The sequence below is a fragment of the Pseudophryne corroboree genome, chromosome 11, assembly GCF_028390025.1.
Source record: "Pseudophryne corroboree isolate aPseCor3 chromosome 11, aPseCor3.hap2, whole genome shotgun sequence".
NCBI lineage: Eukaryota > Metazoa > Chordata > Amphibia > Anura > Myobatrachidae > Pseudophryne > Pseudophryne corroboree.
Genome location: NC_086454.1, coordinates 260,414,879 through 260,544,196, shown reverse-complemented (window position 1 = coordinate 260,544,196; position 129,318 = coordinate 260,414,879). Strand labels below are relative to the sequence as shown.

Below are 129,318 nucleotides of genomic sequence, written 5' to 3'. Positions count from 1 at the left end.
TTTTTCAAAAAAATCATCAAAACAGTTAAAATAACAGAATGTGGAGGTGTTTTTGTTTCTACAGTATTATTAACCTCAATAACATTAATTTCCACTCATTTCCAGTCTATTCTGAACACCTCGCAGCTCACAAAATTGTTCTTAGGCCAAAAGGTTGCACAGAGGTAGCTGGATGACTAAGCTAAGTGACAGAAGTGGGTGGCACAAACACATGGCACATCTAGGAGTGGCACTGCAGTGGCAGACAGGATATCCATTTTATAAACTACTGTATGCCCAAAAAATGCTCCAAAGAGCACATAATTGCAAAGAAAAGAGATGCAAGATAGAATTGTCCTTGGGCCCTCCAACCCACCCTTATGTTGTATAAACAGGACATGTACACTTTAATAAACCAATTATTTCAGCGACAGGGACTGCCACACCTGTGACTGAAATGATTGGTTTGTTTGGGCCCCACAAAAAAAGAAGCAATTAATCCCCCCACCAAAAAAGAAGCAATCAATACAGTATCTCCCTGTACAAACTGGCTCTACAGAAGCAATATGCTGTCATCATCCTCCAATTCCTCACCCCCATCAGTGTGTACATCCTCGTCTTCACAGACTATTAATTTGTCCCCACTGGAATCCACCATCACAGGGCCCTCTGTACTTTGTGGAGGTAATTACTGGTAAAGGTCTCCCTCGTTCAATTTGTAATTCATTTTGATGAACATCATCTTTTCCACATTTTGGGGAAGTAACCTCCTACGCCGATCACTGACAAGGTTCCCGGCTGCGCTAAAAACTCTTTATGAGTACACACTAGAGGGTGTGCAACTTAAATAAAACAAAGCCAGTTTGTGCATGGCCTCCAAATTGCCTCTTTTTCCTGACAGTATTGAAATGAACTGTCTTACATGCCTATTTGGATGCTATTATTGAAATAGTCGTCAACCATTCTTTCAATGGTGACCGCATCATATGCAGTGACAGTAGACATGTCAGTAATTGTAGGCAGCTCATTTAGTCCGGACCAGATGTCAAACTTGTTCCTGACTGATTTGTGTGTCTCTTCGGAAAATTTAGTTTCTTCCTTGCAGCCGCAGTACTAGTAGTCACTGAGTGATGCACCAACAGAAATATATTTTTGCTTTGGATCACACACAGATATATAGCAGTAGTGTACAGCAGCCACAGTACTAGTAGTCAGAGTGGCGCACCAATAAAAATATATTTTTTGCTTTGGATCACACGCAGGTATATATCAGTAGTGTAAGGAAGCTGCAGTTCTAGTAGTAACAGAGTGATGCACCAATAGAATATGTTTTTTGCTTTGGATCACACACAGATGAATAGCTGTAGTGTATGGCAGCCACAGTACTAGTAGTCAGAGTGAGGCACAAATAAAAATATATTTTTTGCTTTGGATCACACACAGATATATAGCAGTAGTGTACAGCAGCCACAGTACCAGTAATCAGAGTGAGGCACCAATAGAAATATATTTTGCTTTGGATCACACACAGAGAATATATAGCAGTAGTGTACGGCAGTACAAAGCCCCTTATAGACAGAGAACACCTGGTCTTATGCACAGTCACTGTATGCTACTATGCAGACCCCTAACACAGTGACAGCACAACCAAGCACCCAACTCAACTCTCCTGCAAAACAACCCCTCTCCTTCCCCCTTTGCTCTCTCCTGCCCCCCCCCCCCTTTGCTCTCCTGACTCCCCTTTTCTCTCCTGCCCCCCCCCCCCCCCCCCTTGCTCTCTCCTTGCTTGCCCCTTCTCTAACAGCACAGAAGGAACACATCTTTACTGTGCACTCTCCAAGTCTTAAGATGACGCCGATCACCGGGATTATATATAGATTCCAACACCTGTAAGATCCGACAGCGGGATGATGACATTTTTCCTCGTTTTCGGATCCAAGTCAGGCGCGCAAAACCGAGCCTGACTCGGATCCGGGCTTGGCTCTTCAAGTTCGGGTGGGTTCAGTGCTCAGGGAACCAAACCCGCTCATCCCTAGGCAAAACAATGCCTTGTAAGTGATTGTTCCTTTAAAAAACTATCAAGATCATCCGGCATCTCGCACCTCTGGTGATCTCGAACATCATTAAATCTGGCCAATAGCCTTTATATTGTACCTGCTAGATATGTTCATTGCTATCATTGTATCAAATGCAGGTACTGTACTGTATTTAGCTATTTGCTACACATGGAGTTGTCTGCTACACTTGTATTAACTTCCTGGCATTAGTTTACAAATTAGAACAGATGCTCCAGATGGATGAAATCGCCCAGATAAATGTACTAGTCTATGGGCCAGATGTAGTAAGGGCCTAATTCAGACCTGATCGCAGCAGCATATTTGTTAGCTAATGGACAAAACCATGTGCACTGTTAGTTGGGCAGGTGTAACATGTGCAGAGAGTTAGATTTGTGTGTGGTGTGTTCAAACTGAAATCTAAATTTCAGTGTAAAAATAAAGCAGTCAGTATTTACCCTCCGCAAAAACAAAATACCCACCTAAATCTAACTTTCTCTGCAAATGTTATATCTGCCCCTTCCCCCCCCCCCCCCTTCCCCCCTGCAGTGCACATGGTTTTGCCCGTTAGCTAACAAATTTGCTGCTGTGATCAGGTTTGAATTAGGCCCTTAGTCTTAAAAGGTGATAAAGTGGAAAGTAATAAAGTATCAGCCAATCAGCTCCTGTCATTTTCAAAAACAGCCTGTGACATGGCAGTTAGGATCTGATTGGCTGATACTTTAGCACTCTCCACTTTATCACTTTTCAAGGCTTAGTACATCTCCCCCTATGAGAGGCAACTCCATAAAAGTCAATCTGTAACTATGCCAAGATCTTGTTATTGTCAGGAACTGGTGCAGAATCAAGAACTTGGGGACAGGTTCCAAGTGGTTGACGTTACCCAGAACAGAGGCGCATAGTCTAACATGCTGGAAGGTTTTTACCAGGGAACCCCGCACAGGGATATAGGCTTTGCCGTGCAGGTCACGGCCCTCTGTCTGGGTCACTTAGTACCTGAACTGGACTAAGGTTGCGGCAGAGGTGATGTATATGTAACACTCTAAAATGGATATCCTATTAACTTGGATTTATGGGGTTATATGTGTCTATATAGGTACCATCACCCATATACTCGAGACAACCTGGGTGAGACACCTAAATTTTCCCTAAAAGGAACCCTCACTTCTCACTAGCCAGCACAGTGCAGCTGAAAGGGTAAACAGCTTCCCCTTGCCTAGGTTGCTAGGCAACACCAGCAACCAAAGGAGAGCAACATGTGAAGGACTAGGGCCCAGGTGCAGACCTGAAGAGCAAGAGGAATCAAAGTTGCTGATTGGGTGGTACAAAGCGGGAAGAGTAGGAGGCGGGGTTACCTCCTGAGGTGATTGCTGAGTCTCCTGAGGTGACAGGTGGAGAGACGCTGTGAGGAGTGGTGCTCTGCAGTAACAACGTGGAGAGTGATGCTGCGCTGAGATGATGCTGAGGAGACACGCTGTGGAGAGCAGAGCCGCTGCTGCGGAGAGCCGTCGGATAAGCCAGAGCCACAGAAACTGCGCTGCAGCAAGGGGAGACCAGCACCAGGGATAGTCCCACTGGTAGAGAGCTGGGGACCCACCGAGCACTTCTGCTACTGACAGGTATTTACCCCAGCCAGCACCCTCCAACAAGTGACATTATACAATGCTGAGCAGGATTTAGAGGAGGGAGAGAAAGATTGAGTTGATCCCTGTAGTGCAGTGAGACTTCTGAGCGCTTCAGCTAGTAAAAGTCGCAGTCTAAACCCAAGTTAACCGCAAGTTACCTCATGAGAGTGAGTTAGGCACACTAAAGACACCTTCAGTTAAAGAGGGACTTGCCTTTCCTCAGACAAGATCCTAACTATAAAGATGGAGACAATCAGCATAGAGATCCACTACAGTACAGCGCACTAAGTACAGGAGGCTTGCTGATAGAAGGAACTGTACTCTGCTAACTTAACCTGCTTCCTCATTTCTGCAATTACCTGAGTGCCTGCATGTTTGACCCTGCATTGCTTTATTACTTCACCTTTGCTTGGTATTTAACTGAAGACTGCTGCAGTGCTTTTTTGTAGGTGGAGCTGTGTCATGAGCTTCATTTCCCTATAGAATGCCAAATTCTGTCAGCTGGCTTTTGTGAAACACATTTGCCTTCAATATTTTACCTCGTGCACTGGAACGGAACCCTGCTGCCTGCATTGCCAGATTTTCCTCAATCCTTCTGTTCTGCTTAGAAACTGCTCTTGCTAACATTTTCAGCTTATGCATGCTTCCCTTTATTGACTGAGCACTGTTAGGAATCTGCATGCCATCTTTCACTGAACTGCAGACCCTATGATGTTTATTTGCTGTCTGAACTTCAGCATTACAGAACTGGGCTATTGTCTGTGATATATCAGCTGACTTCAGGTTCGCTATAAACTGAGTGTATGCTTAGGTAAAAGCAGATTATAGGTACCACTAGGGTTAGACCGCCCAGTGTGAGCATAATGGAAGATCGCAAGCTACCAGTTTAGTAATGCTTTTATACATGGTATACTGATTTGTTTGATTATAAGGGGACCTAGTCTTACTGTTCGCAACAGTACTGATCTCCCAGTGGTGACCTGTTGTTCTTGAATAATAAATCTGTCACCATCCGCGGTGAGCATAGTATTGGGTCCACTGGGGTTGAGGTTTCTCGTTCCTCTGCCTAGGGTTCTAGCAGTGAGGTCTGGTTAGACATGTTACTCCAGTGGAAGAATCCAGGTACGTCCACCTGCACCTGCACAACACATCCTCAGTACTTACCTGTTACATCTTGGCATCCACGAACAGGATTCAGGATGTCGGTACCAGAGGAACCTCAGACGCCCGCATCAATTGCAGTCTGAAGGAGGTTACCCGCTTCACCAGGCCAGTCACCACCAGCTGCATCATCACAGGCTGCACCGATCACGATGCCTTATTATTTAGGGGCCCCATGGCTTCCCATATACTTGGGAGATACTAAGGCTGCTGGCACGAGTCCTTTTATCATCAATAATTTTTATTAAATTTTTTGTTTTGCAAAACGGGTACAGTAAGAAGAAGAGGAAGGGGAAGGAGGAAGCAGTAAATACATAAATGAGACAACATGTATACATATACATACAGTTCAAAATCAATCAAACATATGTATCAGAAAAACTACAATGGACGTAGTACAGTAAGAAATACAGAATAAAAGAGAGTATGGGCGGCACTGAACTCACGATAATACGAATTGCAAAAATGAGCACGGAGCAATCCCAGATTCAGGAAGAGGAAGGGTCTCCATCAGGAGGGGGGGGGGTATGAGGGTGTATGTCCGGGAAGGAGGAACGTAGTACCAAGTTTGCACCTTCACCCTCCGTGACAAAGAGAAGCCAGGGTCTCCAGCGCACCAGAGGGGACTTATCAGAAAGGGAGCAAGGCATATACTCAGTCTCCATCAAAAAGTGCATCTGAATTTTGTGTATGACTTTCATTAAAGGGGGGGATATGGGTTGTTTCCAATTCTGGGCCAAGGCCGCATGGGCTGCGAGGCAAATATGACCTAAAACGTACTGTAAATGAGCACCCACGGAACGTGGATAGACATTCAGTAAAGCCATGAGGGGGGAGGGGGACAGGTTGAGTTCAAGCACTTTGTTAATTAGCCCAAATACCTCAACCCAGTACGCTTTAATATGGGGACATGTCCAAAAAATATGGAAAAGATGGCCCGCATAGATGCCAACAGAACTTTGAGCATGCAGGCCAAATCGTGTGCAACCTATCAGGCATGAGATATAGTCTATGCAGTAACTTGACGTGCATCTCGGAGTGATTTAGGCATTTAGACATTGCAAAGGACGACATGAAAATGTTTTGCCATTGAGAGTCGGTTAGGGTACAGCCAATATCTGTCTCCCACCTGATTTGGGCTCTAGTTTTAAAAATGGGAATCAATGTTAGTAATGTTTTGTACCAGAAGGAGATCTCACCTGTGGAGGTATCATTAGAAAGTCGGTCTAGGACCTGTGAAATAGGAGGGGGCAGTGGGGTGGGGGCAAGGTGAAGGCTGTTCCACCAATGTTGTATTTGATAGTATCGGAGCCTCTCAGAGTCAGGTAAGGCAAAGCGTTCTTGAATGTCAGAAAAGGAGCTAAGCACGGACCCATTAAACAGATCTCCCAGAAGACCAATCCCTCTGGAATGCCAACCTGCCAGACTAAGATTAGGAACTAGGGTGGCTACAGTGCGTAAGGAGATTCGAGACAGATTATGAAAGGAGGGGGATAAGCCCATGGCCAGTCTGTTCCAGACCTGTAGCATGGCTCAGGTTGAAGGGAGAAGGCGTAAGTCTGATGGCCGCATAGATTTAGGTAGCCAAAAGAGATCCTCAATGGAAACCTGGGGCTGGCTAGACCATCCAGACACGTCCACCCCGGTTGTATATCACTACAGAGAGCTTTAATCTGGGCTAAGAGGCAGGCTTCTTGGTATAGGGAAAGATTAGGCATGTCCAGGCCACCAACTCTCCTGGGTAATGACATCCTCGCGTGGGCCAATTTAGGTGGACGCGAAGACCAGATATAATTGGTGAAAATAATAGTAGCCTTATCTAAATACTTCTTGGGGAAAACAAAGGGAATTGTACGAAACAGAAACATTAATTTAGGAAGCAACGACATTTTAAAAGCGGCCAGACGCCCCAGCCAAGATATCTCATAGTTAAGCCACGATTTGGTGAACAACTGTAAAGAGGTCAGTAAAGGAGGGAGGTTAACGTCAAATACAGAAGAGGAGGATGGGGGGATAGAGATACCCAAATATCGTAATGAGGTCATTTGCCAATTGTAGGGATATTTAGCACGCAGAGGGGCCACGGAGTGGGTGATATTAATAGGCAGGGCAACAGTTTTAGTTGCGTTTAATTTGTAATAGGATGCTGCAGAGTACCCATCTAAAATATTGTGAAAATGAGGGAGTGTGGTGGAAGGGTCGGTTACAAATAAGAGAACATTGTCTGCGAAAAGACAGAGTAAATGGGGGGTGTCACCGAAGAGGAGTCCTGGGAACTGTGGGTCCGCTCGAATCTTAGCTGCTAAAGGCTCGATTGCCAGGACAAAAATGAGAGGGGAGAGAGGACAGCCCTGATGGGTGCGATTGTAAATTGGGAAGGGAGAAGATAGAAAACCATTACTAAAGACCCGGGCCGAGGGAGAGCTATACAAGGCTAGTATGGACGACAGGATTTGGTCGCGGAAGCCAAATTTCAATAAAACTTCCCGTATGTAAGTCCAGTTTATACGGTCAAAAGCCTTCTCCGCATCTAGAAATAACAGAAGAAGACCTTGATCACGGGCTAAGGAGTCTACTAGATTAAATACCCTATGGGTATTGTCAGATGCTTGCCTTCCAGGGATAAATCCGACCTGGTCAGGGTGTATCAGGGAGGGGAAAAGGGTATTCAATCGGTAAGCTATTAATTTGGCATATATTTTAATGTCCCCGTTTAATAGCGCAATGGGGCGGTAGTTTTGGCAAGAAGTCAAGTCCTTACCAGGTTTGGGGATCGTAACAACGCGAGCCTCCAGCATCTCCCTCGGGAGAGTGCCCTGAGAGGTGATTTCATTATACACTACTACTAGAGAGGGAGCCAGGAGGTCCTGTAGTGAGGCATAAAAATCATTAATAAAGCCATCGGGGCCTGGTGCTTTATCTTTAGGGAGGGACTTAATCACCCTTAGGGTTTCCGTGGTGGACCATGGAGCATTCAGCATCTCTAATTGATTGTCGGCAATGGGAGTCTCAAATCAGCGAGGAAGGAGTTAATAGATCAAAGAGTAGGCTGCGGAGTAGAAGGATCAGCCGAAAGATTATAAAGTTGGGAATAGAAGTCAGCAAACTGATTCGATATCTCCAAAGGGTTAGATATTTTGTCACCCGATGGGGACACAATAAGTTTGATTCTATTCCTAGTCTGTTGCGCTCTAAGCTTACGGGCAAGCAATTTCCCCGGTCTATTCCCCGCCAGGTAAAATTTCTGAAGCATCCTGTTTAATGATGCCTGGGTGCGTGCCATAAGCAGTGTCTGGAGTTGGGACCTAGTGTCAGCTAACTCTTTCTGGAGGGATCTTGAGGGTCGAGCTTGATTCCTTTCCTCCAATTCCTTAAGTTTACGCTCCAAATCATTCAGACGTTGTTGATGGAGTTTTTTAAGCAGTGCTTCTGCCTATATTGCCACCCCTCTAGCAACAGTTTTCAGTGCGCACCAGAAATTCAGGGTGGACGTGTCCGAAGGGGAAGTAAATTCCAAATAAGATGTGATACTGTCTACTATAATTTTTTTAGATACGGGGTTGGCCAATAAGTAAGGAGAGAGTCTCCAAGGTCGGGGCGGGGCATGTTGACTAGTAATATCCCATTTAAGAATCAGTGGGGCGTGGTCTGACCAGGCTATTGGAAGAATATCTACGGATCTGGCAAATTGAAGGGTCCATTTATCTGAAAACAGAAAATCAATACAAGAATAAGAGTTGTGAACAGGAGAATAGTAGGTGTACTCACGTCCAGTAGGGTTTTGCACTCGCCTAATATCATACAGGTCAAATTCAACCAAGAGATTACGGAAGGCAAGGCATGGGGCATTAGAGGAAGCTAAAGAGGAGGAAGAGGGTCTGGGAGATCTGTCCAACCTAGGGTCAAGGACCAAATTAAAGTCCCCCGTGAGGAGAAGCGAGCATATGCGGATCTTCTGGATAGCCAAACAGAGTTTACGTAAAAAAGCTACTTGATTTGAGTTAGGGGCATACGCTGAGACCAGGGTAACCGGTTTGTCATTTAAAAGGCCACTCAGGATAAGATAGCGGCCATTTTTATCAGCAACCTTGGAATGTAAAGTGAAGGAGATGGAGTTCTTAAACAATATAGCCACACCGTTCCTCTTAAAAGGGTCGTTTGCAAAATACCCCAAAGGGAACCTACGATCCTTAAACATAGGGGGCGCTAAAGATGAAAAGTGTGTCTCCTGCAGTGTAACAATATCCGCCTTGTGCCTAGTAAAATAGCCCAATGCCAAACTTCGCTTATTAGGGGAGTTTAACCCCTTAACGTTCATGGACAGAACCTGAAGCATCGAAGCAGCCTAAAGCACGCCATGAGTAGTAAGATATTTTGATATACATATATGAATTTTTTTTGTCTCAAACAGTTAGTTACAGTGTTTTGAGAGGGGGGAGGAGGGGGAGGGAGGGAATAACAAGAGAAAAAAGGGAAAGAACAAACCAAAACGACCCAGTACATCGGGTCGGTATAACTACTGCAAGGAAAGCAAAAAAATGCAGTAGTACATTAACAGGGGGGAACATGTGGCCTAACACCACCACCACCCATGAACCTAGATAAGGAAAAAGAGAGACATGGACAAATATGCTTACCAACCATATAAAGAAAACAGAAAACATATACGTATGAACTAAACCATAAACTCTTGCAACATAACTACTAACAGGTAACTTACGTGACCACTTCAGAGAGAATAACAGTCCCAACTGTGATAATGGTACAGAATAAAGTCCATATTCAAAGCCCAAACCCAAAAAGTCAACTTCAGGCGATGAACCAGTCCGAACGGAGAGTTGAATGTTTCTTGGATCCAGGAGGCATCGCGACAGAGATATCCCACTCCGAGAGCAACTTGACTCCAGCTTCCAGTGAAGCAACTGTATAAGGCTTATTTTCATACGAGATGATGAGCTTTACCGCGAAGCCCCATCGGTAGGGGATTTCTTGATCACGGAGTGCCATAGTAACAGGAATAAACGATCATCTTTTAGCCAAAGTCACAGCGGAGAAATCCGGAAAAAGCCGTAATCCGCCAAGCACATCAGAATCAGAATTCCAGCCCGCTTTCAGGATGTGTTCTTTCATCGTGAAGAAATGCATCCTCATGAGCGTGTCTCGTTGAAGCGAGGGGGCAACCGAGCGCGGTTTAGGCAGTCTATGAATCCTGTCTATGAGCAGCTCCCTGGGGTCAGCTTTGGGCAAAAGCTTCCTGATAATCTTCCAACTCAGAATTCTGCACGGAATCGGGAATGCCTCGAATTTTGATATTATTACGCACAGATCGGTCCTCGATATCTGTGATCTTGTTTTTAAAGGCCTCAAGGTCACTTTGCTGTTGATCGTGGGCCGTGATAAGGTCATTATGAGACGAGACCAATTCCTCTACTTTCCGTTCCAGATGGTCTGTGCGTTCTCCAATAGCGTGCAATTCCGTCTTAACCTTTTGAACAGCCACTGTGAGATCCTGAGTCAACTTTGTTTTAAACACTGAGAGGGCCTGATACAGAGTTTTGACCGTGAGATGAGCGTCGGAGTCAGGGTCAAACCCCGGCACAGAAGCAGGGCTGCAGGGAGTGTCTTGGGCAGAAGTGGCTGCAGGGGACTTCCATACAGAAGAGGAGGTGGGAGCCGCTTTCTGAGATGGAAAAGATACTCTAGGAGGCAACAATCTTTTTTGGAGGCATTCTGAAGAAGTGTGATTCGTAGGTGAGGCGGCAATGCTGGAGAGGCCAAGGATCCTGCAGAATGTACAGCGGAGAGTTAGGTAAGCACAAAGGTCAAGGGTGGTGGCGCGTAAACGAACCGGACTACATCAGGAGGTCGGTGTCACATAAGGCCCGGTAGTCGACCATCACTTGCTTGCAGGCAGGAGGGAGAAGTCAGAGATTCAGCCAGCAGCACAGTGTCCCCGGGGTCAGATAGACAGTGCCCCACCGGGTGCCACACTCCCCACCAAATACTCTCCCGCGGCATCGTGCAGGTGCCAACCGGTGTGAGAGGAGCACAGAGGGGAGTTAGGCCTTCAACAATAGCAGGTGCAGTGAGAGAGACTGTTTGCAGGCCTCCGCGCTGACAGAGCTCTCCTGGAGGGGCTTCACAGCTAATTTAGGCCGCGGTCCCTGGTACTGAGGTAGGCCTCCACTTGTAGAGGCACCAAGGGAGGCAGCGGACCCCACTATTCCACCAGGGGGGCGTCTATTTGACAGGAGGGCTCAGGGGGGTATCCGGCGCTCATGTGAGCGGTATGGTGTGGCTGACAGGCAGGCCGGGTGCAGCAAGATGGCCGCCGCCGGAGGAGAAGCAGGGGCTGGGAGGCCGCAGCCGCAGCTCCTGAGGGCAGAGCATGGGAGCATGATCCCCGCCATCACTCCCGATGGTCCGGAGCAGGCAAGGGGCAGCAAGAGAGCCATCCCAGAGGCAGATGGGAGCCGCCTGGAGTCCCAGTGCGGCCGCGTTCCGGTCCCGGTGCCCGCATCCGGGCAGGCCCCAAACTCGAGGTCCCGGCTGCAGACCAGAGTGAAAGCCTCAGTGCTGAATAAATGGCCGGGGGCCCCTCTCCAGCATCCATGGGTCCCAGAGGTGGAGCACAGTTGATGGGAGGCACAATGAGGGAGGTAAGCTGGGGGTATTATATAATAAATGTAGGGCCAGCAGGAGTACCCAGAAAAGACGTCCAGACAGCTAGCTGGTTAGGTCACGCCCCCGCACGAGTCCTTTTAAAGAATTTAAAGAAAAATAAAGATCTATGTTCAGGCTGTACCCCCTCGACGAGGAACAAAAAGTGGAGGTCGTCATTGGACAGCTAAAAGGTGCAACATTGAGGGAAGTAAGATCCTGGTCTGACGAGGAGCGAACAGCAGCTGACGGCATCTTGAAACAAGTTGGCTGGTATCTTCAACTTACAGACAATTGCAGAGTTAAAGGGTCATCTGTATGCACGGAAGCAACAACCACATGAATCCTTATGGGAGTTCACACTGGGACTACAAGAGGCCATGCCGGCGGTACAAGCCAGAAATGAAAAAGAGGCTGAGGAAGTGGATGAGACCATGATAAATTTACTTATAGAAGGAGCTAGAGGGGAAGCAACAAGAGCCCAGTTGCATATGTGGAGGCGTCAAAACCCTATCTGCACTTTTCCTGAGTTCAAGGAGGCGATGATGGACATCTTAGGCCTTAATCAAAATACAGATGTCAAGTATGGAACTGTGTCAGAGCCACTTGAGAGTGGAGTGTACGGAGACTCACAATTAAGTCCAATGTCTGAACCCTTTGTCTCCAGAGGAGCCGCCATGAAGCAGTTACAAGTTGGCCAAGTGGGGGCACTCACCAGTGTCGTCCACAAGTTGATGAAAGAGATAAAAGAAATACGGCTGGAACAGGCTGAAGCTAAACGCAAGGGATGGTGCCAGGATCAAGGCGGAAAAGGATGATAGTGGTGGGATGTGCCACGTGAATCAGGGCAATGCCCCATGGATCAATTTGATGCCCAAGGAAGGCCTATATGTAGAGTGGGCACATCGAGAGGCAGTGTCCCAACTAGTCTTTAAACGACCTGACCCGAGTTGAGGGACCGACCCTCGGGAGGAGATGCATCAGTAGGTCCATCGAAGCCGCGGGTGGTGGCCTCGATCTGTCGGAGAGTGTCCCCACCTCAAAATTCAAGTTAACGGAGTGGAGATAGCTGCTCTTCTGGACACAGCCTCACAGGTGACAATAATCCAACTTGCAGAGTTTCAGAGACACTGGGACGAATCTGAAATAATAAGCCCACCGAATACCTGGTTACACCTATTGGCCAGTAATGGACAGCAAATTAAGTTTCACAGCTATTGGGAGGCTGACCTTACTATCGGCAAGGCTAACATGGAGCGACAAGGGTGTCTGGTCACCACTATGTACAATGAATATTTAACTCCGGTCATCTTAGGGATGAACATATTGAAGAACTGTCCGGATGCATTGGTGGAGGCTCTTAAACTGGAAATGGGGTCTGCGGCCCCGATGGAGTGGAAGACTCTTCAGCAGCAGGTTGCTTGAGGGGCAAAAGAGATTCACCAATACGAGGGGAGAAGTTGGAAAGGCGAGAATCACCGATCACCAACACGTCATCCTACGACCAAATTCTGAGCACGTAGTGTGGTGCAAAACCCGGATCGGCCCTGGGGGGTGAGATTATGAGGCAATCCTGGAACCCTGTGACTTTGATGGACAGCAACTGTTCGCGGTGGCATGAACGCTGGCTTAAGTGACACGTAAGAAAGTACCTGTCCGGATATGAAACCCACATAGCTATACAGTCCGATTGTTTCGACACTGTCCGGTGGCTAGAGTAATTCTGGTAGACTTTCAAGATGTCCTTGGTGAGGCTCTTCCCAAGATTCCTGAGGGAGCGGTGGCTGGACAGACCAGTATGACCATTAATGAGGCTCCATGGTAGAGTGAAGTACAGATCGGCGGCCCAGATACTTCGGAGAGTCAGCGTGAGGGCGTACTTCAGGTTGTGTGCAGGAATGCCGAAACCATTAGTCAGCACCCATCAGACTTCGGAAAGACTGAGGGAGTCCAGCATTACATCCCTACTGGAACTAACCTGCCAGTGAAGGAGAGACACAGGCAGTGGTGCAAGTATGCGGGTACGCTCGGGTACGGAGTACCCTTAAGAATTTGGCAGCGGGTACTTAGTACCTGCCACACACTTTGCCATTACCACAATTATAATGTGCCACAAAGCAACAAGATCATGGTTCTTGGCAGCATGACGGCTCCTCCCATTTTGTCAGGGTTACTGGGAGTGCGACAGTGACTGTATTTTCCCGTTATAATGGAGGCATTACTATATATTGTTATTAAATTGGGGGCATTACTATATATTTCTATTATACTGGAGGCATTACTATATATATTTTAGCCTTGCCTACAGATTCCCCCCAAAAAAGGGGCTGTCGTGTGGCCACGCCGCTAGTGTCATGTAGCCACTCCCACTATCAGCATATGACCACACGCCCTCACAACACATGACCACGCCCATTTTCGGCACTCAGTACCACTAAGAAAATATTTCTACTTGCACCACTGGACACAGGCCTCTACCACCGGCCATGTATCAACCGGTGAGAAACATGATACATGAGATGAAGGAAGCTAGTGTGATACGTGAGAGCCATAGTCCATGGGCAGCACCGTTAGTGATTGTGCGGGAAATAGATGGTAGCCTCAGATTCTGCATCGACTACCGAAAACTGAACGCGTTGACTCACAAAGATGCTTATCCACTGCCCCGGATAGAGAAATCGTTGACAGCGCTTAAGACAGCTCAATAGTTCTCAACTCTTGACCTGACAAGTGGATACTGGCAGATCCCAATAACCCGAGAAGACAGGCAAAAGACTGCATTCATGACCCCATGGGCCTGTTCGAGTTTGACCGCATGCCATTCGAGCTTTGCAATGCTCCTACCTCCTTCCAATGAGCTATGGAGCACTGTTTGGGGCACGGGAACTTCAAGATGGTCCTGTTGTATCTTGATGATGTCATCATATTCTATAAGTCCTATGACAAGCACTTGAAACATCTGGAAGAAGTCTTCATCCAATTGACCAAATGTGGTCTAAAGTTAAAGCCATCCAAGTGCCATCTTCTGAAACCAAGGGTGCAATATCTGGGCCACATAGTTAGCTCTGACAGGGTGAAGTCTGGTCCCGAAAAGATACGGTTGGTGCGGGACTGGCCTGTACCCAATACAGTGAAAGACATCCACAGCTTTCTTGGCTTCGTGGGATATTATCGCCACTTTATCCAACATTTCACCAATATGGCAGCACCACTTCATAAGTTACTACGAGGCAAGTCGGGTCAAGAGAGGCAGAGTACTGCCCTGGTCGCATGGGCAGAGGAGCAGCAGAAAGCTTTTTAACAGTTGAAGTCAGCACTAACGGAGGCCCCACTTCTTGCATATCTGGACTATGAGAAGCCTATCCAGGTCTATACAGACAGCAGCCACCGAGGATTGGGAGCTGTCCTTGTCCAAATACAAGACGGATGTGAGAGAGTCATAGCGTATGCCAGCCAAGGTCTAATGAAGACCGAAATAAACAGCGAAAACTACAGCACCTTTAAACTGGAGCTTCTTGCCCTCATCTGGGCTGTCACCAAAAAGTTCAAGAATTATCTAACAGCCACACTCTTCGTAACTGTCACGGACAACAATCCACTGGTGCACTTGTCCTCCGCCCATCTTGGAGCGCTGGAGCAGCGATGGATGGCACATCTTGCCAACTTCAGATATACAGTGTCGTACTGGAGTGGCAAGTCCAATGGAAATTCCGATGCCTTGTCTCGCCTCCCAACCACCGATGTCGCAGAAGAGGAAAGGGATTGGTCTGAAAATATTGAGACCCCTGTGTTCAAACCTCCCAGGAAAAGAAAGCCGATAGTTACCTCCGATCCTGTGACCATCACTACCGACCTCACCTCCAAAAATGCTTCGCCAAATAGTTTTGGATTCGACTGACAACAAGTACAAGAAGCGAGTCCTGTGTTACAAGACCTAATGGGCCTCATCCACAGCAAAAGTCGTCTAACTAAGTCCCAGGGAGCCACTGCCAACCCGACACTGATCAAACTGTTCTGCCACTGAGATCAAATCAGCCTATGATAGGTCCTTGTCGTCCGCACCAGCCTTGATCCCGGTACCCACCAGCCCATCTCACAAATTGAAGTATCTAAACAGCAAGCTGACATTTTAATTAACGCCTACCATAGCCAATCAGGGCATTTCGGGACCCAGAAAATGGAGGCGGTGCTCCAACAGATTCTTTTGGGTCGTGATGAGATCCACTATCGACAAGTCGTTTCGGGATTGCAGGACATGTAACCTGAAAATACCAGCTAATTCATCCCAAAAGGATCCTCTCCATCCAATACCGAGCTCTAACCCACTTGAACTTGTTGCTTTAGACCAGGTGAAACTTGAGCATAGCTCCGCTGGGTTCCAGTATGCCCTGACCATCATGGATCTCTAGAGCAAGTTCTTGGTGGTGGTACCAGCACGTGATTTGACAGCAAAAACAACTGCTGAGCTGTTCCTCAAACACTTTGTGCATCCCTACAGCTACCCCAACAAAGTTCTTACTGACCAAGGCCCCGCATTCGAGTCCCAGTTGTTCCAAGAACTTTGTTCTCTCTATGGCTACAAGAAACTGCGGACTGCGGCCTATCACCCACAGGGGAATGGCCTATGTGAGAGAGCCAACCAGACTGTAATTGTAATGCTCCGAAGTCTTTCAGCAGATAAGCATACCCAGTGGCCTAACCTCCTTCCGGAACTGACCTACCTTTATAATAATACAGAACACTGCTCCTCTGGATTCACACCGTTCTACCTAATGTTCAGGAGACAGGGCAAATTCCCAAAGGATTTAGAGCTGATGCCAATGGTGGAGGAGCCTGACACCGTGTGGACTGACTGGGTGCAAGAACATCAGTACCGGACAGAAACTGCTTGGCAACTGGTGGAACAACGGATGGAAATGGTGCATCACCGTCAGGAGAAAAACTACAATTTGGATGCCCAGCCAACACCTCTCAAGATTGGAGATAAAGTTTGGAAAAGGAAAAATCACCAATAAAGGAAACTGGATGCCATGTGGGAAGATGTTCCCTATGTTATTGTCCGAGTTCCAGCTGATGGACTATATACTTACCCAATCCAGAGACCTGATGGACATTTGAGTACCATTCCTCATGACCAGGTGAAGATTTGCACCGTTGAAGTCCCGGCAGTAGAGAAAGACTCACCTCTGGCAGAGGAGCAGGGAACCCCAGGGGGCATTCCATTCCATGACCCCATAGAGCTCTTATTATTTATAGGTAGCACGACTCCGAGCTCCATAAAACCAGTGACCCCAAGACCCAGGGTAGAGGTACACACCAAATGGTATGACATGCCTTGTATTGTACCTGAACAGGCCGAAGGGGCACTTACCCCAATTCCTAAAAGGCCAGAATGCAGTACAAGAGGTACATTACCTCTAAGGTACCGCAATTGAAATATTGTGACATGTTTTATCAACCCCTGTTCTGTATACAGTATATGTTTATAATGTAATAAGTATGTGCTTACCTTGAGTATAATGTTTATGCTCAATATTGGTCAGCCACATTCAAGACTTGAGTGTGTATTTGACGAACGGTTTCTCAGAATTCTTGCCTTTGAAAATCTTGCGTGAGGACATGCATGTTTTTAGTGGATAAATATGTGACACTCTAAGATGGATATCCTATTAACTTGGATTTATGGGGATATGTGGCTATATAGGTACCATCACCTATATACTGGAGAGAACCTGGGTGAGACACCTACATTTTCCCTAAAAGGAACCCTCACTTCTCAGTAGCCAAAACAGTGCAGCTGAAAAGGTTACCACCTTTCCCTTGCCTAGGTTGCTAGGCAACGCCAGCAACCAAAGGACAGCAACATGTGAAGCACTAGGACCCAGGTGCAGACCTGAAGAGCAGGAGGAATCAAAGTTGCTGATTGGGTGAAGCAGAGCGGGAAGCGTAGGAGGCGGGGTTACCTCCTGGAGTGATTGCTGAGGAGTCTCCTGAGTGACAGGAAGAGAGACGCTGTGAGGAGTGGTGCTCTGTGGTAACAACACAGAGAGTGATGCTGAGCTGAGGTGATGCTGAGGAGACACACTGTGGAGAGCGGAGCTGCTGCTGCGGAGAGCCGCCGGATAAGCCAGAGCCACAGAAGCTGCACTGCAGCAAGGGGAGACCAGACCAGGGACAGTCCCACTGGTAGAGAGCTCTGGACCCGCCGAGCACTGCTGATACTGACAGGTATTTACCCCAGCCAGCATCCTCCAACAAGTGACATTATACAACGCTGAGCAGGATTTAAAGGAGGGAGAGAAAGGTTGAGTTGATCCCTGTAGTGCAGTGATACTTCTGAGCGCTTCAGCTAGTAAAAGTCGCAGTCTAGACCCAAGTTAACCGCAAGTTGCCTCATGTGAGTGAGTTAGGCACACTAAAAACACCCTCAGTTAAAGAGGGATTGCCTTTCCTCAGACAAGATCCTAACTATAGAGATAGAGACACTCAGCATAGAGATCTACTACAGTACAGTGCACTTTGCTCTGCTAACTTAGGCCCACATTCTGAGTTGTTCGCTCGCAAGCCGCTTTTAGCAGCATTCCACACGCTAAGCCGCCGCCTACTGGGAGTGATTCTTAGCTTAGCAAAATTGCGAACGAAAGATTCTCAAAATTGCGAATAGAAATTTCTAAGCAGTTTCTGAGTAGCTTGACACTTACTCTGCCACTGCGATCAGTTCAGTCAGTTTCGTTCCTGGTTTGACGTCACAAACACACCCAGCGTTCGCCCAGACACTCCCCCGTTTCTCCAGCCACTCCCGCGTTTTTCCCAGAAACGGCAGCATTTTTTCACACACACCCATAAAACGGCCAGTTTCCGCCCAGAAACACCCACTTCCTGTCAATCACACTACGATCACCAGAATGAAGAAAAAACCTTGTAATGCCGTGAGTAAAATTCCAAACTTCTTAGTAAATTTACTTGGCGCAGTCGCAGTGCGAACATTGCGCATGCGCAGTTTGTGGAAAATCGCTGCGATGCGATGAAAAAGAACGAGCGAACAACTCGGAATGAGGGCCTTAACCTGCTTCCTCATTTCTGCAATTACCTGAGTGCCTGCATGTTTGACCCCGCATTGCTTTATTACTTCACCTTTGCTTGGTATTTAACTGAAGACTGCTACAGTGCTTATTTATTGGTGGAGCTGTGTCATGAGCTGCATTTCCCTACAGACTGTCAAATGCTGTCAGCTGGCTTTTGTGAAACACATTTGCCTGCAATCTTTTACCTTGTGCACTGGAACGGAACCCTGCTGCCTGCATTGCCAGATTTGTCTCAATCCTTCTGTTCTGCTTAGAAACTGTTCTTGCTAACATTTTCAGCTTATGCATGCTTCCCTTTATTGACTGAGCACTGTTAGGAATCTGCATGCCTACTTTCACTGAACTGCTGACCCTATGATGTATATTTGCTGTCTGAACGTCAGCATTACAGAACTGGGCTATTGGCCCTCATTCCGAGTTGTTCGCTCGCTAGCCGCTTTTCGCAGCAGTACACACGCTAAGCCGCCGCCTTCTGGGAGTGTATCTTAGCTTAGCAGAATTGCGAACTAAGTATTCGCAATATTGCGAAAAGTTTTTTCTGTGCAGTTTCTGAGTAGCTCGAGACTTACTCTTCCAGTGCGATCAGTTCAGTGCTTGTCGTTCCTGGTTTGACGTCACAAACACACCCAGCGTTCGCCCAGACACTCCCCCGTTTCTCCAGCCACTCCCGCGTTTTCCCCAGAAACGGCAGCGTTTTTTCACACACTCCCATAAAATGGCCAGTTTCCGCCCAGAAACACCCACTTCCTGTCAATCACACTTTGATCACCAGAACGAAGAAAAAACCTTGTAATGCCGCGAGTAAAATACCAAACTTCTTAGCAAATTTACTTGGCGCAGTCGCAGTGCGAACGTTGCGCATGCGCAATTAGCGGAAAATCGCTGCGATGCGAAGAAAATTACAGAGCGAACAACTCGGAATGAGGGCCATTGTCTGTGATATATCAGCTGACTTCAGGTTCGCTATAAACTGAGTGTATGCTTAGGTAAAAGCAGAGTATAGGTACCACTATGGTTAGACGGCCCAGTGTGAGCATAATGGAAAATTGCAAGCTACCAGTTTATTAATGCTTATATACATTATTTGTTTGATTATAAGGTGACCTTGTCTTACTGTTCACGACAGTACTGTACCTCTTTATATAGATTATTTTTATTTATATGTGAAATGTTATTTTCCTTTGATCAATTGATCTCCCAGTGGTGACCAGTTGTTCCTGAATAATAAATCTTTCTGTCACTGTCCAAACGCATGGTGACCATAGTATTGGGTCCGCTGGGGTTGGGGTTCCTCGTTTCTCTGCCTAGGGTACTAGCAGTGAGGTCCGGTTAGAGAGGTGACTCCAGTGGAAGAATCCAAGTATGTCCACCTGCACCTGCACAACACATCCTCAGTACTTACCTGTTACATATACTAGTCCAGATGTTACGACAGGGCCGCAAGTATACGCAGGCACAAACAGGAACTGGGGAAGGTGGCGGGAGACTCGCGGACAGATGGTATACTGGGGCCATGGAGATGCAACAACGGCAGGAACACTACGAGAGATACAGGAGGTAGTGGTACACGGACGGACTGGGGTGCAGACACTTGGAAACAGGATAACAGTAGTCGGCAGACTAAGGTCCTCAGTAAGATGGAGAAGATGGAATTCAGTGCTGGAGCAAGGCAAACCCACTGAACAGGTAAACTGAGATCAGAGAGGAATCAGCGAGCAGAACACTGTATGGAGTAGCTATAACTGGCAAAGCATCTTGGGATTGAGAGGCTTAAAAGAAAGACTGGACCAATTAACTTTGAGCACCAGACAGGCCCCTAGTAATTGATATATAATGCAGCTGCAGTGCAGACTGAGCAGGCTGAATAGTAGGATTCAGGTAACCAGCTGTAATTATAGAATGTAGACACCTGTGGAGTCAGTTGCTGAATGCAGGAGCTGAGGCACTGGTAGACAACTATGCAGGAGCTAGCTGTGAACTGTAGTTCCCCAAACTCAGGAAGAGGTAAGTCATAAGAATAACTAGCAAAACATGAGTAATATGCTTAGGATTGTAACAGCTATATATATGTCTTCTTGTAATAATATGGCAGCTGAATAACTATATCTGAACTGTCCAATTATACTTACAAGCTGCTGTTTATAAATATCACAACATACCCTACCTTCTATATAAGTTAGTGAAGAGCTGCCTAGTGACTAATATTACTTGGCTCTGAGATGTCACAGGCTGCTTAACTCAGGTACTCTGAGCCCTCCCTGTCTCCTCCCCATCTGCTGTGTGCATGTAGACTGCAAATCATCTCACCACATCCAGGTGGCAGCCTCTCGGGGATGCTCTCTGCCTCCTCCCAGCTTTCAGTCTCCAGCCACTGCTCTGCCCACTTCTCCAGCTAGCTACTCGCCCAGCTCTCCTCTACTGTAGCTGTCATAAAAGCCTGCTCCTACAGCTTCTGATCCCCGCCGCTTCTGTTATGACAGCTGCTCGGCTGTCAGCACTGGGACACTTCTCCCAGCTACTGCCAGATCAGCACAGCAGCTCCCAGGTGACACACATAGATCACCTCACCCTCCTGGCCGCTGCCATGTTTACAGCCCTGTTTATTAGAATTGTGGTATGTACGGGACTAAGGGGGGAAATCAGATCTGATCGCTGCTGTGCGTTTTCGCACAGTGGATGATCAGGTCCTAACTGTGCATGCGTATGCACCGCAATGCGTGCGCATGTCGGACAACAAAAACGGACATCGACGGTCAGCAACGGGATGGTACAAAAAATCTGATTGCATGGGCATTCGCAAGGTGATTGACAGGAAGAGGCCGTTTGTGTCAACTGAGCTTTTAGAGGTAGTGACTGAAAAAACGTAGGTGTTCCCAAGCGTTTTCAGGGAGGGTGTCTGATGTCAGCTCCAGCACCGATCAGCCTGTTCTCATTGCACTGGGGGAGTAAGTCCTGGGTTGCGCACAGACTGCACAAAGTGGATTTTCGCAGCTCGGCATATACATGCGATCGCACACTTGCACAGCGAATTTACACTCCCCTGGAGGCGACGACTATTTGATCGCAGGACAGCAAAATTAGCAGCCCAGTGATCAGATCCGAATTACCCATAAATTCCCTTTCTATAGATTTTGAACAATGTATTTCCTAAAATGGTGACAATCCTGTCCATTCCTTCTACCTAGGCTTCACCGATTTGCCTTAAGACAGTTTTTCTTGGCTGGTGGAGTTTGTAGCTATTCACTTTTCTCTTTATACCTTGGTAGGTATTAAGACTACTCCTCCCTTACCTACGTAGATTTTAAATATTGTCCTATAGAATGATGACAACTTCATCCCTTTTGTTTAGGCTATATCAATTTACCTAAGGACAGTTTTTTGGCTGGTGGAAATTACAGTAACTCACCTTTTTTCTATATCTAGGTACGTACCAAAATTACCTCTTTAGTCAACAATAAGTAGTGCAATGTTTAAAGCATTATGACACCCTTTAACTTATGTTTTAACAGATTTTACATCCGAAGAAGTTCTGTGTAAAGAGCGAAATGCATAGGATTTAAAGGTGATTGGACCAATTGTCTACATTAAGAACCCCCACCACTGAGCTCACACTACTGAGCTCACAATGGTGGCATTTTAATATACCTGTTCCTGTGTAGCTCTGGTTTCATGTAAAACACCTCTTTTATGATGTAAAGGCCCATACACACTGGGCCATTTTGAACTTAAAGTAGCTCACTTTTGGCATTTTTAGCTATTTTCAGCTCAAACTCGTCCAGTGTGTATGGGCGGGCGATGAGTGGTGAGCGCTGATGCGCACTCACGCATCATTGCTGGTCACCACCGTCAGTCGGGCTTTTTGAACAGTCGAGTGAAGCACTTTCCACCCCACCCACCATGAACATAGCTGGCACAGGGAAAATAGCTCAGTGTGTATGCACTGAGCTATTTTCCTGCCGGCAATGTTCACGATTTTTGCTCTACATACACGCTGGGTAAAAATGACCAGTGTGTATGCACCTTACGATCAAACTTTTTACACTGCACATTTATTTTATTGAATGTCATGAATAAACGTCAGATGTTCTATTAATAAAAGGCCTTTGGTGCCGTGTTTTGGGTGTCTGCTCTGGTGTGAGGGTATCTTTCAGGGAAATACTTGGCTAAGTATAACTAATCGGTGGCCTAAAGTACCATCCACAACAGTCCCAGGCTGGGGTTCTAATCAAGTCCTGCTGGAATACATTCGAACACTTGGACATTTGTCTCCTAAACTGTATATGGATTTTTTTGTGGACAATTGTATTTGAAGTCATAGTGCCCTCTGGTTTCCACATTTGCTCATTTATTTGTTCCGACTAGCAGGGGTTCAACTATGAGGTGCTGCTTCTGATGCGCGTGAAAAAGGTTTTTGTACTGTATCTATTCTATTTTCTGTTAGTTACCTGTAAACACTGCTGTTTGAGATGCCTATCTTTAAGGACAGATCTAAACAATAACAAAAATGTAGATCTATATTTATTGAGGATGATCAATTGGTAGAAATGGATGACAATGATGATGAGTACTATGGGTATATAAAACAATGGAGAAGCTAGCCTCTAAGGAGAAGAGAGGTTGGTACAATGGCCCTCATTCCGAGTCGTTCGCTCTGTATATTTCATCGCATCGCAGTGAAATTCCGCTTAGTACGCATGCGCAATATTCGCACTGCGACTGCGCCAAGTAATTTAACAATGAAGATAGTATTTTTACTCACGGCTTTTTCTTCGCTCCGGCGATCGTAATGTGATTGACAGGAAATGGGTGTTACTGGGCGGAAACACGGCGTTTCAGGGGCGTGTGGTTAAAAACGCTACCGTTTCCGGAAAAAACGCAGGAGTGGCCGGAGAAACGGAGGAGTGTCTGGGCGAACGCTGGGTGTGTGTCACAACTGAGGGCCTGAGCTGACGGGAGGCAGCCTCAGTTGTAGGGGCTGAGATGTACCGGAACCTGGGAGGTTGTATCAGACCCCTGGACATGTAAGTAACATGAATAATAACTGCCCGAAGGCGTGACCATGACAACTTGGATAAAAGTCAATGATGTTTATTATGACAACTCCGCAACACAGCAGCAGTAAAAGAAAACGTAAAAGTCAGCAAAGAATAAATACAGTTCCTGGGTACTACAGGATGGCAGGAGCCACAGGGCACTGGTAGTGTGAGATAGTTCTTATGATCTTCTAGATGGAAAGTCCTTACCAGGCCCGACTGTAGCAATGGAGATAACCCAGGATTGTGCCAGCTGGTGTTCCAGGAAAAGCTGGGTTGCTGAAGATAAAACAGCTGCTGTGGATACTGGCTGGAACCAGACTGTTGTTAGCACGGAGTGGATACTGGCTGGAACCAGTTAAATAATAAATGAACTTGGGAGCGATGAAATATGAACTGAAATGTAGAACTTGAGAGCGGAGAAATAATAATACCGGTGGAGAGTGGTAAAGTGTAGAAAGGACACCGGCCCTTTAAGGGAAGCTGTACTCTGCTGGAAGCTGAGCTGGAAGCAGGTAATGTTGTAGCTGGAAACAGATGAATCCACAATGGATTGGAGAGTCAGGCTACACCGCAGGTGGAATGCTGGTGCGGGTCTCTATGGTGGAAGTCTTGAGACAGGAGCTGGAACCTGGAAGACAATCACAGGAGAGAGACAAACAGGAACTAGGTTTGACAACCAAAGCACTGACGCCTTCCTTGCTCAGGCACAGTGTATTTATACCTGCAGCAAGGAAGGGATTGGCTAGGCAATTATGCAGATTATCAATACTGAGAACAGATTGGTGGAAATGATCAGCTGACAGAATCCAAGATGGCTGCGCCCATGCAGACACTTGGAGGGAAGTTTGGTTTGTAATCCATGTGGTAATGAAAACAGTAATGGCGGCGCCGGCCACCGGAGACAGGAGGCGCCAGGCTGACAGATGCACATCCAACCACGCGGACACAGCGGAGGCCGCGGCTGACGTAATCGCCACTCAGACACTCTGCATGCAGAAGTTCAGGGACGGCGGCGGAGGCCGCGGGAGACGCCATGCCAGGTGTAATATGGCGTTTACTGTGACAGCGTCCCAGAGTGACAGGAGAGGATACAGGAATGTACACATCAGGATAACAGATGGGATCCGGTCCTGGAGCGCTGAGCCAGCCTTAGGAGGCATCTGATGGGTAAGAAATGGCGTCCAGATACCCGGATCGTGACAGCACCCCCCCCTTTAGGAGTGGCCCCAGGACACTTCTTTGGCTTTTGAGGAAACTTGGAATGGAATCTCCGGACCAAGGCAGGAGCATGGACATCAGAAGCATTGGTCCATGAACGTTCCTCAGGACCATAACCCTTCCAGTCAATAAGATATTGTAGTTGACCGTAACGGTGACGTGAGTCCAGGATCTTGGCCACTTCATACTCAACGCCTCGTTGAGTTTGGACTTTCGGAGTTGGAGGAAGTGAGGAATGAAACCGATTCAAGATCAGCGGTTTCAACAGGGAAACATGGAATGTCCTGGGTATTTTTAAGAAGGGAGGCAACTGGAGTCTGTAAGCAACAGGATTGATGACTTGTTCAATCTTGAAAGGACCGATATAGCGAGGTGCAAACTTCATACTGGGAACTCTTAACCTCAAATTCTTCGTGGATAACCATACCCGATCACCCACCTTGAGAGCAGGAACTGCTCGACGCTTCTTATCCGCAAACTTCTTGTACCTGAACGATGCCTTGAGCAGAGCTGATCGTACGCTCTTCCAGATATTGGCAAACTGATGCAAGGTGATATCCACTGCGGGAACAGAAGTTGCTGGAAGCGGTTGGAACTCAGGGACTTTAGGGTGGAATCCAAAGTTAGTGAAGAATGGTGTTGAAGCAGATGAAGAATGATACTGGTTGTTATGACAGAACTCGGCCCAGGGAAGTAATTGAACCCAGTCATCTTGAGAGGAGGACACATAGATGCGGAGGAAGGCCTCCAGGTCCTGATTCACCCTCTCGGTTTGACCATTGGTCTGAGGATGGTAAGCCGTGGAAAACTTTAGCTTGACTTGGAGGACTTGACATAAACTTCGCCAGAATTTGGCTGTGAATTGAACTCCTCGATCTGAGATAATTTCTTCAGGAAGACCGTGGAGTCGGAAGATCTCTTGTATGAATACTTGAGCCAACTTGGAAGCTGACGGAAGACCGGTGAGAGGAATGAAGTGTGCCATCTTGGTGAACCGGTCAACTACCACCCAGATGGTATTGAACTTGTTGCACATGGGTAAGTCTGTAATGAAATCCATCGACAAGTGGGTCCATGGTCGACGGGGAACGGATAGTGGAACCAGTTGCCCCGCAGGCGACTGGCGGGATACTTTATGTTGGGCACACTTTGGGCAAGATGCAATAAACTCCAAGACGTCCTTTTTCAGAGTTGGCCACCAATAGGACCTAGAGATAAACTCCAGGGTTTTTTGGATACCTGTATGTCCGGCAAAACGGGAAGCATGGGCCCAATGCATGAGCTTCTTCCTTAGCATCGGCTTCACAAAACTTTTCCCTGATGGGGGCGTAGAGTCCATCCCTACCGTGGAGAATGCCAACGGATTTATAATAGGATGCTTGTCTGAAGACTCTGACTCATTTTCTTGCTCCCATGAGCGGGAAAGGGCATCGGCCTTGCGATTCTGAGAGCCCGGACAGAACTGGAGTTTAAAGTCGAACCTGGAAAAGAAAAGTGCCCATCTGGCCTGACGAGGGTTGAGACATTGTGCGCCCTTCAGGTATAAAAGGTTCTTGTGGTCTGTAAGTATGGTAATTGAATGAGAAGCTCCCTCCAACAGATACCTCCACTCTTCTAGAGCGAGCTTGATGGCAAGCAACTCCTGGTCGCCAATGGCATAGTTGCGCTCAGCTGGGGAGAACTTCCGGGAGAAGAAACTGCAAGGGTGTAAATGGCCATCTTTAGCCCTCTGAGATAACACCGCTCCTACTCCAACGGAGGAGGCATCCACCTCTAAGATGAAAGGAGAGTCGATGTCAGGCTGTTTCAGAACAGGCGCAGAGATGAACCTTTGTTTTAAAAGATGAAATGCTTGCATGGCTTCTTCAGACCACTTGGACGGGTTAGCACCCTTCTTAGTGAAAGCAGTAATAGGCGCCACAATGGTGGAAAAGTCTCGTATAAACTTTCGGTAATAGTTGGCGAACCCTAAGAACCTCTGGACCCCTTTGAGGGTTAAGGGTACCGGCCAATTTTGGATTGCTTGTAGTTTCTCAGGATCCATCTCTAGTCCGGAACCGGACACAATGTACCCTAGAAACGGAATGGACTTGACTTCAAAGACGCATTTTTCTAATTTGCAATAGAGATGGAGACGGGACAGAACCTCTTTAACCCAAAAACGATGTTCCTCTAAATCGTTGGCAAAAATGAGGATATCGTCTAGATAGACCACGACATGACGGTATAGAATGTCTCTGAAGATCTCATTGACAAAATGCTGGAAGACAGCTGGAGCATTGCTCAATCCGAAGGGCATGACGAGGTACTCATAATGTCCGTCACGGGTGTTAAAGGCGGTCTTCCACTCGTCACCCTCACGGATCCGGATGAGATTGTATGCACCTCGCAAGTCCAGCTTTGTAAAGATGGTAGCTCCGCTAACTCTGTCAAAGAGCTCAGTAATCAGGGGTAAAGGATAACGGTTCTTGATGGTAATGTCGTTCAAACCTCTGTAGTCGATGCACGGCCGCAGACCACCATCTTTCTTTTTTACAAAAAAGAAGCCTGCGCCGGCTGGAGAAGAAGAAGGTCGAATGAACCCCTTTGCTAGGTTCTCTTTAATATATTCCTCCATAGAATGCGTCTCAGGCAGAGACAACGGATAAGTTCGGCCTCGAGGTGGAACCTTCCCTGGAACGAGATCAATCGGACAGTCCCATTCTCTATGAGGAGGAAGGATATCAGCAGAAGCTTTACTGAACACATCCGTGAAATCTTGATATGGAGGAGGTGGAACATCAGACGACCTGGGGGAGGAAGAACAGACAGGCAATACTTTAAACAAACATGTCTCAGCACAGGAGGAACCCCATGCCAGGATTTGCGTAGTCGTCCAATCAATTGTAGGATTGTGAAGACGGAGCCATGGAAGGCCCAGGACCACAGGATGTGTGGCTCTTGGAATCACTAAAAAAGAAATAAGTTCGGAATGAAGAACTCCCACTCTCAGACGAACTGGTAGAGTCCTTAAAGAAATAACTGCATCAAAAATTTTGCTGCCATCCACGGCAGTTAAAGAAATGGATGAAGGAAGTCTCTCGGTGGGTAGGGACCACCGTTTAACATAGGCTTCGGTAATAAAGTTCCCAGCTGCTCAGGAATCAAGGAGGGCAATGACGTTCCGATAACGTTGAGCAACTTGAAGCGAGACTGGGAGATTACAATCTTGAGGAGATGGAGAGGAGATCATTACTCCTAGCCGGCCCTCTCCTTGGCGAGCTAGGATTTGGAGTTTCCCGGACGTTTGGGACAGGCATTAATGGTGTGAGACGGAGCTGCACAATAGAGACAGAGAGACTCGGAGAGGCGTCTTCGGCGCTCAGCAGGAGTTAAACGGGAACGGCCAAGTTGCATGGGCTCATCTTTAGATGGTGACAGTTGACGAGGAGGAGGAGCAGAAGATTTTGGAGCAGATGATCTTCCACGCTCAGTTGCTCTCTCTCTGAAACGTAAATCAACTTTCGTGCAGAGTGAGATTAGCTCATCTAACTTAGAAGGTAAGTCTCTGGTAGCTAACTCATCTTTAATACGCTCAGATAAGCCATGCCAGAATGCAGCATACAGGGCCTCGTCGTTCCATGCCAGTTCGGATGCCAGGATCTGGAACTGTATCAGATATTGTCCTACAGTACGTGACCCCTGGCGTAAACGGAGAATCTCGGATGAAGCTGAGATTACCCGGCCTGGCTCGTCGAAGATGCGCCTGAATGTTGACACGAAGGCAGTGTAGGAAGATAGCAGGGTGTCGGACCTCTCCCATAACGGTGATGCCCAATCAAGGGCTGAGCCACTGAGAAGAGAAATAATGTAGGCAATTTTTGTACGGTCACTGGGAAAATTGCCAGGTTGTAGCTCAAACTGAATCTCACACTGGTTGAGAAATCCCCTGCAGAATCTTGGAGATCCGTCAAATTTTGCTGGCGTTGGAAGATGAAGACGTGGAGCAGAAATGGGTAAGGTGGGTGGGGTTATAGCTGGAGTCACTGTGGTTGACGCACCAGACGCGCCTGATCCACGGAGAGTTGTCTGAATCCCATCCAGCCGAGTAGAGAGATCCTGGAGACAGCGGATGATGTGGCCCTGTGCAGCCTCCTGATGTTCTAGTCGGGCTGCCAGTTCTTGCATCGGCCTGGCCGCTTGATCCTGGTCTCCGGCTGGATTCATTAGGTCAGTGCTTACTGTCACAACTGAGGGCCTGAGCTGACGGGAGGCAGCCTCAGTTGTAGGGGCTGAGATGTACCGGAACCTGGGAGGTTGTATCAGACCCCTGGACATGTAAGTAACATGAATAATAACTGCCCGAAGGCGTGACCACGACAACTTGGATAAAAGTCAATGATGTTTATTATGACAACTCCGCAACACAGCAGCAGTAAAAGAAAACGTAAAAGTCAGCAAAGAATAAATACAGTTCCTGGGTACTACAGGATGGCAGGAGCCACAGGGCACTGGTAGTGTGAGATAGTTCTTATGATCTTCTAGATGGAAAGTCCTTACCAGGCCCGACTGTAGCAATGGAGATAACCCAGGATTGTGCCAGCTGGTGTTCCAGGAAAAGCTGGGTTGCTGAAGATAAAACAGCTGCTGTGGATACTGGCTGGAACCAGACTGTTGTTAGCACGGAGTGGATACTGGCTGGAACCAGTTAAATAATAAATGAACTTGGGAGCGATGAAATATGAACTGAAATGTAGAACTTGAGAGCGGAGAAATAATAATACCGGTGGAGAGTGGTAAAGTGTAGAAAGGACACCGGCCCTTTAAGGGAAGCTGTACTCTGCTGGAAGCTGAGCTGGAAGCAGGTAATGTTGTAGCTGGAAACAGATGAATCCACAATGGATTGGAGAGTCAAGCTACACCGCAGGTGGAATGCTGGTGCGGGTCTCTATGGTGGAAGTCTTGAGACAGGAGCTGGAACCTGGAAGACAATCACAGGAGAGAGACAAACAGGAACTAGGTTTGACAACCAAAGCACTGACGCCTTCCTTGCTCAGGCACAGTGTATTTATACCTGCAGCAAGGAAGGGATTGGCTAGGCAATTATGCAGATTATCAATACTGAGAACAGATTGGTGGAAATGATCAGCTGACAGAATCCAAGATGGCTGCGCCCATGCAGACACTTGGAGGGAAGTTTGGTTTGTAATCCATGTGGTAATGAAAACAGTAATGGCGGCGCCGGCCACCGGAGACAGGAGGCGCCAGGCTGACAGATGCACATCCATCCACGCGGACACAGCGGAGGCCGCGGCTGACGTAATCGCCACTCAGACACTCTGCATGCAGAAGTTCAGGGACGGCGGCGGAGGCCGCGGGAGACGCCATGCCAGGTGTAATATGGCGTTTACTGTGACAGCGTCCCAGAGTGACAGGAGAGGATACAGGAATGTACACATCAGGATAACAGATGGGATCCGGTCCTGGAGCGCTGAGCCAGCCTTAGGAGGCATCTGATGGGTAAGAAATGGCGTCCAGATACCCGGATCGTGACAGTGTGTTTATGACGTCAAACCAGGAACGACAAGCACTGAACTGATCGCAGATGCCGAGTAAGTCTGAAGCTACTCTGAAACTGCTAAGTAGTTTGTAATCGCAATATTGCGAATACATCGGTCGCAATTTTAAGAAGCTAAGATTCACTCCCAGTAGGCGGCGGCTTAGCGTGTGTATCTCTGCTAAAATCGCCTTGCGAGCGATCAACTCGGAATGAGGGCCAATGTAATTACACTAGAGAAATATCTGGAAGTGGGTCGCATACCAAGAGACCTGAGGTTATCTAAATCCCCCACTTATGGGGTTCAAAATGAAACATTCATGGCCGATTGGAATGCTACCCTGGATAGTTGCTCAGCTAAACTTATGTGTCTCATAATTGGTATCCGGTCTCTAGGTTGACCACACTTAGGTTGACAATGTCTAGGTCGACCACTGTTGGTCGACAGTAAGTAGGTCGACATGGTTTCTAGGTCGATATGTTCTGGGTCAACATGACAGTAGGTCGACATGACTTTTTTTTAATTAATTTTTTTAACTTTTTCATGCTTAGCAATCCACGTGGGCTATAATTGGGAATGGTAACCTTGCCCGAAGCATGGCGAGCGAAGCGAGCTATGCGAGGGGACACGGTGCACTAATTGGGGTTCCCGGTCACTCTACGGAGAAAATGACACCAAAAATAAATAAAAACTCATGTCGACCTTTTGTACTATTGACCTTGTATGTGTCGACCTAGAGACCATGTCGACCTAGAAACCATGTTGACATACTTACTGTCAACCAATAGTGGTCAATCAAGACACTGTCAACCTAAGTGTGGTCGACCCTATGATCCACACCCTTCATAATTACAGAAAGTAAGAAAGAACTTTCAAAGTTAGAGGATGCATTGAGTAAATTAGAAACACTTATGGCTAAAGTCGAGGATAACGAGGAGTTCAAAAGGGATGTTAATGACCTTCAGCATAAGTTGGATAGCCTTGAGAATGACATTGTTAATAGAAAACAACATACGGGGGCGTGGCCTGAACGTTAACCTGCAGAGACGTGCTGTGGCTGAGCTCCAGCTAATTGGGGGTTAAACTCGCTTATTGCTGCTGGCCCCTGCAGCTACATTAATCAGCCCTCCTCAGATCTACTAAAGACTGTGGCCAGTATCCTGTGCTCAGGGACACCATCGGGTGGCCCCTCCGGCGTGTTATGCGGCTGAGGCCTACCACTTAGCCGGAAGCCGGGGCCTCAATTTTAGAGCCTTCCCGGCGCCGAGCTCCGGGACCGGAGCGCGGCCAAAACGGGACCCGCGGCTGCCCACCCTCTCGCCTGGGAGCCCCCTCATACCTCCTCCAGCCTGCCTTAGACCCTTGGACACAATTGGGGCAGGGAAGACTCGCTGCCTGTCCCCTGGAACCGCAAATACTGTGGGAGATCTTCGGCCTGTCTGTGTGCCGGCGGCCATCTTGGATCCTACAGCTACAGTGTAAGTGGAACTGTTATACATCCACTCCTGGTGTGCAGCTCACGATCCCCATCTCCTTCATATACCTCTCCCCTCATCCCCCCAAAGTGACTGGGAACCTACCCCACTAAGGCCCTACATGACTGAAAGTACACCCTGAGGGCTGTCATCGGGAAACGGCTACGCAGGCATCCGTGACCTTTGGCCGGGTCGCATACGGTTAGGCTGAATCGTGGATCCTGTGACCCCAGTCCTCCAACTAACTGCTGCGACCCCCTGCGGACCCCAGGCCACCCTGAATTCCTCTATTACCTCCTGAGGACCTCCCCCAAAGCCGCGACCTATTTGAAAAGCCTAGCTGAGGCACATTATATGAACTGCCTCCCTTGCTACTCTGCGGCGGTCATCTTCCTAACGGCCGCTGGTGCCAACGCGGCCTTCTCACCGAGGCTATGTGAACACCAAAAGTGGAACGTGACCAACTGGGTTCTATACGCTGCCACACTGCTGACTCCAATGCTTACAGGCACTCGCCTGGCGTATACTATGCTATAATATGACCAAGCCACGCAGAGGGGATAGCGGGTTATACTTCTAATTGGGATATGTCCTAATGTTTTCTTCCTCGAGGCCCTGTTCTGGACTCTGTTCTCTTCACTCAGACAAATGACAAGACGGCGCCGCTCTGGCAACGCATCAAAAGCCAAGTCCGCAACCACACAAGCTGCAGCCTTTCATACTCTATTTGGCACCCCAGTTCCTGACCCCACCACCTCCGCCCCTCTCACTGACTCCTTGTCGTCAACCATCATGGAGGATACCGAGGCCCCACCCTCTCCAAAACATCGCCAAACTGGGTCTGTCAGTAAAGACTCTGCCGATATGGCGGCGGTCCTCCTACAGCTACGCTCTCTTCCGACTCGCCAAGACATCCAACAAGATCTGTCCAACATGGAAAAAAGAATTCACGACTCCCTACAAGCGAGTCTCTCCACCATCCAGTCTGATCTCACGCAAGTAGCAAACAGAGTGGTCGACCTGGAAGATCACAGAGATGAGACGGACTCTAAACTCGCCGACCTCCACGATCTTGTATCTCGATACTCCCGTACTACCACTGAAATGAGACGTAGACTGGACGATATAGATAACAGAGGTATGCGGAATAACTTGAGGGTCAAAGGTCTACCCGAAGATGTGCAACCCCAGGGCTTGGTTGCGGCGCTGACCACAATATTCAACGGCCTTCTTGGGGCCGACCCCAGCTCTCAAATAGTGTTTGACAGAGCACATCGGGCACTACGACCGAGAAGAACGCCCACGGAGTGACCTAGAGATGTCATCTGCCGACTTCATTACTTTCAGGTGAAAGAGACTATTCTACAAAAATCCAGACAGGCCTCGACCATAGATTTTGGAGGCCACCACATACAGATTTTCCAGGACCTTTCCTGGGTGACCCTACAACAGAGGCGTCTTCTCCACCCCCTTACGGAAGCTCTTCGGAAAAAGGATATTAGATTCCGCTGGGGCTTTCCTTTAAGCGTCCAAGTCACCCGAGATGGGAACCGATATGTTCTCGAGGACTATGAAGGTGTCCCGTCATTCTGCACCGCGTTGGGTCTACCGTTAATCTCACTGCCAAATTGGCTGGACCCCCTGCAGCTTCCCACTGCGGCACTTCCTCGCAGGGAACCTTGGAAAAGAGTGGGCGCCTCCAGACGACGCAATCGGACTGGCAGAACTGATGAAACATCTGAGACTTCATGACCGCGTTTATCATCCTACATTGTGATATCCTTTTTTAGGTTACCTCACTGAAGGCTCACATAGATCTTTTTACTGGTTATTGACTATATGAGCTTCAACTGCCCAGAGATTGCCTACTAGTGTCTTAATGTTATAAGCTAATTACGTACCTAACCTGGGAGGCTTCTTGTGGGCTGAATGGGATTAGGTGGCGAGATGGGAGGAGGTGGTTGATTGGTTTCCCTCCGCCCATTTCCTTCCTGATCATGATGTATCCCTTTAAAATACCCTTTTACTTAACTGTCTAAAAATGTTGAACCCGGTATCACCCTTTGGACCCCCCTCTCTGCTGTACATTTCTTAGACCATGGGATGCGCAATTTATACCCATGGCTATCAATGCAGAGACTGCTATTATATGTTGTTGTCTATATTTCTTTTTTGGTTTCTCCATTTCTTTTTCTATGTTAAAATGGCTTTGTCTCCCTTTCTTTCCTCATGTGTTTACCCACCTACCCACCCCCTCCCGTGCCACTACCAATTCCAGGTTATTTATGGTGCGGCAATCTGTCGGTATTGTAGTCAAGGTATAGCGTTCAGCCAGTTGATCCATGCTTTCTTTTCTATATGGCTAGCTTAAAAATTGTTTAATACAATGTGAAAGGTTTAAATATCCCAGAAAAGAGATCAGGCCTACTACACACCTTACATACTGATGGAGCAGAGGTTGTTTTCTTACAGGAAACACATTTCAAGCAGGGGGCCTCCCCGGGTATTCGCTCTCGTCATTTTCCCAATGGTTACTTTAACGATTATTCTGGAGCGAAGGCTAGGGGTGTTGCCATTCTTTTTGCCAAGCATCTGAGACTGCTAGATGTCTCAGAAATGTTGATAGGTGATGGGAGGGGGATTCTGGTTAGAGCTTCCATAGCCCATCAGACATTCACCTTTGTGAATCTCTACCTTCCTAACCGAGGACAAACTCGGTTTCTTAGGGAATCATTAGAACTAGTAGAGCAAAACCTGATGGGTACCTTGGTAGTGGGAGGTGATCTTAATTGGGTCCTTGAACCCCGCTTGGATTCCTCCTCTGGCTCCCCACGGAATACTCTTAGAGAGTCCAGACGATTTAGAGCTGTTCTGCATGATTTTCAATTGGTTGATGCTTGGCGTTGGTAATGCCTATTCTATACCTTGTATAAAACACTCTAAAAGGTTAAAGAACACAGTACGCAATTGGCGTATGGAATACCGTAAGAGTACACACGTAGCGTAGCGAACGCTTAGCCGTGGACGAGACGCACGAGCGGCACGTTCGTTCATGGCTTAGAGCGTAAAGGCAAGCACGCTATAGGCTGCCGACTAACGTAATGATACGCTACCAGCGTAGCGGACGCTCGATACCACGAGGAGATCACAAGCGGCGCTGATGCTCACAGAGTTAAACCTTTATAACTATACCATAAACAATGTACTTATACTGTAAACCCTTGTGCAGTGATAAGGTGTAAATGCAACACAGTGTAACCTTGTTAGTTAAAAGCTGTATGAGCGTATGTGACGCTCAGAGAACCCCTTAGCAATATAATAAACACTCAAATACCGGTCTAAGGGTCTAACGCCTTTTAAGGAAATGAATGAACGTTCAATTGCAAAAGAATAATACAATACAAGTTATACACTACCAAGATAACATAAAATACCTAACCGAATCACTACACATAAAATACAATTAAGATACAATTACATTTAAGGGGGGGGAGGAGAGAGAGAATGGCTTATAACATTAAATAAGAGATAATATGGTTGCAGAGAACTTACGCACCAGGGGAAACAATCGCAAGCGCTTTTTCTGGATATCCAGCTCCCGATTATCAGCAATGAGAACCGTTGAAGAGAGTAGAGAGCTGGCCCAGTTTGGCTTGTCCTTTTATACACTACACACAATACAGTACAATGGTCCCTACATTCTTATTGTTCATTGGACACAGGAATTCGTCTTCGCATTATAACAAAAGGTCATAGCTTGGTTCATACAGGTGGGCTGTGACTATTCCTAACTGCTCAGGTGGGTGGGAAACTGGGTTTCCCGCCGCATGGGTAATAAAGTGCAAATATAGTAAATGTCAATAAACTTCTTATGTCCATAACTATACGCACGAGCGATTAATCCGCTTCAAACCAACACCGGAATATTGCTAATTATATTCTCTTCCGATGGATACTAAACACCACTGTGTAACCCCTGTCTGACCCTTCGTATCAAACAAAGAGGGATCTCTTTGTCCCCGAACATACTACATTAACTAAACTTTCAGATTCTATCAAAGGGACCATAATCTACAAAATACATTATATGAATAAAATATGTTACGATTGAGTCGCCCGCTAGACGCACACAAACTCTACCGTAAATGCGCATACCGTGCGCCTGCGGGTGCACGCAACTGAGAGTATGCGCACGCACGGAAGGGCTCATGCACACGCAGCAGGCACTCGCATGAGGTGCATATATGGCAGCGTGTAGCGTGATATTTTTCTGACTTTGACAGTCCACCCTTTGGCAGTCACCAATAACTGCCACTTCCTAAAACATTTCAAAAAGAGAAAAATATATGTCATGTATAATACATTTCTATGATTGGGTAGGGGAGGAGAGGAGAAGGTAGGAAAAGGGTATGACCTAGTGAGATAGCAGAAGCATGTGTGTATGAATCCATGTTTTGGGGGTCATGTATCATCGTGCCATACGTGTTTTAAATCAAGCTTCGAGGTATTGCGAAGTATACATTTGAATTCCTTCTTATCCCGTGGTACGGGTCTGTGGATGGGCTGTCAAACTTTACCGAGCTCTCTTCGGCTTTTGGTTGCAACAAAATGGGGGAGCACATTTTAGTTGATGATACATGAATGGGGGAATATGTGATTGCTGATATCTGTGCCTATATTCCCTATCGACTATGTGTGCTATTACCTGAAGGTTGTAGAGATGAAGATAAAGAACAATTATGGTAAATGCAGTGATAAACTATGTAAGTTTAATATACATTTGCCGATTGAGGTCTTGTCTTGTGTCTTGTCTTGTCTTGTATCGATGTACATGTTGACTGTAGTCTCCCGATGCTTTTGCTATAAACGGTGTGCAAAAAGCTTTTTCAATGTCCATAGACTTACAAAAAGTGTTGGGCTAGCGTAAAATTAAAGGTACTAGGGATATGGGGGGTCTATGGCATAGTCCATCAGTTGTCTGTGTAAAAGGTTGTCAAATTCTTCTTCCAAGCGGATGTCTTTGTACCTTGGAGGAAAACAAAGGAGAAACGGGTGAAAGAAACGGACCGTGGAATCACATTTTCATCACAACATTGTCTCTATCGTTGGGTCATAAACCAAATCAGTCGTTGTTATTACAGTATCTTCACTTCTTAAACTCATCACTCGGGCGCTACGTTTACACTTTGTTAAAACCCGAACGCATCTAAATATCAGACCGACCAATATGATGACACCCAGAATACACAAAAGAAATTTCCCTACATCCATGATAATTCCTTGAGTCCATTCTCTTAAACCAGAGAACCAATTTCGTGGGTTCAACCATGACACCCAACTGGTCAGCTCATTACCCACAGCGGCAAGGGTGAGATTGTGTTTCCTTCGGAACTCCAATTTTAATTGCAAAATGTCATCCATCTTTTTGTCTATGACCTCGACCGGGTCCTCTGTGCTGTTTGTAATATATGTGCAGCACTTTATTCCATACTGAGCTGCTAGGGTAACACAATACCCGCCCGTCACAGCTGTGAGATAATTGAGAATCATCCTATGCTGAACCAGTTCTGTTTTATAAGCTTGGAGCTCCCTTCCGGTATACCTGAATGTGTCATCATACATTTCAGTGATATTGTCTAATAAATTTGCAAGCGCAGATATATATTTATAATTTATCACTCCTCTGGCGGTATGAGTGATATCTAACGCGATTAGGAATTGAATCCCGGTGGATTCATTGATCAGGTCAGAGGCCGGATGCTCTGTTCTTTCTATCAGGTGCCGTTTAACGATGTGCTCGTAATGAGTGTGAGTATAAGGAGCTTGGGCACTGCGGTGAATATCCTTCATTTTAGTGTGGGATACGGTCATTACCTCAGGCAGTACTTTTCCAATATAACATAATCCTTCTGAATTTGGGGCAAGCCACTTATACGCCTTCCTCCCGCATATGAAATATGCATCATCGGGGAGAACATATGGGACGGAGTAGGTCATTACCATATTACACATTTTCCATATGAAATCTCCTAACCCTAATTCTCCCATCTATTTAGTACACGTATCAGTTTGTACGATATGTGCACAGTATCCTGGTGATACCTCTCCAACTCTCATGGTCCTACTTCCTAGGGTATACCTATATCGGAAATATTTTCCACTACCGGCTATGTGGCGTATAAGTTCTGTATCTGTAGGCATTCTATCGGCTCTGTATGAAAAGGTCATGGTTTGGTTATTCCATGACACTTCCCAATTTCCCGGCTTTCGGGGATTGGAAATGTTAAAACATACTAGGGATCTATCCACATGATATTGGTGGAGCTTCAAACTAGGAGGACTGGAGATATTAAACCTCCTGTCCACCGGCCTCCCACCACTTAGCTCAAGTACCTCCCCTATAGTTAAAGGGAAGGGCACTAATCCTGATTTGCTATGGCCTTGAGGTACTTGAGAGCATACCCAACAATCTGTCTGATTTAACACTTTACCCACTAAGGAGTGATAGTCACTCAATGGATGCCGGTCCATGTGGATATTAAAACTGGACTGACATTTCTTGATACACCCATCCTCAACTACACTGTCACAGAGTCTACAGATACAGTTCTCTTCAGCTAACAATCCTTCACAATTTCTTCTATTGTCAATGCTACCAGATCGTTTTCTGATACTCGCCTTTACTCTGTGATTATGTTGTTCTTGGAAATCTACGCCTCCATCTCTGTCATCAGAACCCATTCCAGAACCTCTCTTGACCTCCATGGTACTCTCGCCGGAACAGACTGCTCTGGTCAACATCATGGTCAACAGGAAAATCCGGATCACAGTCTCTTGGGGCAAGTCCATCTTATAGGAGGAAATGGAGAAGAATGAGAAGGGGGAAAGAAACAATTGAGGGAGATGGGATGGGAAGTGGAGAAAAACAATAAAAGGGAACAGGGAATCGAAAACTGCCTCCGATCTTATTATTCTCAATGCTCAGGTGCCGTTTCAGTCCTCCTGAAACAGACACTCCAGTGATACAACTTCCTCTACCGTCTGTTCCTTATCACGGGACCTCTCTGGATCAGCAACCTTCTTACAATGGGACGAATGAACCCAAGTCTCTCTCTCGGCAACCTTCAATGCTGTCGTGCTAATCAATATGGCTTGGTATGGTCCTTCCCATCTGTCAATAAGGCAACCTGAGCGTAGAAAATTCCGTATCATTACATAATCCCCAGGTTCAATGTCATGACAATTACTATCTGGCAGATCAGGAATCACTAACTTCAAATTATCATTCTGATTCCTTAGCTGTTTACTCATCTTAACCAAATACTTTACAGTCACTTCATTGTTACACTTCAAATCATCCTGAGGGTTAATCATGACATGCGGTTGTCGACCAAACAGAATTTCAAAAGGGGACAGATTAAGAGGGGACCTGGGAGTGGTTCTGATGCTGTATAATACAAGGGGCAAAGCTTCTGGCCATGTCAATCCTGTTTCCGCCATAACTTTGCTCAGTTTATTTTTAATAGTGCTGTTCACTCTTTCTACCTTCGCACTCGCCTGGGGGCGGTACGGAGTGTGCAGCTTACTATCAATTCCCATCAACTTACACATTCCTTGAAAGACATCACCTGTAAAATGGGTACCCCTATCACTTTCAATTATTCTAGGGATACCGTATCTACACAAAAATTCCTGTACAATTTTCTTAGCAGTAAACATTGCGGTATTTGTGGCCGCAGGAAATGCTTCGACCCAATTTGAAAACACATCTATACAAACTAGTACATACTTCAAATTTCGACAAGGGGGTAATTGTATGAAATCAATCTGTATTACCTGAAAAGGGCCGCCTGTAGGGGGGATATGAGATGGTTCTGTTGGTATTGCCTTTCCGATATTCTTCCTCAAGCAGGTGAGGCATGACATTGCTCTCTTTCCCGCATGGGAAGAAAATCCTGGGGCGCACCAATATGCTCTTACCAACTTGCACATCCCTTCCTTGCCTAGATGAGTCAGCCCATGTGCTGCTTCAGCCAAACTTGGAAGGTATGCTCTGGGTGCCACTGGTTTACCCTGTCCATCTGTCCAGAGTCCTGAGGACTCCTGGACATATCCCTTTGCCCTCCAAACTGCCTTTTCCTGTGTGGAACACAAATTTTGCATTTCACACAATTTCTGTGTGTTGACGGTATTAAATACCATCAGTTGTGTGGTGTCTGTCTGTCTGGGGGTACCTGCTGCTAATTTAGCAGCTTCGTCTGCTCGGCTGTTACCAAGTGATACTGGGTCTTGACTATATGTATGTGCTTTACACTTGATAACAGCCACTCTGTCGGGTTCCTGTATCGCTGTTAGAAGCCTTTTGATGTGAGCTGCATGCACTACCGGTGTACCAGCTGCCGTCATGAAATTTCTGAGGCGCCATAGGGCTCCGAAATCATGGACTACCCCGAAGGCGTATCTAGAATCGGTGTAGATATTGGCTGACTTGCCCTTAGCCAATTCACATGCTCTGGTTAGGGCAACCAGTTCAGCAACCTGGGCTGAGTGAGGTGGGCCTAGCGGTTCTGCTTCTATGGTGCCTTGGTCATCTACGACTGCGTATCCAGTACACAAGTCTCCCGAGTCCGTCTGTCTGTGACAACTACCGTCAGTGTAGAAAGTAAGATCTACATCTTCCAGTGGGTTGTCACTGATGTCAGGCCTTGACGTGAAATTTTGGGTCAAATACTCCATACAATCATGCATGTCATCTCCTGTATTAAATCCTCCTTCCCCATCACTCTCATCCTCCACCCTTTGTGCCTGTCCAGGCACACCTGGGAGATACGTTGCAGGATTTAATGCACTGCATCTCTTTATGGTGATGTTTACGGGGGCCATTAATGCCAATTCCCATCTTGTAAACCGCGCTGATGAGACGTGCCTGGTTTGGGCAGAATTCAGCAAGGCTGACACTGCATGCGGTGTATGGATTGTGAGGTTGTGTCCTAGCACTACATCTTCGCTTTTTGTAACTAGCAATGCAATCGCTGCAACACTTCGCAAGCATGTGGGGAGGGATCGCGCTACCGTATCTAGCTGAGCGCTGTAGTATGCTACCGGCCTGCTGGCATCACCGTGCTTTTGGGTTAGGACGCCTGCCGCGCAACCAGCACTTTCTGTTCCGTACAGCTCAAAGGGTTTCCCATAGTCTGGCATACCTAATGCTGGTGCCTGCGTTAGGCACTGTTTAAGTCTCTCAAATGCCATCTCGGATTCGTCTGTATGCGAAATCCGATCAGGTTTGTTTGATGAGACCATCTCCTGCAAAGGTAATGCTAGAATGGAAAAACCTGGGATCCAGTTACGGCAATACCCACACATTCCTAGAAACGTTCTGATCTGTTGCTGGGTTTGTGGCAGAGTCATGTCTCGAATTGCTTGAATTCTATCAGCGGTCAGGTGTCTCAGTCCTTGTGTCAGACAGTATCCCAGATATTTTACTTTAGTCTGGCATAATTGCAACTTGTCTTTGGAAACCTTGTGTCCTGTGTCTGAAAGATGAAACAGGAGCTGTTTCGTATCTTTCAGGGACGCTTCCAGTGAATCTGAACATAGTAGTAAATCATCCACATATTGGATCAATACTGATCCACTCTCTGGTTGGAAAGACTGTAAACAATCATGCAAAGCCTGTGAAAATATACTTGGGCTGTCTATGAAACCTTGTAGTAATCGAGTCCATGTCTATTGGACTCCTCTGTATGTGAATGCAAACAAATATTGGCTGTCGGGGTGCAGAGGTACCGAGAAGAAGGCGGAGCAGAGGTCAATAACAGTGAAAAATTTAGCAGTGGGAGGGATTTGCATAAGGATGACAGCTGGATTTGGCACTACGGGGAACTGACTCTCAACTATTTTGTTAATCCCCCTTAGATCCTGCACTAGCCTGTAACCCCTCCCCCCACTCTTTTTCACAGGGAAGATGGGACTATTGGCAGTGCTGGATGTTCTTACCAGAATGCCCTGTTGTAGCAAGCGCTCTATTACGGGGTATACTCCTAACTCCACCTCTGGCTTCAGAGGGTATTGTGGGATTTTTGGAGCTATCCTACCATCTTTTACTTGCACAACTACTGGAGCTACGTTTGCCATTAATCCAGTGTCTTGTCCATCTTTAGTCCAAAGTGACTCTGGTATTTGGGATGTCATTTCTTCTACCTGGGATGAACTCCTATTTATCATAACGGTCTGTGACATTAATTTTGATGGGGAGTCTAGCATGTCTCGTACTTCCTGAGCGTGATTCTCAGGTATGTCTAAGAATACACCTTCAGGAGTACAATAAATGACGCACCCCATTTTACACAATAAATCTCTTCCCAGGAGATTAGTCGGTGCCGATGCAGCCAGCAAAAAGGAATGCTTGGTATGCAAGGGCCCTATTGTAATCTCTGCTGGTTTGCTAACAGGGTAGTGCTGTACTACTCCCGTTACTCCCATGGCTGGAATTGTTTTACCAGTGGTTCTCATGCCCACTGTCGAATTTATCACTGATTTGGCCGCCCCCGTATCTACAAGGAAATTTAATGATTTACCAGCTACATCAATTGTGATCTCGGGTTCACTTCCAAGACTTGCAATCAATTTCACTGGCTGCAGATTACAGGTGTGGCCACACCCCTATTGGGTATGGTGACCTCCCTGAATCGCGCTGGCAGCAATTACTTGTGGTGGGGGTAGATGGGAACTATCAGAGATTTGCCAGTCTCTTCTTGGGGGATACCTTTTTGTTTCCCCTGCATGTGGCTCATAACTCCGCCCTTTCAGTCCTTGATCCCAGTGTCTCGTATCAGGTCGTTGTCTATAGGGTTGATATGAATTTTGTATTGGTCTTACTTTACAATCACGTGACATGTGTCCCTCTCTGTGACAACTATAAAATTTTATACCTCTTGACTTACCCACAGGGGTCACAGTTCTAGGCTGAGGTGGCCGGGTAGTGAGGGCCTGTATGCTCACAGCCATTAACTTATCACTCTGTGACTTCCTGTGTCTGATGATATTCCGATCATGCCCAGCAGCAGCCTCTCCCAATGCATCCACCGACATACCTCTCCAATCAGGCCTAGTGGTTTGTATTCTATTCCTTAAAACCTCTTTTAGACCGTCCATTAATACTGAAACAGCTACTTCCCTGTGGTGTACATTTGTTTTAATGTCATCTATACCAGTGTACCTAGCCATATCCTGCAGAGCCCGGTGAAAATACTCTGATGTGGATTCACCTTCTTTTTGTTTTATTGTAAAGATTTTATTCCACTTTACTACTGCAGGAAAATATACCCCTAACTGTAAGTTGATTCTCTTTACATTATCCTGATTATACTCATCTGTTAGTGGTACTTCCTCATAGAGATGAGCGCCGGAAATTTTTCGGGTTTTGTGTTTTGGTTTTGGGTTCGGTTCCGCGGCCGTGTTTTGGGTTCGACCGCGTTTTGGCAAAACCTCACCGAATTTTTTTTGTCGGATTCGATTGTGTTTTGGATTCGGGTGTTTTTTTCCAAAAAACCTAAAAAACAGCTTAAATCATAGAATTTGGCGGTCATTTTGATCCCAAAGTATTATTAACCTCAAAAACCATAATTTCCACTCATTTTCAGTCTATTCTGAATACCTCACACCTCACAATATTATTTTTAGTCCTAAAATTTGCACTGAGGTCGCTGTGTGAGTAAGATAAGCGACCCTAGTGGCCGACACAAACACCGGGCCCATCTAGGAGTGGCACTGCAGTGTCACGCAGGATGGCCCTTCCAAAAAACCCTCCCCAAACAGCACATGACGCAAAGAAAAAAAGAGGCGCAATGAGGTAGCTGTGTGAGTAAGATTAGCGACCCTAGTGGCCGACACAAACACCGGGCCCATCTAGGAGTGGCACTGCAGTGTCACGCAGGATGTCCCTTCCAAAAAACCCTCCCCAAACAGCACATGACGCAAAGAAAAAGAAAAGAAAAAAGAGGTGCAAGATGGAATTGTCCTTGGGCCCTCCCACCCACCCTTATGTTGTATAAACAGGACATGCACACTTTAACCAACCCATCATTTCAGTGACAGGGTCTGCCACACGACTGTGACTGATATGACGGGTTGGTTTGGACCCCCACCAAAAAAGAAGCAATTAATCTCTCCTTGCACAAACTGGCTCTACAGAGGCAAGATGTCCACCTCATCATCATCCTCCGATATATCACCGTGTACATCCCCCTCCTCACAGATTATCAATTCGTCCCCACTGGAATCCACCATCTCAGCTCCCTGTGTACTTTGTGGAGGCAATTGCTGCTGGTCAATGTCTCCACGGAGGAATTGATTATAATTCATTTTAATGAACATCATCTTCTCCACATTTTCTGGATGTAACCTCGTACGCCGATTGCTGACAAGGTGAGCGGCGGCACTAAACACTCTTTCGGAGTACACACTTGTGGGAGGGCAACTTAGGTAGAATAAAGCCAGTTTGTGCAAGGGCCTCCAAATTGCCTCTTTTTCCTGCCAGTATAAGTACGGACTGTGTGACGTGCCTACTTGGATGCGGTCACTCATATAATCCTCCACCATTCTTTCAATGGTGAGAGAATCATATGCAGTGACAGTAGACGACATGTCCGTAATCGTTGTCAGGTCCTTCAGTCCGGACCAGATGTCAGCATCAGCAGTCGCTCCAGACTGCCCTGCATCACCGCCAGCGGGTGGGCTCGGAATTCTGAGCCTTTTCCTCGCACCCCCAGTTGCGGGAGAATGTGAAGGAGGAGATGTTGTTGACAGGTCGCGTTCCGCTTGACTTGACAATTTACTCACCAGCAGGTGTTTGAACCCCAGCAGACTTGTGTCTGCCGGAAAGAGAGATCCAAGGTAGGCTTTAAATCTAGGATCGAGCACGGTGGCCAAAATGTAGTGCTCTGATTTCAACAGATTGACCACCCGTGAATCCTTGTTAAGCGAATTAAGGGCTCCATCCACAAGTCCCACATGCCTAGCGGAATCGCTCCGTGTTAGCTCCTCCTTCAATGTCTCCAGCTTCTTCTGCAAAAGCCTGATGAGGGGAATGACCTGACTCAGGCTGGCAGTGTCTGAACTGACTTCACGTGTGGCAAGTTCAAAGGGCATCAGAACCTTGCACAACATTGAAATCATTCTCCACTGCGCTTGAGACAGGTGCATCCCACCTCCTATATCGTGCTCAATTGTATAGGCTTGAATGGCCTTTTGCTGCTCCTCCAACCTCTGAAGCATATACAGGGTTGAATTCCACCTCGTTACCACTTCTTGCTTCAGATGATGGCAGGGCAGGTTCAGTAGTTTTTGGTGGTGCTCCAGTTTTCTGTACGTGGTGCCTGTACGCCGAAAGTGTCCCGCAATTCTTCTGGCCACCGACAGCATCTCTTGCACGCCCCTGTCGTTTTTTAAAAAATTCTGCACCACCAAATTCAAGGTATGTGCAAAACATGGGACGTGCTGGAATTGGCCCAGATTTAATGCACACACAATATTGCTGGCGTTGTCCGATGCCACAAATCCACAGGAGAGTCCAATTGGGGTAAGCCATTCCGCGATGATCTTCCTCAGTTGCCGTAAGAGGTTTTCAGCTGTGTGCGTATTCTGGAAACCGGTGATACAAAGCGTAGCCTGCCTAGGAAAGAGTTGGCGTTTGCGAGATGCTGCTACTGGTGCCGCCGCTGCTGTTCTTGCGGCGGGAGTCCATACATCTACCCAGTGGGCTGTCACAGTCATATAGTCCTGACCCTGCCCTGCTCCACTTGTCCACATGTCCGTGGTTAAGTGGACATTGGGTACAGCTGCATTTTTTAGGACACTGGTGACTCTTTTTCTGAGGTCTGTGTACATTTTCGGTATCGCCTGCCTAGAGAAATGGAACCTAGATGGTATTTGGTACCGGGGACACAGTACCTCCAACAAGTCTCTAGTTGGCTCTGCAGTAATGATGGATACCGGAACCACGTTTCTCACCACCCAGGATGTCAAGGCCTCAGTTATCCGCTTTGCAGTAGGATGACTGCTGTGATATTTCATCTTCCTCGCAAAGGACTGTTGGACAGTCAATTGCTTGGTGGAAGTAGTAAAAGTGGTCTTACGACTTCCCCTCTGGGATGACCATCGACTCCCAGCAGCAACAACAGCAGCGCCAGCAGCAGTAGGCGTTACACGCAAGGATGCATCGGAGGAATCCCAGGCAGGAGAGGACTCGTCAGAATTGCCAGTGACATGGCCTGCAGGACTATTGGCATTCCTGGGGAAGGAGGAAATTGACACTGAGGGAGTTGGTGGGGTGGTTTGCGTGAGCTTGGTTACAAGAGGAAGGGATTTACTGGTCAGTGGACTGCTTCCGCTGTCGGCCCAAGTTTTTGAACTTGTCACTGACTTATTATGAATGCGCTGCAGGTGACGTATAAGGGAGGATGTTCCGAGGTGGTTAACGTCCTTACCCCTACTTATTACAGCTTGACAAAGGGAACACACGGCTTGACACCTGTTGTCCGCATTTCTGGTGAAATACTTCCACACCGAAGAGCTGATTTTTTTGGTATTTTCACCAGGCATGTCAACGGCCATATTCCTACCACGGACAACAGGTGTCTCCCCGGGTGCCTGACTTAAACAAACCACCTCACCAACAGAATCCTCCTGGTCAATTTCCTCCCCAGCGCCAGCAACACCCATATCCTCCTCATCCTGGTGTACTTCAACACTGACATCTTCAATCTGACTATCAGGAACTGGACTGCGGGTGCTCCTTCCATCACTTGCAGGGGGCGTGCAAATGGTGGAAGGCGCATGCTCTTCACGTCCAGTGTTGGGAAGGTCAGGCATCGCAACCGACACAATTGGAGTCGGACTCTCCTTGTGGATTTGGGATTTCGAAGAACGCACAGTTCTTTGCGGTGCTACTGCTTTTGCATGCTTTAGTCTTTTCATTTTTCTAGCGAGAGGCTGAGTGCTTCCATCCTCATGTGAAGCTGAACCACTAGCCATGAACATAGGCCAGGGCCTCAGCCGTTCCTTGCCACTCCGTGTGGTAAATGGCATATTGGCAAGTTTACGCTTCTCCTCCGACAGTTTTATTTTAGGTTTTGGAGTCCTTTTTTTACTGATATTTGGTGTTTTGGATTTGACATGCTCTGTACTATGACATTGGGCATCGGCCTTGGCAGACGACGTTGCTGGCATTTCATCGTCTCGGCCATGACTAGTGGCAGCAGCTTCAGCACGAGGTGGAAGTGGATCTCGATCTTTCCCTAATTTTGGAACCTCAACATTTTTGTTCTCCATATTTTAATAGGCACAACTAAAAGGCACCTCAGGTAAACAATGGAGATGGATGGATTGGATACTAGTATACAATTATGGACGGACTGCCGAGTGCCGACACAGAGGTAGCCACAGCCGTGAACTACCGCACTGTACTGTGTCTGCTGCTAATATATAGACTGGTTGATAAAGAGATAGTATACTCGTAACTAGTATGTATGTATAAAGAAAGAAAAAAAAACCACGGTTAGGTGGTATATACAATTATGGACGGACTGCCGAGTGCCGACACAGAGGTAGCCACAGCCGTGAACTACCGCACTGTACTGTGTCTGCTGCTAATATATAGACTGGTTGATAAAGAGATAGTATACTCGTAACTAGTATGTATGTATAAAGAAAGAAAAAAAAACCACGGTTAGGTGGTATATACAATTATGGACGGGCTGCCGAGTGCCGACACAGAGGTAGCCACAGCCGTGAACTACCGCACTGTACTGTGTCTGCTGCTAATATAGACTGGTTGATAAAGAGATAGTATACTCGTAACTAGTATGTATGTATAAAGAAAGAAAAAAAAACCACGGTTAGGTGGTATATACAATTATGGACGGGCTGCCGAGTGCCGACACAGAGGTAGCCACAGCCGTGAACTACCGCACTGTACTGTGTCTGCTGCTAATATAGACTGGTTGATAAAGAGATAGTATACTCGTAACTAGTATGTATGTATAAAGAAAGAAAAAAAAACCACGGTTAGGTGGTATATACAATTATGGACGGGCTGCCGAGTGCCGACACAGAGGTAGCCACAGCCGTGAACTACCGCACTGTACTGTGTCTGCTGCTAATATAGACTGGTTGATAAAGAGATAGTATACTCGTAACTAGTATGTATGTATAAAGAAAGAAAAAAAAACCACGGTTAGGTGGTATATACAATTATGGACGGGCTGCCGAGTGCCGACACAGAGGTAGCCACAGCCGTGAACTACCGCACTGTACTGTGTCTGCTGCTAATATAGACTGGTTGATAAAGAGATAGTATACTCGTAACTAGTATGTATGTATAAAGAAAGAAAAAAAAACCACGGTTAGGTGGTATATACAATTATGGACGGGCTGCCGAGTGCCGACACAGAGGTAGCCACAGCCGTGAACTACCGCACTGTACTGTGTCTGCTGCTAATATATAGACTGGTTGATAAAGAGATAGTATACTCGTAACTAGTATGTATGTATAAAGAAAGAAAAAAAAACCACGGTTAGGTGGTATATACAATTATGGACGGGCTGCCGAGTGCCGACACAGAGGTAGCCACAGCCGTGAACTACCGCACTGTACTGTGTCTGCTGCTAATATATAGACTGGTTGATAAAGAGATAGTATACTCGTAACTAGTATGTATGTATAAAGAAAGAAAAAAAAACCACGGTTAGGTGGTATATACAATTATGGACGGGCTGCCGAGTGCCGACACAGAGGTAGCCACAGCCGTGAACTACCGCACTGTACTGTGTCTGCTGCTAATATAGACTGGTTGATAAAGAGATAGTATACTCGTAACTAGTATGTATGTATAAAGAAAGAAAAAAAAACCACGGTTAGGTGGTATATACAATTATGGACGGGCTGCCGAGTGCCGACACAGAGGTAGCCACAGCCGTGAACTACCGCACTGTACTGTGTCTGCTGCTAATATAGACTGGTTGATAAAGAGATAGTATACTCGTAACTAGTATGTATGTATAAAGAAAGAAAAAAAAACCACGGTTAGGTGGTATATACAATTATGGACGGGCTGCCGAGTGCCGACACAGAGGTAGCCACAGCCGTGAACTACCGCACTGTACTGTGTCTGCTGCTAATATAGACTGGTTGATAAAGAGATAGTATACTCGTAACTAGTATGACTATAAAGAAAGAAAAAAAAACCACGGTTAGGTGGTATATACAATTATGGACGGGCTGCCGAGTGCCGACACAGAGGTAGCCACAGCCGTGAACTACCGCACTGTACTGTGTCTGCTGCTAATATAGACTGGTTGATAAAGAGATAGTATACTACTAATATTATATATACTGGTGGTCAGGTCACTGGTCACTAGTCACACTGGCAGTGGCACTCCTGCAGCAAAAGTGTGCACTGTTTAATTTTAATATAATATTATGTACTCCTGGCTCCTGCTATAACCTATAACTGGCACTGCAGTGCTCCCCAGTCTCCCCCACAATTATAAGCTGTGTGAGCTGAGCACAGTCAGATATATATATACATTGATGCAGCACACTGGGCTGAGCAGTGCACACAGATATGGTATGTGACTGAGTCACTGTGTGTATCGTTTTTTTCAGGCAGAGAACGGATATATTAAATAAAACAAACAACTGCACTGTCTGGTGGTCACTGTGGTCGTCAGTCACTAAACTCTGCACTCTCTTCTACAGTATCACAGCCTCAGGTCAATCTCTCTCTCTCTCTCTCAACCCTAATCTAAATGGAGAGGACGCCAGCCACGTCCTCTCCCTATCAATCTCAATGCACGTGTGAAAATGGCGGCGACGCGCGGCTCCTTATATAGAATCCGAGTCTCGCGAGAATCCGACAGCGTCATGATGACGTTCGGGCGCGCTCGGGTTAACCGAGCAAGGCGGGAGGATCCGAGTCTGCTCGGACCCGTGAAAAAAACATGAAGTTCGTGCGGGTTTGGATTCAGAGAAACCGAACCCGCTCATCTCTACTTCCTCATCTAACTTGCAATCAGCGATAAACTTTAACGGATCAACACTGGGGGGTAAACATGCCCTCAAAACTGTCCTCCAATCTTTGTTATTTGGCTCTGCAGAATTTCCTAGCTCTCTAATATACTTTTGACATGCAGCTAAGTCTTTTCTAGGATCAGGGAATTCAGACATCATTGACCTCAATTCCGTTCGGGAAAAGGGACAGTGCATGGCGATGTTTCTGATAGGGGTTGCCCCTGAAGTATCAGTCTTCCCATTTGGCACTGCTATTACCCTAACGGGATTGAGTCTAATAACATCTGTCTGTGTAGATTCTACAATACTTGGTGAAATGGTTTCAGCGTAGTGCATGGTGCCGTACTTACCAGTCGATACGACCTCACCTGTCCCTCCGCTAGGGGCCTTTGATGCTAATCTTACGGGTTGAGTCGTGCCTACTGCTGTTTCTGATATGGTGGCTGCTAGGGAGAGTGCTGATATTGTTGTGGGCTCATCCTCTTGGTCACAATCCTGGGGAAAGTTCAAAACAGGGTACAACTTGCACGGATTAGTGTTAGCATTAATTACTTTGGTTTCATTATCCTTTACTTCTACACATTTAACATGACTCTGAGTGCCATTCTCTGCAACCAATTTCTCTCCAGGTATGTATGCTGGTGGGGGAGCAGTGGCTATCAGTTTCCTGATAGGGTTAGATCCAGTGGCTTGCGCCAGCCCCCTTTGTATTTCACCTTCCTGTTGCCACAATGTTAAATAATCATAATGTCTAATACGCCTTTTTGAAGACTTAATCAGACAAACTCTTCTCCTTAAATTCTGTAACACTTCTGGGTTAAAACTACCTACCCGGGGAAACTTTTCCCCGTCATGCACAGTCATCCTTTCCCATTCATTGCACAACATTTCTGTGTGATGACCATATTTCTCACACATGATATACCTTGCCGACCCGATTGGTCGGTTTACCAAATCAACCTGAACCTGGGTTGATCGCCCCTTACCTGAACAACTGGCCCCCATCTCTGCAGGTGCTGCTTTCACTACCTCTGACTTCAAATCAGGGTCTCCGGCAACCCTTACAAAAACCAAGATGCTCGGGGTAAGGCTGCGGTGGGGGTTTTGCTCCTAAGTCCGCCCACTTAACTCCCGTCCACGCTGGCCAATACGGCGACCAAAATTCCCAGAGGTTCCGTACCCAGCCTAGGGCACCTAAGTACGTCTACTTGCTCAGGCGTGTGGGAGTGTCTTACCCTTCCCAGCAAGTGTCAGTCGCTGGAATGTCCCTGAGTGATCAGGCTACTTCCCTTAAAATAAAAAAATTACACAAATCACGTTAACAATGTGCAAGTAGCGTTCTTCTGAATTCAAGACACGCTAATGCACACAATCACATGCGGTACAATCGTATCTGCACACAAGCAACTAATCTTATGTGCGGAACGATCAGTGGAATCGAAAATTTCTGCTGCGAATTCCTTCAGCCCTGAGCTTTGTTGGCCTGTATGGGTCTCGCACCAACCCTCTTCGGTTGTGCTTCTCTACTTCTAGTCTGCTGTACCTGCTGTGACCTCCTGGTCTGTGACCTCCTGGTCTGTGACCTCCTGGTCTGTTATGTACAGCAGACTCTACTGCTCATTAATGTGTCGAGTCTAACAAGGGACGCCTCCCAAGCCACCCCACGATATCACTCTCGCTGGTGTATCTCTTTCTACTGGCCTATGGTTCCCACTTCCGTAATAAAAGAGAAATCTTATATATACACACACTCTTACCACATGTACACTTTAATTTTTATTTCTGCGCAGAAATCCTTTCATTCGGTATTAGCTTAACCCAGAAGAATTGCAACAGAGAAAGTCTTTTCCTTTTAACTTTTAAACTTTTGGATTTGAGATAGATTTGTGTTATTTTCGCGTTATTTCCTTATCGCTTACTAAACAATACTATCGTGCGGTTTGTATCATGTGGGCGTATCCGTACGCTCCGTTGCGTAATACACGCTCCGTGCGTCGACCCTTGCTGCGTACGCCCTGCCCTTGTAAGGACACGTGTACACAGACCAAGTACGTCCACAGTTACACACTACACGTTTATCAATGTGAATGATCTTTAACAGTAATCCTTCACTGACCACCACTCAAATCTCCCTTGTATTCTAGGCGAGATTGTGTGCGTGCCTTTTACAATTATTCCCTTAAATATTACTTTTAACTATTAATAACAACAAATGTCTCAACACGTTTATCACTAGTATGTGGCAATCAGGAGAATGAGGCACGAAAACAATACTAAACAAGAAATACAGATGTGTATGCTTATTGCTTACGTTCGCAAAAACAGAAACTAAACAGGTTTTAAAAGACAATAACGTACTGTTCCTACCTTCCGGTTCTGGATTCCTTCAGCACTCCTTACTAAGCGAAGCAGACGCTTATCAGGTCAGCACTACGAGGAATATTACCTCCCGCCTTTTGCTGACCGATAATGTCTGCTGAAATTACCTAGTGCAGATATGTGAAGACCGGAGGAGCCCTCAATTGATAATGCCTATTCTATACCTTGTATAAAACACTCTAAAAGGTTAAAGAACACAGTACGCAATTGGCGTATGGAATACCGTAAGAGTACGCACGTAGCGTAGTGAACGCTTAGCTGTGGACGAGACGCATGAGCGGCACGTTCGCTCACGGCTTAGAGCGTAAAGGCAAGCACGCTATAGGCTGCCGACTAACGTAATGATACGCTACCAGCGTAGCGGACGCTCGAGACCACGAGGAGATCACAAGCGGCGCTGACGCTCACAGAGTTAAACCTTTATAACTATACCATAAACAATGTACTTATACTGTAAACCCTTGTGCAGTGATAAGGTGTAAATGCAACACAGTGTAACCTTGTTAGTTAAAAGCTGTATGAGCGTATGTGATGCTCAGAGAACCCCTTAGCAATATAATAAACACTCAAATACCGGTCTAAGGGTCTAATGCCTTTTAAGGAAATGAATGAACGTTCAATTGCAAAAGAATAATACAATACAAGTTATACACTACCAAGATAACATAAAATACCTAACCGAATCACTACACATAAAATACAATAAAGATACAATTACATTTAAGGGGGGGGGGGGAGAGAGAGAATGGCTTATAACATTAAATAAGAGATAATATGGTTGCAGAGAACTTACGCACCAGGGGAAACAATCGCAAGCGCCTTTTCTGGATATCCAGCTCCCGATTATCAGCAATGAGAACCGTTGAAGAGAGTAGAGAGCTGGCCCAGATCGGCTTGTCCTTTTATACACTACACACAATACAGTACAATGGTCCCTACATTCTTATTGTTCATTGGACACAGGAATTCGTCTTCGCATTATAACAAAAGGTCATAGGTTGGTTCATACAGGTGGGCTGTGACTATTCCTAACTGCTCAGGTGGGTGGGAAACTGGGTTTTCCGCCGCATGGGTAATAAAGTGCAAATATAGTAAATGTCCATAAACTTCTTATGTCCATAACTATACGCACGAGCGATTAATCCGCTTCAAACCAACACCGGAATATTGCTAATTATATTCTCTTCCGATGGATACTAAACACCACTGTGTAACCCCTGTCTGACCCTTCGTATCAAACAAAGAGGGATCTCTTTGTCCCCGAACATACTACATTAACTAAACTTTCAGATTCTATCAAAGGGACCATAATCTACAAAATACATTATATGAATAAAATATGTTACGATTGAGTCGCCCGCTAGACGCACACAAACTCTACCATAAATGCGCATACCGTGCGCCTGCGGGTGCACGCAACTGAGAGTATGCGCACGCACGGAAGGGCTCATGCACACGCAGCAGGCACTCGCATGAGGTGCATATATGGCAGCGTGTAGCGTGATATTTTTCTGACTTTGACAGCGTCTTCTGCACCCTTCAGATAGAGACTTTACTTTTTACTCACCCCCACATAACTCATTTTCACGAATAGATTGCCTCTGCGTGAGCAATGCCCATCTGGATCTATTGATTGATGCAACTATCGGCCAAATAACAATATCAGACCATGCCCCAATTACACTCACACATTCTCTCCGCCATCCCTCCCCCAAACACTGGCGCTGGCGGTTCAATGAACAACTTCTTCGAGACCCTGTTTGCCGAGCCCAAATTGAGACAGCAATAGACGACTACATCTCTTTGAATACGACTGATGATGTATCCCCGGTTACATTATGGGAGGCCCATAAATGTGTGATTAGAGGCCAGTGCATACAACTAGGCTCGCGCCTGAAAAAAACAGAAGGTTGAGTGTAGAAGCGCCTTACTAGAGAAAATAAAAAAACTGGAAATGACTCATAAGTCCACGTTGGCGTCAGACATATTTGCTGAACTCCAAATAGCGAGGCAAGCTCTTGCTACTTTACTCAGCGACGGAACCCGCAGGGCGTTCCGTAAATGTCAACATAACTATCATAGATGGGGAAACAAACCTGGTAGACTGCTGGCACGTGCTCTTAGAGCTCAGAGATCTGTAACGTACATTCCTAAACTCACGGGTGCTGACGGGGTATCCCGGAACTCTGATACAGAGATAGCGGAGATTTTCCATAACTATTACTCAGCCTTATACAACCTGACCTCTACGCGGCCATTAACTGCACGCAAAGAGCACAAATATAATATACAGAAGTTTTAGGAGGAGGTCACTTTCCCGACTCTTCCATCGGATATTGCTCGGGCCCTAGATGACCCTTTTACTGGGGAAGAATTGCAGGCTGCTCTAAAGTCGTCTCCTAACGGTAAAAGCCCAGGGCCAGATGGTTTCCCAGTCACATATTATAAGGCCTTTCAGGATAAACTCGGTCCCCCTCTCCTGCAGGCCTGCAATGCCATATCATCGGCGGCTCCTTTATCGAGCCAGTCCTTGAGCGCCCATATTACTGTCATCCCAAAGGACTCGAAAGACCCAACGCTCCCTTCCAGTTATAGGCCGATATCGCTATTAAATGTAGATGTTAAATTATTTGCAAAACTCATGGCTAATCGCCTTAAGCCATTACTGCCAGATATACTACACCCTGACCAGGTCGGCTTTGTTATGGGTAGAGAGGCAAGAGATAATACAATTAGAGTCATTGATCTGATAGCGCACGCGCAGATAACTGATACTCCCCTCATGCTCCTTTCAACAGACGCAGAAAAGGCCTTTGATCGGGTAGACTGGGATTTTATGGAGGTAATGCTTCGGCGCTTGGGTCTGGGAGATGTTTTCCTGCAGAGGATTCTCTCATTATATAGAGCCCCGTCGGCTCGGGTTAGGGTGAATGGCGTCCTTTCTGAACCCATATCAATCTCCAACGGCACACGCCAGGGATGCCCGCTATCACCCCTAATTTTTGTTCTATGCATGGAGGCCCTGGCTCGTGCGATTAGATGCAACCCTAACATTGCGGGCCTGCAGGTGGGCAAAACTGACCATCGTCTGGCCCTCTTTGCAGATGACTTATTGGCGGTCATAACAAATCCTTTGATTTCACTACCCAACCTTATGAAAGAGTTTGCACGGTTCGGAGACATGTCGAACTTTAAAATTAATTATTCGAAATCCATGGCAATGAATGTCACGCTCCCACCTGCCACGGCATCCCTCTTGTCGCAATCATTCCAATTCACATGGCAAAAATCCCATATCACATATTTAGGAATTCAAATCCCATCGGCACTTAACACTATAGCTACTATTAATCATACCCCTCTACTTCGCAAACTGAGACAGGAGATGAGGCACTGGCTCACGCAGAGGTTCTCATGGCTAGGCCGTATAAATATAGTGAAGATGAACGTTCTCCCCAGGTTGCTATACCTTTTTCAAACCGTTCCTTTGAAACTTCCCCCTCAATTCTTAGCTGAAGCACACAAGGCGATAAGCCATTTCATTTGGGGCAGTCGGAAGCCTAGGTTTAAGCATAGCCATTTATCTAGGCTGAAATCTCAAGGCGGACAACAATTACCTATGATTACTACATACTACCATGCCACACTATTACATAGAGTTGTGGACTGGTCCCACCCCACTACCCATAGGAAACAGTGGGTCGACCTGGAGTCTTCCTCCACCAATCTTAACCTACAGGCAGTGCCTTGGTCCCCTAGAGTTGGTCGCTCATCGCATCCCACTGTGGGGCCCACCTTAGCTTTATGGCGGACGCTTCGCTACAAGACGGGAATCTCATCTAAACGAACATCCCTTATGCCTATTTTCGACAACCCGATATTTCCCCGGGAAGGTCTACTAAGATGGCTTCTAGATGGGAGGAGGCGGGTATAACTAGGGTAATTCACTTGCTTGCACATGGCAAACTCAAAACGTTCTCTGAAATACAGGAGATGGGCGATATACCCGCTAAAGATTATTGGTTCTACCTTCAGGTACACCATTTTGTTACCTCACAGCGGGAGGTGATAGACCTTTATAAGGCTCTCACTCCCTTTGAATCCATGTGCAGTCAAGAGATGGCCCCCTCACATGTAGTGTCGGGTACCTACAAGATTCTTCAACAGGGTTCCTTTCCTACGGCCCCTTCTTTTTGTGATGCCTGGGATAAAGATTTAATACATCGGGGAATCAAGATCCACTGGGACTCACACTGCAGGGTTATGACTCAATGCTCCACTAGCCTAGACGTTGTGGAAACACAATACAAATTACTGACGAGATGGTATAGATGCCCGTCTCTTCTACATAAATTCTACCCCTCAGTTTCCCCTCTGTGCTGGCGATGTAGTAGGGATACTGGTACACTGATCCACATATGGTGGGACTGCCCGTCAATTACCCCATTTTGGAATACAATTATGGATCTATCAACAAAGATTTTGGGAGGCCCAGTTCCACCGGGCCCGGACTTTTGGCTATTGTCACATTCAGATATACCCCTGTCCCGCTACAAGAAGTCCCTCCTTAAGCACTTAAATAACGCGGCAAGAGCTGTACTCCCGGTACACTGGAGATCCACCAACCCACCGACAATATGGGAATGGTTCCAACGCATTGATTTTTACATGCATATGGAAGATGTCTATTCTGCTGCCTTAGACAAACACTCAGACTATATAGCTACCTGGTTTCTTTGGATTGACTTTAAAACCACTAAGACCTATGCTAACTATGCACCCTGAATACACACTGATGATGGAGGTTGTTGGGGCCCCCGCGGTGCCCTCTAACTGTTTTACATTTGTGGCCTATATACTATCCCCCCCCCCATCTCTCTTCTCCCTTTTCCCTTCTTCCCCTTGTCCTCCTCTCTTTTGTTTGTTTCCAAATGTTTACTACCTCACACTTTGTTTAAATACTGTGTTACTAAGCGATATTGTTACGGGGTTGCTTTTTATTTCAGATTCTGTGATTTCTGCTGACCGTTACGCAGTTTGAGATAATATATATGAATCTGTTAATCGTTCCTTTTCGCAACCATTTATTGATGTTTTATAACTACAGTTGATAAGATATGAGACTGATGTCTATGTTCTACTTTTGATATGTTTGTTGACATATTTGGAAAATGTTCTATATTGCAAAATGAAAATAAAGAATTTAAAAAAAAAAAAGAAAACAACATACATTTATTAGGGATTAAAGGAACTATGGCCCTCATTCCGAGTTGTTCGCTCGGTATTTTTCATCGCATCGTAATGAAAATCCGCTTAGTACGCATGCGCAATGTTCGCACTGCGACTGCGCCAAGTAACTTTGCTATGTAGAAAGTAATTTTACTCACGGCTTTTTCATCGCTCCGGCGATCGTAATGTGATTGACAGGAAATGGGTGTTACTGGGCGGAAACACGGCTTTTCAGGGGCGTGTGGCTGAAAACGCTACCGTTTCCGGAAAAAACGCAGGAGTGGCCGGAGAAACGGTGGGAGTGCCTGGGCGAACGCTGGGTGTGTTTGTGACGTCAACCAGGAACGACAAGCACTGAACTGATCGCACAGGCAGAGTAAGTCTGAAGCTACTCTGAAACTGCTAAGTAGTTAGTAATCGCAATATTGCGAATACATCGGTCGCAATTTTAAGAAGCTAAGATTCACTCCCAGTAGGCGGCGGCTTAGCGTGTGTAACTCTGCTAAATTCGCCTTGCGACCGATCAACTCGGAATGAGGGCCTACGTAAGTGGTAAAATACACAATTGGGCTAATAACGAAACCAGGGTTAAAACAGGAACCCTAAAAACCATTATGATGAACTCATTTCCAGTCTATTCTGAACACCTCAAACCTCCCAATATTATTTTAAGTCCTAAAATTTGCATCAAGGTCGCTGGATGACTAAGCTAAGTGACCCAAGTGGGCGGCACAAACACCTGGCCCATCTAGGAGTGGCACTGCAGTGTCAGACAGGAAAAAATTGGCCCCCAAACATCACATGATGCAAAGATAAATTAAAAAAAAGAGGTGCAAGATGGAATTGTCCTTGGGCCCTCCCACCCACACTTATGTTGTATAAACAGGACATGCACACCTTAACAAACCCATCATTTCAGCCACAGGGTCTGCCACACGACTGTGGCTGAAATGACTGGTTGGTTTGGGCCCCCACCAAAAAAAGAAGCAATCAATCTCTCCTTGCTCAAACTGGCTCTACAGAGGCAAGATGTCCACCTCATCATCATCCTCCAATTCCTCACCCCTTTCACTGTGTACATCCCCCTCCTCACAGAGTATTAATTCGTCCCCACTGGAATCCACCATCTCAGGTCCCTGTGTACTTTCTGGAGGCAATTGATGGTGAATGTCTCCATGGAGGAATTGATTATAATTCATTTTGATGAACATCATCTTCTCCACATTTTCTGGAAGTAACCTTGTACACCGATCGCTGACAAGGTGACTGGCTTCATTAAAAACTCTTTCGGAGTACACACTGGAGGGGGGGCAACTTAGGTAAAATAAAGCCAGGTTGTGCAAGGGCCTCCAAATTGCCTCTTTTTCCTGCCAGTATTCATACAGACTGTCTGACATGCATACTTGGATGCTGTCACTCATATAATCCTCCACCATTCTTTCAATGGTGACAGAATCATATGCAGTGGCATGTCTACACATGTCAGTAATCGTTGGCAGGTCCTTCAGTCCGGACCAGATGTCGCTCCTGTCTGCCCTGCATCGCTGCCAGCGGGTGGTTTTGGAAATGTTATCCTTTTCTTTGCAGCCCCAGTGATGGGAGAAATTGAAGGAGGAGCTGTTGACGGGTCATGTTCTGCTTGAGTTGACAATTTACTAACCAGCAGGTCTTTGCACGTCTGCACACTTGTGTCTGCTGGAAAGAGAGATACAATGTAGGTTTTAAACCTAGGATCGAGCATGGTGGTCAAAATGTAGTGCTCTGATTTCAACAGATTGACCACCCTTGAATCCTGACAAAGCGAATGAAGGGCTCCATCCAGAAGTCCAACATACTTTGCGGAATTGCTCCATTTTAGTTCCTCCTTCAATTTCTCCAGCTGCTTCTGCAAAAGCCTGATGAGGGGAACGACCTGACTTAAGCTGGCAGTGTCTGAACTGACTTCACGTGTGGCAAGTTCAAAGGGTTGGAGAACCTTGCACAACAAGGAAATCATTCTTCACTGCGCTTGAGTCAGGTGCATTCCCCTTCCTTTGCCTATATCGTAGGTGGATGTATAGGCTTGAATGGCCTTTTGCTGTTCCTCCATCCTCTGAAGCATATAGGGTGTTGAATTCCACCTCGTTACCACCTCTTGCTTCAGGTGATGGTAGGGCAGGTTCAGAAGTGTATGCTGGCGCCCCAGTCTTCGTCATGGGGTGACTAAATGTCGAAAGTGGCCAGCAATTTTTCGGGCCACCGACAGCATCTCCTGCACGCCCCGTCATTTAAAAAAAAAATCTGCACCACCAAATTAATTGTATGTGCAAAACATGGGACATGCTGGAATTTGCCCAGTTGTAATGCACGCACAATATTAGTGGTGTTGTCCAATAACACAAATCCCCAGGAGAGTCTAAGTGGGGTAAGCCACTGATGTCCCTCAGTTTCCGTAAGAGGTTATGTGCCTCTTATGCAAACCGGTGATACACAGCATAGCCTGCCTAGGAACGAGTTGGCGTTTGTGAGATGCTGCTACAGGTGCCGCAGCTGTTGTTGCTGCGGGAGGCAATTAACATCTACCTAGTGGGCTGTCACAGTCATGTAGTCCTTAGTTTGCCCTGCTCCATTTGTTCACATGTTCATGGTCAAGTGGATACTGGGTACAACCACAACACTTTTCTTAATGTCCCTGCAGAGTCTGGGAATCGCTTTCCTAGTGAAGTGGAATCTAGACGGGATTTGGTACTGGGGACACAGTACGTCCATCAACTAAAACCCACTGCAAAATGGTGGATACTGGATGCATGTCTAACACCAGCATAGTTGTTATGACCTCAGTAATCCACTTTGCAACAGAGTGACTGCGGTCATATTTGATCTTCCTCGCAAAGGACTGTTGAACAGTCAGTTGCTTAGCTGAAGTAGTACAAGCGGCCTTCTGATTTCCTTTCTGGAATGACGATCGACTCCCAGCAGCAGCAGCAGTAGGCATACCACTCAAGGATCCTCCGGAGGAATCCCAGTTAGGAGAGGACTCGTCAGTCATGCCAGTGACATAACCTGCAGGACTACTGACGTTCCTGACTGAGGAGGAAATTGACGTTGAGGGAATTGGTGGTGTGGCTTGCAAGAGCTTGGGAACAAGAGGAAGAAGGGATTTAGGTGTCAGCGCGCTGCTTACACTCCTACCCAAGCTTTCTGAACTTGACAATGACTTCTGATGAATGCGCTGCAAGTGATGTATAAGGGAGGATGTTCTTAGGTGGTTACCGTCCTTACCCCTACTTATTACGGATTGACAAAGGCAGCACATGGCTTAACACCTGTTGTCCACACCACCAAATTAATTGTATGTGCAAAACATGGGACATGCTGGAATTTGCCCACTTGTAATGCACGCACAATATTAGTGGTGTTGTCCGATAACACAAATCCCCAGGAGAGTCTAAGTGGGGTAAGCCGCTGATGTCCCTCAGTTTCCGTAAGAGGTTATGTGCCTCTTATGCAAACCGGTGATACACAGCATAGCCTGCCTAGGAACGAGTTGGCGTTTGTGAGATGCTGCTACAGGTGCCGCAGCTGTTGTTGCTGCGGGAGGCAATTAACATCTACCTAGTGGGCTGTCACAGTCATGTAGTCCTTAGTTTGCCCTGCTCCATTTGTTCACATGTTCATGGTCAAGTGGATACTGGGTACAACCACAACACTTTTCTTAATGTCCCTGCAGAGTCTGGGAATCGCTTTCCTAGTGAAGTGGAATCTAGACGGGATTTGGTACTGGGGACACAGTACGTCCATCAACTAAAACCCACTGCAAAATGGTGGATACTGGATGCATGTCTAACACCAGCATAGTTGTTATGACCTCAGTAATCCACTTTGCAACAGAGTGACTGCGGTCATATTTGATCTTCCTCGCAAAGGACTGTTGAACAGTCAGTTGCTTAGCTGAAGTAGTACAAGCGGCCTTCTGATTTCCTTTCTGGAATGACGATCGACTCCCAGCAGCAGCAGCAGTAGGCATACCACTCAAGGATCCTCCGGAGGAATCCCAGTTAGGAGAGGACTCGTCAGTCATGCCAGTGACATAACCTGCAGGACTACTGACGTTCCTGACTGAGGAGGAAATTGACGTTGAGGGAATTGGTGGTGTGGCTTGCAAGAGCTTGGGAACAAGAGGAAGAAGGGATTTAGGTGTCAGCGCGCTGCTTACACTCCTACCCAAGCTTTCTGAACTTGACAATGACTTCTGATGAATGCGCTGCAAGTGATGTATAAGGGAGGATGTTCTTAGGTGGTTACCGTCCTTACCCCTACTTATTACGGATTGACAAAGGCAGCACATGGCTTAACACCTGTTGTCCGGGTTTTTGGAGAAATAATTCCACACCGAAGAGGTGGCTTTTTGGTATTTTGCTTAGGCATGACAATGGGCTTTCTCATCCCATGGACATAAACTGTCTCCACTGGTGCCTTATTTAAACAAACCCCATCACCATCAGAATCCTCATCATCAACTTCTTCCTCAGTGCCAGCTACACCTATATCCTCCTCATCCTGGTGTACGTCTACACATCCTCAATCTTGATATCAGCAACTGGACTGGCGGTGCTCTTCCCAGCACTTGCAGGGGGCGTGCAAATGGTGGTAGGAGCCTCCCCTTTTCAAACAGTCTTGGGCAGGCCTAGACATCGCAATTCGTGTCGTGAATGGTATATTGCCAATTTTACATTTCTCGTCAGATAATTTTTTTTTCCTGATTATTAATTTTTGCTTCCTGGATTTTATATTCCCTCTATGACACTGAACATCAGGCTTAGCAGGTGACGTTGATGGAATCGCATCGTCAATGTCATGACTGGTGGCAGCAGCAGCTTCAGCACTAGTACTAGGAACTGGAAGTGTTTCCTGATCTTCCACTATTTTTTCCTCCAAATTGTTGTTCTCCATTTCACAGGACAGCAACCCTTTTTTATTACAACACACAGAACAGTGCCCCTTTATTTTCACAGCACCCTGTATACTTACAGCAAACAGGGACAGTGTAATGTTATTTGAACACCAGCACCCCTATATTTTACAGCATACAGCAGTGTGCTTTTAATTTTTAACAACTGCACCTCTGAATTTTTACAACATACAGGGCCAGCAGCACCCCTATATTTTCCAGCATACAGGAGAATAGTGCCCCTGCATCCTGTACAACACAGTGACAGGCAGGACAGCAACACCCATGCACAGCTGCAGCACATGAAACACCAGTGACAGCAAGAACAGCACATCTAGGAAATTAATTTTATCTTCACTCATCTCATAAGTGAGTTGTACTGGATGTTGCATGGCACTGTGTGTTTCTATAAAGGCAGACAATTGTGTTATTGGACCTACCCAGATGATCAGTAGGTCATTTATATATCTGAGGTATAACCTCAGTATTGGCATAACTTCGGGATTAGAGTAAAAGATATGTCACCTAATTATGTACATATAGGCATTGGCGTATGATGGGGCCACATTGGACCCCATCGCACACCCTGACTGCTGTAGGTAGTATTTACCCTTGTACATAAAGAAGTTTCTCGTAAGGACCAGTGTCAACAATTTCAGAAACAGTTTACTGAGCCTTTACTTCCTCATCGAGTGGTATGCAGGTGTAAAGGCTGCTGACATCAGCAGTTAATATAGTTAATAAAGCCATTGTATCTTTAAGATCTGATGGAATACCCTGTATACAGGGATTCAGGATGCTATCTAAAAAAATAGTAATAGGCTGGTACAGGGATCCCCGAGCTGATATTATAGGTCGCCCAGGGGGATTCTCACGACTCTTGTGCACTTTCGTCACTCAAAGTGGACTTTTCTATAACACCATTGTTTTACACAGTGCCGAAAGTGCACAAGAGTGGTACAGGGTATTCCATCAGATCTTAAAGATACAACGGCTTTATTAACTTGATTCACAGAGATTGGCACACTACCAGAGAGCACCACGTTGTGTAGTGCTGATGTCAGCAGCCTTTACACCTGCATACCACACGATGAGGGAGTAAAGGCTGTTGAGGAACTGGTTGTGGACTATCCCGAGATACATGGGACCACCAATAGAACTGTTTCTGAAATTGTTAACACTGGTCCTTACGAGAAACTACTTTATGTACAAGGGTAAATACTACCTACAGCGAGCAGGGTGTGCAATGGTGTCCAATGGGGCCCCATCGTACGCCAATGCCTGTTATGAACCACAAGCAGTGGTTCATTCCTGTTCACTTTCTATTCATGTATTTTATGTTATAGTTCTCTTGCAGGCCAGGATTTCTTTTGCTCTGGTTTAGAAGACTCTTGTTGGCCGCCAGTGGTGAGTCTGGGTTATTGCAGCCTGTTTCCATGTGTTTAGCCTCACATGTCTGTTAATTGCACCTGTCAGTTTGGAGTCGTGCAGCAGGGCAGCTGCATGACATAATTAATTAGGATCCCTGCTGTGATTGGAGGTAATCCTTGTTATATTCTCCCTCACTGCCTGACACAGACGCCGGTGATAGCTTCTGTCTAGCTGCTTCCTGCCTTGAAGCATTCCTGTCCAGGAGTCCTGTGGCTTTGCCTGTGTCTGATCCAGTATCCTGCCTTGAAGCATTCCTGTCCAGGAGTCCTGTGGCTTTGCCTGTATCTGATCCAGTATCCTGCCTTGAAGCATTCCTGTCCAGGAGTCCTGTGGCTTTGCCTGTGTCTGATCCAGTATCCTGCTTCTTAGTGTCCACTGGTCTGTCATTTTGAATTCTGCCTGTCCTCCAGTCCTGAGAGCCTATGTCAGCTACTTTGGGGGTTCCTGTTCTTTTGCCAGTATTCGTGCCGGTTTCATGAGTAGCGGCTTGGCTGCATCCCTCGGCCTAGGCCGTAGCTACCTGTTGCTTTGCTTTGGATTTTCTGCAGAGGGTTCTGCGTATGCTGTCACCGCTGGTACACAACAGTATTGTGTCGGCGTGTGGACAGCATTTCCTTTGTTGTTTATCCTGGCGGCTGTGCCGCACATACTTTATTTAAGTTCTGTAGCACCCCTAACTGGGTACTTCTTTCTCTAGTTAGAGGTTCCTCAGATATATAGATGACCTACTAATCATCTGGGTAGGTCCAATAACACAATTGTCTGCCTTGATGGAAACACAAATGCCACGCAACATCCAGTACAACTCACTTAGGAGATGAGTAAAGATAAAATTAATTTCCTAGATGTAAATATTACATTGACCAATAACACATTAAGTACGTCAATTTATGTAAAAGAAACAGATAGGAACTCGATCCTTAAACATGATAGTTTCCATCCCCTTCCACTGAGAAGGTGCTTATCTTACTCCCAGATGTTAAGAGTAAGACGGATAACGAGCGATCCAAGTCAAACTGAAAAGGATTTAACTATTATGGTTGACAAGTTCGTGGAAAGGGGGTATAGATGTCAGGAATTAATACAGATTAAAAACAAGGTGCTGAATATACCCAGAGAGAATACTCTACAACCCAGAGAAAAGAATGCAGATACAGAAATAGTAGTCCCCAGGGTTAATAAATTCACAGTGAATAGTGCAAATTCTTTGAAGGAAGCCAAAAAATATTGGGGCAGATGTATTAACCTGGAGAAGGCATAAGGAAGTGATAAACCAGTGATATATGCAAGGTGATAAAGGCACCAGTCAATCAGCTCCAATATGTAGATGAACAGTTAGGATCTGATTGGCTGGTGCCTTTATCACCTTGCACATATCACTGGTTGAACACTTCCTTATGCCTTCTCCAGGTTAATACATCTGCCCCATTGGCCTTTAATTAATACAGATAAAGATCTACCATTGCTCAATAACAGTAGGTTGATGCCTAGTTATACAAGGGGATCTAATTTGAGTGATAGACTGGTAAAAAGAGAAATTACAAGTTTATACCAAAAAAGACCACAGCATTTCCTTACGCATAAACCAGGCTGTTACAAATGCTTGGGCTGTGTCACCTGTCGCTCTATGATAGTGGGTGACTGTTTTTCACACTCCTACTTGGGAAAGAAATACACCATAAATTTTCCATTGACTTGTACTACAAAGTTCATAGTGTACGTTCTGTACTGCCCTTGTGGATTGATCTACGTGGGCAAAACAGAATGACAATTTAAGGAGAGGATGGCCCTTCATAGATTTGCTATAAGGAGTGCATTGGAAACTGGCCATAGCGATCAACCCATGGCATGCCATTGTGTACTAGCCAAACATAGCATTGCTAGCATCAGATCCAAAATTATAGACCATGTCTCATATAATATAAGAGGGGGCAACAGGGGACAGAAATTACTACAACTAGAGTCTAGGTGGATCTTTCAACTATATGCATTAGTGCTGAAAGGGCTAAATGAGATGTTGGGGCTTCAGTGCTTTCTAGAATTGATTTATCTCAAGTATAAATTCCCTTTCCTTTTGTAATTTGAGCTTTACAATACTCTCATTTAGGGCTTAGACATAAGTGAGATGATCAGCGTTCTTTAATGTATCCACATGTATGTCTCTGAACATTTGTATGTTTGTATGTCTATATGAGTCTTATTAGAGCCATCCTAGTAAGGTTTAATGGACCCCGATTAAAGGTGATCAGTAAATTATAAGCCTACTATAATAATAATAATAATAATAACAACATACATTGACTATATCATTTGATTTAAGATTCTGACATAAATAAGAGAGTAAGTTTTTAAACTTTAAGTTATTTGAACCACTTGTTTTGTATCACACAGTGAAATGTTTTGTTGCCCTGACAACATGACACTTACGCTGACCGGTGCGGCACTGTGACATCACCGGCTGCCCGGAGCAGCATTTCCGCAGCATGGACGCCGGGGGAGTCGGGTGAGGCGCGGGTACAGCTGAACTGGATCAGGTGATCACGGGGATTGTTCGGGGGGTATTTATGTATGTAAACTCACATTGTCACTTGTTGTCCTGATGACGGGAGCAATCCCGAAACATCGATAAATTAAAAGCGATCTCTTTCTATAACTATAATGAGTCTTGGAGTGCCGCCATTAAGTGCTATATAAGAGAGGAGACCCCTCAAGGAAGGCACCCAGGCACTTTATGAACAAACGCTGAATAATGGGGAGTGCCGGGTGAGTTGGACTATATATAGATAGATAGATAGATAGATAGATAGATAGATAGATATCAGAGATGAGCGGGTTCGGTTTGCTGAGAACCAAACCCGCCCGAACTTCATTACCCGATCTGAGTCAGGCTCAGGTTTTCCCGCTTGACTTGGAAACCAGAATGAGGCAAAACATCATCATCCTGCTGTCGGATTCTTGCAGGGTTTGGATTCCATATAAGGAGCCGCGCATCGCCACCATTTTCACTGCGGCATCGGAGAGTGTAGAGAGAGGACAAGTCTCCGTCCTCAGTGTCCTGCATCAGTTCAGTGGTAGTGTCTTGTGCTGCATCAGTCCAGTCACAGTGGTTGTGTCCTCTGCTGTCATATGTCCAGTGCTGCTGTATAAGTCCAGTCCAGTGGTGCTGCCTTGTGCTGCATCAGTCCAGTGGTGGTGTCATGTGCTGCATCAGTCCAGTCACAGTGGTGGAGTCCTCTGCTGCCATATGTCCAGTGCTGCTGTATAAGTCCAGTCCATTACAGTGGTGCTGTGTTATCCTGCATCAGTCCAGTGGTGGTGTCCCTGTGTCCCTGTGCTGCTGTATATGTCCAGTGATACTGCCGCATATGTCCAATGAAACTGCCATATATATGTCCAGCGGTACTGCCGTATAAGTCCAATGGTACTGCCGTATAATTCCAGTGATCCTGCTGTATAATTCCAGTGGTACTGGCGTATAAATCTTGTCCAGTGATACTGCCGTGTAATTCCAGTGGTACTGGCGTATAAGTCCAGTCCAATGATACTGCCGTATATGTCCAGTGGTACTGCCATATAAATCCAGTAGTACTGCCGTATAATTCCAGTGATCCTGCCGTATAATTCCAGTGATCCTGCCGTATAATTCCAGTGATCCCGCCGTCTGAGTCCAGTGATACTGCCATATGAGTCCAGTGATACTGCCGTATAAGTAAGGTCCAGTGGTGCTGCCATATAAATTCAGTGGTGCTGTCCTGTGCTGTATATTATTTTCTCCAAATAAAGTGATTATTAATATTTAATCCAAATAATTTTCACAGGGTTTGCCCTGTGTGGTGTAGAGGTACGCTCTCCTGTACCGCATATTGGCCCTCATTCCGAGTTGTTCACTCGATAGCTGCTTTTAGCAGCCATGCAAACGCTAAGCCGCCGCCCTCTGGGAGTGTATTTTAGCTTAGCAGAAGTGCGAACGAAAGGATCGCACAGCTGCTACAAACAAAGATTGTGTAGTTTCAGAGTGTCACGAACCGGTCTCTCACCTTTGCGGGTTCTGGGGTTCATCCGTTGCCAGTGCGGTTGCTTGCGGTGCTGTGCGCCCGTGTGGGGACACGGCGTGATCAATGGCACAGGTAATGCAGAGTCTGGGAACTGTGAGTGCGGGGACCAAATGGCCTAAGGCACTGCAGTGTGTCTGCTGTATAGGAGGTGGCCATGTTGGAGACCAAATAGCTAATACAGAGCACTTGTGAAAACACCTGTGGGCAGGTGTAAGCCAATCCCGTGCTTGTGCTGCCTTTAAGTAGGCTGGGATTATGTTACTCTGGGCCAGTGCTTTGTTGTATCAACGCTGTGCTCTAGCTCTGAGCTCTCTCCGTGCATTCCTGTGTGATTCCCGTGGTCCAGATATCGCCTCCGTTCCCAGAGGTCCGTCTGCAGCCTTCACTGCTGAAAGATCCACCGGCTCTCCGCTGTGCTGTCAGTTAATTGCTCACCTACTGGAAACAGTTGAATTCCCAGTGTACTGCATGAGGTTACCTTGTCAGTCTGCCTATCCTGCAAAGTCTGGAGGATCTCATTTCCCTCAGCTGTTCGTTTGTTCAACTCTGCATTTAACCCATTCATCACCTTGTCTTCTACTACAGTTTCACAGTGATCTCCGGAACCCGCAAGTAACCCAATTCAGTACTTTTATTTGCTATGTTGTCATTACAAGGATAATTCATCAGTCTCTCAGTTAACTCTCAAAACTCCATTGCAAATCCTTACAGTTATCTCTTCATGTCTGCATTATCCAGTTAATCACATTCTGCAGTTCAGCATCAAAGCGTGTTTATATTTGCTATGTTGTCATAACAAGGATAATTCTTCACAGTCTCTCAGTTTACTCTCAAAACTCCATTGCAAATCCTTACAGTTATCTCTTCATGTCTGCATTATCCAGTTAATCACATTCTGCAGTTCAGCATCAAGCTTGTTTATATTTGCTAAGTTGTCATAACAAGGATAATTCTTCACAGTCTCTCAGTTAACTCTCAAAACTCCATTGCAAATCCTTACAGTTATCTCTCATGTCTGCATTATCCAGTTAATCACATTCTGCAGTTCAGCATCAAAGCTTGTTTATATTTGGACAATCCAACATTTATTCATCAGCTTGTTTTGCATATGTTTCCATGAACATTTCTTTATTTATTTTTGAGTTTTCTCTTGCATATTATTCCTGCAATACTTCAGTATAATATGATGATTAACAACTTGTCAGTTAACTCTTTACTGAATTGTTATTTTAAATAAATATATGAAGCGGAACTTTCTTCGTCCTCCCTGCTTTCTTCATAGCCCAGCACCTACACCTGTGGTTGGTCCCGGGTTAACGGATTCACAAAAACACCCGGACCTGACAGTAAGCACTGGCCACATGGATCCGTCAAGTGACCAATTCGCAGGAGGCGGTGCTACGTCAGATATCCTTTCCCGTCTGGAAAACCAGGAGTCTATACAGACACAAATAGTGCAGTTTATGCAAACTATGGCAGACCGTTTAGAGACTCTTCATACGGCTATTAAAACGTCCCAAGTCCAGATTCCAACCCCGGATGTCCCAGTTACCACTACAGCTTCTCCTGTGACGCTGCCTACGTCCCGCTTGCAGTTACCCTCTCCGAGTAAGTTTGACGGAACTCCAAAACTTTGCAGAGGATTCCTGAATCAATGCGAGATCCAGTTTGAACTGATGTCTGCCAGTTTCCCATCAGCTCGTTCTAAGGTTGCATATATTATGGCCCTCCTCTCCGGTCAGGCTCTGGAGTGGGCATCACCATTATGGGAGAGAGGTGATCCTATCCTCTCTAATTACAAAGAGTTCGTATCTTCCTTCCGGAGAATCTTTGACGAACCAGGCAGGACCACCTCAGCATCCTTGGAGATTCTCCGTCTACGTCAAGGTTTACGTCCTGTCAGTCAATATATTATTCAGTTTCGCACGTTGTCTTCAGAGTTAAACTGGAATGAGGAGGCCCTGATCGCCGCGTTTTGGAATGGACTTTCAGAAAGAATCAAGGATGATTTAACTATCCGGGATGTGCCAATTAAACTGGATGAATTGATTTCTCTCTGTAACAAACTTGACCTACGCTACAGGGAGCGATGTTTAGAGAAATCCAGGGCAGAGCGATCCAGTCCACGTGATCATCCTAGACCTCGACAAGATTCTTCATCACAGTCTCTAGTAATGACTGAAGAACCTATGCAGATTGGGCGCTCTCGCCTTACAGAGGAGGAACGACTTCGTCGTCGACAGGGTAACCTCTGCATGTACTGTGGGTCCTCCGAACATTTAGTTAAATTCTGCAAACTCCGACCGGGAAACTCTCGCCTCCTAGCTTATTCAAGAGAGGTTAAGCTAGGAGTTACTTTAGAATCACGTTCTGGGAAAGAGCCAACCTTGTCTATTCAATTAGAAGTTCCAAGTTCTACAGTGAAAGTTTCAGCCCTCCTAGATTCCGGGGCAGCCAAGAACTTCATCTCCTCAGCCTTTGTCATACGGTCTAAAGTTCAAACCATGCCCCTGGAAGCAGCAGTTGCTGTTACAGCAGTGGATGGAAGTCGAATTCCAGATGGTATAATTACTCATCGAACCGTATGTCTCAAGATGAAAGTTGGTGAGCTCCATTCCGAATACCTCTCCTTCTACGTGATTCCCAAAGCCTCTCAAGATGTGATACTTGGTTTACCTTGGCTGCAGAAACATAATCCTCAACTTAATTGGCAAACCATGGATGTCCTTTCATGGGGTAAATCTTGTACCAAGGACTGTGTAGCTACAATTGTACCTCTTCGGTCAATTAGCCTTTCCGATCTACCTCCGGTGTATCAATCCCTTGCGGATGTTTCCAGTAAGCAAGCAGCAGACTCTCTACCTCCTCATCGTGAATGGGACTGCCCAGTCGTCCTGGTTCCAGGCAAGACCCCTCCTAGGGGACAAATTCATCCGCTATCCATCCCAGAGACGCGAGCTATCCGGGATTGGTCCACTCCTACAACTCTCAAGGGGATTCAGCGATTTCTTGGCTTTGCTAATTTCTATAGGAGATTCATTAAGAATTATTCTACGTTAGCTGCTCCTATCACAGCCCTAACTCGCAAGGGAGCAAATCCTACGAACTGGTCTTCTGAAGCAATCAAAGCCTTCTCTGATTTAAAGCAAGCCTTTGTGTCAGCCCCCATTCTTCGACAGCCTGATTTGAATCGTCCCTTTCTACTAGAGGTGCATGCATCTACAGAAGCAGTAGGAGCTGTGTTGTCACAAGTCTTTGAAGATAAAAAGGTCCATCCCTGCGGATATTTCTCCCGTAAGTTTCTCCCGGCAGAACGTAATTATGCAATCGGTGAGCAAGGGTTACTTGCCATCAAGTTGGCATTTGAGGAGTGGAGATATCTTCTAGAAGGAGCTCAACATCGCATTACAGTTTATACTGATCATAAGAATCTTCTGTATCTGCAGTAAGCTCAGTGTTTGAATCCACGACAAGCTCGATGGGCGCTTTTCTTCTCACGATTTGATTTCAAACTCGCCTATCGTCCAGGGTCTCAGAACAAAAAGGCAGATGCCCTTTCCCGGTCCTTTGCTTCTTCTGAATTAAATGATGCTACCACGAATCAAGCCATTGTGAATCCTACGTCCCTTTTAATGACTCGAACCTCTCCAGTTCCTCCGCCTGGCAAGACCTTTGTCGCCACAAGTCTTCGAAAACGGCTGCTTACCTGGGCTCACTCCTCTTCCTTCATGGGTCATCCTGGGGTTCTAAAGACTCTCAAATTTATTCAACAGTCTTATTGGTGGCCACGTCTCAAAGCCGATGTCCAAGAGTTTATAGCAGCATGTCCTAAATGTGCCCAACATAAGAGTCCAAGAAGTTCTCCACCAGAGTTTCATCCATTGCCAGCCCTAGAGGTTCCAGCAGCAGATCAAGAGCTTCAACGTCTATCTAGCATCTGGAGTTGTGTACGTAAGTCCTTGGTCAAAACTTCCGCTCGTTATAAATCTTTTGCAGATAGAAAATGTAAAGCTGTACCGAATTACAAAGTGGGAGACCAAGTTTGGATTTCTACGCGCAATCTCAAGTTCAAAGTTCCTTCTAAGAAATTTGCTCCCAAGTTTATTGGTCCATTTCCCATTGTAAAGGTACTCAACCCTGTGTCATACAAAGTCAAGTTGCCACCGTCTTTGAGAATTCCTAACGCCTTTCATACATCTTTACTGAAGCCTTTGATTCTCAATAAGTTCCGTACTACCCAGTCCAATTCTCCTAAAGTTCACTCTTTGCAGAATGAGGAATTTGAAGTTAAAGAGATTGTGGACTCACGTTCCCGATATGGACGTTTACAGTTTCTGGTCGACTGGAAGGGTTACGGTCCGGAGGAGAGATCCTGGGTTTTCTCTGAAGATGTTCATGCTCCAAGACTGGTACAGAAATACTTCTCCAAAAATCCTGACAAGGTTCAAAGGTGTTCGGAGACCACCCGTAGAAGAGGGGGTACTGTCACGAACCGGTCTCTCACCTTTGCGGGTTCTGGGGTTCATCCGTTGCCAGTGCGGTTGCTCGCGGTGCTGTGCGCCCGTGTGGGGACACGGCATGATCAATGGCACAGGTAATGCAGAGTCTGGGAACTGTGAGTGCGGGGACCAAATGGCCTAAGGCACTGCAGTGTGTCTGCTGTATAGGAGGTGGCCATGTTGGAGACCAAATAGCTAATACAGAGCACTTGTGAAAACACCTGTGGGCAGGTGTAAGCCAATCCCGTGCTTGTGCTGCCTTTAAGTAGGCTGGGATTATGTTACTCTGGGCCAGTGCTTTGTTGTATCAACGCTGTGCTCTAGCTCTGAGCTCTCTCCGTGCATTTCTGTGTGATTCCCGTGGTCCAGATATCGCCTCCGTTCCCAGAGGTCCGTCTGCAGCCTTCACTGCTGAAAGATCCACCGGCTCTCCGCTGTGCTGTCAGTTAATTGCTCACCTACTGGAAACAGTTGAATTCCCAGTGTACTGCATGAGGTTACCTTGTCAGTCTGCCTATCCTGCAAAGTCTGGAGGATCTCATTTCCCTCAGCTGTTCGTTTGTTCAACTCTGCATTTAACCCATTCATCACCTTGTCTTCTACTACAGTTTCACAGTGATCTCCGGAACCCGCAAGTAACCCAATTCAGTACTTTTATTTGCTATGTTGTCATTACAAGGATAATTCATCAGTCTCTCAGTTAACTCTCAAAACTCCATTGCAAATCCTTGCAGTTATCTCTTCATGTCTGCATTATCCAGTTAATCACATTCTGCAGTTCAGCATCAAAGCGTGTTTATATTTGCTATGTTGTCATAACAAGGATAATTCTTCACAGTCTCTCAGTTAACTCTCAAAACTCCATTGCAAATCCTTACAGTTATCTCTTCATGTCTGCATTATCCAGTTAATCACATTCTGCAGTTCAGCATCAAGCTTGTTTATATTTGCTAAGTTGTCATAACAAGGATAATTCTTCACAGTCTCTCAGTTAACTCTCAAAACTCCATTGCAAATCCTTACAGTTATCTCTCATGTCTGCATTATCCAGTTAATCACATTCTGCAGTTCAGCATCAAAGCTTGTTTATATTTGGACAATCCAACATTTATTCATCAGCTTGTTTTGCATATGTTCCATGAACATTTCTTTTATTTATTTTTGAGTTTTCTCTTGCATATTATTCCTGCAATACTTCAGTATAATATGATGATTAACAACTTGTCAGTTAACTCTTTACTGAATTGTTATTTTGAATAAATATATGAAGCGGAACTTTCTTCGTCCTCCCTGCTTTCTTCATAGCCCAGCACCTACACCTGTGGTTGGTCCCGGGTTAACGGATTCACAAAAACACCCGGACCTGACACAGAGTAGCTCCAGACCTACTCCTAGCTTGCGATCATTTCAGACTATTTAGTTCCTGTTTTGACATCACAAACACGGCCTGCGTTCGGCCAGCCACGCCCACGTTTCCCCAGGCATGCCTGCGTTTGTATCTGACACGCCTGCGTTTTTACACACACTCCCTGAAAACGGCCAGTTAGCTCCCAGAAACACCCACTTCCTGTCAATCACTCTGCGGCTAGCAGTGCGACTGAAAAGTGTCACTAGACCTTGTGTGAAACTGCGTCGGCTTTTGTGAAAGTACATTGCGCGTGCACATTGAGCCGCATACGCATGCGCAGAAGTGCAGATTTTTAGCCTGATCGCTGCACTGTGAACAACGGCAGCTAGCGATCAACTCGGAATGACCCCCATTGTTATATAATTCCAGAAAATAATGGAGAACAATAATTTGGAGGATAATATAGGGAAAGATCAAGAACCACTTCCTCCTAGTGCTGAAGCTGCTGCCACTAGTCATGACATAGACAATGAAATGCCATCAACGTCGTCTGCCAAGGCCGAAGCCCAATGTGATAGTAGAGGGCATGTAAAATCCAAAAAGCCAAAGTTCAGTAAAAAGCCCCCCAATTTTTTTTTAAAAGGTCTGAGGAGAAATGTAAACTTGCCAATATGCCATGTATGACACGGAGTGGCAAGGAATGGCTAAAGCCCTGGCCTATGTTCATGACTAGTGGTTGAGCTTCACCTGATGATGGATGCCCCTCATCCTCCAGCTAGAAAAATGATAAGAGTTAAGCTGGCAAAAGCACAGCAAAGACACAAATCCCCAAGGAGAGTCCAAGTGTGTCGGCGGTTGCGATGCCTGACCTTCCTAACACTGGACGGGAAGAGGTGGCTCCTTCCACCATTTGCACGCCCTCTGCAAGTGCTGGAAGGAGCACCCACAGGCCAGTTTCTGAAATTCAAATTGAAGATGTCACTGTTGAAGTACACCAGGGTGAGGATATGGGTGTTGCTGGCACTGAGGAGGAAATTTACGAAGAGGATTCTAATGGTGATGTGATTTGTTTAAATCAGGCACCGTGGGAGACACCTGTTGTCCGTGGGATGAATAAGCCCATTGTGATGCCTGGGCAAAATACCAAAAGAGCCACCTCTTCTGTGTGGAATTATTTCTCCACAAATCCGGACCACAGGTGTCAAGCCGTATGTTGCCTCTGTCAATCTGTAATAAGTAGGGACATCCTCCCACCTAGGTACATCCTCCCTTATACGTCACCTGCAGCTCATTCATCAGAAGTCAGTGTCAAGTTGTGAAACTTTGGGTAAGAGCATAAGCAGTCCACTGACACATAAATCCCTTCTTCATCTTGTACCCAATCTCCTGCAAGCCACACCAACAATTCCCTCAACGTCAACTTCCTCCTCAGTCAGGAACATCAGTAGTCCTGCAGGCCATGTCACTGGCAAAACTGAGAAGTCCTCTCCTAACCGGGATTCCTCCGGAGGATCCTTGAGTGGTACGCCTACTGCTGCTGTTGCTGCCACTGCTGTTGTTGCTGCTGGGAGTCGATCGTCATCCTAGAGGGGAAGTCAGAAGATCACTTGTACTACTTCAGCTAAGCAACTTACTGTCCAACAGTCCTTTGTGAGGAAGATGAAATATGACAGCAATCATCCTGTTGCAAAGCGCGGTATCCGCCATTAATTCAATGGGACTTAGAGAATTGTTTGGGGTAGTGTGTCCCCAGTACCAAATCCAATCTAGGTTCCACTTCACTAGGCAGGCGATACCGAGAATGTACACAGACGTCAGAAAAAGTGTCCTCAGTGTCCTAAAAAATGCAGTTGTACCCACTGTCCACTTAACCACGGACATGTGGACATGTGGAACAGGGCAGACTAAGGACTATATGACTGTGACAGCCCACTGGGTAGATGAATGGCCTCCCGCAGCAACAACAACACCAGTAGCAGCTTCTCGCAAATGCCAAATCATTCCTAGGCAGGCTATGCTATGTATCACTGCTTTCCTTAAGAGGCACACCGCGGACAACCTCTTACGGAAACTGAGGGACATCATCACACAATGGCTTACCCCAATTAGACTCTCCTGGGGATTTGAGATATCGGACAACGCCACCAATATTATGCGTGCATTACATGTGGGCAAATTCTAGCACGTCCAATGTTTTGCACATAGAATTAATTTGGTGGTGCAAATTTTTTTTAACAATGACAGAGGGGTGCAGGAAATGCTGTCGGTGGCCCGAAAAATTGCGGGCCACTTTCGACATTCAGCCTCCGTGTGCCAAAGACTGGAGCCCCAGAAAACACTCCTGAACCTGCCCTGCCATCACCTGAAGCAAGAGGTGGTAACGAGGTGGAATTCAGCACCATATATGCTTCAGAGGATGGAGGAGCAGCAAAAGGCCATTCAAGCCTATACATCTGCCTACGATATAGGCAAAGGAGGGGGAATGCACCTGACTCAAGCACAGTGGAGAATGATTTTTGTCTTGTGCAAGGTTCTCCAACCCTTTGAACTTGCCACACGTGACGTCAGTTCAGGCACTGCCAGCTTGAGTCAGGTCATTCCCCTCATCAGGCTTTTGCAGAAGCAGCTGGAGAAATTAAAGGAGGAGCTAATACGGAGCAAATCCGCAAAGTAAAGTAAGCTTTGTCAGGATTCAAGGGTGGTCAATCTGTTGAAATCTGAGCACTACATTTTGGTCACCATGCTTGATCCTAGGTTTAAAGCCTACGTTGTATTTCTCTTTCCGGCAGACACAAGTCTGCAGAGGTTCAAAGACCTGCTGGTGAGACAATTGACATCTCAAGTGGAACGTGACCCGTCAAAAGCTCCTCCTTCACTTTCTCCCGCAACTGGGGCTGCAAGGAAAAAGATAAGATTTCCTAGCCCACCCGCTGGCGGTGATGCAGGGCAGTCATGAGTGAGTGCTTACATCTGGTCTGGACTGAAGGACCTGCCAACGATTACTGACATGTCTACGGTCACTGCATATGATTATGTCACCATTGAAAGAAGTCAGCCACAGTGTGTAATTATTATATACATTTCTGACTCATTTGTGCGATGTTCTTGGTGAAGTCAACTGCAGTGTGTAATTATTATATACATTTCTGACTCATTTGTGCGACGCTGTCAGTAAAGTCAACCGCAGTGTGTAATTATTATATACATTTCTGACTCATTTGTGCGACGCTGTTGGTGAAGGTCAACCCCACTTTGTGTTGATAGAAATGACGGCTACTACTAATGTTGAAGCTGCTGCCACTAGTCATGACATTGACAATGCAAGTCCATCAACGTCATCTGCTAAGGCAGATGCCCAGGAGCATAGAGGGCTTAAGTCAGGGTATGTAAAATCATTTAATTTTAAAGTTAGCTACAGAGGCAGTAAGACAAACTGCGCATTCAGAATCAGAACCATCAGTCATTCTTGAGGTACGTTTAGGGGTGACCACGTCAGCTGACATTTCTCACACTGTCCTCATAGAAAAGCCTCTTTCACCTCCTTCCACCATTTCTGAACCATCTGCACACGTGGGGAGCAGTACAAGTAAAGATGGTGATGAATCTGATGAGGAGGGTGATGAATCTGATGAGGAGGACATAATATAAATTGAGGATTCGTGTGTGGAAGTGGGACAGGATGAGGGGGATATATGTGTACTATCTGACATTGGGGATGTTGATGATGGTGTTGTTTGTGTAAGTCAGCCACCGGAGGCTGCAGTTGTTGACCGTGATAAAAAGAAAGCCATTGCGATGCCTGGGCATAAGACCAAAAAAGCCACCTATTGGGCGTGGGATTATTTTATCCCCAATCCTGACAATGTTTATAAAAGCATCTGCTCCATTTGTGAGGCCAAATTTAGTAGAGGTAGGAACGTTAGCCATCTAGGCACCTCCTCCATGTTACGTCAATTGCGGCGAAGACATGAAATTTATTGTAGAAGATTATAATGTAATTAACACCTCATCATCAACATCCTCAGCGTAATTACTTAACGGAGGAAGTCCTTCTAAAAAAATTTTTGTGGGGCCCCAAACAAACCAATCTTTTCAGCCACAAGTGACGGTTCCTGTCACTGAAATGATTGGTTTGTTAAACTGTGCATTTCCTGTTTAATATATACAACATAAGGGGGGGTGGGAGGGCCCAAGGACAATTCCATCTTGCACCTTATTACTTTGCATTATGTGCTCTTTGGCGCATTTTTTGATCATAGTTTATAAAACGGCCATCCTGTCTGCCACTGCAGTGCCACTCCTAGATGTGTCAAGTGTTTGTGCCACCCACTTCTGTAGCTTAGCTTAGTCATCCAGCTACCTCGGTTCAACCTTTTGGCCTAAACTACATAAAAACAATATTGTAAGCTGTAAGGTATTCAAAATAGACTGGAAATGAGTGGAAATTAATGTTATTGAGGTAAATAATACTGTAGGAACAAATACACCCCCAATTTCTGTGATTGAAGCTGTTGTTATGATTTTGAAAAAAAATTAGAACCAAAACACACAAGGGCGGTTTTGTCAAAGCCAATCCAAAACCAAAACCCAAAAAATAGGCAAGTGCACATCTTAGGAATGGTGGAGTAAGCTAAATGTAACTCACAAAAGTGAACATAGGGTCATTCCGAGTTGATCGCACGCTGCAAATTTTTGCAGCCCGTGCGATCAACTAGACGCCGCCTATGGGGGAGTGTATTTTTGCATAGCAAGGCTGCTATTGCTTGTGCAGCCCTGCTATGCCCAAAAAGTTATGTGTAGAACAAGACCAGGGTAAGAGTTACTTACCCTGTGCGATGAATCCAGTGTTGCAGGTCCCGGAATTGACGTCATACATCCGCCCTCCAAATGCCTGGACACGCCTGCGTTCGCCACACCACTCCTAGAAAATGGTCAGTTGACACCCACAAACGCCCTCTTCCTGTCAATCTCCTTGTGATCGGCTGTGCAAATGGATTCTTCGTTAAATCCATCGCTCAGCAACGATCCGCTTTGTAGCCGTACGACGCGCCTGCACATTGCGGTGCATATGCATGCGCAGTAGTAACCTGTTCGGTGCGCTGCGAAAAACGGCAGCGAGCGATCAACTCGGAATGACCCTTATACTCCAGACCAAGCAGGTATAACCCCAGATTCACAAGAGGAAGAAAATACATGAATGAGTTTACAGACGGTAGTGGATAACACTCCATACACGTAACCAGAAAATGTATATTATATATGCAGAAGAAGTGGATCCCATACGGAGGGTATGGTAATTGTACCTTAGGCCAGTTAGTGCCTACAACCTTTCATAGAAATGTCCAATGTGCCAATGTAACTTGGTACACTAATCAGAAGGGTACATGCTTCAGGGGTTAGCTGACAAAAAACTCTCAATCCAATTGTGGGAGAAGGGGGTGAGTTGCTTGTGCAATGGCATGGAAATGCTGACAATGGAACTGTATCTGAATGCCCTTGCTGACCGATCTCACATGTGCAAGTCCAAGATGCTGTAAAGTGTGGCTGTTGCCGCACTTACTTATGGGGTGAGAACATCCTACGCATATGTATTGACCCCTCAAATAGTATGATGAAAGTCATGAAACTGATATAGCCCTATTATTCTTATGTAAATAATCCCATCATCAGTAGTTACCAGACATCATTAATAAAAAGCACTGTTACACACCTATGTTATATTGATTAACAAGGGCAGACGATGAATGAACTAGTGTATTTATAATGGGTGCAGTGTGCGCTGTCCAGGAAGGAGCAGCACTGCAGAAATCACCGGGAAAATGGCACCTGCACCATATTCTGGCGTTTTGCGCATGCACAGTAATAAGATCACTGTGAAAATGGCTGGCCTAGTGACCCTGGTGTCCAGAGTCTACAGCGCTGAAGACTAGAGAGGAGTGGGCCCAGATGGAGTATGCACACGGGTCTACTCCTCTCTAGATGCACCCCTTGGTGAATGCCGTTATATCACAAGTCACTTGCAATATGTCCCATTAAGACCATGCAAAATATTACACACCAGAACAGATAAACAGGTTTATAAGATAATCATTTTATTTTCAAAACACTTTCTCAGCACATAGAACATGACCAAGATATTGTATGTCAAATAATATGATATTATTATTAGAGGATTACAGAGATGATGCAAAGAAGATACTTATCAGTTTTCTTATTGATATTTTCTTCTGGAAAAGTAATCGGCTCGGACTTTGTTAATACTATAACTCCACAGACGCATCCAAAGACATTCTGGCATCCAGCTTCCTATACACATCTACAAGTAGATAATATGCATTTTAACTACATGTGATACTGTTTTTTTCCTTAATATAATTTCATTTGAACCATTTCTTCTTCTTTATATATTATGACCAACGTTCTTTTCTTAAGGATAAGTGCACTTTTTATACACTACCTCTGCCCCAAATTTTGTAAAGTTTAAAATGCAAATTGTCTTATATAACCCCATAACTTGGTGCAAGTATCTTGCAATAAGCCCTGTACTTATAAACAGCTTCACTCGGTTGCCGGGGAAACCATCTTCTTCTCCAGCAGACAGCTGTCCATACAGGACCACCAAGAACTTCAGTAGCTGCAACTAGGAAACTACAGGAACCAGCCAGGGACTGAGTGCATTACAGGAAATGTCTTGTAAGACTGACATATTCCTTACATACATGCAGTTTCATCTCTCACATGATAGTGTTCTGAAAAAATATGACCAACTAGTTCTTTATTACTTTGGTGCGTATTACGGTTGGACGTCAAGTTTCCTATTTTTTGCATAAGATACATGTTTTGTGTACTATCCATGCTCAGCAATAATGCATACACATATGTATAGTTGCTTTGCATACTGGCGACATGCAAAAGGGGTGAACAAGTGACAGCTAAGTATATTGTGTGCGTAATACACTACCCTAACATCTCCGTCTCTACCCATTGCTTTGTCCTCCATCGCTTTATCCCACCCTCAGCTCACATACTTACCTACGCTCAGGAGTCTTTTCTGTGCGTGCTGGCTTCAACTGTGTGCACATTTAGGAGACAGGACAGACCTTCTATAATTATTGTAAGGATATATCATGAAGGCCGAGTGAAGTCCGATCAGGCTGAACAAGGGTTAAACACTGACGCGGAACCTAGGCTTGTAGGCTAGAATAAAACTATTTGCTATGACACCGAGGTGACTATTTTGGCTATTCAATCAGTCAGCCAGTGGGAGGTGCAGCTGGGCAGGGATTTAGACCTCTTTATTTGGTGATGACCTTCCTCCCTCATCCTTTTTCTTTTCTCTTTATAGTGTGGTAGCGGAGGGGTCTGGCAGATCAAAGAATTTGGTACACTCTCTTTCGCAGTGGTGTATTGGTGTTAGCCTCTATTCCAAAGGCCAGCTACTTAATCTCACCAGATGGGTCTCACCTTATTGGTGTGGATATGGAGGAGATGTTGGCTTCTGGCTGTGCACCTTGGGGCTGGATGACCACTTTTTGACATCTTAAGGGTACTGTGGTTGTAAAGCCTTTAACCTGGTTATTTGGGACCGGATGATTGCACCCTGTATGACATATTAATGCTACTGTGGTTGCAGAGCCTGCTATATTACCTGACCATATATTGATCTCATGCTCCCTTTTCCTTGCCACTATTTTCTTCTCTTAATGTTATTAATAAATGAATGACCAATTTTAACGCTATATACCATTGTAGTGTTTTTTATTACAGCTAAATTAGCTGTTATGATGGTTAATGAAGGTGTTTTCTATAAGAGATAAAAGCTTCAGCTGTAGGTAGGGTAGCAGCCTTCTATTTGCGATAATTAACTGACATTTCCATTTAAACATCTGCAGTAAAGATTCCTACAGTATTTGATTTTTAAAGATGAAAACAAGAGTTTGGATTTACAGTAATAGAATCGGATGTCATATGGGTTTTTTAGTTTTGTATGTCATTTATTTTATATCCAACATGCGGCTTTCACATATATTTAATTTATAGCAGTCAATACAACATTCTCTCATGTGTAAATATCAACATTCTCTCATGTGTAAATATCATGTTATTATAATATTCTATGTGCAATTAGTGTAATGCAACTTTATTGACTTTTACTATCTTATGCTATTGTGGTGTGTACTTATTCACACCTGTTACACCTGATGTACGTCTGGCACAAATGCATCTTGAAATATGCCAGAATTACTGTAACAGATGCATGTACAGTTGCATGTTCTTGTTTGCATCTTTCCCCTATGTATGCTACAAGCACATACAGTAAGTATCCACCAATAAATGAGCCCTACTACAGTATGTTTCTGTATGTATCATTTTTAGTGCCTGCTTTGTACCACTGGGCGCTTACTTAATCACAAGCTGCTTCTTATGTCCCACTGACATCTCATATTCCCATCATGTCACCCTTTCCCATGTGCAGTGCTTACCTGGATGGCGTGAGACCAGTATCCAGTGGTTGTCAATGATCTCCCAATGGTTCGCACTGCACTATGTGCGTAGCGTTTAGCAAGTGGAACCAACAAGGACTTTTTTGTAAGGAAATCAGAAAAATCTGTCATTTTTGTAACCACAAAAAAAGGAGTCAAGCTCTGTATAAATATCCCTTCAGAGGAATATTCATACTGTAACGCTCTAGTGAAACAATCCAGAAAAGACTGTGGAAAAAAAGAAGAGGATGTAATTACATTACTGAGTCTATTGGATGATTGCATATATTGTAGATGTTTTTTTTTTCTTCCCATTCATTAATTATTTTTTTTTTCAAATAGTTCTCAACCTTCTCCATGTAGACGGACATAATATTACTATATTCAGATGGAAACACGCTTTGTTTTTTAAACAGTTTGTGCTATTGTCTCAGGACCAAATGTAATAGGTCCAGATGTGGAGAAAGTGCAGATGTGTCTGTGATTTTGCAGTGGGATTTAGGCATAAAAAACAAATTGGTTTGCCCCAGAAAAAAAATGGCAACTTTAATTCTATGACAAAACCCAAAAAGATTATCACTTTTGGTAAATTGTTACCTATTACATATGGCCTCAAGTATAATATCCAAGGGCATTCCCCTTATACATCCATAATCCATCACTTCCAACCCTTCTCCACCATGCCTGGCAGTGATTCACTACATGCAGAGGAAGCCTCACTTTGCCTAGATGCAGTAGTACATTTATGGACTGACTCTGAATTGAGCACAGAAGCGGCCATCCTTGTGTCTTTTGCTGCAGTCACATCTGAGTTTTTATGATGCCACTTCCAAGCCCACCCAATAGTAGGTTCAGTTTCTCAGTCTGAGTACTGACCCCTAAGCAAGTTATATTGCATCTGCTGATTATCACAAATGAATACCATGATTTCTTAGCACTAGGTAATGACTAGTTGATTTATTGTTATAAGTAGATTTAAGCAGGTTCTATTGTAAGTTATTTGGGGAATCTATGATGGTCTCATCCCCACGCACCATTTGTTTGTTCAAGTTTTATTGCCTCAAATGGGTGATGGGCTAGGGGTGTGTCCAATCAATCAATGTGCTTACAAACACATGTTTGTGGTCTTGATATTAATGTGTAGTCTAGCTGAATAAGCCTTGGCTGAATCAGACTGGAATGATTGTTATCAAAGGATGAATGTTTCTAAGGATGTCGTCTGTGACTTATACTGGACTTAAACTGGATGGAAACTGAAATGAAACAACAAACAAATGCAAAATATCCTTTAAAAGCCAACACTACTTGGACTGCATCCCAACTACAAATGTATGTTCACTTCTAATATTCTCCAATCCTCACTGACTCAGGAAACTATACAATCACTTTCTGCAAAAAACACCTGTAATGCAATTTTTAATCGGACCCTACAAATACCTGGGAAAAAAATGGCACCAAGAAGCATAGTTAATGAAGGAACACTGACTTGCTGTTTGCAAACACTGTGTAATTTTCCATCTTGCATCAGCAAAACATTTGCCTTACTGTTAACCTGTAGACATTAACCACATTTTAGATACTTGCAAATCATCTTTTTTTCTGCAGTTCCACTGCTCGCTCATTCAGCCACCACTCCTCCTCCTATTTTCATTTTACTACCACTATTTACCCCATCCACACTATGGCCAGGCTGGCAACATCCCACATTAATACTTGTTTTCCTAATAATTTATTCTGTCCCCACCTCTATCTTTCTCTCCCAGTCTCCTACATCTCATCCTCTCTCCTCTCCTATGTCTCCCATCCTCCCCTCTGCCTCCCTTCCCCTCCTCTTCTGTTTCCCCATTGCAATCTACTTCTGCCCCCTCACAGGCTCTCTACCCCACTACTCAACCCTGCGCTCTCCCTCCTCTGCCTTTCACCTCACCTCTCCTCCACCACTATAATTCTACACTTCCTCCATGCCCCCGTCCTGCAGTCTCCCTTCCAAGCCAAGGCCCCAGCACCATCATTACACCTACTATATCCTTTCCTTCCAAATTAATTTTACCTCAACGCTCCAGCAACACTGATAATCTCATTCTCATCTCTCCCACAAACTCCTACCCCCTATCCTGTGCCCTCTGGAATGCCAGATCTGTTTGCAACAAACTGGCCCCCACTCATGACCTTTTAATTTCCAACTCCCTGAACCTCCTAGCAATTACAGAAACCTGGAAAATCCAGATGCTCTCTCTGCTGGGGGCCTCACATTCTCACACACACCCCAACCCGGGGGTCGCCATAGTGGTGGTGTTAGGATCCTTTTACCCTCTACCTAGATATACCAACTTATACCTCCAGAACCATCCCTTACTTTCTCAACATTTGATGTCCATGTGATACGCCTCCACCAACCTACTAATCTTCGAGTTGCTGTCATTTACTGTCCACTTGGCATTTCCTCCAAATTCCTTGACAACTTTGCTTCCTGGCTACCTCGCTCCCTCTCTTCTGACATTCCCTCCATTATCCTAGGTGATTTAAACATCCCTATTGATAGCCCCACAAAATCACCTGCCTCTGAACTCCTTAACCTCACCTCCTCACTTGGTCTCTCCCAGTGGACCACCTCACCCTCCCATGTGAACGGGAGCTCACTGGATCTGGATTTCACTCACCACTGCAATATTTCTGACTTCTCCAATGCCCCTTTTCCCCTCTCTGACCACCACCTGATCTCTTTCAACTTATCTATCTCTGCTTCTCCATCTCGCCTTCCTAAGGCTACCATCACTAAGCGTAACATTGAGGCTATTAACACCTCATCCCTATCCTCCATGTTCGACTCGCTTCTCTCTCCTGTTCTCTCTCACACATGCCCTGAACAAGCCACATCCCTATTCAATGCATCTCTTACTTCTGCTCTTGACTCTGTCGCTCTACCAACCACTATTCACCCTCGCAGATCAACACCTCAACCCTGGCACACCAAATGCACCAGATATCTTCAAAAATGCTCATGTACTGCCAAGCGACAGTGGAGGAAATCACGCTCTAAGGCAGACTTCCTCCATTTCGAATTCATGCTCTAATCCTTCAGTGCTGCCCTTTCCCTCGCTAAACAATCATACTTCAAAATTCTCATCTCTACCCAGTCTTCCAACCCCCGGCGCCTCTTTGCCACTGTCAACTCCCTCCTCTGCCCACTACCACCTCCTCTCCCTTCCTCATTGTCTGCTCTTGACTTTGCCACTTATTTTACATCCAAGATTGACTCCATACATCAGGATATCACATCCTACCAGAACAGCCACCATCCATCCCTTGCCACCCCTCCCCTTCCCTCTCACCAACTCTGACATCTTTCTCCCATGGATCTGGTAAGCAAGTCATGGCCCTCATCCGTTCCTCCCGCCCACCACCTCCCCACTTGACCCTATCCCTTCCCACTTCCTCCGCTACCTCTCTCCTTCTGCCTGTTCCCATCTTGCCCACCTTCTCAATCTCTCCCTCTCATCAGCCACTGTTCCCTCTGCCTTCAAGCATGCACTTGTTTCCCCAATTCTTAAAAAACCTACCCTTGATCCAAACACCCTCTTCAACTATCGACCCATCTCTCTCCTCCCTTTTGCCTTCAAAATCCTTGAGTGTATTGTCTATAACCGCCTCACTGCCTCTCTTTCCTCCCACTCTCTGCTTGACCTATTCCAGTCTGGTTTCCATTCTCTCCACTCCACTGAAACTGCCCTCACAAAAGTGTGCAATGACCTGCATGCAGCCAAATCTAAGGGTCACTACTCTCTGCTTATTCTTCTTGACCTCTCTGCTGCTTTTGACACTGTGGGCCACCCTCTCCTTCTGCAAATCATTCACTCTCTTGGTCTGCATGATACTGCCCTCTCCTGCTTGTCCTCCTACCTCTCTGATCGTTCCTTCTCTGTCTCCTCTCATGACACTACCTCCCCCCCACTTCCACTAACTGTTGGTGTCCCCCAAGGTTCTGTTATTGGTCCTTTCCTTTTCTCTCTCTATACATCCTCTATAGGTGAACTCATTAGTTCTTTTAACTCCCAATATCACCTCTATGCTGATGACACTCAAATCTACCTTTCCTCCCCTGATTTCTCCCCGGCTCTCCTCACTCGTACCTCCAACTGTATCTCTGCTATCTCTTCCTCGATGCCCCAGCGCTTTCTTGAACTCACCATGTCCAAGACTGATCATCTTCCCACCCTCCCACACAACCTTACCTCCAACAATCTCATTATCCATTGATGTCACGACTATCTCCGCTAGCCCCTAAGTATACTGTCTTGGTGTAATCCTTGACTCCTCCCTCTCATTCAAACCACACATTCAGCACCTCTCACAAAGCTGTCATTTTCATCTCAAATACATTTCCATGATCAGACCCTTTCTCACCCAGGATGCCTCCAAGCCCATTATCCACTCACTGATTATTTCCAGACTGGATTACTGTAATCTCCTCCTAACTGGCCTCCCTGACAATTACCTCCACTCCAATCTATCCTCAATGCTGCAGCCTGACTTATCTTCCTCACCAAACGCACTACGTCCACCTCCCCTCTCCTACAAGCCCTTCACTGGCTTCCCTTCCCTTTCAGAATCCAATTCAACTTTCTCACACTCACTTACAAAGCACTCACCCACTCCTCTCCCATTTACATCTCTGACCTTATCTCCCTTTACTCTCCTCCCACCCGTCCTCTTTGCTCTTCTAATGCACGCCATCTCTCCTGTCTACTGATTACTTCTTCCCACTCCTACCTCCAAGGTTTTTCATGTGCTGCCCCCTTACTCTGGAATTCTCTACCTCTCCCCTTCAGACTATCCACCCCTCTTCAGAACTTCAAACGGGCTCTCAAGACACACTTCTTTACCAAACACAGACAAATCTCATCCTAACCCTCTGTCCCACGCTCGGTCTACCCAATCTGTGTCAACCCTGTCTGTCTTCCCCTCCCTTTTAGAATGTAAGCTCTTATGAGTAGGGCCCTCTTCCCTCATGTGATTATCCTTTTCTTACTTTAATAATCCTCAACTGCCCAAATCCTGCAGTTCTCGGCCACCGTGATACTTATCTCAGTGTTGTCTACTGATGTAGTTATGCTTAGCTACCCTGTACTTGTCCGATATTGTCTTCAGCTGTAAGTCACTGTTTTCCTTTTTTGATTATGCATATGTACTTTGTAATTATGCGTTGTGGAGCTCTTGTGGCGCCATATAAATAAAGGATAATAATAATAATAATAATAATAATAATGTGATTGGTTGAGGGTCTCTTTACATAACTGCTTTCAGAAAGACTCCCATAAGTGTAGCCACACCGACCATTACCTGCCATTTGCCACCCAGAAATGCCCTATGTATTTCAGAGACTGTGAGTCCAAATCTGTACTGTATCTCTGCACAAACACACTTTCCTGACTGACATTGCACTTCTAAAATGTCCCCTCGTTGAGTGGAAGTTCCAGACCTTACGTGACTAGTACTTTGGTGATAAAGACATTCGGGAGACAAAAACTAGAAGATTTGTGTGCTCACAAAAATTTAGGGGGAGAGAGAGGAGTCGCCCCAAGAGTGACCAGGTGTGTTCTCCCTGATTTCAGGGTGTAGCTCAGGAGGGCATTCCCTTATGATTCGGAGGCAGGGAAGTGAAAGGAAGCCAGAATATAAGAACTCTGCTTGCTGAAAGACCAATCTTATAACAGGACAAATTCATTCTGGAAGAAAAGAGGGATAACACAAATATTTGGGAAAAGTCTATGAGACGAAGGTTTGCTTTAAAAATGGTTTACCTTGGAGGCAACATATACAGTCATAAGTGGAATGGGCGTGTAATATGTTGCAGAGGCCACATTGATAATGGCTCCTCTCTTTCGTTGCACCATGCCCGGGAGCACTACATATACCATCATAACAGCTGCAGCAATGTTGACATTGATGAGCTCCAAACTTTTATTCTCTGGTACTTCCATAAGGCATGCAGGGTAGTCATAAAACACTCCAGCATTGTTAACCAAAATACCAACATCCACGTCATTAAGAGCCTCCTTAATGGCAGGAAACACTTCACGGCCCTTGCTGAAATCAGCCACTATGAAACGAGTTTTCACGCCATAGGCAGCCATTATTGCCTCAGACACATTTTGGAGCTTCTCAGTGTTGCGGCCTAAAAGAATCACGTTCATGCCGTAACTTGCCAGCTCCTCAGCGTATGCTTTACCAATACCATCTGTGGCTCCTGGGGTACAAATATAATATCGTATTAACCAAGGTGAAGAAATTCTAAAAAAAATTAAAATATAATTACTTATTTGACCAACTTGCTCACTATGTCAGAGAGCATTAAAGAGGACATTAACATTGGAACAAGCTTCCATTTCTTGGTACAGGCCGTATCATCTTGATGAAAATGAATATGTTCCTACATTTGCTGTACTTATTCCAAACCAAGAATAAAGACTCTTTTTTTTGGGTGCACTCTTAGAGATAAACAAATGGTTTAAATTGGAAAGGATAAATACCTAACTTTTAATTAGTAATTATTAATAATTATCAGTGAATCAAAAGGATAGACAGTATAAATATTAAAACAAGTTCCGTGGTCTATGAGTATGTTTGTGATCACTTAATATGCCCTCACAGGGAACTGAATGGTTTGCATGATCACTTGGATCGACAGACCAGACAGAGATACTCGGTACATTGTAACCCTCACTAGGTTAATAGATCAGGAGCTCACGTGGGTATTGTAAATAGTAACTCTCAGATACCCATTCTTCTTGAGAGTAATCCTCTTAAGACTGTCTAAGGGGTATTCATAAATTAGCATAGTTACAAAGTGCTGACTAAAATCACTCAAAATGGAAAAATTCCCCCATGAAAGATTTTAGCATGAAAGAAGATAAGTGGTGATTCTACTGTCAGTGTTAGGCACAGAGAATTCGGGTTCTTCTGACCTCTACAACACTTGGGATTCCAATGCGGTCTCCCATTCAAGTACTTATCAACCCCAACACTGCTTAGCTTCCAAGATCAGATGGTATTGGGTGTTTACATTGTGGTATAGATAGGTTTGTAACATTTTTGCCCCTCTGGGATCACTGATGAGAGTTCACCTAGCAGAGAAAGACTAGAGTAACATGAGACAAGAAAGAATTTAGGGCTGAAGTCATGAAATTGATCTCCAGATAGAAATAAGGTAAGGTGGATCTGCTGACAGTGTTAGACATTGTGGCACAACTGATTCTTGGCTCTCTTTAATGGTGGCCCCGGAATCACTGATGAGAGTCCACGTAGAAATGTAGGCTACAAAATTGATGTCATTACTGCGAATCAGCGAAATACTAGTGGACAGTGGTATCAGTAAGTATTAGTATTTTAAATTCCACAGAAACCACAATTATTAGTGGATTGTAGTAAATTCCAATGAGTGTTATTTAAAGTTCCTAGAAGTATACATCAGAAGTTGATACACAATAAATGTTGCAAATTCAATGAACAAATCCAGCAGAAAGTCTCTTCTAAAAAAAAAACACAATTAGAGACTTGATAACAGATTGTGGAAGCATATACAGGGCATCTGGAAAATAAACACTGCACTTCACTTTTACCACATTTTGTTATGTTACAGCCTAATTCCAAAATGGAATAAATTAATTTTCCCTCAAAATTCTACACACAATACCCCATAATGACAATGTAAAAAAAAGTTTTTTTGAGATTTTTGTAACCAGGGGATGCAGTCAAAATGCTGTCAGTAGGGATCCAGGGAGTTTGGGAGACTGACTCCAGAATCCCGACAGCCGACATTTTGCCGATGGCCGGCATCCTGACACCCGTCCCTAATTCCCACTCGGTTGGTGGCATGGACAAGGCCACAGGGCCTACAGCATGGCGAGCACAGCGAGCCTGCAAAGGGACTCGCTGCCTCACTGCTGGTATTCCACCAGATGGGAGGCCGCTGTTGGGAAACTGACAGCCGGCATCCTGTCAGCCGGTATATCATACTGGAGCCGTAACCAGAGAAAGTTGATTTGAATAGGACTCATTCAGTATCAATGTTTGTGATAAAGGTGCAGTTAAACTACAGCCCATTATATCGAAACAAAAGTTATCTGGGGATCAATCCGAACAATCAGTTAATCTCAAAACTAACATGCATGGTAATACCAAAAAATATAGTTTTATTAAATGAAAATGACACAATGATTGCCTTTGTGATTTACTTTATGCACAGTACGAAGGGCCTACTTCGGCATGATGTGCAGTTATGCGAGAAATCGCAAAACTACAACTCACCTCTCTAGCATGCGGTGGGCCGGCCAGCACAGGGCAAGGCTGCCGCACATGCTGGGTCCTCCACCTGCTGAAATGTGAGCGCATCGCTATACAGTGATGTGCTTGCATCTTAAGAGTTGCCCCCGGCCTCCGCAGTCAAAGGGATGTCATGTTTCAGGTGTGTGATATCACAAAACTGCCATGCCCTGCCCTGCAAATGGTCCAGATGCGCCTGCGTTGTCGCTACTGTGCCCCCCCCCTAACGCCGCCAGGATGAACTTAAAATGCTGCATGGATGCCCCATCCCCGCCAGGGCTCAGGGGGATATTTACTAAGCAGTGATAAGAGCGGAGAAGTGAGCCAGTGGAGAAGTGGCCCCATCAACCAATAAGGAACTCTGTAATTTTATAGTATGCAAATTATAGATATTACTTCCGTGCTGATTGGTTGCCATGAGCAACTTCTCCACTGGCTCACTTCTCCGCTCTTATCACTGCTTGAGAAATGTCCCCCTTAGACTGCAATCGTGTGAGATCGCAATATAAGGCCTTGTGCATACACACAGCATCATGTGCACATGCGCAGAAGGGCAGAAATTGCCAGATAGCGTTTTCTGCACTTCAGCGTTCTATGCTGAATCGGCCCCAAGGGTATGGGTCGTTGGGTCGACACAACTTAGGTAAACCACTATTAGTCGACATGCATTATGTCGACATGGTCACAAGGTCGACATGGTCATTAGGTCGACATGTACTAGGTCGACAGGTCAAAAGGTCAATATGAGTTTTTTTTTTGTTTTTTAGGTGTCGTTTTCTTCGTAAAGTGACGGGGAACCCCAACTAGTGCAGCGTATCACCTTGCATGGCTCGCTTTGCTAGGTTACCGTTCCCAATTGTAGTCCACGTGGATCATAAAGTATGAAAAAGTCCAAAAAAAATTAAAAATGTGAAAACTGACGTTGACCTTTTGACCTGTCAACCTAATGACCACATCGACTTAGTGACCTTGTAAACCTAATGCATGTCGACCTAATGCATGTCAACCTAAGTGGTGTCGACATAATGACCATATCCCAGCCCCAAAGTCAGCATGACTCTGAAATGGGATCTGGTGGTCAGGATCCCGGCTGCCAGAATACGGAGGTTGAGGAGGTTAGGTTTAGGTTGCGAGGGGGAGGGTTGGACACCCCCGGGGAGGATTAGGCTGCAAGGGGGGTTAAGTTTAGGTGCGGGAGGGTTTGCGTTAGAAGGACATTGGGTGAAGATAAGTATGCTTACCTTCCTGCTGTCGGGATGCCACGGTCGGTATTCTGACTGCTGGCATCCTGACTGACGGCACAACGAACCCAACCCCTCTGAAATATCCTTGCTCTGAGGCTAGATCTATCACTTTATTAATGATGGTTACCCCAAGAAATGGTCCAGAGGAGAGCCCTGGTCGTTTTAAGGGCTAGCAACATAAGGGTGACAACATATATGCAGGGTTAGAGCATGTGCATTATAACTAAGCAGGTATTGTTTGACCAATTGCTGGGGTCCCGCTGAACTGTAGTTGATACGTCGGGGCCTGTAGGAACAAGTACTTCAAGTGAGATCCAGCCGTCAGGTTGCGGCTGACCGGGAAGGCTGTAGACGCATTTTGCCCCCGTCCGAGCTTTTTCAACTCCGGGTGTGCATATTAATATTAGTTTTTCATATTTGTTCTGTCTGTCCTTTTGATACACTGATATTTATTAATAATTACTAATTAAAAGTTATGTCTTAATCCTTACCAGTCTAAACCATTTGTTTATCTCTGGGAGTGCACTCAAAAAAGAGTCAGTTTCTTTCTTTCTTTCTTTCTTTCTTTCTTTCTTTCTTTCTTTCTTTCTTTCTTTCTTTCTTTCTTTCTTTCTTTCTTTCTTTCTTTCTTTCTTTCTTTCATTCTTTTTTTTTAACTAGTATCTACTGATTTTGTGATTGCACCACCAATGCGACAGCATCAGGGTATATCCCGCTTACTGTCTAGTTTGGTTCTCCTATGATCACTTATAATTTACTGACTGGTTCGGAATCATACACTTTCTTTTTACTTATTCCAAACCTTACCACTTGCAACGCTCATTGCCAGGGGTGATGTTTGCTGGCGCCAAAGGCGCACCAGCGGCTCCCTGCTATTACCGGCTCCCCCTCCTCTCAGCCATAGTACTTGTAAATGCTGATTTACATACAGGACTAAAAGCAACACTTTAAAAAAAACATTTCATACACTTTAAATGGAGCCGCTGCGGCCGCTATACTTAATCCTCAACTTACATACTTATTACACCATTAGTGTACAGAGCCCCGTACCGTGTACGTACTTTGCGTACAAACGCCGCGCTGGCTGTACAAAGTACACTCAGTGCGTACACACCCAAAGATACACCATGAACCCTTAACAGCTATGCATGCGATAGTAATACCTTAATAGCCTTAGCAGGGAAAGGAAAACAGGACACCAGTTTGTATTTAAAATGCCAGGTTCCAACACCACAACATATTATTACTGAAAGGGGGTTATTACAATAACAAAGCAATACAATACAAAAGAATAATGGCTACAGTCAATGGTACATACGTGTTTGGTTTTCGCCGCGCTACCCAGTCTGGTTTCTCAGTCATTTAGATAGATAACCTTTAGAGTCTTGTGTGTGACCAGGCCTGCAGCTGGCTCCTTTATACAATCTTCCAAAACTTAACACAATGGATACTGTAATCTCTTTGTCCATTGGACACAGGGATGGTCATTTACAGTACAGGAGAGGTCATAGGTTGGTTTGAATAGGTGGGCGATGTCTGTTCCAGATGCACTTGTGGGTGGTCTCCTCTGGGTTCCCGCCGCATACCTAATGTACAGTAAATACAGTTTATATCTATATTCTGCTCCTGCACATAACTATTCGCAGGAACGTGTGATCTTCTGCAAACCAACACCGGAATATTACCCTTAAAATACCCTACAGCTGGATACCAAACACCACCTTATAACCTTGTTCTGTCCCCTCCTATCCTGTAAAAGTGAATCCCTTTGTTCTGATACCATTTAAACTGTTGTAACTTGCTGGTGTGGTGCAGGGAGACTATTTGTACATTGTGCACTATTTGGATTAAATATGTTATGTGTTTTGATGGCTTTTCCATGCGTTCACAAACTCTACCGTAAATACTCATACCACGCGCTAATGCGCAGGACCGCGGGAGCGACCATACGCAAATTGTGAATATGTGCACGCATGGCAGAACAAGTACACGCACGGAGGCCATCTGTGTGTGGTTTGTACGTGATGTGTGTACTGCAATATTTTTCGACTTTGGCAGTCACCAATAACTGCCACTATCTAATCAATAAACAGAAAAATATCTATACAATATCTACAGAAGCTTGGATGGTCGCCGGAGAGTTGTATATGGGAAATATATGACCTAGTGGGATAGTAAAAGCATGTATGTATGAATCCATGTCTGAGGGGCATATATCATCGTGCCGTATATGTTCTACATAAGCTTCGAGGTATTGCGAAGTATACATTAAATCCTTCTCATCCCATATTAAGGGTCTGTAAATGGGCCAACAAACACTACCGAGCTCTTTTCGGCTTCTTGTTCCAACAAATGGGGTGCACATTTAGTTGATGATACATGGAGGGGGAAACATATGTGAGTGCTAGAATATGTGGATATCACCTGTCGACTATGTGTGCCATTAGCTGGAGGTTGCAGAGATGAAGATAAGACACATATATAAAAATACATTCACATAAACATTTCGGGTAGGGCTGACGTCTTTTCCGGATGGATGTATCTGGGCAGAGGGGAAGACAAAGAAAAACGGGTGAAAGAAACAGGCCATGAAATTCATTTGCAATCCTTATCATAACACTGTCTCTATGGATGGGTCGTAAATTAAATCTGCTGCTATAACAGCGCCCTCGCTCCTTAGACTCATCAAATTTGTGCCATGCTTGCACCGCATTAGAATTTGAACACACCTAAATATCGAACCAATAATTATGACGACTCCCAGGATACAAAGGAGAAACTTCCTCACACTCATAATGACATTTTGAGCCCACTCTCCTAAACCTGAGGACCATTTGCGTGGGTTCAACCATGAGACCCAGCTGGTCAGTTCATTACTCACAGTCGTTAAGGTAAGGTTGTGCTTCCTCCTGAACTCCCACTTCAACTGCAAGATATCGTCCATCTTTTGATCGATGATCTCCATTGGGTCATCAGTGCTGTTTGTAATATACGTACAGCACTTCACACCATATTGAGTTGCCAGAGTAACACAGTACCCACCTGTCACGGCTGTGACCTAATTAAGGACCATTCTGTGCTGAATCAGTTCCTTCTTGTAATCTTGTAACTCCCTTCCCGTATACCTGAAGGTGTCGTCATACATCTCAGTGATATTATCTATCAAGTTCGCTAGCGCATGGATATGCCTATAATTTATAGTTCCTCTGGCAGTACAGGTAATGTCTAATGCGAGAAGGAACTGAATCCCGGTGGATTCGTGGATCAAATCAGAGGCTGCGTGCTCTGCCCTATCTATGAGGTGTCTCTTGATGATGTGTTCATAGTGAGTATGAGTATAAGGAGCCTGAGCACTGCGGTGAACGTCTTTCATTTTATCATGGGTTATGCTCATGACCTCCGGTAGTACTCTCCCAATATAACACAATCCCTCTGAGCTCGGGGCAAGCCACTTGTACGCCTTCCTCCCACATATGAAATAGGCATCATCTGGGAGAACATAGGGTACAAAATATAACATCACCATATTACAAATTTTCCATGTAAAGAAACCAATCCCTAGTTCTCCCATCGGCTCAGTACAAGTATCGGGCTGGATGATATGAGCACAATACCCTGACGATACTTTTCCAACCCACATGGTCTTGCTTCCACGGGTATACCTATACCGAAAATACCTCCCACTGTTGGCTATTTGGCGTACAAGTTCAGAGTCTATGGGTATCCTATCAGCTCTGTGTGAAAAGGTCATTGTCTGGTTATTCCACGTTACTTCCCAATTTCCCGGTTTTCGGTAATTGGAAATATTAAAACACAATAAGGACCTGTCTACATGATACTGGTGGAGCTTCAAACTAGGGGGCCTAGAGATATTGAATTTCTTGTCCACCGGTCTCCCACTTTGCAATTCGAGTACCTCATCTATTGCTAAAGGGTATGGTACTAATCCTGACTTACTCTGACCTAGAGGTACTTGTGAGCACACCCAGCATTCTGTCTGGTTTAAGACCTTACCCACTAGTGAGTGGTAATCACTCAACAGATGGCGGTCCATGTCGATATTAAGGTTGGACTGGCATCTCTGGATGCACCCATCCTCTACTATATTCTCACAATTCCTACAAATACAATATTCATCAGACAATAACCCTTCACAGTGCCTCCGAGCTCCCTGACTACCAGAGCGCTTACTGATGCCAGCCTTTACTAGAGTGATGTGCTGCTCCTGAGAACCTACAAATTCATACTCGCCATCAGAACCCATTCCAGATCCCTGCTCGACCTCTCTGGGACCCTCACCAAAACAAACTGTCCTGATCAAAACCAGAATTACTAACAGAACCCGAAACGCAGTCTCTTGTGATCGATCCATTTCGTTAGCGGAAAGGGGGAAAATAAGAATGAGAAAAGAAAGAAAAATGCAGGGGGAGGTGAAAAAAGAAAATGGTGCGACAACCGTTCAGATCTTGTTGCTCTCTGTGCTCAGATGCCCTTCAACAGTCCTGCCTCTCAACTTTCCCGGAACAAACACTCCAGTGATACGAGATTCTCTACACTCTGCTCGTTGTCATGAGTTCTCTTCGGGTCAGCGACCTTCTTGCAGTGGGACGAGTGGACCCTGTCACAATCCTGACTGTAGGTTTTATATTTGGTGACTTACCCCTGCCATCTGTCCTGGATCCTGTGTCTTTTCACTCACAGAGTTAAACAGCTTGTCAGCACTATGAGTTTTCCTGAGTTCTCTGCCTGAGAGGTAATAGTTAATTAGCTCCACCTGTGGTGATCTCCTGTGTGAGGCTGAATTCAGTAATCTGAACTTTAGGTCTAAAAGCAAGCATCCTGTGTTTTGCAGAAGTTCAGGCTTCAGTGTTCTCTCGGCCTGCTAGGCCTCATTCTACATCACAGCCTTGGCTAGAGTAGTCACATGACAGTGACTGTTCACCTGACCCAGAGTTGTTCAATCCTCTGCCAGCCTGAGACTCTCTGCATCACCTAATCCTGCTCACCAATCACCAAGGACCAGGAAGTTTAAATCAGGAGGCTGAGTTAGAAACTGGGCCAGTTCCTCGTGTCACACACAGCTTTGTGTGAGTCTTCAAGCTGAGCTCTCTAAAGGTAATCTTTGTACCTAAGTTCCTGTGGAAACTCTGTTCCCTTGTTACCGTTTGGTTTACTTTTGTGTTGCCATTGATTTCACCATTTCCATGAGTCTCAATTTAAAGGCACAGTACTGAATTCCGTATTCTCCACTGAAAACCACAGCTGTCGTGTTTCAGTTTTACTGCTGTTGTAGTTGTGATCTCCAGAGCTCCCGTATCCCTGTGGCTTCTGTGTCTCTGCACCTCCGTGCCTCAGTACCTCCGTGCCTCAGTACCTCAGTACCTCCGTGCTTCCAGCATCTCCGTGACTCAGTACCTCCGTACCTCAGTACCTCCGTGCTTCCAGCATCTCCGTGACTCAGTACCTCCGTGCTTCCAGCATCTCCGTGACTCAGTACCTCCGTGCCTCAGTACCTCAGTACCTCCGTGCTTCCAGCATCTCCGTGACTCAGCACTTCGTGCTTCCAGTACCTCTGTGCTTTCGGCATCCCGTGCCTCAGCACCTCCGTGCTTCCAGCATCTCCGTGCCTCAGTACCTCCGTGCTTTCAGCACCCCGTGCCTCAGCACCTCCGTTCCCCCCAGCATCTTCGTGCCTCCAGCACCTCGTGCCTCCAGCACCTCCGTGTCTCTACGCACCCCAGTGTCTCTACGCACCCCAGTGTCTCTACGCACCCCAGTGTCTCTACGCACCCCAGTACCTCCAAGCACCTCAGTGCGTCCAAGCACTTCCGTGCCTCCAGTACCTCTGTGCTTTCAGCATCCCGTGCCTCAGCACCCCAGTGTCTCTACGCACCCCAGTGTCTCTACGCACCCCAGTGTCTCTACGCACCCCAGTACCTCCAAGCACCTCAGTGCGTCCAAGCACTTCTGTGCCTCCAGTGCCTCTGTGCTTTCAGCATCCCGTGCCTCAGTACCTCGTGCCTCCAGCACCTCGTGCCTCCAGCACCTCCGTGTCTCTACACACCCCAGTGTCTCTACGCACCCCAGTGTCTCTACGCACCCCAGTGTCTCTACGCACCCCAGTACCTCCAAGCACCTCAGTGCGTCCCAGCACTTCCGTGCCTCCTAGTACCTCAGTGTCTCCAAGCGCCTCCGCGCCTCCTAGCACCTTAGTTTCTCCAAGCATCTCAGTGTCTCCAAGCAACAGTGCACTTTAGCACAGTTGTACCTGGTATCTTCACTGATTCATCAGCACCTTTCCAGTTCTGTCTTTCAGGAGACCTTCAGCGTCCACACGTGCCTCCTGTCTGCCGACCTAATCCTGCATGAGGAGAACCTAGATTCGGCCATCTCTGCTGCGGTTCCTCTTCCCAGTCACCGGAAGAAACCCCGAGTTCACAACACTCCCAAACCAGGTCAGTGGTAGTATTCATATAATCCTCCAGTCGCCCGCACAGACTTCACTAACACCGGGTTCACAAAACCACAGTCATGACAGTAGGAACTGGTCACATGGACCCGGCTGAAAGTGTTTGTCTGACGCAAGACCTCCTAAGCAATATTGCAGGACGCTTGGAAGGTCTGGAGTCGACTCAGCATCAATTAGCACAGTGTCTGCAGCGGAATTCTTTCTCCAGAGATTCTCTGACCTTCTGCACTAAGACTCCTGACCAACTGCAGATTTTCTTCCAGATGTTATTACAGTTACAAGAACTTTTGTCTAGTATTCTTTCTGTGATGCCTGATCTCTTCAGGAATACTACCAACGTTGTTGATCCTGTTTTGTCCCATCCAGTTAATAGAGTCTCTTCCTCTGTGCAAGGAAAAGTTGTTCATCAGAGCTATCCACGGCCCAAACTCTCTGAAGCTGAACGTCAGCGGCGTAGGGAGCTACACCTCTGTCTTTACTGTGGAAATTCCAGTCATTTTGTTAAAGACTGCATTCTTCGTAAGCCAGGGAATGGTGACAAATCTCAGTATCACAGTGCTCATGTCTACAAGTCATCCACAGTAGCCGATCCTGCTACTGCTGACGGGGGTATCAAGATGGCTACTCTGAAAGAGACTCAAATTTATGACTGGGGTCCGGTGATTAAAAGACCTTATCCCAAGTTGGATGTCCAGAGAAGAATGTTTAAGCCATTTAGAGTCACAGAGGAGTCCGTGTCTTCAGCCCAAGGAGGGGCGTCCGTGTCTTCAGCCCCAGGAGGGGCGTCTTCAGAGTGTCCAGCCCCAGGAGGGGCGTCTTCAGAGTGTCCAGCCCCAGGAGGGGCGTCTTCAGAGTGTCCAGCCCCAGGAGGGGCGTCTTCAGAGTGTCCAGCCCCAGGAGGGGCGTCTTCAGAGTGTCTAGCCCCAGGAGGGGCGTCCGTATCTCCAGCCCCTGTGAGGGGTTCAAAGGGTCCAGCCCCAGAGAGTCTACAGAGTGCTGCCCAGCCAGAGAGTCTACAGAGTGCTGCCCAGCCAGAGAGTCTACAGAGTGCTGCCCAGCCCCGTGAAGTGGGGGCTCTTGCCTCAGCCCAGCCCCGTGAAGTGGGGGCTCTTGCCTCAGCCCAGCCCCGTGAAGTGGGGGCTCTTGCCTCAGCCCAGCCCCGTGAAGTGGGGGCTCTTGCCTCAGCCCAGCCCCGTGAAGTGGGGGCTCTTGCCTCAGCCCAGCCCCGTGAAGAGGGGGCTCTTGCCTCAGCCCAGCCCCGTGAAGAGGGGGCTCCTGCCGGTCCAGCAATACTCCAGGCCCTGCCTGGTCAGTCCGTTCCGGTTCCAGCTGGTCCATCGATACTCCAGGACCAGCCTGGTCAGTCTCCTTTGGCTCCAGCCAATTCAAGTATCCTCGGATCTAATCCAGTCCTACTCGTCCAGCCAGAGATTTCTCCAGTTTCAGTCTGTTCAAACTCATCTGGACTCAAACCGATTCCAAGCATTGGTCCGAGTAAAGAACTTTTGTCAGTTGGTCCCAGTAAAGGACTTCCACCATCTAGTTCTAAAATTAGACTTCAGTCTGTCTCTGATTCTGTTTCCTCGTCTTCCAGCTTTGAGTCCACAACTTCTGCAGGGAAATCTAATACATCTTCTCATCAATGTCAGAATAATTCTGCTGTAGCCACCAAAGTCAAGAAAATTCCCAAGGCTACTCACTTAAAGTCTGAATGTGCTACAGAGCCGGATACCGATCTGAGTACAGTTTTCTCAGCTTTGTCCCTAAGCTTGTCTGAGCAACCTAATGTTCCATCTGCTGATTCGGATAAAGGACATCAGACTAATATTGCTGAGAAGGATACTGATGTTGCTTTCTCAATCCAGTCATCAGAGTCATTTGCCTCAGTCGCAGACGCGAGTGTCGCAGCTTCAGGGGAAATTACTAGCATCACCATCCAGAATGAGATTTCAAGTGACTTTTCAGTCTCATTTGAGGATTCCAGTGAGGCAACTTCAAAAGGATATTTTCTCATCAATGTCGGGATAATTCTGCTGTAGCATCTAAAGTCAAAAAAAATACCAAGGCTATTGACCTAATGTCTGAATGTGTACCTCAGTCTAATGTTTCAGTGACATCTGTTTCCTTGAGTCCAATTTCATCCTCCACTCAGTCTTCTGAACATTCAGCCAATGCTCCGTTTTTTGACTCCTTGCTTTCTGAGCAAGATAATGCCTTGATGAACCAATACCTTAAGAATTTCAGTGATGCCAAGAATTGGGGAACTGTACAAAGACAACAGCCTGTTGATTTAAGAGTTGGTTATGTTTCCATTGATTCCACTCCAAGTTCCTTGTGTTATTCTGAACTTGTTAATGCAGCTTACAAAACGGATGTAGTTACTCCCAAAGAAGACTGGTATCTTCCAATAGACTTGGACTCAGACTCTGAATTTGATTCAGTTCATGATTCTACTCCTTTCCTGGGAGGTCCCATTCGTTCCTGTTATACTTTAACGCATGAAGAGGATCCAGAATTACCAAAAAACTCTACAGGTCTCGGTATGAAAAGTCCTCACTATAGAACAAGAATTAATTTAAGCCTCAGTGGAGTGCTAGCTTCAAAAGCACAATCCTCTCGTACTACTAATCTAGGAAAGAAACCTTCTACAGTTTATTCCTCAGTCCTTTCAGATGAAGGAAATTCCAGTTTTGTCAATGATGGATGGTCTACCTGTTCTGAAGATGAAGATCAGGAAGACTTCTAAAGAATCCAGCTTAAGCTTTGTTTCTGGACCCTCTGGTTTCCACTTTTTAGAAGCTTTGTGTACAAGTTATTCATCAAGTTCCTCTAAGATTCAAGATGGGTGTCCGGAGTCCACCCTTGAAGAGGGGGATACTGTCACAATCCTGACTGTAGGTTTTATATTTGGTGACTTACCCCTGCCATCTGTCCTGGATCCTGTGTCTTTTCACTCACGGAGTTAAACAGCTTGTCAGCACTATGAGTTTTCCTGAGTTCTCTGCCTGAGAGGTAATAGTTAATTAGCTCCACCTGTGGTGATCTCCTGTGTGAGGCTGAATTCAGTAATCTGAACTTTAGGTCTAAAAGCAAGCATCCTGTGTTTTGCAGAAGTTCAGGCTTCAGTGTTCTCTCGGCCTGCTAGGCCTCATTCTACATCACAGCCTTGGCTAGAGTAGTCACATGACAGTGACTGTTCACCTGACCCAGAGTTGTTCAATCCTCTGCCAGCCTGAGACTCTCTGCATCACCTAATCCTGCTCACCAATCACCAAGGACCAGGAAGTATAAATCAGGAGGCTGAGTTAGAAACTGGGCCAGTTCCTTGTGTCACACACAGCTTTGTGTGAGTCTTCAAGCTGAGCTCTCGAAAGGTAATCTTTGTACCTAAGTTCCTGTGGAAACTCTGTTCCCTTGTTACCGTTTGGTTTACTTTTGTGTTGCCATTGATTTCACCATTTCCATGAGTCTCAATTTAAAGGCACAGTACTGAATTCCGTATTCTCCACTGAAAACCACAGCTGTCGTGTTTCAGTTTTACTGCTGTTGTAGTTGTGATCTCCAGAGCTCCCGTATCCCTGTGGCTTCTGTGTCTCTGCACCTCCGTGCCTCAGTACCTCCGTGCCTCAGTACCTCAGTACCTCCGTGCTTCCAGCATCTCCGTGACTCAGTACCTCAGTACCTCCGTGCTTCCAGCATCTCCGTGACTCAGTACCTCCGTGCTTCCAGCATCTCCGTGACTCAGTACCTCCGTGCCTCAGTACCTCAGTACCTCCGTGCTTCCAGCATCTCCGTGACTCAGCACTTCGTGCTTCCAGTACCTCTGTGCTTTCGGCATCCCGTGCCTCAGCAACTCCGTGCTTCCAGCATCTCCGTGCCTCAGTACCTCTGTGCTTTCAGCACCCCGTGCCTCAGCACCTCCGTTCCCCCCAGCATCTTCGTGCCTCCAGCACCTCGTGCCTCCAGCACCTCCGTGTCTCTACGCACCCCAGTGTCTCTACGCACCCCAGTGTCTCTACGCACCCCAGTGTCTCTACGCACCCCAGTACCTCCAAGCACCTCAGTGCGTCCAAGCACTTCCGTGCCTCCAGTACCTCTGTGCTTTCAGCATCCCGTGCCTCAGCACCCCAGTGTCTCTACGCACCCCAGTGTCTCTACGCACCCCAGTGTCTCTACGCACCCCAGTACCTCCAAGCACCTCAGTGCGTCCAAGCACTTCCGTGCCTCCAGTGCCTCTGTGCTTTCAGCATCCCGTGCCTCAGCACCTCGTGCCTCCAGCACCTCCGTGTCTCTACGCACCCCAGTGTCTCTACGCACCCCAGTGTCTCTACGCACCCCAGTACCTTCAAGCACCTCAGTGCGTCCAAGCACTTCCATGCCTCCTAGTACCTCAGTGTCTCCAAGCGCCTCCGCGCCTCCTAGCACCTTAGTTTCTCCAAGCATCTCAGTGTCTCCAAGCAACAGTGCACTTTAGCACAGTTGTACCTGGTATCTTCACTGATTCATCAGCACCTTTCCAGTTCTGTCTTTCAGGAGACCTTCAGCGTCCACACGTGCCTCCTGTCTGCCAACCTAATCCTGCATGAGGAGAACCTAGATTCGGCCTTCTCTGCTGCGGTTCCTCTTCCCAGTCACCGGAAGAAACCCCGAGTTCACAACACTCCCAAACCAGGTCAGTGGTAGTATTCATATAATCCTCCAGTCGCCCGCACAGACTTCACTAACACCGGGTTCACAAAACCACAGTCATGACAGACCCAAGTCTCTCTTTTGGCGACCTTCAATGCTGTCGTGCTGGTTAACAAGACTTTGTATGGTCCTTCCTACCTGTCTATAAGGGAACCAGAGCGTAAGAAATTTCGAATCATCACATAATCCCAAGGCTCAATGTCATGACAATTACTGTTCGGTAGGTCAGGAGTCACCAGCTTTAAATTTCATTGTTGATTTCTCAGCTGCTGGCTCATCCCAACCAAATATTTCACAGTCACTTCATTATTACATTTCAAATCATCCTGGGGGTCTATCATTACATGAGGTTGTCGACCAAAAAGAATTTCAAAGGGTGATAAGTTAAGTGGAGACCTGGGAGTGGTTCTGATGCTATAAAACACTAGTGGCAAAGCTTCTGGCCACAACAATCCAGTTTCAGCCATTAATTTGCTCAGCTTGTTCTTAATAGTGCTGTTCACTCTCTCTACCTTTGCACTCGCCTGTGGACGGTACGGAGTATGCAGCTTGCTATTAATTCCAATCAGTTTGCACATGACCTGAAAGACTTCACCTGTAAAATGGGTACCCCTGTCACTTTCAATTATTCCAGGGATACCATATCTACAAACAAATTCCTGCACAATTTTCTTTGCAGTGAACGTAGCAGTATTTGTGGCAGCAGGGAACGCTTCTACCCAGTTGGAAAATACATCAATACAAACTAACACATATTTCAAATTCCTACAGGGTGGTAACTGTATGAAATCGATTTGTATTACCTGAAAAGGTCCGTCTGTAGGAGGGATATGGGATGGCTCTGTTGGTATTGTCTATCCAATATTCTTCCTCAAGCAAGTAAAACATGTCATTGCTCTCTTACCTGCATGAGAAGAGAATCCTGGCGCACACCAGTAGGCTCTTACCAACTTGCACATACCCTCTTTGCCCAGATGAGTCAGACCGTGTGCCGCCTCAGCTAGGCTTAGAAGATATGCTCTGGGGGCCACCGGCTTACCGTGTCCCCCTGTCCACAGTCCTGAGGACTCCTGGCCATACCCCTTTGCCCTCCAGACTACCTTTTCCTGAAGGGAACACAAATTTTACATTTTGATTAATTGTTGTGTGTTGATTGTGTTAAATGTCATCAGTGATGTGATGTTCATTTGTATGGGGGTGCTTGCTGCTGATTTAGCAGCTTCATCTGCCCGGCTGTTACCAAGTGAAATTGGGTCTTGGTTGTAAGTGTGTGCTTTGCACTTGATAACAGCCACTCTGTCTGGTTCCTGTATTGCTGTCAAAAGCCTTTTGATGTGGGACGCATGAACTACAGGTGTGCAAGCTGCAGTCATGAAATTTCTGAGGCACCATAGGGCCCCAAAATCATGCACTACTCCAAAGGCGTACCTAGAATCTGTGTATATATTAGCTGACTTACCCTTGGCCAATTCACACGCTCTGGTTAGGGCGACCAACTCAGCAACTTGTGCGGAGTGCGGTGGGCCCAGCGGTTCAGCTTCTATGATACCTTCGTCATCTACAACTACATATCTAGTGCACAAATCTCCCGATTCTGTTTGTCTGTGGCAACTACCGTCAGTGTAGAAGGTAAAGTCTACTCCTTCCAGTGAGTTGTCACTGATGTCAGGTCTCGCTGTGAAAGTCTGATTCAGGTATTCAATACAATCATGCATACCAGTGTCTGCACTAAATCCTCCTTCACCAACATTCTCATCCTCCACCCTTTGTGCCTGTCCAGGCACACTTGGCAAGTAAGTTGTAGGATTTAGTGAGCTGCATCTCTTAATGGTGATGTTTTCCGGGGCCATCAGTGATAATTCACACTTTGTAAACCGAGCAGATGAGACATGTCTGGTTTGGGCAGAGTTTAGTAAGGCTGATACTGCATGAGGTGTATGAATGGTCAGGTCATGTCCTAACACTACGTCCTCACTTTTACTTACCAGCAAAGCTATCGCTGCAACACTTCGCAAGCAAGTGGGTAGAGACCGCGCTACAGTGTACAACTGTGCACTGTAGTAAACTACCGGTCTGCTGGCATCACCATGTCTCTGAGTTAAAACCCCTGCCGCGCACCCCGCACTTTCTGTACCGTTCAATTCAAAGGGCTTCTCATAATCTGGCATACCTAATGCAGGTGCCTGTGATAGGCACTGTTTGAGTCTCTCAAACGCCAGTTCGGACTCATCTGTGTGCGAGATCCGTTCTGGTTTGTTCGAAGAGACCATTTCTTGCAAAGGTAAAGCCAGTATAGAGAACCCTGGAATCCAGTTTTGACAGTACCCACACATTCCAAGGAAAGTGCGGATCTGTTGCTGAGTTTGTGGCAGAGTCATGTCGCGAATCGCCTGTATTCTATCAGCAGTGAGGTGTCTAAGTCCTTGAGTCAAGCAATGTCCCAAATATTTGACCCTGATCCGGCACAGCTGCAACTTATCCTTTGAAACCTTGTGTCCCGTTTGGGAAAGATGAAACAGAAGCTGTTTCATGTCTTTCAAGGACGATTCGAGTGAGTCAGAACACAACAATAAGTCATCAACATATTGTATTAGTACTGATCCACTCTCAGGTTGAAAGGATTGTAAACAGTCATGCAAAGCATGGGGAAAAATACTTGGGCTGTCAATGAGACCTAGGGGGAGACGAGTCCAGGTGTACTGTACTCCCCTGTATGTGAAGGCAAAAATGTACTGGCTGTCAGGGTGAAGAGGGACAGAAAAGAAAGCAGAACAGAGGTCAATGACAGTGAAGAATTTTGCAGTAGAGGGAATTTGCATGAGGATGACAGCTGGATTGGGCACTACGGGGAATTGGCTCTCAACTATCTTGTTTATCCCCCTTAGATCCTGCACTAGCCTGTAACCCCTCCCCCCACTCTTTTTCACAGGGAAGATGGGACTATTGGCGGTGCTGGACGTCCTGACTAGGATGCCCTGCTGTAGCAGCCGCTCTATGATGGGGTACACTCCTAGTTCTACCTCTGGCTTCAGAGGATACTGAGGGATTTTTGGAGCTATCCTACCATCTTTTACTTGTACTACTACTGGAGCTACATTCACCATCAATCCAGTGTCTTGTCCATCTTTGGTACAAAGGGAACCCGGTATTTGTGAGATCATTTCCTCTACCTTTGATGGACACTTGTCTATAACAGTAGAATGCGACATTAGCCTTTGAGGGGTGTCTAATATATATCGCACTTCTCGAGCGTGGTTCTCAGGTATATCCAAGAAGACACCCTCAGGAGTACAATATATGACACACCGCATTTTACACAATAAGTCTCTGCCGAGTAGATTAGTCGGAGCCAATGCAGCCAACAGAAAAGAATGTTTGGTTTGCAAGAGCCCTATCGTAATCTATGCAGGTCTACTCAAAGGGTATTGTTGCACTGTTCCTGTTAGTCCCATTGCTGAAATCATTTTTCCCGTGGTCTTTATACCTGATGTGGAATTCAACACTGACCTGGCCGCCCCTGTATCTACAAGAAATGGTAATGGTACACCAGCTACATCAACCGTGACCTCAGGTTTGCTACCAAGGCTAGCAATCAATTTCACTGGCTGCAGACTACAGGTGTGGCCCAACCCCTATTGTATATTGGGACCCTCCCGCAGCGCATTGGCAGCTACAATATGTGAGGGGGTAGCTGAGAATTTTCGAAGGTCTGCCAATCTCTCCTTGGTGGGTACCTCCTTGTTTCCCCTACATGTGGCTTGTAATTTCTCCTAGGTGGTCCCTGATCCCAATTATGTGAATTGTAGTGTGATTCATATCCTGGTCTAGGGGGTCGGTATATGTTATGTGTACCTTTATTCCTACAGTCCCTTGCAAAATGTCCTTCCTTTTTACAATAGAAGCATATTATTGACCGTGACTTACCATCAGGGGTCTGGGGTTTTGGCTGATGTGGTTTTGTTGTAAGAGCATTTATACTTACTGTCATCAGCTTATCCGCCTGAGACTCCCTGTGCTTACTGATGTTCTGATCGTGCTCGATAGCGGACTCTCTCAATACAGCCACTGAGATACCTCTCCAGTTAGGTAGAGAGGTTTTTACCCTTGTTCTTAATGCCTCCTTTAACCCATCCATTAATACAGTAACAGATACCTCCCTGTGATGTGCATAATCTTTAATGTCCTCGATCCCAGTGTATCTAGCCATTTCCAGCAGTGTTCGATGGAAATATTCGGATGCCGTTTCACCTTCCTTTTGTCTTATGGAGAAAATTTTATTCCATTTGACAACAGTAGGGAAATACACTCCTAGTTGCAGATCGATTTGCTTTACGTTCTCCTGATTGTATTCATCAGTGAGAGGTACTTCTGCATCTAACTTACTGTCTGCTATGAATTTCGTGGTGTCAATATTTGAGGGTAAACAAACTCGTAGCACTGTTCACCAATCTTTATTTGTAGGCTCATGGGCGTTACCTAACTCTTTAATTAATCTCTGGCATCCGACTAGATCTTTTCTGGGATCGGGAAATTCAGACATAATTGACCTTAACTCTGCTCGGGACCATGGACAATGCATGGCAATGTTCCTGATGGGAGTTACTCCCTGATTGTTAGTTTTCCCATTGGGAACTGCAATTACCCTGACAGGATTGAATTCAATTACATCATTCTGGTTTGATTCTATAATGTGGGGAGCTATAGTTTCTGCATAATGTATGGTACCGTACTTACCTGTGGACACAACCTCACTTATCCCTCCGCTAGGGGGCCTTGCTACAACTCTTGATGGTTGGGCCATGCCCACCTGGGTGTCCTGTATGGTGGCTGCTAGAGAGAGTGCCGATATCGTGCTGGGCTCATCTTCCTGCTCACAATCCTGGGGAAAATTTAAAATGGGATACAGCTGGCAAGGGTTAGCGTTAGTACATTTATCAATCACATTCCTATCCTGTACCAATGCACCATTGCTTGTAGCCATTTTCTCCCCAACAATATATGGTGGTGGTGGTCGCCATTGTTTTCCCGCTAGGTTTGGAACCTGTTGCACAAGCTAATTCCCTTTGCATCTCCCCCTCTTGCTGCCATAAATTTAAACAATCTGTATGTCTAATCCTTTGTTTTCTGGATTTTATCAGACATATCCTTATCCTTAAGTTCTGCAATACCTCCGGTTCAAAGCTGCCCACCTTAGGGAATGGTACCCTATCTTTGTCAGTCATACGTACCCATTCATTGCAAAAAGCCTTCGTGTGTGAACCATATTTTTCACACATAATAAACCTCGCTAACCCTCTCGGCCGCGGCACTTCAGCCTGAACCCTGGCTAAACGTCCCTTAGTTGAGCAACTGGCTCCCATAATTGTGGGCCTTTTCCCACAAACACCAAAATACTCAATATAAGGTGACAGTGAAAGTTCTCCGAGCGCTTCCACCCACTCTCGCCCACGTTGGCCAGTACTACCATACACTGTCGATAGCGAAGGCGATGTACCCAACCTAGGGCCACTAATTGACCTATATTTACTGGAAGTTTTTAGGAATAACTTACCCTTTCCAGTAAAGTATCTGTCGTTGGAGATTTTCCTGAGAGAGACCAGCGAAATCTCCCTTTATGCACTTGTACACAAATCACGCTTGCGTATGCTGTACACAGCGCTAATGATACCGTGATTTTACGCAAAAGCTCGTAAAAGGGAAATCAAGTTGCACTATATATTGCACCCACAAACGCGCGGTCCAATCGCACAGCGTATAGGTACTTGTTACCTATCTGCCGTACGACCACTGGAATCGAATCACAAGCTGTGAAACCTCAGCCGGAGCGTATCAAAATAACTACATGGGTCACAATTCACAAATCCCTACCACGCTCCTGTGCAAGTCTCCTCATGACTTACGTATTTCAATCTATATTAACGTGAGTCAGCCGCCTCATGCCACCAAGCCTCCACTCGCTTGGTGTACCACGGGACTCGATTTCCGGGGTTCAAATCCACTCACTCCGCTTTCGCTCACTCAAATACAATTTGTTTTTCTGTACACAAAATTTTCACTTGTTCAGATTGGCAGCTTTACCCCCAGGGGCAATACAGTTTAAACAAAAGTTTTATACTAATCTGCTTTAGAAACCGGATAGTTTTGTGCTATTGCAGCATAGCTACTGTCCCACCTTTGAACTAAACTACACTATTGTATAATTTGTACTTAGCGCCCGCACTCTTACGCACTTTGTGTGAACACGCGACCGTGCGTGTCTTTTACGCTGCGTGCGCAGTCCTGTACTTTGTCCGAGACACGTGTACAAAACCGTGCGTCCGCAATAAAACAAATCCCACAGCTCTATAAATGTGAACAATACTAATTACTATTGCCCACTAGACACAACTTGTTCTGTATAAACTTTTATGCAGACCTGCGTTTGTGTCTTTACACTTACTTCCTTAAAATACTGTTATTTTAGTTTTAACTATATAGCAACAAATGTATCCTATTTCACTCAGATCTAAATGAATGCAATAATCTATCATTTAAATGATATGATTCAGATTGGATAGCTATCTTGCAGAACATACACTGATATAAATATACACATAATTATAATAATATTGTATATATGTATCATTCACTAGCCTTCTATGTGACACCTTACCTCTTATTTGTATATCAAAGCTATTTGCTTTTCACTGCTAAAAAAAAAGGAGTTACACAGGTTAATTTGCATTTCAATGGCTATCCTCCCTAGTAAGCAGATTCTACAAGTCTTGGAAGGAAAAAAGAAAAAAAAAGCCAAAACCCTTTCTTTCCTTTTTCTATCTGTGTGCAATTTCTTACACCAAGCCAAGCATTTATCTCACCATTTACTCTCACTAGGCCCAATTGAAACTATTTGTAACTGACTATGGCATGGGTTAAATAAATGCATTGGTAACTCATAAATGGTGCTTGATGTGACAACGGAAACTGATTGTTCTGAGCAGACTGAAAATCAGCTATTTAGAAAATGACCTTCCTAAAATGGCCACTGCTCCTCCCCCTTCCACATCCATGAGGTTTACACAAAATGGTGGACAGGCCATGTGGTTAGTCCAAAATGGAGGACAGACAATGTGGCTTCCTTTGTCACACAGAAATCCCAAATCATACAAGCACCAGAAGTTATTTTAGGCCTGAGTTTAAAAAAAAAAAAACTATATCAAGGCTATGCAGCAACTTTTAAATGTACTTTTAAATCTACTGAACAGATAAACAATCCAATCTGAATCAAACACAATATGACTTATTTGAACTTTGTTTTGCAACAATGTGAGAGGGTATGCAAAGTATCAGTGCACTTTTGTGTATGCTTTTTGGCGCCAAAAAAATTCACAGATTTTTAAATAGCTTTTTTCCTGTGTTTTATGGGTTCTACCAGCACCTCTGCAGACCATACAGAGCAGACGCCATCTAATCAGCACACAAGTAGGGTTTTCAGTGTATCCATCGACCAAGAAAAGGTTACGTAGGATAACTTGTCCGCCCTTTGCTGATAGATTAAGTCTGCTGTGACCTGTTAGGCTGTGAGTATGTGGAAACTGGACGATGCTCCCAATTGTAAATGCTGATTTACATACAGGACTAAAAGCAACACTTTAAAAAGACATTTCATACACTTTAAATGGAGCCGCTGCGGCTGCTATACTTAGTCCTCAACTTACGTACTTATTACACCATTAGCGTACAGAGCCCCGTACCATGTACGTACTTTGCATACAAACGCCGCGCTGGCTGTACAAAGTACACTTAGTGCGTACACACTCAAAGATACACCGTGAACCCTTAACAGCTATGCATGCGATAGTAATACACTTATAACCTTAGCAGGGAAAGGAAAACACGACACCAGTTTGTATTTAAAATGCCGGGTTCCGACACCACAACATATTATTACTGAAAGGGGGTTACAATAACAAAGCAATACAATACAAAAGAATAATGGCTACAGTCAATGGTACATACGTGTTTGGTTTTCGCCGCGCTACCCAGTCTGGTTTCTCAGTCATTTAGATAGATAACCTTTAGAGTCTTTTGTGTGACCAGGCCTGCAGCTGGCTCCTTTATACAATCTTCCAAAACTTAACACAATGGATACTGTAATCTCTTTGTCCATTGGACACAGGGATGGTCATTTACAGTACAGGAAAGGTCATAGGTTGGTTTGAATAGTTGGGCGATGTCTGTTCCAGATGCACTTGTGGGTGGTCTCCTCTGGGTTCCCGCCGCATACCTAATGTACAGTAAATACAGTTTATATCTATATTCTGCTCCTGCACATAACTATTCGCAGGAACGTGCGATCTTCTGCAAACCAACACCGGAATATTACCTTTAAAATACCCTACAGCTGGATACCAAACACCACCTTATAACCTTGTTCTGTCCCCTCCTATCCTGTAAAGGTGAATCCCTTTGTTCTGATACCATTTAAACTGTTGTAACTTGCTGGTGTGGTGCTGGGAGACTATGTGTACATTGTGCACTATTTGGATTAAATATGTAATGTGTTTTGATGGCTTTTCCATGCGTTCACAAACTCTACCGTAAATACTCATACCACGCGCTAATGCGCAGGACCGCGGGAGTGACCATACGCAAACTGCAAATATGCGCACGCACGGCAGAACAAGAACACGCACGGAGGCCATCTGTGTGTAGTTTGTACGTGATGCGTGTACTGCAATATTTTTCGCCTTTGACATACTCCACTCACTGGGAGGAGTTTTGTGAAATGACACGGTTGCACTGTAACGTCACGATGCAATTAGAGTAGAGGGAGTCGGTAATAGCAGCATTCAAGTACCGTGGCGAGCATCCCGTGCAATCACATGGCTCGTCCGCCACTAAAAACTTCACTGATTAGTGAGAATGTCAGATGTATGATTTTCCAGATCTACAGTCTAGCCCAGCCCTGCCATCATGGGTTACTGCGGGCACAGCTGTCCTGGGCCCGGCCTCTCTAACGCCGCCGCCTTTGTTCGCCCGCAGGCTCTATTGAAAATGTCCCTCTTAAAATGGCCACTGCCTTAGAGAAGACAGTTATTAAACATACTAGAGGAGGCTGTAGGCGAAAGCCCTCAGTCACTCACTGACTGACTGATCACTAATTCTCTTACTCCCCGATATGTTAGGAAGCTGAAATTGAACATAGGTATTCTTCAGGTGGGAAATAGGAAAACTACATAATAAGAATTTTAATAAACCTCCCCTAAGGGAATGAACAGGGGGTTGACATAATGATGTCATTACTGAGGCGTGGCTTGCGTTGTGTGAACAATAACGCTCAAACGGACAATCGGAACAAAATTTGGACTGCACCTCCAGTGTGTAGAATTTAATAAACTACAAAAATGGTTCCGTCACATTTTACCTGCTTTTTTTTATCTGCTACATGTGCTCCTCGGGTAACGTCAAGAACCAAGGATTAATTTTTACTTACATTTAAACGTCTCAAATTTACATCTCTATAGATTTACCAAATTTGACGGGACAGACCTAACTTATCTATAGTCTTTTCTGATATTAGATCCTAGGGAGCAAATAAAAAGTAATTCTACTGTATATCTGACATATCATTCCCACTCACCAGTGACTACAGCCCACTCTCCATATTGCCTTATAATTCTGGCGTTGCTAAACAGACACTGGCAGATCTGCTGCACCAGACTATAACACCCACACAGGAGTTTCAGGCCTTTCCAAACTATGTATCCAGCTCCCACCATCTCCAGGGTCTCCTTCTGATTGTAGCAGAACTGTGACACCTCCTGCATTAGTGATACAGAGACACTTCTTACAGCAATCACCATCTCCTTTGCAATGCAAACAGGCATCTAAAATGACAACAAATGGGATAGTATTAGTGGAAGTGATCAAAATTTCTGTAAAATGCTGGTAGTGATTGTAATTTACTTTAAGTATAGAACTGTCAGGTTCTATTAAACATGAGATAAACCTGCCCTTAACCCATTACTATCACATCAGGTTTTATGGCAAGTTGCTCAAATCAATGTATTGGTCCATCACAGGTGGGGCTAATCTAGACAAGAAAATCACAGAATCCCACCCGCAATACCATACTGGACCAGAAATTGAGATTTACATCCTATATAATAGTAGAAATGCAGAGATCTCAGCTACATGTATTTGCAATATATATTTGACTTAAGATTCACAGTTTCCAAATGGGAAAGGAGAACCTTCAATGGGCTTGACAGACAACTGCAACCATGCAGAACCCGGTATCCGTTCACATGGTCGACCATGTTATGGTCGACAGTCATTAGGTCGACCACTATTGGTCGACATTGACATGGTCGACATGGACACATGGTCGACACATGAAAATGGTCAACACATGAAAGGTCGACACATGAAAAGGTCGACATGAGTTTTTAAATTTTTTTTCTTTTGGGGAACTTTTCCATACTTTATGATCCACGTGGACTACGATTGGAACGGTAATCTGTGCCGAGCGAAGCGGTAGCGGAGCGAAGGCACCATGCCCGGAGCATGGCAAGCGAAGCGAGCCATGCGAGGGGACGCGGTGCACTAATTGGGGTTCCCAGTCACTTTACGCAAAAAACGACACCAAAAAAAAGTAAAAAAACTCATGTCGACCTTTTCATGTGTCGACATTTCACGTGTCGACCATTTTCATATGTCGACCATGTGTCCATGTCGACCATGTCAATGTCGACCAATAGTGGTCGACCTAATGACTGTCGACCATAACATGGTCGACCATTCATACCGGAACCGCAGAACCCCCACTGCTGCATCTGGGGCATGAGAAATGGGATGGAGACAGAAAAAAAAATGGTAATAGATGTCCTCAGTTCCAAAGTGGAAACAAGGACACGGGTGACAAGTGTAACTACAGTAATTTCCACTCTGGCCACATGCCCCATCTGAGAGACAAGACTGGCACCTACGTGATGGAGAAGGAATCATCAGACACTACTAATGGCAAAGTCTATTCCCTAAAGACAACGGAGAGACTTGATTGTGTCTTTTCATAAACTCTGTTGATTTTGCAGGCAAATTATCCATGGACACACTCTTTATATTATAGAAGTTGCTCTCTGACATTAAATCCCTTTGTTAGGTAGCGCTCTGGTGGTCACCCAGCAGGACTGTAATCAGCATTCTTTGAGGCACGTTTATTAAAAAAATGTGGATGACCCCCCAAAAATACTTATGGCTGCATATCATGGCAATAAGCAATTTTCTTTCAAGTGAATGTACCTATGTAAGTTGCATACACAGTGCAAATACTGTATATTAATGGGGGGGGGGGGTATCCAATTAGATGTGATGATGCAGTGTCGCAATATTTTATCGCATTTGCGTTAACTAGGTATCCAATTAGCTGGGTAAAGCTATTGGCGAAAGGTCTCCAATAAGGGTTTATCACAGGTTTCTCTTAACCATCTCTGAACAGGTGATAAGTAGCGAAAAATCCCTATTTTAGGGTTAAAAACTTAAAATATGGGGATTTGGTTCAGAACCCCTGGGACACCCCCCTGAGTGACTTATGTTTTTAATTATTTTTAATTGGCCAATAATGACATATTTTTTGGGGGTACAAAAAAATGCAAAGGTATGGAAATTGGGGTACAAGGTATGGGACAGGTATATTGGGGTGCTTTGTGAGTGGGACAAGTGTTTTTAGCAGTGCAGGTGGGAGTAATCTGTCTGTTTCCACATTTTTAAAAGTCCCCTAAAATATCCAAAATATAGACTTAAACCCATTTTTATGTACCCCAAATTTAATGAGAGCACTTATTTTGCTAAAAAAAATAGCTTTATCGCATTTTTTCCACATTTGTAAACAAAATATGCAAATAACAGCCGTTTGACCCAATTAAATTACACCAAATAGTTTTATTATGGCCACTAATAGACTTCTAGAATGTTTTCCTATATTAGTTTGGCTTTTTGGGGGATACAGGCAGATTTCCACATTTTCTCATATACTTATCAGTTTGTTTGTTTTTAATTATCGCGCAAATCCAGTTATCTCCATATTGGAATAGGATAGTTGTAAAAAACCGAAGCGCGCAATCTGCAATAAGCTGTTTTTTGGGAGATAGGCGTGCTAACTTTAGATGCGACCGTGGATCGCATTATATCGCAGCTAATTGAATACTCCCCTATGACTGGCATCACAAACAGTCTTCAGGAGAGGGAATGCAAAATCTCTCCATTGAGGGTAATGGGCTAGTGCCATTTGAAGATGGCGTTAGGCCATGCATACGAGTTCTAGAAAACTATGCTTTGTGGATTCTGTTAGAAAATTATAGCGATGACTGATGTGAGGTCTGGTAACCAGAAAGCAGGAGATATTTCAGATATCGCCTATTTTCTCTCTTGCTACATTCCAGTGACACTTTATTCTGCCCTTAAACATGGGGAAACAGCAATTTCCATACATTTTTAAGGACAGAATTGCTTTATAAATAGACCCCTGTGTCTTCAACTGCATCTTCAGGACTCTTCTTGCTCCGAAAAACTGCTCTTCAGGCAACTCCATGTTGTCTGGCAGGAACAATGGGTGTAATTCAGAGTTGTTAACAGTTTTTGCTAAATTAGCAATAACTACTAAGGATCAAATCCCATGCTGGGGTCTGCCCAGCACAGGGCAAGGCTGCCCAGCATGTATGGCGCTGCCCTGCGATGCAATTGCAATTCAATTGAGATTGCACCGCTGCCAAGTTTCCAATTGCAGGAAATGCAGGTGATGTCATCGGGCCGCCCCGAAAATGGCCATGATACGCCTGCTTTTCCTGCTTCACTCCCCCCAATGCTGCGTTGGTGCCCCCCAAATGCCCGCTGCCTTTCAATCATTTTGTGAAATCATCATTCCAGGTTGCAATCGCATAATTAAAGCCAGCACACTTGCGATGCGGCAACGGCGCATGCGCAGACAGCCAAAAAGCACTTGTTTGCAATTTTCTCAAGACTGCATTCATCTCAGAATAGCCCCCAATGTTTATATATCCAGCTGCAGGACTGGGGCTGCTAGCCACCTACTTATATATTACTGCTCATCATTTTTTTGTCACATGATATTTTGTCTTGACTTTTTTAAGTTTGTTGGGAGTAAAAGGCCAGATATTAATGAACTGCCATTCTACCAATACCATTACAGGAGAGCTCATAGGCAAAGATGGGGGGTGGTCCAGTTGCCTGGAAGACTAGACTCAGCATCTATGGATTGTGACTCTTTTGCTACTTTTGTATTGATCTTCATATTGCTAACTTGTGGATTCTTCTCAACTTCTGGTAATATGGTAAGAACACCCTGATGCCATTGAGTAAGAGCACTGGAATTATCCTTGGAAGGATGAGATGAACCTGGAAGTTAATTGATGGTGCTTGAACAAAGTCACAGAATTAGAAACTTCCTTAGAGGATGTGTGTTTAGAAGAATTTGATTGCAACATCTTTGGACCAAATTTTTTCATTACAGTGTCATTAAAAGTCAATCGTTTCTGGAGTATAGAATCATCAGACTCAATGGGGTAAATTTACTAAGAATCGTATTTTCCCGTTTGAGGTCAAAGTTCAATCACGAATGACATCGAAAGTGTAAATATGCAACTTTTTGAATTGATTACGACTAATTTACTAAGCTGCCGTATTCTGCATTTTCGGTTTTTCCGATGTCGATGTCATTCGTTTTTTTAGGCAGTGTTTTACGTGAGTGACTTGTAAAACACTGCCGACTTTAATACAATGAATCTCGGCCGGATCTGAGAGATCCGTGCTGGGCTTCATTGTGCACCTTGTTAAAAAAAATAAAAATGTTTAAACTTTAAAAAAAAATTGCGTGGGGTCCCCCCTCCTAAGCCAAACCAGCCTCGGGCTCTTTGAGCCGGTCCTGGTTGCAAAAATATGGGAAAAAAATTGACAGGGGTTCCCCCATATTTAAGCAACCAGCACCGGGCTCTGCGCCTGGTCCTGGTTCCAAAAATACGGGGGACAAAAAGCGTAGGGGTCCCCCGTATTTTTGAAACCAGCACCGGGCTCCACTAGCTGGACAGATAATGCCACAGCCGGGGGTCACTTTTATACAGTGCCTTGCGGCCGTGGCATCAAATATCCAACTAGTCACCCCTGGCCAGGGTACCCTGGGGGAGTGGGGACCCCTTCAATCAAGGGGTCCCCCCCAGCCACCCAAGGGCCAGGGGTGAAGCCCGAGGCTGTCCCCCCATCCAATGGGCTGCGGATGGGGGGCTGATAGCCTTTGTTGAAAGTTATGAATATTGTTTTTAGTAGCAGTACTACAAGTCCCAGCAAGCCTCCCCCGCAAGCTGGTACTTGGAGAACCACAAGTACCAGCATGCGGCGGAAAACCGGGCCCGCTGGTACCTGTAGTAGTACTACTACTAAAAAAATACCCCAATAAAGACATTACACACACACCTTGAAAGTATAACTTTAATGCATCCATACACACCACCATATACACATACTTACCTTATGTTCACACGAGGGTCGGTCCTCTTCTCCATGTAGAATCCATGGTTTACCTGTTGAAAAAATTCAACTCACCAAATCCAGTGTAGAGGGCTCCTCGGGTAATCCATTTGTAATCCACGTACTTGTAAAAAGAAAAAAAACGGGACACCCGACCACGAACTGAAAGGGGCCCCATGTTTTCACATGGGACCCCTTTCCCCGAATGCCAGAAACCCCCTCTGACTGATGTCTAAGTGGGTTTCTTCAGCCAATCAGGGAGCGCCACGTTGTGGCACCCTCCTGATCGGCTGTGTGCTCCTGTACTGTATGACAGGCGGCACACGGCAGTGTTACAATGTAGCGCCTATGCGCTCCATTGTAACCAATGGTGGGAACTTTGTGGTCAGCGGGTGACCGAAAGTAACCTCACCGCTGACCACAAAGTTCCCACCATTGGTTATAATGGAGCGCATAGGCGCTACATTGTAACACTGCCGTGTGCCGCCTGTCAGACAGTACAGAAGAAGAGGACCGACCCTCGTGTGAACATAAGGTAAGTATGTGTATATGGTGGTGTGTATGGATGCATTAAAGTTATACTTTCAAGGTGTGTGTGTAATGTCTTTATTGGGGTATTTTTTTAGTAGTAGTACTACAGGTACCAGCGGGCCCGGTTTTCCGCCGCATGCTGGTACTTGTGGTTCTCCAAGTACCAGCTTGCGGGGGAGGCTTGCTGGGACTTGTAGTACTGCTACTAAAAACAATATTCATAACTTTAAACAAAGGCTATCAGCCCCCCATCCGCAGCCCATTGGATGGGGGGACAGCCTCGGGCTTCACCCCTGGCCCTTGGGTGGCTGGGGGGGGGACCCCTTGATTGAAGGGGTCCCCACTCCCCCAGGGTACCCTGGCCAGGGGTGACTAGTTGGATATTTGATGCCACGGCCGCAAGGCACTGTATAAAAGTGACCCCCGGCTGTGGCATTATCTGTCCAGCTAGTGGAGCCCGGTGCTGGTTTCAAAAATACGGGGGACCCCTACGCTTTTTGTCCCCCGTATTTTTGGAACCAGGACCAGGCGCAGAGCCCGGTGCTGGTTGCTTAAATATGGGGGAACCCCTGTCAATTTTTTCCCCATATTTTTGCAACCAGGACCGGCTCAAAGAGCCCGAGGCTGGTTTGGTTTAGGAGGGGGGACCCCACGCATTTAAAAAAAAAAAAATTAAAACATTTCCCACCCCTTCCCACTGAAAAACATGCACGGATCTCATGGATCCGTGCATGCCTATACAAACACGGGATAAAAAAGCAGGTCTGTTTTTTTTTAGCACTTTTTCACGATTTGTATTTCATCACGGCAGTGTTTGGCTATTGTCGGCAGTGTTTGTGTTTTGCACTTTTTAGTAAATTCCCGATTTCTAGCAAATTGCAGGCGTATTTGACCGATGGTGTATTGATTCGTGATTTTTTCCTAGGACTTCCAAAATATTACGAATGCCCTCATCACTGCCGAGATTTTTGCTTAGTAAATTACCGAGATGACACTTTGAAGAAAAAACGGCATCTCGGTCAAAATCGGGACCTTAGTAAATATACCCAAATGAGTGGATTAGCCCATTCTAAAGTTTCACCTTTGAAGGCAGGGAAAAGGTGTCTAATAACATACCAGATGATAAATCAGACTCCATAATAGTGTTGTATTGATTAACCAATGCACTGTATTGCACCAGATCACCACCTAAATAAGGGATGGGGAACCTTCGGCCCTCCAGCTGTTGTTGAGCTACACATATTAGCTTGCCTTGCTACAGTTTTGCTATTTGACCATACTAAAACTGTTGCAGGGCATGCTGGGATGTGTAGTTCAACAACAGCTGGAGGGCTGAATGTTCCCCATCCCTACTATAAATCAAGTGCACTTCTTACAGATAAAAAGAGGAATCCTCACACATAATAAACAATGATTAAAATACACATCCTTTTGCTGCATGGGATCACTTTCCCCACATGATCCAAAAATTATAAACAGAAGAAAATAGGCATCACCAGATGATAATCAGCCTTATAGATCCTTTTATTGGTTCCACTCACATAGATGTAAGTATAATGGGGGTAATTCAGTCCTGATCGCACGCAGGTGTTTTTTTGCAGTGCTGCGATCAGGTAGTTGCTGTCTACAGGGGGAGGGGTAATCGCTGTGCAGGGGTGCGATCGCTTGTGCAGAGAGCTGCACAAACAAAAGTTTGTGCAGTCTCTGCACAGCTCAGGACTTACTCAGCCGCTGCGAAGATCCTGCCAGGAGCTGACATCAGGAATCCTCCATCCAAACGGCTGGGCACGCCTGCGTTTTTCCGGACACTCCCTAGAAACAGTCAGTTGACACCCACAAACGGCCTCTTTCTGCCAATCTTCTTGGGATCGCCGGTGCGATCGATTTCTTCGTTAAATCCGTCTGTTCGGCGATCCCCGTCGCCGGCGGCCGACGCACCTGCACATTGCGAAGCATGCGCAGTTCATACCCGATTGCACGGCTGCAAAAAAAGCTAGCGTGCGATCGGATCTGAATGACCCCCAATGTGCATATCATCCTCATATGATGCTGTTCCACACTTCAAGATTCTTCACTGGAAGGCTGGAGGCTTAGGGGGTAATTCAGAGTTGATCACAGCAGCAAATTTGTTAGCAGTTGGGCAAAACCATGTTGCACTGCAGGAGGGGCAGGTATAACATGTGCAGAGAGAGATAGATTTGGGTGTGGTGTGTTCAAACTGAAATCTAAATTGCAGTGTAAAAATAAAGCAGCCAGTATTTACCCTGCACAGAAACAAACTAGTCTGATAGAAACTCTTCCAGCAGTCCGTGTCACTTCTAAACTCTATAGATGATCCACAATGATTTGCAGGCGGTCCATTCCAGGTGCTGAACTGCCGACTGGATCCATGGGGCTGTCATGTTTGTGCTTAATTTTGCTTGTGAATCTGGAGTTGGGTCTCGGAATAGAATGGAGCCTGAGACCATCAACAGATGAGCTGGATGGTCTTAGAATATTCTGTTCAAGGACTGGATACACAGGCAGTCTGCAGGCTGATATTGAAGTGGAACTGTGGCTTGTCTCAGAACTAGAACTGGTGATTCTGGAAGCTATGATAGCCACAAAACTACAGATGAACCAGACTAAATCCGGGCTGTTACTGGACTGGCCTGGAAATGGGCTGTGACTGGACCGAACTGGATCTAGTAGTGCTGATACAGGTATGCTGGGTTATGACCAGCTAACTCAGAAAGAGCACAAGGATGCTGGGATTCAACCAGTTATGCCTCAGGTACAGCAGGAATGGAACTGGAACTGCCTATGTATGCTACCAACTGGCAGAATCCTAGGGATCACCAATGGCAGGCTTCAGACAGGAGATGCTCAAGTAGAGTTGAAAGCTGGCAGGAACCAGTAGTTTCACGAACAGCAGACGCAAAGGATAATGTTTACAACTCTGCGCAAGTGGCAGAATGTGCACATAGCCCCAGGAGACACTGGGTATACCGGAGACACTGGAATCATACACCTGACCGCCAGAGATCAGGGAGCCAAGGACATGGCTGGAAAAGTAACATGGTTTTGACACCATCTGGAATTACTGCTGTACTTTTATCCCCTGAGGTGCACTGGGATTAGTGAAGCAAGTCACATGAGGAAATGCTGGAAGACATTGGTGTTTTTAGCAGTAATCTGACTAAATCCAATATGGCAGTGCCCAGCACCCAGAGATGGAGGGAAAACTCATGACGTACATGCAGAGGAACCAGGGTGCAGCAGGCTAAATGGGACTGAGAGTAATCGTGGGCATACACTATAATTATCTGGCAGATAACCTGCCAGATCTGGCTGGTTGGAATGAAAATCCGTTAATGGATGAAAGCAAATGACAGACATCTATTTGCTCCCAAACACTAGAAAACAGGCAAAAACTGTTGTTCATACAACAACATCGCACGTCGAACCTGCAGGTCTGATGTGCGATATTGCCTACGAGGGCCATGTTGCCGAATGCAGCACGTCCCCGCTCCCGTCCCCCCCTCGTCGCAGCTGACATCAGCAAGTGTGTATGCACTTGCCAATGTTGGAAACCCATTGTGGACGACATTGCATGGTTTGCGATGACATCCTAATGTATACGTAGCCTCAGTGCATCTACAAGATCTCTGCAGAGCAGGTCCAGAACTGCTTTTTGGTCTGATACACTGTTGCAATCAGGAATCTGCACTTCACACACAGGATAAGGCTCAGGTGAATAATACCAGCCAACACAAATTTTGAGTCTGGGTTCTGCCTATCTGATCTTTATTTCTTCCACATTACTAATTAACGAAAAAATATTTTTAGCCAAAAAAAGTTTGCTTTTGTAGCTATCAGAATGAAATTAGGGATTTTAAGAAAATTTTCATAACTTTATTGGGCGGGATGTACTAATGTACATCGCCGCCCATCGCCACCCTGCGCCACGATGCTGATCGCATATGTACTTACATATGCGATCAGCATTGCGGAGGACAGCTCTTCCGATAATAGCTGTCCTCCGCGATTCACAGCGGCAGCCTGACTTCCGTGATTCGGCCCCAGGAGTCAGTCTGCGCATGCGCAGGGTGACGGGGGTGGGCGCAAGGCATGCTGGGAGGGATCCGATCGGATCCGTCACACAGCGTCGCGGAGAGAAGCCCATAGGCTTCTATGGACTATCGCCAGCTAAAGCTGGCGAACCCCGCCGCGGCGCTGACCTGCCGGCCGGGTGATGGTACATCAGGAAAATGCGGTAAACAGGGGGTTTACCACATTTTCCACTTAGTACATCCCGCCCATTGTATGTATAAATAAAACAAACTTTTGTTATGAATTTGAATTACTTTTATTTACATTTTTTTTTTAAAACAGCTACTGTAACAGAATATATATAAAAAGTTTAGAAATGAATATTTTTCATATTTCTTCTGTGATTGTATGGACTTTCTCGTATTAGTCCCCAAATATAATGCCCCATCATACTCTCATTGTATTGCCCCTGATAGTGACGTTCAAAGTCTATCACATCTTGATGAAAACGTTAACCTTGCTCTTCCGAATAGGCACCCATGTTATCTTTAAATTGGTCCAAGTGAGCAAACTTGCAGAACTACAGCTATATTATAAGGACAATCATTTCAGTCTGTATTAATAAAAAAGGTTTACAGTTCCAGTAATCTCATTGTCTATGCATTGAGAGATGGACATGGTTTAGCTATCTGTATAGTTACACACTGCTTACCTGTAATGAGGGTCATGATACCACTTGCTTTCCCCCCCGCTCGACCCCTCCCTTATTTACTATAACACGCTTCTCCTTATATGGTCATTCAAAAACTTTAATATTTATTGATCATTGTAAAAGGGACAAAAGCAAAGTTTTTCAAAAATAAACAAAGGTTTTGGATATTTTTCAATATAGAGAATCAGAAGATAGTCCTTAAAATAAAGGCTCAAAAGAATTTTATTTATTTTTTTGACCGGTGAATCAGCCTGGAAGGAGATTCAACACACAGTGACATAGGGGTAAATTTACTAAGATGGGAGTATTATTTAAAATGGGATGTTGCCCCTACCAGATTCTATTTTATATTTATCTAGCACTTTCTAGAAGATAATACCTGGAATCTGATTGGTTGCTATGGGCAACATCCCATCTTAAATAGAACTCCCATTTAGTAAATTTACCCCGTGGTCTTATGCTTAAACTGAAAGTGTTGCAGCTTGTATGCTGAGCAGACTTCTCAGGCAAGAAACTTTGCAAAGCAGGATATCCTGATTTGCAGGACAGATGGCAGGGGTAAGTCACAAGACAACCCAGTAAACATCAGAGTAGTCACAGTATAAGTCTCATGACAGTAATAAACAAAATTCTCAAGATTTATTACTTCTGCTACATAAAATGCTTAAAGTTAATGTAGAACCAATGGGGGGTCATTCCGAGTTGTTCGCTCGTTGTCGATTTTCGCTATGCTGCGATTTGTTGCTAATTGCGCATGCGCAAGGCACGCAGGGCGCATGCGCTTAGTTATTTAACTAAAAACTTAGCAGATTTGCTGTGGATTCAGAGGCGCTTTTCAGTCGCTCTGCTGATCGGTGAATGATTGACAGGAAAGGGGCGTTTCTGGGTGGTAACTGAGCGCTTTCCGGGAGTGTGCTAAAAAACGCAGGCGTGTCAGGGGAAAACGCGGGAGTGTCTGGAGAAACGGGGGAGTGGCTGGCCGAACGCAGGGCGTGTTTGTGACGTCAAACCAGGAACTAAACGGACTGAGCTGATCGCAATCTGTGAGTAAGTCTCGAGCTACTCAGAAACTGCAAAGAATTATTTAGTAGCAGTTCTGCTAATCTTTCGTTCGCTATTCTGCTAAACTAAGATACACTCCCAGAGGGCAGCGGCATAGCGTGTGCAATGCTGCTAAAAGCAGCTAGCGAGCGAACAACTCGGAATGAGGGCCAATATTACTATATGGTACTAAAAGTAATTACATTTAAACTGCTGACGGACATTTCAGAATTTGTATGAGATACTATATGAGTACTGCAAATCTTAAAATATTTGAAATTTTTTACATGTTTCATGACAATCTCACCCACTGAATAAAGTGATTACTGAGCGTTGCAAAATATGTAAACCATTTGCTTGCACATTATTGGCTGACCAATAACAAATTAATGCTAGACAGACTTAAATTGTACAAAAAATGGCAGAACCTTGTACAATTAAATCTAATTCAACCAGATTTGACAGTATGATAATTTGGGGGATATTTTATTTTATTTTAAGACTGAACCTCCTGTGGATCTGCGGAAAGGCTTTTGATGCATATCTTATTACATACATTAGCATTTATTTATTAACAGCATATTTTTTCAAGGCACCTCTAGTCCAAAAGTTCTTATTGAGAAATGAAAAAAAAAAATTAAGTAAATTGTGCTCACCTGTCACCCTTAAGTTCAGTTATGTGATGGAGGACAAAGTTGTGGTTCTTATTGGCCACATGTTTTATGATTGGCAGCCACCAGCACTGGTTTTGCCGATCACTTTGACCGTAAATAATTTGTTTTAGTCCGGTACCACCGGGAGGTGGTCAACATCCCGCTGGACGGGATCCCGGCGGTCGAAATACCGACACCGAAATCCCGACCGCCACAATCCCGACATATTCTCCCTCCGTGGGTGTCCACGACACCCATAGAGGGAGAATATAATAGTGTGCCGAGCGTAGCGAGGCACCGTGCCCGCAGCGTGGCGATCGAAGCGAGCCCGCAAGGGGCTGCATTCCGCTCGCCACCCCTGTCGGGATTGTGCGGTCGGGATTCCGGCGTCGGTATTTCGATCGCCGGGATCCCGTCCAGCGGGATTAAGTACTGATCCCGTACCACCAACCCAAGGCACACCTGCAAGAGCCTCGCGGCACCCCAGGGTGCCATGGCACACAGTTTGAGAACCACTGCCATATGGTAATGTTGGTTTTACACTGCGTTATGTTTATTGCAGAAGTAATACAATCTTTACAACTGGGGATTGTTAAGGAGTCAGTAGTATAGCCAAATGTTGTTGCCAAGGTGAGTACAGCTCCCATTTCTTGTGCTACAATTTTGTTAACCACAGTATTTTACTATGTATTATTTATTTTATATATATTTGAAATAACCATAAAAATAGCAATACCAATTTCCTGTAGATAGGTTTTATTGCAGTTATTTAGACCATGTAACCTAACCTCACTGAACATGTGTCTATAACATATTAAATATTTGTGTTTTGCTATTTTAGCCTTACGGATTCCACAAGAAATGTACAGGTCACTTACTGGGGGACCGGGTTCTTAGGAATGTTTGAGATTGAATTTGGCCTAGATGTACCAACATATTGGGGTAAACTTGGAAGCTGTACACAAATCGTAACACATACAATTAACATATTAATGGAAGAATTTCTGTTAACCAGTTTACAATCATATGGCTTTTCTAATGCAAATTCTAGTGGCATCACTATTTTTCAACTCAAGTTGTAAAGGGGGGAACAAAGTACTGCTAAGTATTAATATAACAAGGGGTAGTGCACCTATAACTCACATTTTAGATGGTGTGAAGGAATATAAATCAGATGAGCTTTTCAGTTGGCCCAAAAAGTCCCAGCTGTGGCCACAAGTCTTCTCTTTTCCTGCAGTGACAGAGACAATCACTAAATGCCACATTTATTGGTGGGTGGGAGAACCGTTTGGCCAACTGCAGCTGATTGGAGGCTGACTCACTTCATTTAAACTTCTCAGAAGCCTTGAGCTTTAAATGCTATCTTGTCCTACCGTGTTTGAAGCAAAACAGATTCCATAAAGCATGAATAATAAATCCTGACTGATACTGTTAATACAGCTTGTTTTTATTTATGCAGCTGATATTTGTGCCAATCTAGCTGTGCCTCTCACAGTGCCATTTGCTGAGGTGTTCAGTTCTGGAAAAACAAAGATCAAGTTCTACTTCTACACTTCATATTGTAAATACCTTCTTGATTAACAATTATTTATAACAACAAAGTATTAACCATTCATGGGTACACCTAGATGTACTGATTGACCCTACTGTACATATTACATAGGTTCCTTGCTTTACCAAACAGTACAGGATTTATAGTTGTGCCCTTATACATCATTGCTGAAGTTGAGCTAAACAGCCCGTCTCGACACCAGATCCCATGAAACTGCTAGCATCTGGCGTCTTTATTGCCAAAAATGCAACAATATGCAACTAGGAAGCACTAGGACACTGCTGATTAATTTGATATATATTAGATACAGATGTGTCCACATACTGTACACCTTATCTATTTTCCTCAATTTGGCATGCCATGCATAGCACAGCTAAGCTTTTTTCTATAAGTAGCGAGTGGATAGATTTTAACATTTTTGTTTGCCATAATAGAGTATGTATAAAATAGCATATTAAAGAAGCAAATTTAGAAAAATCACAAAGTATGGCTAAATCTCTGAGTCTACAGTATGTCATGCCAAGCCATGCCATACATGGCAGGATATTGGAAAGGTGTATGTGGACACATATGTATTGGGGTGACGGGTAGTAGATTTAGCGCAGTTAGAAAGGAGCGTGCAGCACACTTCGGATAACCATAGGAAAGTAAAAACACCAATACTTGTAGAACTGTAGGAAAGAAAAACACCAATACTTGTAGAACTGTAGGAAAGAAAAACACCAATACTTGTAGAACTGTAGGAAAGAAAAACACCAATACTTGTAGAACTGTAGGAAAGAAAAACACCAATACTTGTAGAACTGTTAACAAAAAAAAGGGCTGGTAAACCGATGTGAGCGCTGCTCCTAAAAAGACGTTCTTAAGTGTGTGTATGCCATATCAATGTATATCACTTTTTTAGTTGAATTTATGACACACATTTATTGAAGAACACATAAGGTATAAAGTGACACAGTGTACCAAACCTTCTATTAAAACACATAGAATACATAAATATGGTTCCAGAATTGTATAGCTGATTTAGTACATAGGGAGTCATTCCAAGTTGATCGCTCGGTAGCAGTTTTTAGCAGCCGTGCAAAAGCTATGCCGCCGCCCACTGGGAGTGTATTTCAGCTTAGCAGAAGTGTGAACGGTTGTATCACAGAGCGCCTGCAAAAAAAATTTGTGTAGTTTCAGATTAGCTCAAAACCTACTCAGCGCTTGCGATCACTTCAGACTATTCAGTTCCAGATTTGAAGTCATAAACCCGCCCAGCGTTTGCCCAGCCACGCCTGCGTTTTTCCTGGCATGCCTGCGTTTTTCCGCACACTCCCTGAAAATGGTCAGTTGCCACCCAGAAACGCCCACTTCATGTCAATCACTCTGTGGCAAGCAGTACGACTGCAATGCATCACTAGACCCTGTGCAAAATGGCATCGCTGTGCCCGTACGTAGCTCGTGCACATTGCGCCACATACGCATGCGCAGAACTGCCAATTTATTAGCCTGATCGCTGCGCTGCAAACAAATTCAGCTAGCGATCAACTCGGAATGACCCCCATAAAGTGAAACAATGCAAAGCACCTAGTAGGAACAAGAAATTAGAACGAGTTTGGTGCTGGTATCACCGAATTAACTGTCAGGTACGCCTGGTTCATACCGTGTGTAGCAAGTTGTGTGTGCATCGATGTTACAGTTCCTGGTTGGCAGTCCAGCAACACACCACACACTTTACCCAGTTGAAGAAAATAATTCGGCAGGAGTCCAATGAGTTTGGAAAGGAGCTCTTAACACGACGCGTTTCAGATGTGAAAGCAGTATTTAAAGCCCTGATCCAGATATTGAAATTCTTAATTCCTATCTCAGTCTCCCGCAGTTTGCATTCCACCGTGGGAGACGATGCCGGAACTGTGCGTTCCACCAGCCAGAAGTTGACGCATTGACAGGTTTCTGCATGGTGGTAACAGCTGTTAGCCGATCACGGGTCTTAGAAAAGGTTTCCTATTAGCTTTGCGTTTCAGGAACCTGGAAATTATGTCACAGCAACTTCATTATGCGTTCCAAATGCGGGAATTGATGTAATGGAAATTATGTTTTTTTACAAAATAAACTACCATGGTACTTTGTATTCCCATGCAGTCTTTCCCTCAATGGAGTTAGATTGTATTAATCCACCGGAACATGCAAAAAAATAAATATAGAAAAATTTGTAAAAAAAATTAAATACGTATCTAAAGCAACACACAGAATCAAGTAAATCACAGATAGCACAATTAATAAAAAAAAATTTTTTAATTCAAAATCAGAATTAAGACCATTGGGTGCTGGGCTGTTTACAGAATAGATCCATTCCATTTCTTTTTTGGCTAATTGCTACTCTATATCTTTGGATCTGCATGATTCTCTGATTTGTTCAATGCCAGTATATTGTTTAATATTATTTTCACAATTTTTATATAGTTTTAAAATGTTCTGATAATGGATGGTTGAGTTGTCCCTTTATTTTATTATATATATGCTCCGCCATGCGGGTTTTTATATTTCTAGATGTCTTACCTATTAGATGAGCCTGCAGGTACAGTACATTCTAATAAATAAATTACATTCCTTGAATGACAAGTGACAAAGCTATTCATATTGTACTATTATTTTTTTTAATTCAAAGGATGTTTTTTTTTTAGGATTTGTTCAGGTTATTTGTGGAATGGCACATAACACATGTGCTGCACCTGTGAAACCCTTTTGTTCTGTTGCTGATGGGTTTGGGTTCAGATAAGGTGCTCTTCACAAGTTTATTTTTTAGTGAAGGTGCTCATCTATATATAAACTTGGGTTTATTAGAGAGATGTTTTTTGAGAAGAGGGTCTTCTTGTAAAATGCTCCAGTTTTTACATACTTTTTTCCAATTGTTTAAAATGGCATCCATACTGACTGATAAAAGCGCACTCAAAATTAGAATTAGAGCCTGTACTTTCACTTTTTCCTTCAATAACTCATCCCTTTGGATATCCTTTTCTTTTTCTTTAGCTTTTTAAAATAGTAGCCTTTGTTTCAAAACATTTGCAAATTACATTGAATTCCTCTTCACATATTGCATCTTCTGTGCAATTATGTTTAATCCTTTTGAATTGTACTAGAGGTATTACTTCCAACCAATTTTGATGATGCTCTCTTGTGATGTCAATGAAAAAGTTAGGCTCTTTTCTAAATATTTGTGTACACAAACAATTGTTTTTAATATATTTAGAATCAAAAAAGCCACTTGCTCTGGGACTGGTTTGACAGGTTAAAACTATGTTAAAATCATTTAT

At 45.4% G+C, this 129,318-nt stretch overlaps 1 protein-coding gene across 1 annotated transcript; it reads right to left on the bottom strand.

Annotated features, from left to right (window-relative positions):
- Nucleotides 1-63,107: 63,107 nt before the first annotated feature.
- On the bottom strand, nt 63,108-119,046 carry LOC134968733 (inactive hydroxysteroid dehydrogenase-like protein 1). The gene is made up of 5 exons (XM_063944232.1): nt 119,017-119,046; nt 112,604-112,850; nt 88,059-88,504; nt 82,258-82,485; nt 63,108-63,218 (listed from the first exon to the last, which is right to left on the bottom strand). Exons 1-5 carry the CDS (start codon nt 119,044-119,046, stop codon nt 63,108-63,110), a joined length of 1,062 nt encoding a protein of 353 aa, XP_063800302.1.
- Nucleotides 119,047-129,318: the final 10,272 nt, after the last annotated feature.

What these genes read in the sequence shown, in the direction of transcription:
- LOC134968733 (XM_063944232.1), bottom strand. Translation starts at nt 119,046, where the DNA reads ATGCCGTTTTTTCTTCAAAGTGTCATCTCG. An exon ending in TTCTTCAAAGTGTCATCTCG is followed by an intron (nt 112,851 to 119,016) that starts GTAATTTACTAA and finishes TTGTCATTTTAG; the next exon opens with ATGCCTGTTTGCATTGCAAA. An exon ending in ACTGGTCTCACGCCATCCAG is followed by an intron (nt 63,219 to 82,257) that starts GTAAGCACTGCA and finishes CCCTGTATACAG; the next exon opens with GGTATTCCATCAGATCTTAA.